Raw genomic sequence first — 144,179 nt, forward strand, 5'->3', positions numbered from 1 at the left:
AATCAAAAGTTTAATACTAAAACAATGAAAGCACTCTATTTAGGGCTGGGAGACAGATAAGAATGCTTAAAATCACCTTATTATTGACATTGTTCTGGAACTAAGGGACAATGATCTTAGAGCCAAGAAATAAGCAAGAGATACAAATATGAAAAAAAGGCAGAGCTGAATTTATTATTCTCAGTTGATGTGATTATGTACATAGAAAATCTAAAATAATCAAAATTTTTAGAGTCAATAATCAAATTAAATAAGGTAGCAGGTTATAAATTAATAATCAAGAACTTTTACTATATTTTAGAAACAATTATAAGACAAGTAATATTTTGGAAGAAAATATCCTATTTCAATAGCAAATAAAAATGCCATAAAGACAGCATTTTTTTCTTAATTTATCTGTTCAAAACAATAACAAATAAATCACGGAAAGTATGTTTTCTAGAAACTGGCAAAATATGCTAACTTTCCTGTGAAAACTGAATTAGTTTGCCATGAAAATCTGAAAAATAACAATGTTAAAACAACTAGAATCTCAGGTAGCAAAATATATTTTGAAGCAATAATATAAAAATTCTAAGTACTTTATGGACTTTTATTTTTGTATTTCTTTTTTAAAATAACAATCTGGTTGACTATAAAACATGTTTAGATTATATCTTTGTTTTGGGTGTTAACATCTGAATATTAAACAAAAATTATTATTTTTAAATCTTTATGTTACCAGTGTAGCGAAACATAGCATGTAAAGAATAAACTTCCTTGAGATCATGTTTAGAGACTGTTTTGCATGCCTTTTCTTTGGCCTGTAACCAGTCATGTCATGAAATTAAGAAACAGATTTAAATAATTACAAAAGACTATTCTAAAATTGTATCATTACACTATACCTTGGAAATTGAGACCATATTTTGTTGCACAGTTAGTGGAGATTTAATTTATTTGCCACATTTCTTAAAGCAGATGTTTGCTAACTGTTTTACATTGTGTTTTCTTTTTCTGTTAAATAGTAATTGTGCAGAGAATTGAGAGAACATACTTGAAAAGGTCTCTGTGCTGACATGAGTCATTCCTCTTCTGCCACCCATGCCTCCTGAGTCATCTTAAGGCAGGTGGCACCAACGTCAGAAGATAAATGAATATCAGGGACTAATCAGCTTCACTAATACCCAGCAGTTCACCTTGTCCTTGATATTTGGAGAAATAACTCAAACTTGATCTTAAACATCAGTATAAACAATCATATGTGTTTCCCCAAAAGTGTGCTAGAAGTAATGTACTTGAAAATTAATTCAGTTAACGAGCAATTTGATGGGTTTAAAACCAAAATTAGAGAAATGGAAGAAAGAGTAAAGCTATTGGAAAAACACAGTAGGGAATGTAAATAGAGTGTGAAAACTGCTGCAGAACAGATTGCTGTTATAATTAGACACAGCATTTCACTCTCCTTTAAATACGAATCCCTGGAAATTGCTTTGAGTGCAAGATGGGGAGGCACAGCTGTTTCAGGGTACAGGTGGTGGGAATCCCAAAGACCATAGCCAGACGTAAACTAGCTAGCTAAATAAACTAGCTAAGTAACAGCACACCTGGCTTGAACCTTAGATGCAAATATATAATGTTATCAAGAGAATAAAATATAGTTAGCCCACCTGAGAGTTTTGAGGGAGAATAAGAAAATGCCCAGCTGGTACAAAATATACTGTATGCATATTATGATTTCTCCAAGTCTTTAGTATATAAAGAAAAGACAGAACCTAAAAAGAATGATATTTGAAGATTATAAGATTACTACAGTTAATTGTAGCTTTCACATTAAATTGTGTCCTTTGTTTTATATAAATCTAGAGGAGAAGTAACTGGATACGTGGTAATTAATCAAGCTTCTCCTCCCTGAACAGTCAAAAGAACACTGAGTGAATGTCCAAGGAGGACTCTTCACACACCTGATTACCAGCTCACCAGACCTTTGCATGCTCTCTGGAGAATCACGTAGCCTCAACTCCTCTCTTACTTTGTCTTGCTAAAAAATAAGCTTAAAAAACGTTCCAGACAGATAAAACGTAAAGAATACATACTCTTTTGATGTAGAGTTGACCCAAAGCTCAGAAAGAGCAGGATTGAATATTTTGTCCTCTCATCTTTTAACGTTATCAAATACTGACATAGATATCAGATATTGACATATATTTCATTTTCTTTCCTTTTTTAAACAGCATACAGAGAACAGTTCTTACGAGTACATTAGCTCCACAACTGTACAGGAAGAGTTATCCTCTAGATTTTCTTAGAGAAGCTGTTATGGTATTTGTCAAAAATAAATTAACCTGTGAGTGAGAGGATTGTTGGAAGAACATAAGTGACTCTGTGACCTGGACTATAAGAATTCTCAGGCTGTATGTGTTTGACCTTCTCCCCATCATATTCAGTTCAACCCAGGAAGCCTGATGGTACTTACCTTTACAACAAAGACAATTTTCACTTTTCTAGCCTTTGCTTCATGCCTTCAGGGAAGAAAGGGATGTAAAGAGGGGCAAACTCTCTGATGGGCATCGAAATACTACACCATCATCTCTTTTGTGTGTACTCCTTCCTCTCTGGTTGCTGTTCCATAGAATATTTGTACTCTAGCATCATGAAGAAAGGAGCAAAACCTGTTCTTATACTTTAGGGAAATTTTTAGTCATAATTGACACTATGTTTTACTGGATTTGGTTTAATCAGCAGTTGTGGATAAATTTATTGTAGAGAAGTAATAGATGGAGTAAATCTAATTTCACTTTCATATAAAACAAATATTTGCCATATCTAAATTTCAAGTTTTAATAGTCAAGTTTTAATGTCTTGTCTACCTCCCCAGACCAGTAAAATGATTTCACTTTTACTTTGAAGAACATGGGGCACAAAAAATGAGGCCAAGTTTCTGATAAAAAGATGTGGATATGGTGGGAAAACCATATTAGGTCAACAAGTAAGGTAACTCAGACCATTTCTCAAAACAAAAAGCTTCGCTTAAATTTCCTAAGAACTTTTACTCATCCATTAGAATAGAATTTTAGTTCAATTCCTTGGTTGAACTTCTCTAAAACCTCAGATGATGTGATATTATACTCTTTAATAATCCCACAATAATGCTTCACATTAATTGATCACATCCATAATAATTAATCTAACAGCTATATTTCCCATTAGAAATATTCCTGCATGAAGGTGGAGAAAATATCTACCTCTAGTGCTCTGAATAGGACCTGGCACATACAAAATACTAATTATGTATTTACTGATTTACTAATTACTCATTAGCTCCACAGATATTTACTGAGCACCTGCCCTTGTAGAATTTACATTCTGCAAGAAGAGATCAGACAATAAAAACACGTAATAATAATCCATTGCCTTAGAAACAGAAACGTTACAGGAAAAAGGGAAAACTAGAACAGGTTAAGAAGGACCCAGGGTGCTGCATAGGGGTTAGGATAAAATAGGCCTCATAAGGAGAATATGATTAGAATAAATCCGAAGGAGGTGAGTTAGACTTCTACTGGAATTTTGAATGGAAAACCACTCCAGGCAGAGTAAAAGTAGGAAAACATCTAGCATGTTCAAGGAACAGGAATTGTCTTTGTTGAAATATTATCAAGAATCCATATGTGTTTTTATTGATACTTTATCTTCCCCTCCTAAGAGTCTTTGTAGTTTTTTAGGATGGCTTTATAGATTTATTTGACACCAGAGATATGTTTTCCATCAGAGACACTCATTCCTTCCATCTGAAACAACCATGGAGAAAATAGAGTTTAGGTGAAATAGAGTTTAAAATTAACTTTATTAAATTGAATTTCTCCAGAATTGAGAAGACATCTCACTTTTTCAATAGCCTTCAGGTAAACACTTCCAAAGAGGTATTTTAATAACCATTTAAGCACACAAGGACAGCTGTCCATGTGGTCTCAGAGAGGATGAAAAATTGCATATGTCATCTGCCAGAGCAGATACTAAATTACTTTGCCTACAGACACGTTTTATTTGCCTAGAAGGTATTTATTTCCCCACTTGAGGTGTTAGAAAAACAATGGCCTAAACTTCCTATGGCAGAAAATATATCAATGAAAACTCAGCATCACTTTTAATATATACACTGTTACTAGTGGCCTAAACTTCTTTGACAGAACCTTAATGAAAACTCAGCTTCACTTTCATCTTTCACTATATTCTGTTACCATATATCTGTGCTTATTAATAGGATTTGTCAAGGATTTGATTATTTTCTTAATATGCATTACTTAACATTTCATACAATATATTCAATCAAAAAAACACATAGTTCACATAGATTCAAATTACTTTCTGGGATTTGTTTAATTTGTACATTGCATGCTGCCTTTACAAGTACTTTCTTTTTCAGGACATTTCATTATAATCAATCTACGGGTCTTTGTTACTGTACTTAAAAATAATTAATCAAAATATTATTTCATGACTACATCTAACATTGAATATCTATATGTTTTCACCTTGAGTAATTTGTGGTAATTTATACAACATGGAAAAAAGAATGAATATACCAATGTAATTATTTTTAATTATTAAAATCCTTTTCAGTGCTAATTTTTATGTATTATTCCCTATATACATCAAATTTCCATTTTACATAATAATGTTAATTCATATAGTGACTTTTGAATTAAGAATGAGGACAAAAACACCTCATACTTATTAGGATGGCAACTGTCAAAATAACAAGTTTTGGTAAGGTTGTGGAGAAATTGGAACACTTGTGCACAGTTGGTGGGAATATAAAATGGTACAGCCACTATGGAAACCAGTATGACAGTTCCTCCAACAATTAAAAATAAAATTACTATAATATCCAACAATTTCACTTCCAGGTATACAGCTAAAATAATTGAAAGCAGGGTCTCGAAGAGGTACTTGTAAACCCATGTTCATAACAGCATTATTCATAATAGTTAGAATGTAAAAACAACCCTAGTGTCCATCAATGGATGAATGGATGAGCAAAATACATATATACTACACACAAACACACGGCAGAATATTATTCAACTTTAAAAAGGAAGGAGAAAAAAAAAGATGGTATTTAAGCCTGAATTTTAAGCCACCTCAGGGAGTAACTCATTTTTCCCTGGGTATTTTCCATGTATATATGAGGTATACATGTTAATAAACTCCTGTTTCTTTTAAAAAAAGGAAGGAGATTCTGACAAATACTAGGACATGGATGAAACTTAAAGACGTTATGTTAAGTGAATTAAGCCAGTCACAAAAAGAAAAATTTGGCATGGTTGCACTTACATGAGGTACATAGAGTAGTCAAAATCACAGAGACAGAAAGTAGAATGATGGTTAAGAGGAAAGGGAGAATGGAGAGTTATTGTCTAATGTGTATAGAGTTTCAGTTTTATAGGATGAAAAGACCTCTGGAGATAGATGGTGGTGATGGTAGCACAATGTTATGAATGCATTTAATACCACTGAACTGTACACTAAAAATGGCTAAGATGGTAAATTTTATGTTATGTGTATTTTACCACAATAAAAACAATTGGAAAGAATGAATCTGTTCAAAAGATTTAATACACTTCAAAGATACAAATTTGACTGAGCATTGAGCAAGGTTTACCATATCTTTGTTGGGAAATGACAAGAAAAAGATATCTCTGTCCTCAAATATCTTATTATCACGTTGACGAGTTAGGATACACATGAGAATATCTATAGTGTCAATGTGTGTGTGTGTGTGTGTGTGCGCGTGTGCGTGTGCGTGTATGTGTTTAACTTTGACCAAACTTCATTGTGGAATCGTAATTTATGATTAAATTTGATAATCTGATAAAAGAAAAAATATTGTAGTCATAAGCACCTGGTCACTCTGAAATATTAGACTGTTTTAATTATTAAAAAAGAGGTGTTATATAAAATGTATATTCCTAAATTATGTCTAATAAACCAAAATCCACTCCAGAGAAAAAGCAGGCATGGTCAAGGTATCATGCTATATATGTCCAAGGAATTTTTCTTGGGATGACGTCTACTTATTGAGCATGATTAAACTGTTTTAAAATAGGTTGTTATGTTTGTACACTTACGTTATGAAACCCAAGAATTGACAAATTGTGTAATTTAACCATACAAAAACTGTTGGACCTCTGTTTTCAGCAGAAAGTATGTGACTACTTTGTGTCTCTGTCTCTCTCTTCCTATACAGATTGCCTTTCAAGAATCAGAATGGTCTTGAGCAGATCTGATCCAAACAGCACATGTAGATTCACTTCTTCCACAACACTCACACATAAATTTCAAAATTTCCAGAGATAATCATGTGATATTTATAGAAATAACACTATCAAAAAGTCCATATAAATATTCATAATACGAAATATGTTTAATTCTTTTTTTCCCAAAAGGGATGAATAAACAAATTGAATCAAGGCCAGTAATCCAGGTGAGCTGCTTTACACTGAATATAGACTAAGTGAACATGAAAAAGTAATTTTCCATATTCTAGATGCATTAAGTGAAATAACTTAATTCCATCTTGGAAAAATATATTTGTGTGTTCATAGAATATAATTAAAAAGTCAATCATTTTTTGTTAGTGTGTTTAAAATATTTTATTAAATAAAAATACTACTGTTCTAATCTATCTAACATTGAATATCTATAAGGTTTTAATTTGGGAAATTTGTAGTAATTTGTGGCAACAAAGGAAGAAGTAGGATAAGTATAAACTTATACTGCATTTCACATATTTGTTTCTTCATCTCAATTTCTAACTTCTGTAAAAAGTCAATAAATATCTGTAGTTGCCATATCAGTTAGAATCACATTAGACTTTATGAAAAAGTAATTGGATTTCATCAAACAGGGGTTTATTTCTGTTACATAAATAGTAAAATGGAGGGCTGTCCAGACTAGGTATAGCAGCTCCATCATGTCCTCAGTGACCCTAACTCTGTTTAGCCTTCCATTTCATCTTCCTAGCATCTTTACAAAATGGCTTTTGCATCTCTAGCCATCATACCTGTATCCCAAAGGGGAAGATGGAAGAAAATTAAAGTCAATAGTCAAAAGGTGCAAATATATTCTTTAGGTCTGCCAACTCTAACAAGCTAAAAGAAAGAGATGAATCAGATTTTATTATGTGAAAATATATACATGTATAATAAATATTTTAAATTTATTGTCTTTAAGCATAAGAGATTGGAATTAGGAGTCAGATGGGTCATGGACAGCAATCTGAAAAGTTAAAAACCTTTTAATTATAAGTATGAACAGAGTAAAACACAAAAGATGAAAATGTGGGCAGGACACTTCTTATTATCCAGGATCAGAAATGAGTCAAGAATTAGAAGCACGGCTTCCCTGGTGGCGCAGTGGTTGAGAATCTGCCTGCTAATTCAGGGGACAGGGTTCGAGCCCTGGTCTGGGAATATCCTACATGCCGCAGAGCAACTAGGCCCATGAGCCACAACTACTGAGCCTGCGCGTCTGGAGCCTGTGCTCCGCAACAAGAGAGGCCGCGATAGTGAGAGGCGCACGCACCGCGATGAAGAGTGGCCCCTGCTCGCCACAACTAGAGAAAGCCCTCACACAGAAACGAAGACCCAACACAGCCAAATATAAATAAATAAATAAAAGCCAAGCATTTGAAGCCCTTAAAAAAAAAAAAAAAAGCCCTTGAGTATTTACATTGTGGCCACTTAAAAAAAGAAAAGAATTAGAAGCAAAGATTAAACCAAAAAGAACTGAAGTCAGAGGTTAAATGCATAGGAATGTAGACCTTAGGAAATCTAATGTATCAAGACTGTGGCTGGTTACAGAGACTGCAACTAAAGAATATAGGACATAGGAAGACATTCTTTATAATCCATATAACTTTTGATTTCCTTTCTGGTTAAAAAGTGGAGACTAAATCTGAGTGATTCACAACTGTTAAGAGGAAGCGACAGCAATTCGTTGCCAATAAGAGGATTACTGTAAAACTTTATTTTCATCTTGGCTGGAGTAAATGTGGGCATTTTAGAATTACAATATCTATAGCAGATACTGCATAGCATTCAAGAGTACTTTTTAAGAAAACGTAGACTTGCTGACAGGGTCCCATGATGAAGGGATTTCACTCGATTATATTGGTCCCGCTAGTCTATTGAGCTTCCTGCAGTTTCAACCCAACTGTAGCAAGGGTTTTAGGGATTCGTATAGACCAGAATGTTTGGCTGAATGAAAATTAATTGGCAAAAACAAAACATCCAAAAAATTTCTAAACACGAAACTGAATTTTGAAAGATATATATAGATATACACACATATACGTGTATATACACTTATACATATACACCTATACGTCTCTCTATCTATCTATCTAAAATCTTTAAAAGGAATTAAACTTGTTTACATTAAGGAGCTTACAGAAAGTGCTAGCAAAATATCTGTTCCATAGGAAGAATTTGATAAAAAGTACCTCACATTAAAAAAAGAGGATCATTTTCCTGAAACAACAAAATGCATTTATACAAAGAATTGTTTCTTAAGAGCTTAGTTACAAGCTTCCATTTCATACATCACTGATTTTCAAAATTTGAAGCCTCTAAACCCTTTTGTAAAACTAACTTTATGGAGACCTCCAATGTCAAAAATGTAAAAGAACTGCTCTAATTAACACAGAAGTCTCAGAAACCCTGCTCTCTCTGCCTCCCAGTCCAATGACTTTGAGATTCCTAAGGCAGCTGCAAGTTGCCCGAGGCTAGGAGTCTTAACACATATTAAATCCAGTAGAACAGGCCATGCAGATGATTATATTTCTAGTTAAAATAATGTTCTCATATATATCTATCGATTTTCCAATGATAATAAATTATGAACAACAGCTATAAAAGGAAGTTTTATTGAATCTCCTATTGTGATATATTTCAGAAGCTGGTGAGAACCAAGCTATTGAATTAGATGACTGGCCTATACTCCTTTATATTCTAATTTATTATGAGGTGTCATTCCCAGTACATCCTTTCTTTTAAACAGTTCTCTCTCTTCTCCTTATAAACTAATCTGGGGATTGAAATGTCATCCTTCAATTATTTTAATCTGAATTCTTGTTCAGCATTTTAAAGCCAGAGCAAGTGGAACACATATAAAATCGGATTATTTGGAATTTATGTCAGGGGCAATGTCAGGTACTATAGTGCCAAAGTAGCAGTAGTGACCTTTTGAGATCATAATTCCTCTGGGATCTGACCTTAGTTCTTATATATTTTCCAAGCTTGGCTTAATGTTCTTCCCATTGATTTTACAAACTAAATAACAACTTACAGTAGATTCCACTCCTGGAATAAGCGCAAGAGTCAGACCTGGTTTATAAGAACCTGCTTTGTTCCTTAACCTTTATGTGCATATATACATATACACATAAACACATACCCACACACTTAGATAATCACACGACCATTTAAGCATTCCCTTATTAGAGAAACTATTTACTATGATACAATTCTTTTCTTCAACTATTTTATTTCACTGACTTAATCAGGTGCTCATACATGATTTTGGTTATTAATAATAACTTTAATTGTAAAGTAGATTGCATAAATTTTTAATTTTGGTAATTAAATATTTCTGTTAAATACTGATGCTTCTAATATATACATTTAGTTCTACCTCATACTATTAACTGTATAAGTGCTCCAAATTTTCAGCCTAAACAGCATATATTTTGAAATCGTTTTGAAAAGTAATGCTTTTGAAGCGTATTCCTGTAAAACTTAAAATTTGAAACATGTATTTTGGGCACAGATATAAGTTCACTATAAAACTGAGTGGAAAGCACAAAGAGTTCCAATATATCTCCTGTCCCCACACACTCACCAGAGTAGTATGTTTGTTACAACTGATACACCAGCAATGACACATCTTTACCAAAGTCCATAGTTTACACTAGGATTTACTCTTGGTGTTGCATGTTCTATGGCTCTTGACAAATGTATTTGACATGTATTCACTGCATCATACAGAATAGTTTCACTGCCCTAAAATTACTCTATTTCTCTACGTAGTCATTCCTCCCTCCAAAGAAACCTGTGGTAACCAGTAATACATAGTTTTACCTTTTTCAGAATGTCATATAGGTGGAATCAAAGACTATAACGGTTTTTGTGATTGCCTTCTTTCATTTAGTCGTATGCATTTTAATTTCCTCCACATCTTTTCATGGCTTGATAGCTCATTTCTTTTTTTAAAAAAATATTTATTTATGTATTTATTATTATTATTATTATTTTTGGCTGTGTTGGGTCTTCTTTTCTGTGCATGGGCTTTCTCTAGTTGCGGTGAGTGGGGGCCACTCTTCATCGCGGTGTGCGGGCCTCTCACTGTCGCGGTCTCTCTTGTTGTGGAGCACAGGCTCCAGACGCGCAGGCTCAGTAGTTGTGGCTCACGGGCCTAGTTGCTCCGCGGTATGTGGGATCTTCCCAGATCAGGGCTCGAACCCGGGTCCCCTGCATTGGCAGACAGATTCTCAACCACTGCGCCACCAGGGAAGCCCAGCTCATTTCTTATAGTCCACTGTACAGATGTAGCATAGTTGATTTATCCATTCACTTACTGAAGGACCTATCAGTTTCTTTCAAGCTTTGGCACTTATGAATAAAACTGTTATATACATACTCATGTGGGTTTTTTTTTTTTTTTTTTTTTTTTTTTTTTTGCGGTACGCGGGCCTCTCACTGTTGTGGCCTCTCCCGTTGTGGAGCACAGGCTCCGGACGCGCAGGCTCAGCGGCCATGGCTCACGGGCCCAGCCGCTCCGCGGCATGTGGGATCTTCCTGGACCGGGCACGAACTCGCGTCCCCTGCATCGGCAGGCGTACTCCCAACCACAACGCCACCAGGGAAGCCCATCATATGGGTTTTTATATAGACTTAAGTTTCCGACTCATGTGGGTAAACACCAAGGAGTGTGACTGCTGGATTGTATAGTAAGACTGAGAAGTGCTGCTGCTCCACATCTTCACCAGCATTTGTTTTTGTCAGCATTTGGGATTTTAGCCATTCTAATACTGTTGTTTATTTTAAATTATGTTGTTTTTTAGATGTCTTGTTATTATGTTCCTGTTATTTTAGTTTGTTCTTCATAAAAAAGATGTCCTATAAATAATATCTAATTATAAAAATGTATGACAAAAAAACCTCATTTTTAATGGACACATCAAAATCTTAGAGTGATCTGCCCAAGAAATTTCCCACTGATCATCCCCTTTGGATGGTCTTAATATTCTTATTGCTTCTTTCTCTGAAGAGAACAATAATTGTGGTTTCCTTCCTTTACATTGTGTTCAATTACATGACCATCTTTACTGAAAATACTCTCCCAATTCTTGTTTGGGGAATCAGATTGAAGTTTTTTATACAAGTTAATAATTTATTTTTTAACGTACATCTATTTATTTACTGTGGCAGACACTTTTGGTTACTTTTCTGTCATTCACTCTTCACCGATTCTTGATTTTGCTAAGGACCAAAATGAACAGCCCCAGCAAAGGACCTCAGCAAGTCAAGCAATCTGTGACTTTCCACCTTGCCTCAGATTTGAGCACTGAAACTTATGCTACTCACTTCTACTCAAGCAGAGAGGTAAGATTCAATCCGTGATGCGTTAAGGAAAATATTTTGTTTCTCCATAAAAACAGAGATAGGTGGAGAGAAATCCCTTTGGCTGTCTTCTTTCTTAATGGGTCTGTGAAGGTATAATCACGGGAGTTATGGCAGCTACCTTGTGACTATGAAGAAAGATAACATGTTGAAAATGCAGAGGGAAAGATGAAAAGAGCTTGGTTTCTTTATGATATTTTTGACTATGGAACCACTCACAGTACCACCTATTTCCAGATTCTTTGTTCCGTTAGATAATTATCTTAGTAGCGAAGACAGTATGATCTGGTATTCAGTTACCTGCAGCCAAAAGGTTCCTAACTGAAACTGTTTTGTAAATGGAAGACTTAGTGTGAATGGCCATGCCCACATCCTTGAAACATTACCAACATTACTTATGTCACCAAAATGTCAGCTGGCTTAACTTCAGTCCAATTTAATACTAAAGACTCATGTACAAGGTATTGCTTAATTACACATTTTGCCTTTTAAAATCTATATTTATAATATAAGAAATTTAAAGCAATTTTTGTTTATATTTTGCAATTTTGTATCTTTACCATATTTCAAGTTACTTTGAACAGGAAAAGACAAGATATTCATTGTATTGCATATGTCATCTGTCAAATTATAGGACTCAAATCTAGAAAATATGAACACAAATATTCATAACAGTTTGGGGTAGAATTTCTAGTATCTGTTGGTTTTTCTTTTTTCTTCTCCATCTTACAATAGTTATTTTATTTTGGTCTTAGAGTAGAACCAATGGGTTACACAGTCCCTACTTCTGAATGATAAGCAAACTTTCACCCCCAAAATACCTCTCACATGAAACACACACTTTATTAATAAAATTTTTTGAGATTTGTGATCAGAGTAGATGGATTTATCTTGACAAACAGTCATTTTCTTCCATTTGCCCTTGGGATAAAATCCAAAGTCATTAATACTGGGGACAATGCTGCTGACTATCTCTCTAGCTATATCTTTATTAGTCTCCCCATGAAGAGACTCACAGTTGCTGAAATTTTCAAAATGTTTCCAAACACAGATCCCCAGGGCTTTTTAAACATAAGGCCTGGAATTGTCTTCTCCCAGAGTCACTTATCACCATTTACTTTCACCACAAACATTACCAACTCAGAGAGGCCAGTTCACCCTGCTGAAGGTTCTGCTTTCCATATCTTCAACACAAGGTAACTTTGATTATTTTATATTGCTTTTCTCAACTTGAATACATATTTTAATCTATATTTCTACTTCATTATTGCCAACTCTTTTCTCCCTGCACCCACACAAAGTATAACCCATGAGAGTATCTTTTAAATTTTGCCCTCATTCATCATAATGTCTGACAATTATTTTGAAAATATTTTTATACACAAGTAGATTAATAATGATTTATAATAATGGTAAATAAATGAAAATGATTTTTGATACCCTTTCCCTTCTTCATTCACTTTCAGTAACTTAAGCTTCCAAAAGCTGATTTGCCTTTTCACTTCTCTCTCAAAACTATACCTTCTCTAAATTCCTTTGTATTTCTTGTTGTTATTCTGCTAAGTCATTTAGTTATGACTTGAGTATTTTCTTCCATTTGTGGCCTTAACATTGAAACATCTATCCTCCAAAAAGGCTTATTTCATGATTTTCATAAACAAATACTATCTCTTCCTTAGAAGTGTTCTGATATGAGTTGTTAAATTAATATTTTTCTGCTACACCAGATCAGATAACCAATGTCCTTCTGGTAACATTTACCCAGAGATACAGAACTTTTATTTTCATTCATCCTATTGAATTATTTTTGTAACATTCTAATTTTTTTTAAAGTTTAGGTATCCTATACTTTAGCATTAATTATCATATTTCTTATATCTTAATAAATATTTTATAATACTGATTGACTTTTTTCCTGGAAAAATCTATTCATTCCTCTTTAATAGCCATTAAATTAAAAAACAAAATCAGTCTATCAGTTTCTACCTTTCTGAAAGTTTGTAAGTATTATTGAGAATAACTAAATTCAGGAAATAGGACAAATACAAAAATAATACCATAAAAACTTCAGGTCATCCTTTATCACCTAGTAAAACAGGATGGTGATCATTTTTTTCATATTCACGTATTTCATTTATATAAAACTACCATCTACATGGATACACACAATCACATGATATACATATGTAACATAATTCTATATGACTCTTTTTCCCTAATATTATGCTCCAAGTATTCAAACTGATTTAGGAATTTATTTAAAAGGCTTGTATGATTAATTGCCTGGTACTGGTATTAGACCAATAGACTACAGAGATATTATGTTCCTGGCATTTAAAAATTAATCATGCTTCTCTTTAAGATTTAACAGGGAATATAAGCTCATTCCTTCAAATTATGACCAAGTAGCATGCTATATATTACTATTTTTTATCTTTTATTTTTCATTTTTAAAGTCTTTAATTCAGTAGAATTTTCGCTGGCAGATTCTTCGGTCATCTAATCCTTTAATAAGTCACTGCTGTTCTTCATAGATCATTTCCCTCTTTTATTTTGTTACAGCTGCATTTGTCTTCTCTGTTGATTTGTTAGTCTATGTACTCAAATCCATATTGCCTTCTTTCTCAAACTATTTCAAGTTTATCATCCAATTCTATCCAGTGAATCTAATCAAGTTGACCATTTACCATCTGCTTTATCTGCCCATGCTCCATTGAATACAACTGAAAAAAGACAAGGACTTGTACTAGGGATCCCAAACCTCTGACCTCAGCTACCATGCAGGCTGTACCAGACAGTCCAAATGGCATATTCTACAAGTACTTTCTTTCACTGGACTCAGTTTGCTTTCAATTTCAAGGCAATGATTTTTCTTCATAAACCTCGATTCTTCATCCTTCTATTTATCATTGTTGTTTAAATGTGGATGGTTTAAATAACACATAGAGCTGTATCACCTAATCTCTCTAAACACCAGGTCAAATGAGGAAAAACTACAGATGTTTACTGATATAATTTGGGGGGAATATTAAATAATCAAATAATGTCCTTAACACTGTGCCTGGTAAATCAAAAGTGCTCAGTAAATGTTAGCAATTATAATTATTTAATTATCATAAGCACCAAACCTTCCTGAAGTGATTTTATTCTTATTAAGTGACTATTAGTGGTATTGGAAAATCCTTCATTATCAAAATATTATTAAAATATTAATGTTAGAAATTATAAGGAAACATAAAGTACATTCTAGTCACTTAAAATTAAACTTGTAAATGAAATATTTATTACACTGTAAAATTAGAATCAAAGAAGATAAGAGATGGAAAGATTTAAGATTTTCCTCATTTTAAGATCCTCATTTATTGGTGAAGCTAGAAAGAGTGTGATTTTCCAAGGACCTTCGATCAAAGCCTCATTGAAATAAATAATGCTAAAGGAAAATAGATTTGGTAAATGTTAAAATAAATGTCCATGTTTAACCATTTATCATAAGACTATCAGAAACTACAGAACATCTAAGAGTCCCTTATTTCTATTATCTTTTGTAATATTTAGTATACATTTTAAAACTGTGATTTCAACTCAGGATTCAACATCATTGGCTTATTAATTTTATTTATATTAAAAAAGAGTGTCTAACATGTGCTAGCATTATGCTAAGTATTTTATAAATAACACTAAACTTAAGCCTCATATATCCTTAGCAAATAGGGACTCCTATTAGTCCCATTTTATTGGGGGGAATTAAGAAGATGAATTTGCTCATTCACACATTATATTAGTCCCACCTTTTTATATGTTGAATTTGCTCATATTTTACAGTTTCCTAATCAGACTATGTTTATCTGGGTGATCAAGCTCTCTACTTTCAAATTACAATGAGATAAAATCAGGTACATGAGTTAAAACTAGTTTTCTATCATTTACCTTACAGGTCTTCCAAAATGACCAAATAAATAGATATATGCAAGGTGTCTGTTAAATCATTCTTTGCCAACTTCCACACCTCTTTTATTATCAGGCAAATATACTAAAAGAAACCCTATATACATTTAATATTTACTCAAATAAATTCAATAATTAGTGGGCTACAGTATGTTAAAGAGTGATGGGTGGGGCTTCCCTGGTGGTGCAGTGGTTGAGAGTCCGCCTGCCGATGCAGGGGATAAGGGTTCGTGCCCCGGTCCGGGAAGATCCCACATGCCGCAGAGCGGCTGGGCCCGTGAGCCATGGCCGTTGAGCCTGCGCGTCCGGAGCCTGTGCTCCGCAACAGGAGAGGCCCCAACAGTGAGAGGCCCGCGAACGGCAAAAAAAAAAAAAAAAAAAAGTGACTGGTGAGACTCTGATTTCTTGATATAATACCAGGCATGATAGTAAACATATTATAATCCCTTCACCCAATTTGCTGGTAAACTTTTAAGTATTTAAACCTGCTTAATAGCACAGTTGTGGGGTGACTCACATATGTTCCTCAAACTTTGATTTTTCTTTCTTAAAATTTTTAGTATCCTTTTCTACTGATTTCCTTTACCAGAAAGTGTTTGCTCAACTTTTGAAATATGCAAGAGATTAAGGTTGCTGATTCACTGATTACCATTTTATTACAGGATTTATGAAACATGTAGCTCATTTTTATATACACCCAAATCATAGCTTCTATGAAATACCTAAGCTTTATATTTGCTATTCAAAAAGGGAATTGCAAGCTTTCTGTAAGAGTAATTTCCTATTTGATGTTTTCATGGAAAATAATGTTTAAATTCTATTTAATTTGCAAGGTCAACTCTAGATCCAACTTTTTTATTATAGAAAGTTAGGATTCAGAGCGTTTATATTTGAAGGCTATTACTTAGCTATTGATTTTATGTTTAGCTCCTTTTATCTAGACTAATAATGCAGAAGTAATAGGAGTAGGTACAAAAAAAGTATTCAGTTAATAGGTGTAATGGAAAAGCACTGCTACCATCTAGATACATGAGTCACATTAGAGAAAATGCAGAACTAAGACATTCAGGCAGGGATGAAAGCAGCCGGGGACCATTTTATTCCTAGGAAGAGCTTGCCATTTTCTTTATTGAATTTAGGTTATTTAGATCTCTTTATGTCTTCAGCTCTATGATAAAATCTGACTTTCTAAATTATCCAGGTTCTTCTCATTTTAAAATGGAACAATGGTCTTTTCAAATTAATTCTTTACTAATACAAACACCTGCAAACATCATGGCCCTATGCTAGATGTTGAAATTACCAATAAAAAGACGTATTTCTTCTTTTCTTTGAGAGTTTGTAGGTTACACATATATTTGTATTCAATATAAGGACCATAGTAGAGATTTCTCACATAACAGATATACAGCAGGTGAGAGGGAATCCAGTTATACCTAGAAGAAGAAGAAATAGCTTTTCAGAAGAAGTAATGAGCAAGCTGAGGGATGAACAGGACTTTTTTTTTTTTAACATCTTTATTGGAGTATAATTGCTTTATAATGGTGTGTTAGTTTCTGCTTTATAACAAAGCAGCTATACATATACATATATCTTCATATCTCTTCCCTCTTGCGTCTCCCTCCCTCCCACCCTCCCTATCCCACCCCTCTAGGTGGTCACAGAGCACCGAGCTGATCTCCCTGTGCTATGTGGCTTCTTCTCACGAGCTATCGGTTTTACATTTGGTAGTGTACATATGTCCATGCCACTCTCTCACTTTGTCCCAGCTTACCCTTCCTCCTCCCCATGTCCTCCAGTCCATTCTCTAGTAGTTCTGCGTCTTTACTCCCGTCTTACCCCTAGGTTCTTCATGACCATTTTTATTTTATTCTTCTAGATTCCATATACATGTGTTAGCATACGGTATTTGTTTTTCTATTTCTGACTTATTTCACTCTGTATGACAGACTCTAGGTCCATCCACATCACTACAAAAAACTCAATTTCGTTTCTTTTTATGGCTGAGTAATATTCCATTGTATATATGTGCCACATCTTCTTTATCCATTCATCTGTTGATGGACACTTAGGTTGCTTCCATATACTGGCTATTGTAAATAGAGCTGCAATGAACATTGTGGTACATGACTCTTTTTGAATTACGGTTTTCTCAGGGTATATGCCCAGTACTGGGATTGCTGGGTCTTATGGTAGTTCTATTTTTAGTTTTTTGAGGAACCTCCATACTGTTCTCCATAGTGGCTGTATCAATATACATTCCCACCAACAGTGCAAGAGGGTTCTCTTTCTCCACACCCTCTCTAGCATTTATTGTTTGTAGATTTTTTTAATGATGGCCATTCTGACTGGTGTGAGGTAATATCTCATTGTAGTTTTGATTTGCATTTCTCTAATGATTAATGATGTTAAGCATTCTTTCATGTGTTTGTTGGCAATCTGTATATCTTCTTTTGAGAAATGTCTATTTAGGTCTTCTGCCTAGTTTTGGATTGGATTGTTTGTTTTTTGATATTGAGCTGCATGAGCTGCTTGTATATTTTGGAGATTAATCCTTTGTCTGCTGATTCATTTGCAAATATTTTCTCCCATTCTGAGGTTTGTCTTTTCATCTTGTTTATGGTTTCCTTCGTTGTGCAAAAGCTTTTGAGTTTCATTAGGTCCCATTTGTTTTTATTTCCATTCTTCTAGGAGGTGGGTCAAAAAGGATCTTGCTGTGATGTATGTCATAGAGTGTTCTGCCTATGTTTTTCTCTAAGAGTTTTATAGTGTCTGGCCTTACATTTAGGTCTTTAATCCATTTGGAGTTTATTTTTGTGTATGGTGTTAGGGAGTGTTCTAATTTCATACTTTTACATGTAGCTGTCCAGTTTTCCCAGCACCACTTATTGAAGAGGCTGTCTTTTCTTTATTGTATATTCTTGCCTCCTTTATCAAAAATAAGGTGGCCATATGTGCATGGGTTTATCTCTGGGCTTTCTATCCTGTTCCATTGATCTATATTTCTGTTTCTGTGCCAGTACCATATTGTCTTGATTACTGTAGCTTTGTAGTATAGTCTGAAGTCAGGGACCTGATTCCTCCAGCTCTGTTTTTCTTTCTCAAGATTGCTCTGGCCATTCGGAGTCTTCTGTGTTCCCATACAAATTGTGAAATGTTTTGTTCTAGTTCTGTGAAAAATGCCAGTGGTAGTTTGATAGGGATTGCATTGAATCTGTAGATTGCTTTGGGTAGTAGAGTCATTTCCACAATATTGATTCTTCCAACCCAAGAACATGGTATATCTCTCCAACTGTTTGTTCATGTTGAATTTCTTTCATCAATGTCTTATAGTTTTCTGCATACACCTCTTTTGTCTCCTTAGGTAGGTTTATTCCTAGGTATTTTATTCTTTTTGTTGCAATGGTAAATGGGAGTGTCTCCTTAATTTCACTTTCAGATTTTTCATCGTTAGTGTATAGGAATGCAAGAGACTTCTGTGCATTAATTTTATATCATGCTACTTTACCAAATTCATTGATTAGCTCTAGTTTTCTGGTAGTATCTTTAGGATTCTCTATGTTAGTATCATGTTATCTGCAAACAGTGACAGCTTTACTTCTTCTTTTCCAATTTGGATTCCTTTTATTTATTTTTCTTCTCTGATCGCTGTGGCTAAAACTTCCATATCAATGTTGAATAATAGTGGTGAGAGTGGGCAACCTTGTCTTTGAACAGGATTTTTAGAGTTCCTCACTGGGGCTAGTGCTTGTAAAGAAGGTTTTCCATTTTATGGATGTACCACAGTATATTTATTCACTCATTGATACTTGAGTTATTTCTAGTTTTTGGTAATAACAAATAAAGCTTTTATGATCATTCATTTACAAGTCATTTAATAAACATATGCTTTTATTTCTCTCAGGTAAATACTGAATCAAATAGAACCTGCATGTTTAAAACTTTATAAGAAACTGCTAAACTGTATCCAAACTGCTTACACCATTTTACATTCCCACTGTTAGTGTATGAGAGTTCCAGTTGCCCCATATGCTTGTCAATGCTTGATATGGTCAGGCTTCTTACTTTTAGTCATTCCTATGGTATAGAGTAGTATCATGTTGTGGCGGGTTTTTTTTGTTTTTGTTTTGCAGTACGCGGGCCTCTTACTGCCCCTTCTGCTGCGGAGCACAGGCTCGGGACGCGCAGGCCCAGCGGCCATGGCTCACGGGCCCAGCCGCTCCGCGGCATGTGGGATCTTCCCGGACCGGGTCACGAACCCGCGTCCCCTGCATTGGCAGGCGGACTCCCAACCACTGCGCCACCAGGGCAGCCCCATGTTGTGGTTTTAATTTGCATTTCTCTAATGATGAATCATATTGGGTATCTTTTCACATGTTTATTTCATATTCTTATTTGTTATCTGTATATATATTTTTTAAAATTTTTATTTTATATTGGAGTGTAGTTGATTAACAATGTTGTGTTAGTTTCAGGTGTACAGCAAAGTGATTCAGTTATATATATATACATGTACCTATTCTTTTCCAAATTCTGAAACATCTGTTCAAATAGTTTAGCCATATTTTAAATTGGATTATTGGTTTGCTCACTATTAAATATTTTTGTATATTCTGGATGCAAGTATTTTATCAGATATATTATTTGCAAATATTTTATACAGTCCATATCTTATATTTTTTCTCTTAGCAGTGTATTTCAAAGAGTAGACGTTTTTAACTTTGATGAAGCAAATTTAACATTTGTTTTCTTTGATAGACTGTGGGGTTTTTTTGCGGTACATGGGCCTCTCACTGTTGTGGCCTCTTCCGTTGCGGAGCACAGGCTCCGGACACGCAGGCTCAGTGGTCATGGCTGATAGGACTAGCCGCTCCATGGCATGTGGGATCTTCCCAGACTGGGACACGGGAACCCGTGTCCCCTGCATCGGTAGGCAGACTCTCAACCACTGCACCACCAGGGAAGCCCAGATCATGGCTTTATGTGGCATCTAAGAAATCATTGCCTAACCTGAGGTCACAAAGGTTTTCTACTAGCTTTTCTTCTAGAAGTTCTATAATTTCAGATTTAGAGACATTTGTCCCTATGATTCATTTTGGTTTAACACTTTAATATGATGTGAGGTATAGGAACAACGTTTATTTAACAATATGTATGAATATCTAATTTTTCCAACACAATTTATGAAAAGTCTATACTTTGAATTGTCTTTTCTTCTATGTCAAAAATCAGTTGTCCACGTAGGTCAGGGTATTTTTCCCAAGTCTCCATTCTGTTCATTTGATTCATTTGTCTATCTTTAACTGAGACTTAAAATATGGTTTGTTAGTCCCCCAAATTCCTTTTTAAGATTGTTTTGGCTCTTCTAGGTACTTTACATCTCCACATGAATTTTAAAATCAGCTTATCGATTTCTGAAAAATAAGAGCTGGAATATTGATAGGGATTGTGTTCCATCTGTAAATAAATTTGAGGAGTATCGACATTTTAACAATATTGATACATTTGAGCTATTGACTTTGGATGTTTTCCATTTATTTAGAGCTCCCTGAGTTTCTCTCACCAATATTTTGTGCTTTACACACCTTTTGTCAAATTTATCTTTAGCCATTAAGTATTTTTTGTATTTTGCTGCTATGGTAAATGTTATTTTTGACTCAATTTTCAAATGTTCATTGATAGTGTATAAAATGCAATTGATTTTTGCATGTTGCTCTCTTATTCTGTGATCTTGCTGAACTCATTTATTAGTTCTAGGAATTCTTTTTTATAGATCTCATTAGATTTTTCTATATAGATGACCATTATATCTGCAAACAAAGACAACTGTATTTCTTTCTTTCCTTTCTGGATGCCTTTTATATCTCTATCTTTTAGTTTGTTAATTTGGTGAATTGTATTGATTCCTTCTCAAATGCTAAACTAAATTTGCATCAGTGGGATAAACCACACCAGATCATGGAGTATTTAGATAGATAGGTAGCTAGATAGATAGATAGACAGATAGACATAGATAGATTTAGTTAGCTAAAATGTTTGTTTAGAATTTTTGCATCTGGATTCATGAGGGATATTTGTCTGTACTGTTACTTTTTGCATTGTGTTTGCCTTCTTTTGATATTGCAATCCTAAGAAAATGAGGTGAGAACTATTCACTGTGTTCCAGTTTTTTGAAAGATTTTTTTTTAGAATTAATATTATTTTTTCCTTAAATATTTTGTTCACTCTATTGGTAAAGCCATCTAGATCAGGAGTATTCCTTAGGGTAAGTGTTTTAACAAGACACTTAATTTCTTTAGTATCCTCTTTCATTCCTGATACATATATCTTTTGTCTCTCTTTTTTTCCCCTGATCTATCTGGCTAGAGGTTTGTCAACTTCATGATTTTGCTCAAGGAACCAGCTCTTGATTTCATTTATTTCTCTATTTTCTTGTTTACTGATTTCTACTCGGATCTTTATTCTTCCCCTTCTCCTAACCTGAATTTTACATTTCCTCCTTTTCTAGTTTCTTATGGTGATTGCTGAGGTAAATGACTTGACAAGATGTTTCTGCTTTTCTAATATAGGCATTTAGCACTAAAAATTATTTATTCCCTAAGTATTTCTTCAGCAGCATCCTACATATTTTGAAATATTGTTTTCATTTTCATTCAGTTAAAATACTTTATAATTTATTTTTATTTATTCTTTGAACTACGGGTTATTTATAAATGCATCATTTGACTGCCTAATATTTTGTGATTTTTATAGAGATTTAAAATTGATTTCTAACCTAATTCCATTATGATCAGAGAAGATACTGTTAGACTAATGGGTGTTTGTTTTACAACCCAAATTAAGATCTATCTCAATAAATATCGCATCTACATCTGAAACATATGTGAATTTTATTTTTGTTAGGCATAGGGCTCTATACTTATCACTGTAGTAAACTCAGTCGATATATTCTTACTGATTTATGTGTACTTGTTCCATAAATTATTATTAGAGTTGTATCAAAATCTCAAATTATAATTGTGGTGTTGTCTATTTCTTAGTGCAGTTCTATCAATTGCAGCTTCAGGTATTTTGGAGTTTGGTTAATAGATGTGTAAACATTTAGGATTGTTATGTCCTCTTGATAAACTGACCACTTCATCATTATGATAATATACTTTCTGGTTCTGAAACATACTTTGTCTGATACTAATATACCCAACCTAGTTTTCCTCTGATTAGTGCTAGAGTGATATAATGTTTTACTTATTTACTTTTAATGAATTTGTATCTTTATGTAAAGTACATTTCTTTCAGGTAGCAAAGAGTTGGGTCTTTCTTGCTTCTTGAAATTCAGTCTGATAATTTTTGCCTTTTAATTGGTTTTTTCCATATTGGAAAAAACTAACTTAAGTTTGAAATTCATGGCTCAGAAGTTCCAAATTTATTCCCACAAATTTCCCAGACAGGCTGGGAGTGAGATTTTTATTGCAACATTGTCTGGTAGTAAGGAGTAGGGACAATCTAGGGGCCCATTATTAAGGACCGGATGAGCACAGGAGAACACAAACTATGAATACTCTGAAGTGTTCAGAAGCCAGGAAAGCTACTTGTATGATAAGAAGTGTGGCTAGATCTTTACTCATTGTTGAGTAAAATGTATGACATAGAAAAATGTCTATGTCAAAATTCCATTTATGTGTGTATTCAAAATACACACCAAGCTACATATTTTTAAAGAATTCATAAAAACTCAAGGAAACATATTAAACACTTAGGATAGAGGGAAATATAAGTCAGGAATATGCACAAGAGAAAATGAATAGATGCATAAATAATGTGCTGCTAAAATGAAATTAAATAATCCTTTACTCCTAGGATCCAAAGTTTTTAAACACTGAATTAAAATTTAGAAACTAAAATTGCGTGGATTCAAGTAGGCCTAATATTTTAATACAAGTTACTGGATACCATTTAGGAAATAAACCTTTTTTGAAGCAGGTATTTGTAATACAGGAGGTGTGCTTGTGAAGTTATTGACTGTTTATTGCCCTCTGGAGCATGCTCGTATTAATCAGCATGGAAATCAGCTCAGTAACAATTAATAAACAAAATACTTAAGTGCCATATGTTTCTGTTAATTCATGCATGCCATAGCAATTATCAGGAAATGTTAAGCAGAGATCAGACAATTACTGATCCTAATCAAAATTACAAGATCAGACTTTACAAGAAACTAGAGTTAGATTATGAGCTTGGATTTTAGTCATGTCTAGACAGTTTCTAAAACAGCCTTTCTTAATCATCCATACCCTATACCTCTGAAAAGAAATAAAAGAAAGATAGTAAAACTAAGACTCAAATGCAACATGTTCCCAAAATTTGAATCAATCTTCCACTAGCTTCCACAATCTTCCACTGTGTTTCATGGATCTGAACTTTAAAAACCAACCACTCACATGTTTTATGTCAAATATATTTCAATTAAAACGACAACAACAATAACAGTAACAACAACCAAAACCAAGGCCTTATCTGAGGAGCAGAACAGCCAGGGCTGCTGCTAACATGGTACAGCTTGCACAACGCAGTTTGTAGGGGGTACCATTCACCTCTCTGCATCATAGACGTGCATACATATTATGACAAGTTTTAGCAAGTGGCAGTAAATCCTCCAGAGAATGGGGACTTATTCTAATTCTCACATAGGTGACATTCAGTCCAGCTGAGGTCCTGAGAGCAGCACCTCTAGTTTAAATGAGGTATTGAGATTATTTTCCCCCACACTTACTACCTCCCTCAATTCACCTTTCCTTTCTCTCTTACTTTATTCTTGAAAAGCAGAAAGACCCTTTCCCATCTTTCCTGGATAACCTGGTACATAGGAGAGCAGGTGTATCTGTTTCTACTCTTTAAAGCACAGGCTCTACTCCATCTTGCTTGGTCTTTACTTCATATAGCAGAATGTCAAGTGTGGGAGTCTCACATATAACCAAATATAAATAAATAAAACTACAAATCTCACCCATAACCAAAATCAAACAGACAAATAAATAAACTACCTATATGTTAGTACATTTAATCTGTAGTTTACACTGAATTTTATGTCTGCTTGCCCCAAGACTGTCAGCACAGTGTCCTGGTGTGAGTGCAATGTGTGCGTTATGACATCGTTATATCCAAATTGCTCTGAGTCCTCCCATTGGTTCTGCCAAAACAGTCATTATCCATTTTTCTTTTTCTTTTCTTTTTTTTTTTTTTTGCGGTACGTGGGCCTCTCACTGTTGTGGCCTCTCCCGTTGCGGAGCACAGGCTCCGGACACGCAGGCTCAGCGGCCATGGCTCACGGGCCCAGGCACTCCGCGGCATGTGGGATCCTCCCGGACCGGGACATGAACCTGTGTCCCCTGCATCGGCAGGCGGACTCAACCACTGCGCCACCAGGGAAGCCCTCATTATCCATTTTTCTTTCACTCTAGAGGAGAATTTAGGCTTTATTTTGAAAGTAATTGTGTTAGGGATCTCAAAGACCACCGTCAGATTGAATGATTCTCTGGAAGAGCTCACAGAACTCAGAAAGCTGTTACATTTGTGGTTGTGGTTTATTACTGTGAAGGGATGCAGATTAAAATCAGAAAAGGAAAAAGATGCTTAAGGCAAGTCCAGAAGACATGAGGCATAGGCTTCCAGTCATCCCTTCCCAATGGAGTCACAGGGATAGCTTTTAATTCTCCCAGCAACTATGTGTCACAACACATGTGATATGTTGCCACCCAGGCAAGATTACTTGAGCCTTGATTTTCAGGATTTTTATTAGGGGTCAGCTACTGAGGTATGTGGCTCTCAGAAGACTGACCTCAGCTACTCAGAAAGCAAAGTGATACAGCATGATCCAAAGCCCAAGGAACACACACACACACAGTCACCATAAATTAGTGTTATTATAAACTACCTGGCATGCTCCAAGATCTCAAATATACAAAGACTCTTTATTGGTCAGCATATGCCAGGAGCTCAGAGATTATCTCCCAGGAGCTGTTCAATGGCCAGTCCTGAAAACTTTTGTAAGGTAAAGAGTTTGAGCAACCTAGGCCTGCTGAGTTACCCTTGCCCAGCAATAGTGGAAAATGCAGAAATATGGAATAGGTATTCTTTCCCACTTTGCTCAGTGGCATCTCTATAAAAGGATGAAGTAGTGGCAGTTGGTAAAATGGGGCTGACAAGAAAACATTCCTTAAAACTAGTAATTTTTACTTAAATTGAACATATACTTAGGAAGATAAGAGCTACAATTAATTTCACCCCATCCAAACTGACTCTTGATACTTCTATTGCCCTAATAATTTCTGAAGAAAATTTCCAGCAGGAAACTTCCCAAATGAACACTCTAAAGTGTGATTTTTCTCATTGACACACAGTCTTAAATCTGACACTACCCAATGATCTACATGGCATCCTCTTCTCACTGAGTGCATACTCTAGGAACCGTAACTGTGTTTTCTGGATCCACTCTCACTCCCTGGCACTCCTCCATCAGGGATTTGGATGTAATGGTGGAGTGTGCTTGGCTCAATTTGATGGCAAGCTTTCAAGTGAGGCTACTGATTACTGCACCACAGTTCAACAACTTTGGGTGATAGTGCATGAGAACATAACCTTTCCATTATGCCCTAGCATTTGGCAGGCCATTAACAGAAAGAAGCCATTATCATTCGTAGTTGATCCTGAGCACTCAGAGGCTAGGATGTGGTGCCAGGCACTGCCTTCCTCTTTGCTCCTGCCTCCTTTCCGTCTACACATGCTCTCCTTTAAGGGGGTTCCTGGAAGCTCCTGATTTCTTGGACTCCTCCTCTTTTCTTTTACCTCTCTGGCTTCTACACAGAATCCAGGCTTCATCCGCTTGATGGCATTCAACTAGGTTTACTCCTTATTCTGAAACCAGGGATATCAGGTGATCGATCCCTCATGGCCTAGATTAGAGAGACATTAAAATATTTTTTCCTGTGATCACTATTCCCCATAGTTGAACATTATTGAAACATTTTTATAATTTTTAAAAATCCATTTTTCACTAACTACATGAAATTTTTATGATTTTAGTTTTTATCTTCACTTTTTTTCAGTGTTTGTGACTTTTCAGTGCATGAAATCATTTAGTATCCATATCAATAAGACCTACTTACATACTCGTTTATAAAATGACTTAAATAGAGTAACTGGACAAACATGCCAACATAGCTTTTTTTTTTTTTTTGCGGTACGCGGGCCTCTCACTGCTGTGGCCTCTTCCCGCTGAGGAGCACAGGCTCCGGACGCGCCGGCTCAGCGGCCATGGCTCACGGGCCCAGCCGCTCCGCGGCATGTGGGACCTTCCCGGACTGGGGCACGAACCCGTGTCCCCTGCATCGACAGGCGGACTCTCAACCACTGCGCCACGAGGGAAGTCCCTTGACATAGCTTTTAATTGATGTTTAAGAAACATGAGACATCTGAATTTAATAAAAAGTGTCAAAGATATGTACAATTACCTATCATAAGAGCAATTAGTGAATCCATATTATCCAATAGGTAATAACAGTGGCCGGATGTGTGTATCATTCTGCAACCATTAGAAAGTTTCAGAGAGATATTAGGCAAACAATTCACATATCTAATGTCAAATTTTCATTTCAAATGCAAGAAAAACTTCTAAAATGCTCTGTAGAATTATTTTACTATAGTAAATAAGATAATCTGAATTGATTGAAATGGGAAATTATCCACTGAAAGTATTTCAGGAAAAACCAGCTGTTGAAGTCAGCTGTTCTGATATAAATAAAACAAGTTAAACCGTAACAGCAAAATCTTAGAAATTTGGAAACTTAATCATGCCATCTGGAAATAAATAGGCTAAAAATAGAATGCAAATTTAGATTAAATAATATTATAAATGACTTGTAAAACAATGACAAAAATGTATTGTCTTTACCCTAAACCTGGTTTGTTTACTGCTTACAGGATTACTGTACCTCTATCTCTGTCGTACTGTAGCTACTGTAGCTCTATTAGTACTAATACTTTAAAAAAATTTACAAATAGACTGCTGGTAATTTTGTAAACTGTATCTTCCATGCATCAACTAAGTTACCTTTCATTACATGACCAAGGTTTACTGCCTACAAATCAGCTCACAGAAATTAAAGATGCTTAGAAATTTTAATATGGAGATCAGAGTGTCACTGTGCTGGTGTGTGTGTGTGTGTGTGCAGAGAGAGACAGAAAGAGAGATAGAGATAGAGACTCAGAGACTGAGACAGATTCTTGTTATTCTTCTGGGATGGTTTAGGTTCAACAGTTGGGCTGAATTACTGGAAGCGTGTTCTCTTAACGATTACAGTCCGATATCACATACACTATATAATCTAGTTTCTTTTTCATTATATAGTTCAGAAAAAGGCGTAAGATGATACTAAAAATACCAAAATAATGGTGTAACAATACAGGTACTTAAGTTACTCCATGATATGAAGGTAAAAGGTGAGAAAATAAAAGAAGCCAGGCATGTAAAGGGGCTTGCTTAATTACTAGTGAAAACTGATAGGATTTTGTTTATAAAAGTGAGCTACACAGAAAATTGAAATTCTAGTTAATTATTAATTATTTACTAGGTATCATGCAGTGTGCCAAGGGATTTATGTACACACTTGAGTTTCATCCTCACAATTATCCTCAGAGTGTGGGTGGGACATCACAGAAAGAGGAACCTGAGGTTTGACAGAAAGTAGCCTGATAAAGATCCCTGGCTAGACTTTGGCTCTGGTGTACCAGGAACCATACCCAAGATATTAAAAACAACCTAGAATTTATTCTAGGAAAGCAGCATTGCATCACTCCGAAGAGTTGATTGTTTCTGTCTTTTTTTTTTTTAACAAAATAGACTTCAGTTTTAGGAGAGTGGTTGGTCCTTTATATCAACAACAAACACTAATGGAATAACCGTCAATCACTTCCCAAGGAAAATTTACGTTTAGAACAGCGGTGTTCAGATGAAAGAAGTACCTCAGGCCACAACAATTATTTCCCCCTAGGAGGTCACAGTAAGCTTTTCTCTCCTGCAGGAGGGCTTTGAGGAGAAAGAATCCTCATGCTGGTACTTTTGGTACAGTGGCTACTTGAGATTTTACTTCTGATTCTGCAGAACTTCTTACGAAATACTTATCCACAGACAGATGCTTCAGTATAAATAAAGCTTATATCTATCATTTCAAAAATTGTAAGAAAAACTACTTTGAAGAAAGTGACCACGAATGATAATTCAGTTTTGTTTCTTAGACTAACACCAATAAAATACCTTAATTTAAAATTATTTAGAAGATGAGCACTCAGGTCAGAAGTATAAACTATTTGTCAATCAGAAGGTGAGATTTAAAATCAGGATTTAGGTTTTTGGCTATTTTATACTATACATTCAAGGACCTGAAGTGGGCAGGAGAAGTATTCCAGGAGGTAATTTTCTAATAAATTAGAACAGAATGATGATTTGAATGCTTGTGTAAAATTTGTTGCATGCAATCCCCACACAGCTGAAGCTACAGACTGACAGGAACATTTTTTGGAATGCACGCTTTCTTCAAAGAACTTCCAAAATAATGTAGCAAAAAAGCATGAAATTAAAGTTGCTTCCAAAAAGGAGCACACAGTTTGCATCTGTTTCAGATTCTTTTAGCATTTTAATTTTGAAGCTATACATATACAATAGTTAATTAGAGATGGAAAAATCCAGTCAATAGGCCAGCTGTTTTGATTGTACTGTGCCAGGTAGCTACTTTCACTGATTTGTGACTCACTTAATTTAAAAGACTTAGATCAACAGGTGGAAATGTGATTTTTGTGAGTGCTGGTGTGTGCGTGTGTGCGTGTGTATGTTTAGCTGGGCAGGTGACTAAGATTATTATCACAGTCTGAGACCAAACAATTTGTTTCAAAAATTTAAAACTGACATATTTCTTAGGTTGTATGTTTAAAAATAACCACTCTGATTTTCTTATGATTCTCATAGTAGTATTATTAGTCGACTTAATTATTATTTGGTAATACTGTTAAACACAGTTCAAGGGACTGCCCTGGGAGTTACATTGCTTGTATAATTTCAGAGAAGGGAGGGGACAATTTATTTATCTATATTCCCACCTCATTTCACAAAGTGAAAAATGTGAAAAATTACTATATATTAAACATACAGTAACGGAGGCAGCAACTATATATACAAACTGTACATATATAAATGTTACTGTCACAGGCGGAACGGCGATTTCCTTTGTTCTTAGCCTCTTGACGGAAAGAATTCAGAGGAGAGGCATAGACCAGTTTTAAGTAACAAAAGTTGTGTAAAGCAAAGCGAAAGTACGATCCTGAGAAAGGATCACAGTGGGCTGTCTGGAAACCAGAAACAGCCCACTATGGGGTAGGGTTGGGTTTTTTCAAGTGGTGGTCCCTCCCTGTGTTCTGCGTCATTTGACTGATAAGTTGATTGACAGCTTTAGGTTATATAACTTTTCTCCTAGTGAGCAGGCGCTTACCCATAAGCAACCAAGAGAAACCCATGGCGGGGAGGGGCAAAAACCGCAATGCTAATTTATTATAACAATGGCATAACGAACCCCCGGTTCACTCTGAGTCACCTTTTAGGTCTTGGTGCACCGAGGCCACCCTGTGCTGGCGGTTTTATCTTGCTTGGTCCTGATATGGGTGGAAACCTAGCAGTGGTCCTGGACTGCATGAGGGAGGATCTCTGGGTGTGCTTTGACCACCAGTGTCCTAGTGGGGAAGGGAAAGATGACCCATCCAGGATGGGACGGGACCCGCTCATGTTTACCTAGCTACCTAACAATATAAAACGTATTTTATAAAACATGTTACAGAAAATAATGAATCAAAACAAAAAAGAGATAAAGGTGATTATAGCGTTTGTAAGAGGAGGTGAATACGTAATCAAATCAATATTCTTGTAGCCAAAGCTTTTCACTGCTTTATTGTCTTATTTTAAATAGTGTGGCTATGTTCTTACGTGCACCTTACAAGAATTAAGGTGCACGTAAGGGGGGGTTCTTTAAATTCTGAAAGGGATTTCTCACATGGGGATTCATGCAGGGAAGCATGAGCAACTGATTTTCATGGGGTTGTTTCAAAATGCATTACCTGACAAAACCTGATTGGAGAATGTTGGCATTTATGAATTTAATTTTCCTGGTAGTCTTCAGAATGAAAACAAATACAGTAAACACTTCAGGGAAGTAGCTGGAGTCGATGCTTGTTCAGTGGTTTTCTTGAAAGCTTCACACTACGTAAGGGATGAGTAACAAATAGAACCCAGATATTGAAATTCCAAATTCTGCACTTTTTTGCTATGTCATGTGAGACATTTTAGAATCTCTGAACAAATACAGAGGTCTAGTCAGGTAGAGAGACTAGGAATGAAACCACAGTCTGACCACTTGTTTATGTGTAACACTGGTGTGTTTTTTGAGTCTCAGTTTCCTCTTAAAAAAGAGTAACTCACAGAGGTTTGCGTAAGGATTAAATGAGATAGTTTGCACTAAAGGCTTACCATGTGCCTGACAAGAGCAGCTGTTATTATAAAACAAAGAATTCAAATATTTAATAGCTGAGAGCAATGGATAAAGTTAAGTAGATTAAGATATAAAAGGATTATCTAATACTTAATATATGTTTGAAACTCAATGTTATATGTGGATATTGTAGGTGGATTTCATCCTAGCAATATGCTTCTTTAATTGGAAATTATTACTTCAATCACATGCTTGACTTCTGTTTCCATTCACTTTTAAGTGGCCTGTTTTGACACAGAGATAAAACGGAAGTCTGCTCTCCCAGATGATATAGGAGTCACTTTCATTATAGGACAGGCCTTCTTTTCAGAAGGCCCACTACCTTCTTGAAAGAAGGAAGGAAGGAAAGAAGGAAAGAAGGAAGGAAGGGAAAGAGGGAGGGAAGAAGGGAGGGAGGGAAGGAAGGAAGGAAGTTTGGTTGCTTAGACTGTGCTCTCAGTCTTTTGCCTTCCTCTCCAGATTGTTTAGTGGGCTAGACTAGGATCATGATTATTTATTAATGCAATTAAAATTCTTTTACCCTGGTGTGGATTATTAAGGATCCTGTACATCTATGCAAAAGATCATGTGAAGTAACTAGTAAAAAACAAACAAACAGAAAACAAAACAAAAAAAAACCCAAAAAACAACCAACCAAACAAACAAAAACTTGGAGTGATGTGTCTGCCTTGACAGCAATCATGTAAAATCATACCTTCAAATGCATTTGGAAGGAGTTATATTTTTCCTTTTGGTTTGCTTTTGATATCTAAACATTTCTTTTTAACTTGGATTGCCTAATTAAATATACACAAGGACAAAAAATATTTTTTTTAAAATCTAGAGCAAACTATTCACCTGACCTGGAACCACTCCTGTGATTATTCTCCTGCTTAAAATTGGATTAGCCATCAGTGTCCAGCTAATTCAAATAGCTCTTTAAAGTCCAAAGCTCTCTCAAGTCATCTAAAGTCAGGTAAATGCATCCCTGGCTTAATGGGTAAATGAAGAATACTTGATTGTTGTCTTTGAATATATATCCTCTTCATTCACATAGGCATGATCTGTGGGAGTTATAAAAATAGGAATGTGTATTCAGTATTGGTTTTAACCTAATTGCATTTTGGAATAAGTTACCTTGTAACTTGAAATAATTTGTTACCTGCATAACAAGTTACCTCAAATCAGCGGCTTATAAAAGCCAATGTTTATTATCTCATAGTTTCCCTGGATCAGAAGTCCAAGAGAAGCTTAGTTGGGAAGTTCTTGCTCATGGTCTTTCATGGGCTTTCTATCAAGCTGGTGATCATAGCTGCAATCTTTTCATGGCCTGACTGGGGAAGGACCTACTTCCAATGTTGTATGAATCCTGACAAGTCTCAGTTCCTTGCCATGAACACCTATCCATAAGCTCCCACAGTATCCTCCAAATATGGCAACAAGCGGCCCCCAGAGTAAGTAACTCAAAAGAGAGAGGGAAGGAGGGAAGGGAGGGAATGGGGGGTGGCGGGAAGAGAGGGAGACACAGAGAGGTGGGGGGAGGGAAAGGATTCAACATGGGAAGCTGCAGTCATTTTAGAATCTAATTCAGAAGTGATATCACATAGTTTCTGTCATATTTTATTCTCCAGAAATGAGTCATTAAAACCAGCCTATACTCAAGTAAAGGGGAATTAAGTTCCACCTCTTGAGGGGAGAAGTATTTAGAGTTTCTGGATATAGTTTTAAAAGTACAACAGTGTATTTATCTAAAAAAAAAAATCCATCTGTATATTCTAGTTATGAAAAGCAAATAAAAATTATGCAGCCACTGTGACTAAAACCTACAAAATTTTAAAAGTACTTTGCTTTTACTTATAGCACTGCAAGGAATTAAATTAACCTGAATTCAACAATGTCCTGATTATGAAACGGTCTTTGTGCTGGTCCATTTATTGCTACTATCCATCCAGATAGTTCAGTTGGACAATCAGAGTTATATCAATTATTCAAGTGTTATGTTTGCTATCTTCATATATGTAGTGTGTCCAAAGTGCCTGACCCACAAATTCTCCCTTCCCACCTCAATTTCTGAGACCATTGTTTTTTTAAAGCACTAGATCATTTCCCCTAGTTTTGTAGTACCAAAATTTCCATAAATTGTCTGTATAATTGGACAATCATTTAGTATCCAATCCTGCCTTAAGTACCTATGAAATGCAAATAGTGGAGGAGAGACCACTTCTCCTTTTCTTCCCATCTTGGAGAAAATATTCAGGACTCATAGGGATACAGACACTCCTAGTAGCCAAATGCACCCCAAGGCCCTTACGCCTTTTGTTATAACTTTTTTTTCAATCTTCATGGAGCATTTTTTGCTGTATTCAGATGTTTACATTTTTGTGCTATACTCCAATGTTTATGAAAAAGAAAAAGCTTTAATATCCTTGGATCTGTTCTATTTGCAACTTCAGAGACTTTCTTTCTGAGTTGCTGTACTCTGTTTGACACAAAAGCCAGGCTAATGCTCTTTTTAATGGTTGAGTAAGGCTGAAAGTATTCACATCAATTTCCTATTGCCACAAAATGATCTGGGTCATGACAATCTACAAGCCAAGTTACTAGACCATTACTAAACTACCATAGCATAAGGATAAGTTAGCAAGTTTGACCTTTTAAACCAAACTGCAAAATGTTCTTTTGATTAATGTCTGCAACAGTCCCCTGAGAACTCCAGTGCTGAATGTTAGGGATTTAACACAACACTGAGATCTTGGCAGATAAATGTACCTTTACACATAAGCTTTTCAACTCACACGCAGCTTTAAATTCCCTAGCTCTATAGAATTACCATTCTGTGCTTGGTTTTATTTTGAAGGCAGTTGCATTTGTTTCCAAGGTGAGGACTCATGACCAGGAAGCCAATTTAACCTAAGCAAGTAAAAGCTTTATTCTTTCTGAGAAAATTAGCTATTTAAGGATAAATACTCTAATTTGTCCTTTCAACCTATGTTTATGGGTAATTTCTGGCCACTGTTGAATACTTTTCTGATTTCTCCCTTGAATATTCTTCCTGCCTTTTCAGTATTTTTGTTTTCATTCTTAATTCCTAATTCACCCATACAGAATAATAGCTCAGTAAGCCTTTTGTCATTCTAATTTTTGCACACTGCTATAGCCAATATTTATTTCTAATCTAGCCCATATATTTTTGTATACATTATCTACAATGCTGGCTTTATCATAAATCTAAACTATACATTGTGAAGAGCAGCTCTGTTGTTCATGCATGTGAATACTTTTGTTTTCACAATTTTATGTTTCCTGGCCTAGAAAATATATTAGAGAACTTGAAAGTACACGTGGGTAGCCTTTTAATTAACTAGTCTTCCACAAAAACAACATCAAAGTGTGAATAAATGTCATTTCCTCTTTTTAATTTGGGGAAATCCAGTTGTGCAAAATCTTCTTCAGATTTGAATAACATTAGTTCTTCAGAGTCAATGAAAAAACTTTGAGCAATTTTGGTTGATATGTAGGTAAAATTACTTTACGGTTTATTCACCTATGTTATGTTCCTTTCCCATGCTACATTTGCTTAAATGTATGTATATAAAAGAGCACTGTTTCAATATAAGACAATTTTATTAAACATTAATTGGGAGATATTTGCATTTCATTTTTACTAATATAGATCTTCCTCGACCTATGATGGGGCTATATTCCCAATAAATCCATCATAAGTTGAAAATGCCTTAAGTCAAAAGGCTTTTTATATACTTAAACTACTGAATCACAGCCTAGTGTAACTTAAACATGCTCAGAACACTTACATTAGCCTACAGTTGGGTAAAATCATCTAACACAAAGGCTATTTTATAATAAAGTGCTGAATATCTCATGTAATGTATTGAATACTGTACTAAAAGTGAAAAGCAGAATGACTGTATGGGTCCAGAATGGTCGTAAGTGTATCTGTTGTTGATCCTCATGGTCGCACAGCAGATTGGGAGCTGTGGCTCCCTGGCTCTGCCTAGAAACACAAGAGAGGATCAGACTGAGGTCCCTACCCCGGGAAAAGACCAAAATTCAAAACCAGAAGTATAGTTTCTACAGAATGTCTATATATTGCTTTTGAACAACTGTAAAGTTGAAAAATAGTATGTCAAACTGTTGTAAGTTGGGGACTGTCTGTAATATTTTTTTCTTCCAAATTCTAGTAGTCTTTTGTGATTTATGCTTCTGCCAAAATTGCCTCTACCATTTTTTATTACTAAGTTCATTTTATCTTGGGAGTCTTCCCGCTTCACTGAACTTTACAAATTTTTCAAACTCTGCTATTTGATGAGTCAGGAGATCCTGAGAATTTTCTCAGGAGCTAATTTCATGAATAAGAGACAGAAGAGGGTAGATAAATGCACAAATTGTAGGATCATATCCTAACATCAATCTTAATATTTCTTCTGTAATCTGGTTTGGATATAGGGTATTGGAATAGGTTGTCATTGCTTTGGGGGTGATGCCTAAATTTATTTAGTAAACATTGCTCTAAGGAATTTTGAACATTAAAATTATTAGATAATAATAATATAGTATATAATAATAAATATATAACATACAAAATATTATTATGAGATAGAATAATATCTAATTTTTAAAAAAATATTATTTTTCTACTTCACATTATTCTTCCCCTGTACATTAACTATTTGGTCATTCTCCTCCCCACTGCCAACTTCAGATCTTCTCCAAAATCAACCTTGTGTATTTTGACCCTTTATCTCCTCATATTTCACAAAATATTTTAACTACAATTTAAAAAACACATGCATATCTCTATCCATCCATCTCTATTTAAATAGGATTATGTCAAACATACCATATGCTAACACATATATATGGAATATTAAAAAAAATGGTTATGAAGAACCTAGGGGCAGGACAGGAATAAAGGCACAGATGTAGAGAATGGACTTGAGGACATGGGGAGGGGGAAGGGTAAGCTGGGATGAAGTGAGAGAGTGGCATGGGCTAATATATACTACCAAATGTAAAACAGATAGCTAGTGGGAAGCAGCCGCATAGCACAGGGAGATCAGTTCGGTGCTTTGTGACCACCTAGAAGGGTGGGATAGGGAGGGTGGGAGGGAGACGCAAGAGGGAGGGGATATGGGGATATATGTATATGTATAGCTGATTCACTTTGTTATAAAGTAGAAACTAACACACCATTGTAAAGAAATTATACTCCAATAAAGATGTTTAAAAAATAAAATAAAATATATGCTATGGAGAATGGAAAGCATGAACCATGCTAGAGAAACAGTGAGGGTCCTACTGACCCATTCACAAGCAACAGATTTTAAGTGGGCTTAGGTAACGTATGTGGCATTCAAGAAGTGTAGATTAGTATCAGTTATAAAAATCATCCAACAGGTAAACAACTTGCTAAGATCAGCAAGAACCAGCAGAAATGATGGAGCTTACATATTTTGATTCACTACTATTTGACTACTTCCATCTGTACTTAATATTATCTTGACCTCCTAGGTAGAGGCAGAGATAGAAGGGGCATGTAACATTTCTCCATCTTCTTGCAAATTGGCAGATTTTGTCTGTTTCAAGAGGGTGAAGCACAGATCAGTCATCAAAGCTACTGCTTGAATGAGCTTCATATATCACATTGTGAGTGGAAATACTTCCATATTTGAGAAACCGCTTGACTATCAGACTTAGTTCTCAAAGGTGTTGTTTTTCTATTTCTGTTTTCCATAAAACAGGATGGATCTAGAACGTATTCAGTTGTTGCTTTACCTAGACGTTCTGGAACTTTTTTCCTTAAATAGAGGTAAGGCAAACCTAACTTTATGTTGCAGTATAAGAGCTGAGGGAGAAGGAGAACCTGGAAATGTTGGAAAGAGGATAACTGAAGAAGTGAGATCAAAAGAACAAAGATGAGGCTTTTTGTTACTGAAAAGTAACAAGGATACTTTACATGAGACTCAAATAATACAGGAGCTGAGTGTGAAGAGGTAGATTTAAAGGTAGGAAAGATGGCAAATTGGTTATTTTTTGCCAGATGCTCTTACTCTCAGTAAAGTGGAAATCAAGGTACTCGATCAAAAGGAAGGTGGAATGTTGAGCATGGGAAAAAAAAGCAAAACTTTGTTCTGTTCGAAGAAACTATGAAATCAACAGGACAAAAGCACAAACACACGAAAGATGAATGAAAAGACAAATCAAGTTAGTCAGGAACAACCTGTCTTGGGTCAAGTTAAAAAAAAATGGTCATTAATTTTCTCTAGTAAATTAAAATATAGATTGAAGATGCTGGATGATCTGATTCTGTGTATTGACAAAATGGAAGGAAGAGGGAAGGTGATTTTATTTGGAAAAAATAATACTTTGGCTATTGCCTGATGTGTCATTGATTCTATTTTATACTGCTTATTTTAATACTGGGGAGGAAAGGAATTTGTCCTTTTGCCTTTTTGAGAGGGTAAAAAAGACATAAACATTAAGAAATTTGAGTAGATTTCACAGTTAAGGGAATGATGGCCAAAGAAAATAAGCTTCTATACTTGTAACTTTTCATCATCTGATACTACTAATATCCTTTCATCTTATGATTATGATGCCCATTTTTAGGACATTTCTAGTTTCATTTATTTAGCTCCTAATGAATCACAATCGTTAACAGCATTGGTCATTTTTTATTACACCTCCAGAACATAAAATTTTCAGTACTTTAGTTTTCTGTGTTTTCTAAATGGAAATAGCAACAACATATATATATATATATATATATATATATATATATATATATATATATATATAAAAATATATATATATATAATTACCACACACACTTTATGTAATAAAGTAAATGTTACTTTTATGAATTTTAAGATTTTAAAAAGACTGGAATTTCCAGAGGGAACTTTATCTATAAAATGCTCTAGAGAGCTACCAAAAGTAAAACCCTATAGTTACAATTCCAATTAAAGGAAGTAAGTGATTTTTATAATTCTGAATCTGTTTGAGGGAAGCAAACATTATGTTGAATGTCTAATTTGATAACAACAATTCCTTACATTCATATATATTTAAAATGTTTTAACTTGAATGATCTTATATGAATTTCACTACAGTCTTTGAAGGTAGGAAAAGCAGGTAGTATAAATCCGACTAGGTCATCATTTTATCCTGGCACATTTTTTTTTTTTTCCTGGCACATTTTGACTGGAAAAAAAAAAAGACCAGATTGATGTATTTCCTTGCATTCATTTAGTAACAATTCTTCTACCTCAACTCAATTCCTTTTCTTCTGTGATGATTTCCACAGGATGAATCACAATGTGTTCAGGATATATTACTCTGTCATAACACACCGATATTCCTATTTTATTATTTTTAAGAGTTAAGTGTCTTGAATAGTGATTTGCAAGCTCTAAAAACTGATGAAAAACAAACTGCATTCAAGTTTTTACCTTACATAATTCTAATGTGACTCTCTTTCATCTCTTTAAGGAGAGAGCTATGCTGGAATAAAGCAAGAACCATTAATCACAGTATCACAGTTAAGGCATATTTTTCTCAGAGAACTTATATGTATCATCCCAACCTATCTCTTCTTATCATTAGAAATAGTGATTTTGCTTGTTATAAGTAATGGAATATTTCTCCTGCACTGTATTCTAAGCAGTGCCCCAGTTCTGCACTATTCTTAGCATTCACTCTTTCTGAAAGGCACAGTGCCAGCTTGAATGCAAACATCCATGCTGATAAACTAGACCTGCAACATTATTTGTCTTATTCTGTACCCAAAATGTTTAGATCAGTAACGTTTTGCCATGATGAGTTTATTTTCCTTCAATCTAAATACAGCTAGAACTTTTCTTCCAAAACACACAATGGTATTAGAATGCAAAAATAGAAGACAAAGCAAAACAAACACCTTCATGCCAGATTTTCCTTAATTGTGTAATTAATTCTATCTGCAGATGTACTAGCATTGTGCCAAGGATACAGGTCATTGAATGAACATCAATGAAGGGCACTATGCAAAAGACAGGCTTTATACAAGACGGACCTGGGTCTTCACCGTGTATCATCCACTATCTCTGGGGCTCTGTCCAAGGTCAGTGAATGTCAGTTTTCTCAAATGAGAAAGCAAACAGCAAAAATATTAATATACCTACAGGGTTATTGTAAGGATTAAATGTATTGAATGTATTCAGGATGGTCTTATAATATTTATGGAATGAAATATTAGCATGGCTTTCAAAACATTACTTCAAAGATACATATATGACTAATTCATCCTTGTAATAATTTTCTGTGCTGTGCAACAAGTCGACAAACTTAGTGGTTTGAAACAATGCTCACTTATTATCTCATAGTTTCTATAATTGAGAAGTCTGGGCTGGCTAAGCTGAGTTCGCTGCTCAAGATATCACAAGGCTGAAATCAAGGATTTGGCTGGGCTGCACTCTCACCTGGAGGCCTGTCTAGGGAAGGACTTGCTTCTAAGCCTCCTTAGGTTTTTGAAAGAATTCATTTCCTTGTGACTATAAAAATCACAGCAGCTGGCTTCTTTAAAGACAATAATGGGGCTTCCCTGGTGGCGCAGTGGTTGAGAGTCCGCCTGCTGATGCAGGGGACGCGGGTTCGTGCCCCGGTCCGGGAAGATACTACATGCCGTGGAGTGGCTAGGCCCGTGAGCCATGGCGGCTGAGCCTGCGCGCCCGGAGCCTGTGCTCCGCAACGGCAGAGGCCACGACAGTGAGAGGCCCGCGTAACTCAAAAAAAAAAAAAAAGAAACACAATAATGAAGCTAGAATGTTTCTGTTATTTTGATTCTCTAACTAGAGGCAAAGTCTGGGCCTTGTTTAAAAAACTGCCTTACAAGGCCAGCCCCACGCCCACCCTCAGGGCAACCTCTCTTTCGATTAACTCAAAAACAACTGATGAGAGACTTTAACTATATCTGCAAATCTGTTCATTTTGCCATATTACATACATTAGAAGCGATTCATAGGTTCTTCCAGTATTCAAGGAGAGGGAATTATATAGAGATGTAACTTCTTAGGAATAACCTTAGGGTTTGTTCACCACAATCCTTTTTAGTAAAAATGTGTACATAGTAAGTGGAAGAAGCAAAGACCAGGACAAAAAAAAAAGTAAGAATGGAAGGAAGGAGAAGAAAAAATTGGAATTTTTGGATTCCTTTCCCTCCCCTAAGCTTTAATATTTTCCTTTCCTACACATCACTGAAAGTGGGAGAGTACTCTACTTGTGCCTAGAAATACAGAGGCAATGTAGTCAAAGCTTAAAATACTATATCAAATTATTTTTTGATATACAGGTTTTAAGAGTTTTATAGAAGGTCTCATGCTCTTTTTCTTTTTATACATCTTTATTGGAGTATAACTGCTTCATAATGCTGTGGTAGTTTCTGTTGTACAACAAAGTGAATCAGCCATATGCATACATACATCCCCATATCCCCACCCTCTTAAGCCTCCCTCCCACCCTCCCTATCCCACCCCCTAGGTCATCGCAAAGCAGAGAGCTGACCTCCCTGTGCTACGCAGCTGCTTCCCTCTAGCTACCTATTTTACATATGGTAGTGTATACATGTCAGTGCTACTCTCACTTCACCCCAGCTTCCCCTTACCCCCAAACCCATGTCCTCAAGTCCATTCTCTATATCTTCCCTGCCACTATGTTCATCAGTACCATTTTTTTTTTTTTTTAGATTCCATATATATGTGTTAGCATACAGTATTTGTTTTCTCTTTCAGACTTACTTCACTCTGTATGACAGGCTCTAGGTCCATTCACCTCACTACAAATAACTCAATTTAGTTTTATGGCCGAGTAATATTCCATTGTATATGTGTGCCATATCTTCTTTATGCATTCATTTGTCGATGGACATTTAGGTTGCTTCCATGTCCTGGCTATTGTAAATAGAGCTGCAATGAACGTTGTGGTACCTGACTCTTTTTGAATTATGGTTTTCTCAGGGTATAAGCCCAGTAGTGGGATTGCTGGGTCATATGGTAGTTCTATGTTTAGTTTTTTAAGGAGCCTCCATACTGTTCTCCACAGTGACTGTATCAATTTACATTCCCACTAACGGTGCAAGACAGTTCCCTTTTCACCACACCATCTCCAGCATTTATTGTTTCTAGATTTTTTGATAATGGCCATTCTGATCAGTGTGAGGTGATACCTCATTGTACTTTTGATTTGCATTTCTCTAATAATTAGTGATGTTAAGCATCTTTTCATGTGCCTCCTGGCCATCTGTATGTCTTCTTTGGTGAAATGTCTATTTAGCTCTTCTGCCCATTTTTTAATTGGGTTGTTTGTTTTTTTGATATTGAGATCCATGAGCTGTTTGTATATTTTGGAGATTAATCCTTTGTTGTTTCATCTGCAAATATATTCTCCCATTCTGAGGGTTGTCTTTTCATCTTGTTTATGGTTTCCTTTGCTGGGCAAAAGCTTTTAAGTTTAATTAGGTACCATTTGTTTATTTTCATTACTCTAGGAGGTGGGTCAAAAAGGATCTTGCTGTGGTTTATGTCAAAGAATGTCTTTCCTATGTTTTCCTCTAAGAGTTTTATAGTGTCCGGTCTTACATTTAGGTCTTTAGTCCACTTGGAGTTTATTTTTGTGTATGGTGTTACGGAGTGTTCTAAGTTCATTCTTTTACATGTAGCTGTCCAGTTTTCCCAGCACCACTTCTTGAAGAGGATGTCTCTTCTCCATTGTATGTGCTTCCCTCTCTTGTCGTAAATTAGGTGACCATATGTAAGGGGGTTTATCTCTGGGCTTTCCATCCTGTACAATTGATCTATGTATCTATTTTTGTGCCAGTACCATACTGTCTTGATTACTGTAGCTTTGCAGTGTAGTTTGAAGTCAGGGAGCCTGATTCCTCCAGCTCCGTTTTTCTCAAGATGCTTTGGCTATTTGGGGTCTTTTGTGTTTCCATACAAATTGTATAATTTTTTCTTCTAATTCTGTGTAGAATGCCATGGGTAGTTAGATAGGGATTGTATTGAATCTGCAGATTGCTTTGGGTAGTATAGTCATTTTCACAATATTGATTCTTCCAATCCAAGAACATGGTATATTTCTCCATCTGTTTATGTCATCTTTGATTTCTTTCATCAGTGTGTTATAGTTTTCTGAGTACAAGTCTTTTGCCTCCTTAGGTAGGTTTATTCCTAGGGATTTTATGCTTTTTGTTGCGATGGTAAATGGAATTGTTTCCTTAATTTCTCTTTCTTTTGTTGTTAGTGTATAGGAATGCCTGAGATTTCTGTGCATTAATTTTGTATCCTGCAACCTTACCAAATTCATTGATTAGTTCTAGTAGTTTTCTGGTGACATCTTTAGGATTATCTATGTATAGTATCATGTCATCTGCAAACAGTGACAGTTTTACTTCTTTTCCAATTTGTATTCCTTTTATTTCTTTTTCTTCTCTCACTGCCGTGGCTAGGACTTCCAAAACTATGTTGAATAACAGTGGTGAGAGTGAACATCCTTGTCTTGTTCCTGATCTTAGTGGAAGTGCTTTCAGTTTTTCACTACTGAGTATGATGTTTACTGTGGGTTTGTCATATATGGCCTTTGTTATGTTGAGGTAGGTTTGCTCTATGCCCACTTTCTGGAGAGTTTTTATCATAAATCGGTGTTGAATTTTGTCAAAAGCTTTTTCTGCATCTATTGAGATGATCATGGGGTTTTTATTCCTTAATTTGTTAATAAGGTGTATCACACTGATTGATTTGCATATACTGAAGAATCCTTGCATTCCTGGGATAAATCCCAATTGATCATGATGTGTGATCCTTTTGATATGTTGTTGGATTCTGTTTGCTAGTATTTTGTTGAGGATTTTTGCATCTATGTTCATCAGTGATATTGGTCTATAATTTTCTTTTTTTGTGATGTCTTTTTCTGGTTTTGGTATCAGGGTGATGGTGGCTTCGTAGAACGAATCTGGGAGTGTTCCTCCCTCTGCAATTTTTTGGAAGAGTTTGAGAAGGATTGGTGTTAGGTCTTCTCTAAATGTTTGATAGAATTCACCTGTGAAGCCATCTGGTCCTGGACTTTTGTTTGTTGGAAAATTTTTAATTACAGTTTCAATTTCATTACTTGGGATAGGTTTATATTTTCAAATTCTTCCTGGCTCAGTCTTGGAATATTGTACCTTTCCAAGAATTTGTCCATTTCTTCGTGGTTGTCCATTTTATTGTCATACAGTTGTTTGTAGTAGTCTCTTATAATCCTTTGCATTTCTGCGGTGTCAGTTGCAATTTCTTCTTTTTCATTTGTAATACTATTGCTTGTATCCTCTCCCTTTTTTTCTTGGTGAATCTGACTCAGGGTTAATCAATTTTGTTTATCTTCTCAGAGAACCAACTTTTAGTTTTATTGATCTTTGCTACTGTTTTCTTCGTTTCTATATCATTTATTTCTGCTCTGATCTTCATGATTTCTTTCCTTCTACTGATTTTGCGTTTTCTTTGTTCTTCTTTCCCTAGTTGCTTTAAGTATAGGGTTAGATTGTTTATTTGAGTTATGTTGATTCCTGAGGTGAGATTCAATTGCTATAAATTTCCCTCTTAGAACTGCTTTTCCTATGTCCCATAGGTTTTGGGTCATCATGTTTTCATTGTCATTTGTTTCTATGTATTTTTTTATTTCTAGTTTGATTTTTCCAGTGATCTCTTGGTTATTTAGTAGTGAACTGTTTAGCTTCCATGTATTTGTATTTTTTACAGTTTTTTTTCCTGTAATTGATTTCCAATCTCATAGCCTTGGGGTCAGAAAACATGCTTGATATGATTTCAATTTTCTTAAATTTTCCAAGACTTGATTTGTGATCCAAGATGTGATCTATCCTGGAGAATGTTCCATGTGCACTTGAGAAGAAAGTGTATTCTGCCACTTTTGGGTGGAATGTCCTATAAATATCAATTAAATCTATCTGGTCTGTTGTGTCATTTAAAGCTTGTGTTTCCTTATGTATTTTCTGTCTGGATGGTCTGTCCATTGGTGTAAGTGGGGTGTTAAAGTCCCCTACTATTACTGTGTTACTGTCAATTTCCCCTTTCATGGTTGTTAGCATTTGCCTTATGCATTGAGGTGCTATGTTGGGTGCATAAACATTTATAATATCTTCTTCTTGGATTGATCCCTTGATCATTATGTAGTGTCTTTTTTTATCTCTTGTAACAATCTTTATTTTAAAGTCTATTTCATCTGATACAAGTATTGCTACTCCAGCTTTCTTTTGATTTTTATTTGCATAGAATGTCTTTTTCCATCCCTTCACTTTCAGTCTGTATGTGCCCCTAGGTCTGAAGTGGGTCTCTTGTAGACAGCATATATATGGGTCTTGTTTTTGTATCCATTCAGCCAGTCTGTTTCTTTTGGTTGGGTCATTTAATCCATTTACATTCAAGGTTATTATCAATATGTATGTTCCTATTACCATTTTCTTAATATTTTTGTGTTTGTTTTTGTGGGTCTTTTCCTTCTCTTGTGTTTCCCACCTAGAGAAGTTCCTTTAGCAATTGTTGTAAAGCTGGTTTGGTGGTGCTGAATTCTCTTAGGTTTTGCTTGTCTGAAAAGCTTTTGAGTTCTCTGTCGAATCTGAATGAGATCCTTGCTGGGATTCTTGGTTGTAGCTTTTTCTCTTTCATCACTTTAAGTATATCCTGCCACTCCCTTCTGGCCTGCAGAGTTTCTACTGAAAAATCAGCTGATAACCTTATGGGGATTCCTTTGTGTGTTATTTTTTGCTTTTCCCTTGCTGCTTTTAATATTTTTTCTTTGAATTTAATTTTTGTTAGTTTGATTAATATTTGTCTTGGTGTGTTTCTCCTAGGGTTTATTTATCCTATATGGGACTCTCTGCACTTCCTGGACTTGGGTGACTATTTTCCTTTCCCATATTAGGGAACTTTTCAACTATAATCTCTTCAAGTATTTTCTCAGACCGTTTCTTTTTCTCTTCTTCTTCTGGGAGCCATATAATTAGAATGTTGGTTCATTTAGTGTTGTCCCAGAGGTTTCTGAGATTGTCTTCAATTCTTTTCATTCTTTTTTCTTTCTCCTGCTCTTTGGCAGTTATTTCCACCATTCTGTTTTCCAGCTCACTTATTCTTTCTTCTGCCTCAGTTATTCTGTTATTGATTCCTTCTAGTGTATTTTTCATTTTAGTTATTGTGTTGTTTATCTGTGTTTGTTCTTTAGTTCTTCTAGATCTTTGTTAAACATTTCTTGTATTTTCTCAATCCATGCCTCCATTCTATTTCCAAGATTCTGGATCATCTTTACTATCATTACTCTGAATTCTTTTTCAGGTAGATTGCCTATTTCCTCTTCATTTATTTGGTCTTGTAGGTTTTTACCTTGCTCCTTCTTCTGTGACATAGTTTTTTGCCATCTCATTTTTTTTTTTTTTTAATTTTTTTGATGCGTGGGATTGTGTTTCTGTCTTACTGGTTGTTTGGCCTGAGGCTTCAAGCACTGGAGTTTGTAGACTGTTGGATAGAGCTGGGTCTTGGTGCTGAGACGAGGATCTCCGGTAGACCTCACTCCAATGAGTATTCCCTGGAGTCTGAGGTTCTCTGTTAGTCCAGTGGTTTGGACTCAGAGCTCCCACTGCAGGACTTGCAGCCTGACCCCCAGCTCATGAACCAAGATCTCGCAAGCCACGTGGGTTGGCAAAAAAAAAAGAAAAAAAGGAGAAGAATAACAAAGAGTAAAAAATAAAATTAGACTAGGAAACTAACAGATAAGTTATAAAGAATATAAAAATAAAAATATATATGAAACAACAACCAGAAGGTGAAACAGAATGACAACAGTAAAAAAGAGGAAAAAAAAAGGCGGAAAAGGCCTTGGTTCTGGGGGCGGGGCTTAGACAGGGCCGGGCGTGTAGGTGGTGGGTGGGGCCTATGCTTAGGACCCACAGGGCTGGAAAAGGCCCTGGGGGGTTAGGGGGTGGGGCTCATCGCAACAGAATGAGCCCAGGCAGTGCCTCTGGTCTTGGAGGGCAGGGGACCTGGCCTGGGAGCCCAGCAGGCCTCTGGGCCAAGTGGGCAGGTCAAATGCTGTCCGCACCTTGGAAGGTCCTCTCATCTGCCTTTCCTGTTCTCCCCTGGCCACCCTCCTATGCCCCCAGGACCAGTGCAGCCCAGAGGGGGCCTCTGAGGGTGTAGAACCTGGCCCGAGAGCCAGGCAGCCTTCCCGGGCGATTGGGCAGGGGAAATGCTAGGCACACTCCCCCTGATCCAAGCCCCAAGGGTCCCTCCAGGCGTGGGAACCCCTCCCCCATCTCAGCCACCCTTCAGGGGTGCTGGTCCTGTCCAGCCTCCACTTCTCCTCTCCCCTCAGTCCCTCCACATCCTACCTGGTCACTTGGGGGTTCCTCCCATCTCCTTGGGTGCTGAGGTCCCCCACCAGCGTCCAGCAGGCACCCTAGTTGCGGGGAGACACGAACTCTGCATATTCACACACTGCCATCTTGACTCTGCCTCCCTCTTATGCTCTTTCTGGCAAGTGATTTCAAATCATTTTGGAGTCTTATACTATATAGAGTAGCCTGAAGTCAAACACTTGGAAGAAGAAAAAAAAAGCTTCCAAGAAATTTATCTCTGAACTCAAAGTCTGAAGGCATCTTAAAAATGTATTTTCCCTCCTTTGCACTTGATGAAAATTTAAGCCTTGTACAAATTCTTTTGAAAATGAGATCATTGGCACGATTGTGGCACTGGTTAGATATCTCCTAGTATGTAATAATTTGACTGTACTTTATACTCTCATGATAAATTTACTTCTGTTCATCCTGGATACTTTAGAAATAATTTAAAAAATAGGAATAATCAAAATCCAAACACATTCCAATCACTCAATGACAAAAACCATGCATTGATGTGTTTATTTCAAGTTATTTATGTACATTTTTGTGGTGATCTTATTTACTTGTTTTATATATATATATATATATATATATAAATATATATATGATCCTATTAAATATATGATTTTGTAAAGGCATTTTATTTGCCTTGAAGATACAAACATCTTTATGACATCAAAAAGCACTTATTAAATCTTTATTGTACTTATGTGTACTACTAGGAATTAGAGAAAAATTAATCAATCATCAGAAATGAGTTTTCTAGAAGCACTAAAATATGCTTACAAATATATAGGATATTTACCATAAATTAATTAGTTACTAATTAGAGAAAAATTAATCAATCATCAGAAATGAGTTTTCTAGAAGCACTAAAATATGCTTACAAATATATAGGATATTTACCATAAATTAATTAGTTACTACTCTCTTGTTAGAAATATTGGATACTTATTTTCCTACTGTGAATAACTGAATTATAAATATTTTTATCTACATATTTTATCTAAACTATTTTTTCAGGATTTAGGATTATTACACAGGAGGCATAATTATTTAGATAATTAATTGAAGGCCTCTTATATGACTAGTACCATTCTAATATACAATTTTCCTATGGTTCTGTTCTCAAGGAAATTACAATATAGTGTAAAAAAAATCTGAGCTGTGATATGTAACAGATAAAAATATTATGTATGAATGAAAATCTAGAAAAAGTACAGAAACCAAAGGAAGAAAAGCACAGCCGTGAATGTCTGAAAAATTTTTTTTTTGCTGATTCTTCATTGTAGCATTTCAAGATCCCACCAAGAGACCTAAGATCTTAAGCAATGTAAAATTTTCCTGGTAGTACAGGAAAGAGACTAAACTAAGCATGTGGCAATGAGATGTAAGCGAATGAACAGATTTAAGAGGTATTTAAGATGTAGAATCAAAATAAAATAATAAACAAACAAGACTGCTGTATGCCAAATAAACAATGCAGGAAAAAAAGGGCAAATATCGAGAACAATGTAACCATTATCATTTACTGCAGTTTTAATGGGAGCTGTTTATGGGCAAACAAGAAAAGACATCAAAGAGGCCAGTTGGAAAATAGCAGTGGCTATTTTAAACCTTAAGAGTAGATAAGACCTTTCTGAGTGAGAGAAGAATAGTCTAGAACTGTGCTATCCCATGTAATACACTACCCATATAGTTATACGATAAAATTTAAAACAGATACTCAGTTGCACTAGTTGCAATTCAAGTGCTTAGTAGCCACACGTAGCTGGTGGCTACCATATTCATCACAGAAGGTACTATTGACAGCACTATTCTAGAAAACTATAGATTATCACTGTTGAAGATCAGCCTGGAGTGGTCAGAGAGATGGCAGGATAAAATCATCAGAGTTTGGCACTATAAAATAAAGAGAAGAAATATATCTTTTAAATGATAATCATCCATCTACCTCAAACACGTAGAACAATAATTGCTCAACATATTTTGAGAGACCCAACTACCTTTTGGGCATAGCTCAAAAGGTTTGAGACTTATGAATTGTTTGGATTTGCTAGCATATTTTGGAAGTATAACTATGTTTAGAAATGCTTTGAGGAAACAACTCTGTGGTGGCAGAAATAATCAATAAACTAAGGTTGAGACTGTAATTTGACAAAGTTTAGTTTTACCACATAGATGAGAATTATGCAGCACAGGTTTCTCAATGGAGGGGAATACAGATTCAAAACAAAGCGTGACCTCACCTGGTAGTTCCACCCAATCTACTCCAGAAACAAAAAGTGTGTGAAGGTTTCAGAAGATATTATAGACAGGTTATTGAATCTCATGCTTAGACTATCATGCCTCTCACAGGTTTGACTCAGAATTGTGGCATATTTAGAGATATTTCAGCCCAGTGTTATTTCATAATAAAGTTATAAATAAACTGGGATACTACCTAAGAAGTCTTTTACATCCTAACCAATGAAAAGGCATCCTCTGTTTCTCAAATTAGAATCTGCTAAGCATCTTCAATTGCTTTGTTTAATGGAAGATGCTTTGTTGAGTGCTTACTCTGCGAAAGGCACTGCTCTAAGTACTTGCATGAATTAGCTACTGAGCCTCAAAGAGACATTAGACCAAATGCTCAAGCCTCACAACTATTAAAGGGCAGGATCAGTATTGAACACAAGCATCTAGCTTCCTGAACACTTACTTTTATCTACTTTGCTATGTTTCTTTTCCAGTGCACCTGGGTGACAGAGCACCTTTTGTACATGTTGGCATATTCTTCTTGGGCTCATAGAGTTTCCACTATTTTGTGGGAAAATTTTGATTTACTGGCTCACTTTTCTGAGTCACTCTGAACAAGAAATAGTTTAAAAGAGTCTATTATTTGGGGATATGTTTCCATTGACAGGTACCAAAATAAAGCCTAAAACTCTGCTGGACCATCTTCTGAGAAAATCAATGATTCAAGATGTTCTAATGAAATTTATTAAAGATACTATTATTTCTACCTACCTAACAAGAGAAAATGAAGCCTACGTATTGATTTCTACTCCATGCAAACCATGGTGCTACACACATGAGCTGCAGAACAGCTTCATGAGAGGGATTTATGAGCAAATTCTGCCAAGCAGTGTATCAGATCTCCCCAGCCACAGTAATTGTTCCACGAATGGCACATGGTTCAAGTTTGTCCAATGAGAATGAATCCTAGGAGTTTTGCAGAAAATATGAAAAAGAAATGTTCTTTACTATACTCGAGCTTGGGAGAATGTAGAGCCAAAGCTGTTGAAATGTCAGGCACATGTGGCTCAAAATGAAGCAAATGTCAAAATTAAAGGACTTCCCATTTGTGTGAAATATCTGAGTCTTTAAATAAAGCTAGGCCTTAATCCAGCTTTATTCCTGGACTTTTGAGTTGTGGGTTAATATATTCTTCTCTAACTTAAACTTATTTTAATTGAGTTCCTTTTCACTAACAAAGTCTATAACCAATGCACATGGTCTCTAAATTCCTTAAGTCTTTGCTAGCATTACTGTTGTTGATCTTGCTTTTCTTGCTGTACTCTTGCACCTTTAAATGCTTCCAATTTGAGAAGATAGTGGCTTTTTTCATGAACCTAAGCCTCTAAAACAAAGGCTCTGAGACTGTTGTAGAACTGGAATATGGATCCTCATCCTCTGTGGATGACCTATTAGTTAGAATATGCACTTGAGTCTTGAGGTACAGACTGAACTATTTGTGAGCTTGAATGCTTAGATTTAAAGTCTAAGTTATTCGTGCAGCATTGCACATAGTCTTGGAGGGCCAGGGCTTTATAACTCCTCATTCCCTAGACTCTACCCTTATCACATATTGATGAAAGTATCTCAAATCCATGTGATTCTAAACATTACCAGTTATACATAAGGAGGTGGCGGCACATTGAAAACTTGGGATGTGAATTCAGTAGTAACGAGGGACAGAGACAGGAAAAATATATTAAAAGTTTTATAGTCTAGAAGTTGCAAATTTTTATCTAGTGCTTTGGGCCAGGGGTGAACTATGCACTGCTTTAAATTAGAAGCCCTCAATCACCCCTTTTTTTTTATACAGCTTTTTTTCTTTTTATACAGTTAGTAACTTTTTTTTTTTTTAAATTTTATTTATTTTTGGCTGCGTTGGGTCTTCGTTTCTGCATGAAGGCTTTCTCTAGTTGTGGCGAGCGGGGGCTACTCTTCGTTGCGGTGCACGGGCTTCTCATCACTGTGGCTTCTCTTGTTGCGGAGCATGGGCTCTAGGTGCGCAGGCTTCAATGGTGGTGGCTCGCTGGCTCCAGAGCACAGGCTTAGTAGCTGTGGCACATGGGCTTGGCTGCTCCATGGCATGTGGGATCTTCCCAGACCAGGGCTTGAACCCGTGTCCCCTGAATCGGCAGGCAGACTGTCAACCACTGTGCCACCAGGGAAGCCCTCAGGTACTTTTTAAGCACCTCTTTTGGTTATGGCTTTTTTAAGTTTTTCTGTTGCATATCAATCATCTTAAGTCTAATTTTTTGATCTTTTTTTCTTCTGCTTTCTAGAAGAGCTTTTTAATATTATCTTTCACATTACTGATTACATTTTCTTCATTGTCATTTCTGTTCTTATCTACATAAAATACATTTTTAAATTTCTATCAGATTTCTATTTTTTAATACAATCGTGTTTTGTCTCATCCAGTTCCATTTTCATCAGTAGCCTTTTCATGATGTATTTATTTCCTGTTTCATGTTTTCCTAATTTTTTTGTTGAGAACAAATAGCAGATGCCTTAAAATAATGTTTCTCTGTCCATTTTTCCAAAGCATTGATGTCCTCTCAGTTTGATATGAACTGGGGAGCAATCCTACTTCAAGATCCATTAATAATTCATTTCTCTTTTTTCTCTTTAATAATTTTGAGCAGGGGACAATATATCCAGAGCCAGTGTTGCGGCTCTGGATATATTGAGCAGGGGACAATATATCCAGAGCCAGTTGCGGAGCGACTAGGCCCGTGAGCCATGGTCGCTGAGCCTGCGCGTCCGGAGCCTGTGCTCCGCAATGGGAGAGGCCACAACAGTGAGAGGCCCGTGTACCGCAAAAAAAAAAAAAAAAAGTACCTGAAACATAAAATGGAATGTACTTTTCTCAGCAAAGTAGGTTGGGGTAGCAGACATAATTTTTTTTTTTAAGGTTAAAAAAATAAAGGAAAGAAAAAACCTTGAATGCCCAGATTTCTACTGGAGAAAAAGAGAATTGTTATATCACTTACTGAGTTTTGAAGAAAATATTTGTGATCTAATAGTTTCCTGCCAACTTGTTCATTTCCAAAGACAATTGGAAAAAATAATCAGATATTTAAGACTCTGAGATTATAACCAAATTCTTGTTTTTTCTGAAAAAAGACATTTTCAAATCACCTGATATAAGCAATCAAATAAAACCAAGAACTCACAGTAGTGACTTTATAGCCGGTCATTCTATGTAAAAAATAAGCATAAAGTTAATATTTAAAAAGTTTTAAATATGGTGCTATGCTCTAATGAAATCTTAAAATATCACTCCAATGAAATATATGCATAATTTGTATTTTAATTATTCCCTGGCCTTTCACAACACTGAGCTTTAATATCCCATTTTCACTCCCACATGATGCTTTCCTTTATGACTTATGATGCACCTTTTGATTTCCGTAGGAAATTTAAAATAAATTTTCTAAATTTGTGGATACATAATTGTAATAACAATATTGGAATCATGTAAGGCAAATACTTATTATTGAAATACAAATCAGTTGTTAATTTGACTTGGAATTGCTTAATGAAATTGAAATGTAACATAGAGGTCATTAGTAACTGGATAGACAGTTGCAAAAATTACATTGTTAAAATATGTCAAAGATTTAATGAAATAAGTAACTGATTTAAGGGTTCTGTTCTCATTGGTAGAACTGAGATCAGTACTTTTAGATTATTTAATTAATCCATTAATCTATCTTCTACAGTGCATGTTACATAGTTAACTCTCTGTTCATTTTACTAGGGTGTCTACCAGGTGACCTGATAGTTATGATTTATTTTCATTAACTGCAATAAAACACTGTTAATTGCATTATATTCATTATCTTTTAGCATCAGTATTATATGCATAATTAGTTTATGATTTTTCTTGCATAATTAAATGAACTAAGAGTTCAGATTAATTTGAAGAGGCATCATGAATCCATGTAAAAAGAATGTTGCAGGAAAAAGCCTCATAATTATAAGACTTATAAGCCTGGGCCAATCACTTAACCTCTTTTAAACTAATGTCCTTTCCACCTGTAAAATAGGTTTATGGAGATAGCTTTCTTTAATTAATGGATTTTGTCAGTATTATATATTATAATATGTATGAAATTGCTTTATGAACATAATATACTGTTATAATCATTGCACTGATATAAAATTTCAAAATGAGATTGCAGATCAAAGGCTAGTTCTGTAATTGTTGAAAAAAATTAGATGGTGAAACTCTCCTGCTGTCATTTGAGAAAGAAGAGATTGAATTTAGATATGTTGATATCCTTATATATAGGTTAATAATGTATGGAGAATACATAGAAGAAATATGGACTGAATTTGTCTATAAAGAGCCAGATAACAATATTAAAGACTTGCCAGGACAAGAGACAAATTTGAGGTATTATGTAGGTACTTATTAACCATTTAAAATATTTTAAAAATATATTTTTAACTTGTGGACCACCCAAACCAAATGGGATTGGAAGTGGGGTGGGAGCAGATTTGGTCCACAGACCATAGTTTGCCAACCCCTGGCATAGAGCAAAATTTTCTAGAATTTCAAGTTATCTCTCCAAACCTTCTTTTGAAAAGCATGCCATTGAATCTTATATTTCCCTAAAAATGATTCTTCTGCATTTACTTGATTGGCATGTGAGAAAAAGTAGTTTTGCATAATGAATACATGTGGAAATAAGGGAGATTGTAATCTTTGTTCATTTTATAATCCAAGATTTAATGAAGAAAAAAGTGTATCACAGAACATGAATTTCCCTTTGTGAAGACTTTCCAATTTAGAAGAGTCTAATTGAATAGTTGTATATGAGAAAGATTTTCACCTCTATAACTCTTTCCAAAAGTTATTATCTAAAAGAGGTAATGAGCATTTAATTCAACTGGAAAATAAATCTGGAACTGATAAGAAGATATTTGCCTATAAATAGTAATATTTTATCTTTCTGCAATGTGAAAAACAATTCTGCCACCATATTGTTAATAGTCAAGCATTTTTGTCACCCCTACATTCAGTGTGTTATGACCCATGCATCCAGAGTAATTAAGTCCATCAGAAACAATAACTGCTGCTGACATTCTCAAAAGGAAACTTAGATTGTAATTCTCTGATGAACTGAACTGCTGAGTAGATTTTTAAGAGAGATTTTGTTCTTGTCTTAAAATTGGAGTTTTATCTTGACAGGTACTTTTAAGATTGACCGAAATAGTCTTGTTTGGTATAAAATATCTCCCATGCAAACATATGGGGGTTTAAATATTTCTTGCGTTACTATCATTATGTGGGCAATATTGCTATTGGCTCTTGCCATGCTAAGTTTCCCTCTTAGCACAAATCTCCTAACTCAGAGCACCATACATAGGAAAGTGGTATGGGATAATTCCTCCCTATAAGGATGGTAGTACTAGGGATGAGGAAACTGGCTCAAGGAATTACTCCTGTTACTTAGAGAGTGATGTGGCCTGAATTGAAAACCTCTGAAACATTAGGGCAGTAAGAGCTATCTAAATCAATATGACCTGTTTTTAAGTCCTTTAGACTATGAAATACATTGATTTTCTGTGGTCTAGGCACCATGTGAGACACTGTAAATTGCAAAGGTTGGGTATAACTCCTAACAAATTAATTTTAAAAATGGTTATCACATCCCTGCTATGTTTCAGGCACTGTGCTGGATGTATAGCGTATTTCTGTGAATCAAACAGACACACATCTCTGAGGATAAGCTGACATTCCAAATGTGGCTCAGCAGGGGTAGCCTCATCACGTGGCGATTAAGAGAACTTGGCATGCTTTTCCCTGTCTTTGACTATTCCAAGCTCTGTTTTCTGACTTCTGACTATGATTCTCCCTCCCATCTTTATTTAATCTTTTCTTGGGCTTCCCTTGACTGCTAATGCCCTCCACGATATAATGACCCTAAAGTATTACCCCTTTCCATTCTAATTTTACTAGTCACCATAATTTCCTGGTACTGGTTAAAGAGATATTAATTCCATAGTATAAATGGAATTTTCTAAACTGTGTTGCTGTTATCATCTTCCTTTTAGAACTGAGCAAAGGAAAACAGATGGAAAATGTGTCTTTGAATGTCAAGTATTATACAAAACAAACACAACGATCAGAGTAACTGATCAGAGATGTGAACACACAGAAAATTTATATTTTTTATTAGTAAATATATCATCTCAAGAAAAGAAGTTGAGCAAAAATAATCAGCTTCCCCATTACTCATGGATTGAGGAGCAAATGAGTCAGAGAGAATATCGCTTTCTGTTAACTACATTGATCCTGATGAAACAATGAGAAGGAGACATTTCTGATGAGAACAGTCCAGAGGATTAATTCCCATATGATGAGATTGTGTTGATGTATATCTTGACTATCTGGATAAAGTGTGAAGAAGAAATTTTCTCCATGAAATATTAAATATGTGGTTCAGAAGCATTCATATTATTGTCCAAGATGATTCATCTTTTAATATTTTTGCCAGCCACAAAATATAGCAATGGAGAAAACTTAGATTGTGATTATCTTCCCATATGGGAGCAGGTACAGAATGGTTATAATAGTAAAAAATTAAAATTAAAAAGACCACTTTTTTCCCTGTAGATTATGGGGGAAAAGGTCTAGGTTGATGTATGACTAGAAGCAGGATATACTGCTCAGAAAAATCTGAGCTTTGATGCTGCTTTTTCAGTGTTGGTGAAAACAGGAAAACTGAATTTGATTTAAAAATAAGTATAAGCAATATTGATAGAAAAGTCTTATGCAAGAAGTTCATATTTTTTAATGTAAACTAATCCAGAATTAAGATGAAATCCATTAAGTAAATGGTTTGTGCCATAATAGTCATGAAGGTTTTTAGAATTTTTTTTCTTCTTTCTTTTGTCTGTTCAGATTTAGAAAGTCCCCAACTTTGCAGTCTCACCTTTGGTGAATTAAAGTTGATCCAAATACTTTGCCACTCCTCCCATTGAAAGATGACATCTATTTCCTCTCCACTTGAAACTGAAATTGCCCTGAGATTTGCTGAACAAGTAAATGGGGCAGGATTCCCACTCTTTAACTTTAGAGAGTGAGTTTTAAGAGGTTTACAGCTTAAATTTTCACTGCATGAATAACTTATTCTTGAAACCTAGCCACCATGGTGTGATGAAGCTCAAGCAGCCACATGGAGAGGACCACATTGAGGAGAACTGAGACACCCTCCCAACAGTCCCAACTGCACTCCAAACTTTCATCCTTCTTAGAGAGGCCAGTTTGGATCTCCCATCAAACCTTGCACCCCAGCCAAAACCAAGCGAAGCAGAAAAAAACACATGTGCTTCCCACAGAATTATAAAGAAATAATAAATTTTTGTTTCTTTAAGGAGATAAGTTGGGGAGAGGGAGTTATTATTTTATAGCTAGACCAGAAATTGGCACCTGGGCATAAGAAGACAGCATAACAAAAGCACTGACTTTGCATGTGGGTCATAGTTGGAGGTCTGAGGAGCAGGAAACAATTTGAAAAGGTAGTAAGGAGATTGCTATTAGAGGTTTGATAAAGTAGGAACTGAGTTATATACTGGCAGAAGAGAAAATAAGATTTAAAAATTACCTAGGGCTTCCCTGGTGGCACAGTGGTTGAGAGTCCGCCTGCCCATGCAGGGGACACGGCTTCGTGCCCCGGTCCAGGAAGATCCCACATGCCGCAGAGCGGCTGGGCCCGTGAGCCATGGCCACTCAGCCTGGGCGTCCGGAGCCTGTGCTCCACAGCGGGAGAGGCCACAACAGTGAGAGGCCCGTGTATCGCAAAAAAAAAAAAATTACCTAGTGAACTTTTGGATCTAAGAGAATTTCCAGACCAAATGTTGGAAGCTGTCATTTGGCTTATGTTAGCTGCCTATTGTAAAGCATATTTAAAGAAGAATGATCTAAAGAAGGAATGCTAAGTTTCAGAAGACTCTACAGAAAATTTTTCCATCCCAAGACTTATATAGTTGGAAAATAAGACTATTTTTTATCCTCAGGTTTTCCATCTAGCAAAATATACTCGAAGTATGAAACTGCCTCAAGGAAAATATAAACACAGAGTGCTGCCAGTTAAAGAAATACTCAAGGTCAAAATGAAGTCAAGTGTGGGATATACAACCCTTCATAACAAATGCAGAAATATTTATTGTGGTGGTACATTCCAGAACCTCTTTATTATATTGATTAGCTTCTAAAGTTCTTAAGGGTATGTTTGTTTCACACACTCATTCATATAGACAAAAAAAAAAAAAATTCTGTGAATCTAAATGGCATTGTCTCACAGCTCCTAATTCTTAGGCTAAAGCAGAGAAATGCTTAATCCACAGAGATTTGTGCATGTGATATTTCTGTAAGTAAGTGGATTTAAAAGTTGATACATAGGAAGCCTATACAGTTTTTAGAGGAACTGTAACATCTTCAGTAGAGAAAGACAGTAGTGAAAAGTGAAAACAGGTCTTCTGGCTTCAAATTTTAATGGGCAAGACACAGACTGACAAACACAGAACATTTTCTGTCTAAAAGAAGAGTGAGTCAGAAGGAAGAACCAAGAACCCAGAGGGTAGAGCCAAGAGTCACAGATAGTCATTGCCGCGGAGATGAATCAATACCTAATCAGGAAACATTTTCTGCCTCTGGTTAATTGTCGTACGGTTGGGGAGAAAAATTATTATGTACCAGTGTCATCTTTGTAGCTCCTAGTCTTTTCCATTTTTGAATAGGCATTTATATTGTGGTTATCCTGTGCCTGTTTCACTACTGTGTTTGACGTGTGGGGAAAAGATACAAGGCCTTTAAATTCACAGGTTGCTAGATCCACGGAAACACACACAAACAGCCTCATTTGCACCTGTACATGATTTAGGTGATAAGATCCATGAACTCAGGCCTCATCCTAGAGCCTTAATGAATCAGTATTCGGAAGGATCTTGGAAAGGAATAAAAGTATTTTGCATGTGAGTGAAATATAAATAATTAGTCCCTGAGAGTAGACTCTGGTAAAATAAAGATGGTTACATATTCTTTGCCACTCTTCCCACAGAGCTGTGGTATCTACTTTTCCTCCTGTTTAAACTGAGCTGCCCCTGTGACTCATTTTGACTCACAGAATGAAGAAGCAATGTTGTTTAACTTTCAAGTCTAGGCATTATGATGTCCACAAATCTACATTCAGCACTCAGAATACTTCTCTTAAATCATCCAGGATGCCCTGAGGAACTACACACAGCTACATGGAGAGACCTAGTTCCTGGGCAGCACACTGCACCACACTGCCAGGCATGCAAGTCATGACATCCCTCTCTGTGTGTAAGACAAAGTAAAGCAGAAGAGCCAAGAGGTCAACTCACTGGATCATAAAATTTATTCTTATTTTGAATGCCTACGTTTTGAAGTGGTTTGTTACAAAGTGATAGATAACTGAAATAAGGACCAAGATAATTTGCATTAAAATACAATAGAATTTAAGTAATTTACATTTAAATAATGACATCCAAAATATGCTTCATTTCCTCTTGCTCTCAGGAACCATGATTATTTCTGATAATTCTGACTAAATGAAATCAGTAAATTAATATAAACTTACAGGGCTGTGTGTGCATGTGTGTGTGTGCGTATGTGTGTGTGTGTGTATGTGCATGCCTCATGCACAGGTGTGTGTGTCTTCTCTTTCTGCTGATTCACAAGCTGTATTTATTTAATATGTGTTCATATCAGTATGTCCACATATGAGTGTTGGAGATTATTAGAATAAACTACAAGTGATTCCCCAGGGATAATATTCCTCCTCTAATCTCTTGTATCTTTTTCCTAACTATCTCTTCTAGGGAAACATGTTTTCGTCCTGTTTTCCCAATCATGGCTCTCTTAATTTGTCCCAACATACTTCAGATAATGTCTCCTCTTCTATCCTTTTTCTCTATGAAAGTGATACACGATATTACTTTCCATGTACTTAAACTTTATAAAGTGTATTATATTAAATAAATTCTTTGGTAATTGCTTTCTTGCTCAATATTGTATTTGTGAGATTCATCTACAAATAACGATAACTGTTTCTTTCACTTTCAAAGCTGAGAAAATGATATGCGTTATTTATCAGTTCTCTACTTGAAAGAATAAAGATTATTTTCAAATTGTTCTATTATAAACAATGTGAAGATTCCTACTGTTTATTCCTCCTAGTGCTCATATGGGAAAGCTTTTCTAGTGTCTATTCACAGAACTAGAATCCCAGGCTTTAATTTATGCACATTTTCAATTAATAGATAATGCCAGATTGTTCTCCGAAGTTTCTGTACCTATTCACACTTGCAACAGAAAGATATGAGTGTTCTTTGTTCTGCGTATCTTCATCAAACAGTGGTATTGTCAGATTTTATAGTTTTTGTCCATCTGGTGTCTAGGAAATGTGTCTTACTGTTTTATTATATTTCCTTGATACACGCACATGCATTTGTTTGTATTTTAATATATATAGGGTACATTTACATGTGTGTATGTGTGTGTGTTTGTATGTGTATACGGTAAAATAAAAGCAAAAGAATTGGACTAAAAAGTATGAAGTTCAAGTGAGTGTTTACCTGTGATGGAGATGGAGGAGTATAACACTGGAAATAGGGTGTTTGGAGGATTTATACATATATGGGTAATATTTTGTTTCTATTTAAGTAGATATCTAAGGGCATACAGTAGCATTACATTATGAATACAAAGTGTTACATCAATTTTATACTTTTTAATAGTCTGAAATATTTAAAATTTTACTTTTATAAAAACAATATATGCATGATCACTATGGCAGACACACTTGGCCACGCTTGCCTAGGTCTCACCACAGAAATTGCCACGAGTCAGATCATTTCTTTTCCAGGCTCTCTTGCTGCCATAGAGGGTCACATAGCCATGATGTGGCACTATAGGCATAAGAAGTCTTCTGGGAGAGTCTAGAAGATAGTTTCTTTGCTAATGAAATAAATGAGCCATGGAGATAGGTTTATTGTCATCTGGCTGGCTTTCCTACTTCCTGGCTGTGAATATAGTTGTGATACTTAGAGACGTAAGAGCCATCTTCCTATCAAAGGAAAAAACTCAACATTGTGAGAATTCTAGAGATGAAGAAAAGTTTGCAGTAATATATTGAACAACCCCTGGATCATCAATCTTTGATCTTTTGTTTTCTTATTGATTACAAAATCATAATTATTTTGAGTTTTTGTTCTTATAGTTGAATGCTTTTTAATTTATGAACCATTAAAAAACTTGGAATAGTTAGAATATTACAAAGAAAATAAATATTAAATATAATCTTACAACATAGCTCTATATACAGCTTGCCAATATAGGTTATTTCTCTTAGGTTTACCTTAGTTGCTCTGACCTCTCTCCCACTTTTTCTTTTCTTAGAAGATCTTATGTGGAGTCCTCTCTCCACAGGGAATTTAAATCACCCATACCAAAAGCAGCGTCATACGTTATTGCAGTCAAATGCTCTACCACTGAGCTATACCCCCCAGAAGCAGCATTATACATTATGATGCTTATGTGAAAACTGGCTCAGACTTGTTTAGGAAGCCTAAGAGATTTATTAACAACCTTCTACATGTGGGCACACACAGTTACACATAAATGTCACAACCCATTAACTGAGCATTTCTAAGTTAACCTGTATTGGATTTAATTTCTGATAAGTTTCTTTCCACAGGCATATGTTGCTATTCTGGTGTCAGTAGATTCCTTCACTAGCGGACATACAACAAACCTCTCCTCCTATAGCAACCCCCTTTACTCTTCCAGCCAAATACACCTACACCTATTAATCCCTCAACATTTCTTATCTGAGGTCTACCCAGCCACCAGATTTTTGGTATCAGCCCCAAGTTTTAATCAATTTGAAGAATACTCTTAAAAATTTTTTTACGTGTTCTTTTTTGGTCATTAACCGCAACACACAATTTAACAGCTAAAGAGAAGTGTCAACATACTATCATGATTGTATTGCAACACAGCCATTGATATATTGTTCAGTCAGCTCTACTGACCTCCTCGTGACCAGTCATGATCTGAATGAGCTATAATTCATGCAGGAGCAATTCCATGACACCTTCCAGCATACCAAGACCTCCTTTTATTCTACTTCTGCCCACCGGGATTTCTTTTTTAAGTACTACTTCCAACTCTGGGTTATGCGCTTCAATATTACTCGTCAATTTACTGCTCATTTTTCAATGCCCCTGAACATGTAAATGTTTCCTGTCTGTCAAACTCAGGGAAACATTGTCCCTCTTTCATCAGAAGAGAGTTTTGAATATGGCCTGAGAGGCGATCTATAGACTTGGCTGTGGGTGTTCCATAAAATACATCTTCTCCTTAAATCTTATTACCTCAGGAGAATTTATTCTAGATTCAACTTCCTAAATCCATTTATTTTATTACTTTTTTCCCTCTACACACTTTAAATTCCAGATTTTAACCATTATCATTATTATTATTTTGATAAGGCTGATGGTTGTTCACTTAGATAGGTATCATATAGTTCCTAATTTCAGGAGTGTCCTTTTCTAGACTTTTTTATACCCAGTTGTCATGAATTATCACTGACATTTCCCCATGCATATTCCAGCTTCTGAACTCTCAGGCTGGACTGAACTGATTTTCTTGATCACTCAGATATGACATAATATTTTTAGCCATTTATAGTTTGGTCATTCTCACATTTTCATTATTTGATTGGTAGAATTCATAAGAGAAACAGAAAACACTCTAACTATTTTAATAGGGGGACTTAAGAACTGAAAGAATTATTTGAAAGACTGGAAGATTCAGTTCTAATACAGACCTCTTTGAGTGGTCACTTCACAACTGATCCGCTAGGGGAACAACTTGCTTCCAAGCTCTACTGGAACTAAGTCAACATCAAGAAGCCATAGTGGAACTACCTCTCATACTCATAAGGCTAGAGAATGGACATCCAAAGCCACTGGCCACATTAAAATGCTGGAACAGTTGCAACTGCCTCTTGACACAAGGGACTGGAGAATGGACATGACATTGGAATGCTTCCACAGGAAACTTTCATCTAAGAAAAGCTAAAATAGAGGATGAAACCCCACTTCCACCTTCCAAATATCTCAAGACTGCATCTAATTCATATTTGAATTAGATGGACTTAATTCTTATTTGAAACTCTGGTTAGCGAGGAAATTATAATGTTCAGTAATAATTCAAAATTGCAGGATGGATGAATCACATATGAGACACCCAAACAAAAGTATTTCCACAGGTATTTATGCTTAGTGTGTTTTTTAAAAATAATAAATAGTATATAGCAGCTCTAAAAGTATCATTTTTTTAATAGGACTATTGCCAGACACTTCTGATTGTCATTTACATCAGACTTCCCTAAAAGTACGCTTTTGATTTCAAAAAAGAGTAAGCTGGTTGCCAGAGTCACCAATGAGCTCAAATTTGGATGGAATAAGTATAAGTAACAACTGTGTATGTAGGATGTTGAAAGAATGTACTGAATAAAATAAAATTAAAATGAATGGTGAAATTTGAAGCTATTAGCTGATTTTTAATATTGCCATCATTACCTTATTTTTCTCAAATTGTCAGTGGAATTCATCATTTCAGGAGATATTTATTTACACAATCGTAGGGAGACAAAATTTTTTTGTATATGACATAAAGCATACAACTGAGTTTCTAAATAGATTTTGAATCCCACAGAAGAGATAATCTTGAAACTCGAGGTATTATTGATTTGCCAGATAGTAGTCATTTCATTATACCCGTATTACATATTATTTCCAGAAATATTTAAGTGGTTCTCTGAAAATAGTGGTAAAATAACATGTACACAATGGCCTTAGACAATTTCAAACTTAACTTACCGTCAGTGAGTTTTTAAGTCATTAAGCAAAATGACTGTCATTTTAATTATTGCAAAGTTATAGCTAAAGACAAGTGATCAATAAAAGCATTTTCAAGCATGTTTTATTCATCCTTAATCAAAATGTTTTATTGTTTGAAATATTAGGTCTGTTATTTGTAAAATAAACAAATTATCTAATTTGGATTTAATTACATATTGCTTTCTTATATACTGCTTCATTTCTTATCTTGCTATGGGTAATAAATTTATACACACATTCTTACAATTATAACCAATGCAAAAAAATAGATAATGAGAAGAAAAAATGCTAGTGACTATAGATTTGTACAAGTGATTGAAAAGTTATGATTCATAATGACTTGGAAAATTCATGAGTAGTAATTTAATCAAACGTTATTGATGACATAACTGTGTGCTCAGTTAACTTCCAAAATACGCATAAAAATCTGTTTGCTTTGGACACTTGTGATTTGTTATCTTAACCAACACATGATTCTGACTCAACTTTTCTGTCATAAGAGAAAAGAAAAATGGAGGTCTCACCAATGATCAATTCAAAATAATCGCAATTACTTTTATAAAATGTTCAACAATATTGATGTAATTTCCAAAACCTAAGTGTAATTACCTTTGTCTTTCAGGTTTATGGTATATTCATTTTGGATATTGCTCTCAGTTCTCAAAAATTAGAGCCTTTAAATGCTAATTTAATAAATTTCTTAGCTCATTATATACATTGTTCCATATTGTTAAATATGGATAAATAAATTTGGTTTTCTTTTGTACACTCAGTAGTGGACTTATGTTATTAGCTGCTTGTTCACCCATGGTTTTGAGGGTATAGGTAGAAGAGTGAACTTATCTCCCTATTCTGAGACTCAGTTGTAAGAGTTTATGACAAATAACACGAGATTCCTATTATTACATTTCTTAAGGACAAATTCAATCAACTTTCTCAACTAGAAACTGTGTAACAAATCTCACTAGGGTTATCAGTAACAAATCTCACTAGGGTTATTCAGAGAACAGGCATCAGCCACAAACCGTGCCCAGAAATGCTCTCCCCAGCCCACTCACACGTCAGTGTGAATTCAGAGAACAGATTACACCTCTGGGCTCTTATAAGGTAATTCATTTATGATGGGATTTACCTCAGAATCACGTGTCCTTTGCCACGTTTTTACCTTTTTTTTTTTTCACCTTGAAAATGTTCAAACATTTTGAATCTAAAAAGAAAAGTCTTTTGTTTGCCTTTTAAAAATTATTACTAGGGAGTTTAGCGACCACTGGTAACTGCAAATAGAAGTGAAGGGGCTAGCAATACATCTCATCACCGACCAAACAGGATGCAATCTCCAGAAGCTTCTTTGAAAAGCTCCCCATTCCAAAAAATGAATTTAAGTGCACTCTTCCCTACATAACATGGGTGAATAACTAAAAGATTCTATGTTGATGGGTTTGCCCAGAGTAATATGCTATCTATACTTCCTGATTCCAAACTAATTGGGGAAGTTTAAAATAGAAATTCCCATACATATAACAGATTCTCTATATATCATATCATATCATATTGTATATATGGCATATATATGGTATATGTTTTATATTTTTAATATTATAAATGTATTTCTGTGTATATCTACATCTAGCTATACTACATATCTATACCTATATATACAGATTTCTCTCATTTAGAATGTTGAATTTAACTTGCATATAAACACCTATAGCATTGTCTTAATTCAGGAGTCAGGACATTTCTTATTCGCAAAATAAATTTAAGCTCACTATTATTCAACATAGTTTTGGAAGTCCTAGCCATGGCAATCAGAGAAGGAAAAGAAATAAAAGGAATACAAATTGGAAAATAAGAAGTAAAACTGTCACTGTTTGCAGATGACATGATACTACACATAGAGAATCCTAAAGATGCTACCTGAAAACTACTGGAGCTAATCAATGAATTTGGTAAAGTAGCAGGATACAAAATTAATGCACAGAAATCTCAGGCATTCCTATACACTAACAATGAAAGATCAGAAAGAGAAATTAAGGAAACAATTCCATTCACCATTGCAACAAAAAGAATAAAATACTTCGGAATAAACCTACTTAAGGAGGTTATACTGAGAAAACTATAAGACACTGATGAAAGAAATTAAAGATGACACAAACAGATGAAGAGATATACCATGTTCTTGGATTGGGAGAATCAATATTGTGAAAATGACTATACTACCCAAAACAATCTATAGATTCAATGCAATCCCTATCAAATTACCAATGGCATTTTTTATAAAACTAGAACAAAAAATCTCAAAATTTGTATGGAGACACAAAAGACCTCGAATAGCCAAAGTGATCTTGAGGGAAAAAAAAGGAGCTGGAGAAATCAGACACCATGACTTCAGACTATACTACAAAGCTACAGTAATCAAGAGAGTATGGTACTGGCACAAAGACAGAAATATAGATCAATGGAACAGGATAGAAAGCCCAGAGATAAGCCCACGCACCTATGGTCAACTAATCTATGACAAAGGAGGCAAGGATATACAATGGAGAAAAGACAGTCTCTTTAATAAGTGGTGCTGGGAAAACTGGACAGCTACATGTAAAAGAATGAGAACATTCCCTAACACCATACACAAAAATAAACTCAAAATGGATTAGAGTTTCAAAAAATGGGCAGAAGATCTAAACAGACATCTCTTCAAAGAAGACATACAGATGGCCAAGGGGCACATAAAAAGATACTCAACATCACTAATTATTAGAGAAATAAAATAAAAACTACAATGAGGTATAACCTCACACCAGTTAGAATAGCATCATCAGAAAATTCTATAAACAACAAATGCCGGAGAGGGTGTGGAGAAAAGGGAACCCTCTTGCACTGTTGGTGGGAATGTAAATTGATACAGCCACTGTGAAGAACAGTATGGAGGTTCCTTAAAAAACTAAAAATAGAATTACCATATGATCCAGCAATTCCACTACTAGGCATATACCCAGAGAAAACCATAATTCAAAAATACACATGCACCCTAATGTTCACTGCAGCACTATTTACAATAGCCAGGTCATGGAAGCAACCTAAATGCCCATCGACAGACAAATGGATAAAGAAAATTTGGTACATATATACAATGGAATATTACTCAGCCATAAAAAGGAACGAAATTGGGTCATTTGTAGAGATGTGGATGGACCTAGAGACTGTCATACAGAGTGAAGTAAGTCAGAAAGAGGAAAACAAATACCGTATGTTAATGCATATATGTGGAATCTAGAAAAATGGTACAGGTGAACTGGTTGCAAGGCAGAAATAGAGACAGAGATGTGGAGAACAAATGTATGGACACCAAGGGGAAAGTGGGGGGTGGTAGTGGTGGTGGTGGTGGTGGCATGAATTGGGAGATTGGAATTGACATATATACACTAATATGTATAAAATGATAACAAATAAGAACTTTCTGTATAATAAATAAATTAAATTAAAAACATAAAAATAAATGTAAGCTTTATTTCCTTGAGGAAACTGTGAGAAGATAATAGCAGAAAGCTAGATGCAAACTGTTACTGATTACTGAGAGACATCCAAATTAGCTATAACATAATTTCCTACTGACAACCACATCAGTATGGAAGACGTTAGACATCTGTGGACAGGGGATATTTCTGTATGAATATTGCTGAAAGATTCAAAAAAAGTTTATTCTTTATTCCTTTTTAGCACTTCCCTCCCACATGAATAAAATGATCTATGTTAATTATAATAATATTGAATAAAAGTTTTTAAAAAGTCAACAACTGAGAAATATACTACTAAAATTATTTTAGGTTATGCTAAAGAAAAAAGTCCTGTTAGCTGCCAGGTAGAGTATGTCACTACATTTTGGAACAAGAAAAACAGACAAGTTTGAGACAACTCCCCAAAGGGCCACTAAACTTGGTGAAAATACATACAGAACTTGTCATCAAGCAACAAATTCCACACTCCATATTCCTCAACCACTGGACCAGACTGACAAGCCGTGACCCAACCTGGGATGAGGAAGTCCAGCCAGGTATCTCTTCTCCCATAAGCTTTCTGCCCCAACTCTTGCTGGATAAGTGACTCCTGCCCAAATTGCAACCTCTGCACTGGGACAGGCTTGGTACCTGGATTAGAGATGGGAGGCAGGTTTGATCCTGCAAAGTCACCCACTGAATAAAGACATGGACAGCTGCTGCCATGTCTCTCCCTGAGATAACATGGGGCATACTTGCTTGACCCCAACCCTCTCCACACCAGGCCTCTGTTAGGGATGGGTGAGCTGTAGTAACTAGACAGAAGTGGGGAGGGGGAAACTGGGGAAGGACTCAGGTGGCAGAGGCAGAGGCACCAATGGTACAGAATACATCTCATGGAGGCAAGGAGGTGGTGAGAGGGAGACCATTTGTTAGCCATGTTCCAAGATAAGCTTATTAAGAATTTCAAGACAGCAGAGCATTAATCTCTAAAAGCAAGTTCCCTCTGTGCAAGTGGTCTTATGTAATAGCACTGGTCCTAAACCCATGAAGCTGGCTCTGTTTTTAGTGAAAATTTAGAAACTAACACCTTAATATAGTGGACTGGGACCCACTTGTTATTCCTGTGATGTGACCATTCTGTGTTATCGATGGGTTTTTAATTTTAGTTCCATTAATTTAGCTCCTCTAAATCAAACTCCAAACTCTGTCTCCCCTTCTGTGGGTAGCAGCTGAAATAAATGGTCAGCTCCCTGAGACTTCCAGATGTTGCTTTACATTGGGCTCCTTAAGTCCCGCCTGCAACTTGTATAATCTCATGGTCATACAGGAAATTAAAGAGCACTTATAGAAGAATTTGGAAGTTCTTTCCAGTGTAACCTTTCCAGTTTGAATTTCCAGAGTATGCCAGTCATCTTGGACTCTAAATTTTGCCTCCTTAGCACTATAAATTAGTGACTTTCTGCTTCACTTCCAACTGCCTCATGATTTGAGCACTCCAGTAAGTGTGGTGTGTTACTTTATTTTTGAGAGGTAAATTGACTTGCATTTTAAAAAATTAATTTGATCAGGATATAGTGCCTTTAAAGAGTTGGGATGTTCTTTCTTGGTTTAACTTATAATATTTTGTATCTTTGGGAAGGTTAGTTCAATATAAATTAATCCGCCTTTAACAGAACTGAGACTTCATTTGATACTTTAGCCAATGAAACTCAACAAGTAATCTTCTTGGGGGGCTTCTTAAATGTCCATGGTTTTCCATAAAAAAGGACAGATAATACTGGTGATGACCTTTCCATTTTTTCTTTATCCCTAAATCTCAGACAATATTCCTAGAGCTGGGGTGGTTATTTCATGCCCAAAGAGCTATAAGCATGAGTTCAAAAAAGCCAACATACTAAGGATGGCAGGAAAGAATGATAAAAATACCTTAGGTTTTTCAGAGCTTTTTTGACACTCTAGCCCTTAAGAGCTTAATGCCAGACTTATGAGGTGATAAAAATATATTGATATGTTTTGAGTCACAATTTTTTGCTTTTGTGTCACTTGCAGATACACTATCCTTGATGGATCCAACTATTCTCTGAAAGACTGTCACAGGATGCCAAACACTCAGAAGGATTAGAATAATTTGTTGATAATTACGTTTTAAATGGCTACTGTCTCATATTTCTTGATAATGCTCCTTTTTTCCTCTGCTTCAATTCCACTACTGCTGTAATCACATATTCTAGATGTCTATGTTGTTATCAAGTTATGGTACTGAAGTCAGAATCTAATTGCTCTTCTGGAGTATCTTTTGTGTATATGTATATATATATATATATATATATATATATATATATATATATATATATATATACACACACACACACACACACAAGAAAATGATAGGATATATATATATATATAAATCTTATCATTTTTGTTTCTTTGGAGAACATAGATAGATAGATAGATAGACAGATAGATAGATTTATTTTAAGAAATTGGTTCACATGATTGTGGGAGCTGGCAAGTTTGAAATCTGTAGGAGAGGATGGTAGGCTGGAAATTCTTACCAGAGTTAATGCTGTAGTCACGAGTCTGAGGTCCATCTGAAGGCAGAATTCCTTCCTCTTCAAGAGACATTGTGCTTGTCTTTTAAAGACTTCAACTTATTGGGTGAGGCCCACCCACATTATAGAAGGTAATCTGATTTATTCAAAATCTACTAATTTAAATGTTAATCACATCTAAAAATTATCTTCACAGCAACATCTAGACTGTCGTTTGACTAAACAGCTGGGCACCATGGGTTTTTAATTTTAGTTCCATTAATACAGCTCCTCTAAATCAAACTCCAAACTCTGTCTTGCCTTCTGTGGGTAGCAGCTGAAATAAATGGTCAGCTCCCTGAGTCTTCACCATGGACTAGCCAACTTGCTGAGTTCTAAATAAAGTTAAACGTGTGTGTGTGTGTATTTTGGTAAATCTATAGAGTTTACTGATTTCACAAGTATAATACAATATCACAAATGATTACACACCAGGCTAATTTTGATCTTAATATCTTGTTATTTTCATATATGAACAATAACTGGATATGGCACATAATGCATTTAAGAGTATTACTTTTATGTGGTAACTTGGCTGAGCCATGGTACCCAGATGTGGTCAGATACTATTATGGATGCTTCTGTAGAGTATTTTTAGATGATATTAACAGTTAAATCAGTGGGCTTTGAGTAAAGCAGATTGCCCTTCATAGTGTGAGAGGGCTTTATACAACCAATTGAAGGCCAGAATAGAATAAATAATGACATTCCTGGAGCAAGAAGGAATTCTGTCAGCAAAGGAACTTTGGACTTGAACTGTAGCATGACTCTTCCCTGGTCTCCAACTGGCTCACAGATTTTGGACATGCTGGGTTCCATAACTGAATGAGCCAATCTCTTAAAATAAATCTCCATATGTATCTCCTATTGGTTCTTTTTCTCTGGAGAACCTGGACTAATACAGTATTTCTTCAATCACAGAGTTATTGATGCATTAATATCTGTCATGTGAGTAGTTAGAAAACAGAAAACATACACATGTAGATTAAAAGTTGTTCATGTTTTCATTATTATGGTTATTAGTTTATATCATTACACATAATTCATTGAATTTCAAAAGAAAACTTGCTCTTTATGGTTAAAACTTCTTTTTCTTTTTAAAATGTGCTTAGTTCCTTTGATATAAAAATTTTTTTAAGTTTTGTCATTTCATTCAATTGTTATCTTCTTTCATTGTATTTTTGTTTGTTGCTTCAATTTGACTTCTTATTTTTGCATTGGAAGCATTACTCTCCCTTTTACAATCAGAAATTTTTTTTTTCTCAAGTTCATCATTATTTTTTCTCAAACTCAGTACTGCCTTTAAATTCTGGGAAGAAGAGACTCTTCCCTAGGTTCCAACATTTAAAAGGTCATGCATCAGACAAATATTGTTCAGGCCCAGAAGAATGCTTCTCCAACATCCCTTAGAGAAGGCAAATGAGGAGTAATACCTTGAAGGCTTCTGTGATGTGCTGCTGTCAATATCAGAACAGACACTGCTTAGAAGAGTGTTATGTATTTGAGCAGTGGAAGGATTTAGATAAACACATGACAATCTATTAAAATGACAAATTTTTACTTCCAGATGACAGGAATGCAATAAACCCTCACATAACATAGAATTATTTCTCTGTATTTCTCATCATTTATTTTATTACTCCATTCCATGTTTTAATACTTGGTTTTGGAGGTGTTATTAATACTAATATTTCACAACAGTTCCAAATCTTGCATAAAAAAAATTGATGACTCTAAGTGAAGGGCATGTGCGTAATAACTGCACTATCTTTCACATTTTTGTAATTTTTAAATTTTTCACAAGAAAAAAAAGAAAGTGCTGAATATTATATCTGGCATGCTCCTTTTTTTGTGTGTAAGAAAGGTATCTAAGAACCTATGTTTGTATTTTCTTGTATTTGCAAAAAAAGTGGAAGTGTACACAATAATTAAAGACAATATTGATAGAGTTGTGAGAAATAGGTGAGAAGAGGTGAAGCAAGAAGGAGACTTCTTTTTGGAAACTGTTTAATATATTTTTAAATTTTGAAAACAAATGAATATATGAATATATTTCTTATTAAATTATTGAATTAAAAATAATAAGATTATCAAGTGACCAACTGCCTCGAAGTAGCCTGGCACACCTCTATGGCTTTAGGGGAGTGAGAAAAAAGGAAACAGTTTGCATGATTTTGGGATTAGCTAGTCATTGGTGTATTCCATATTACTGTGTATTACAGTATTACATATTACTAGGCTAAATTTAATTGGCTTACATTTACATGTTTCTCATTTAAAACAATAGCTATGCAGTTATCTATCTGGTTGACCTTTGGTTAGTTGCTTCACTTTTCTGATCCTCAATGTCTTCACTCATAATATATAGAAGTAACTAGCTAGTAAGGTATCTCAACAAAAATGAGGTGATGAAAGTAAAATATTTAGAATGGTGCCTATTATTTATTCAATGTTGCATCCAATGAAGAATGACTGTTACCATCATCACTATCATTTTATTTGATTTAAAGGGAATATACTGCAATTCACCAAACATTTGTGAGAAGAGTTATTTAAATATCAAATCTTCCCTAGAGGACCCTATATCTCTTTTGGACATATGAAGTACATTTTGGTGCAAAGAAAGAAAGAAGCCATGGGAATTTTTCAGGAGGCCCTTGCATCTGTCTAGTGAATTAATTAAGATCCAGACTGTCAAGGATGCACATGGGAATCAAAAAGTAGACAAACAAAAAGGATTTTTAAAAGATATATAATGAATATGTGTGTATGGAGTGGAGAAAGACGAACTAAAAACTTGCAGTCAGGTGTAGGAAGACACAGAATAATGAGAAGAGTAGTAGGAGAAGAAGGAAGACCTTATCATTGTTTTATTGTCAGCATGTCTATGAATTATTAATTATATTTAGGATAGTCTCCTGTTGCTGCTGTAACAAACTGCTTGATGGCTAAAAACAATACAGATTTACCATTTTACAGTTCTGGGTGTTAGAAGTCCTAAATGGGTCTCACTGAGCTCAAATCAAAATGATGGCAGAGCTGAGTTCCTTCTGGAGGCCCTAAGGGAGAATCTATTTTCTTGTTTTTTCCAGTCTTTAGAGGCTATACACATCCTTGGCTTATGACCCCTTCTGTAGTCAAAGAAAGTAACAGAAAGTCGGGGGTCTTTTTCATTTAGTATCTCTGGGACACTGATCCTACTTCCTCCCTATCTGACATATAAGAACTCTTGTGATTATGTTGGGTCCACCCAGATAATTGAGGATAATCTCCTTATTTTAAGTTCTGCTGATCAGCAACCTCACTTTCATTTCCAAACTTAATTCCCTTTGCCATGTAGCATAACACATTCACAGATTCCGAGATTAAGATGTGGATATCTTTGGAGGCCATTATGCTTCCTAAAAGAGACATGTTATATATGAAGCTATTATATCAAGCATATCATTAGTTAAGAGTCTCATGGTGAAAATGACAGCTAGAATGGAGAAAGGAAAAAATAATATGGGCAGGGAATGAAGGATGAAAGTGGTAAGTATTAGAGCACCCAAACATCTCTAATAAGCCTTGATGATTTATATGAAAAAAAGAGATGAAAGCATCAATCGACTATTTCAAGGACCGATATATTCAGTAATTTTCATAGAAGTAGAATGTGAAACTTTGTAGAGACTTCAAAAAGATAAAAATAAAACATTCCAGTCTCATTTCTAAAAATATACCTAAGACATAGCAATTACACCAATAAATAGAATAACCTATAATTGAAGAATAAGGCATTTCAAATTTATCAGTTCTGTAAAACTTTGAAAACATTTTTCAAAATGATTCTGTAGAATAAGTTCAAATAATTTCAAACTATATAATGACAGGCACTTAATTTTAGGGTGCTTCATGGAACTATGTCAGAACGTTAACAATTCTCTTTCTGTATTTACTAATCATTATTTATCTATTTTAAATTCTAGCTCTATAAAGAGCATAATTTCAAGTACCAAGGTTTAGAACTCTGGGATGGGAAATGTATATATTTACTTTTTGTACTATGTGTTTTAATGGCATTAATTTTTTTTTTTTTTTTTTGCTGTACGCGGGCCTCTCACTGCTGTGGCCTCTCCTGCTGCGGAGCACAGGCTCCGAACGCGCAGGCTCAGCGGCCCTGGCTCACGGGCCCAGCCGCTCCGCGGCATGTGGGATCTTCCCAGACCGGGGCACAAACCCGCATCCCCTGCATCGGCAGGCGGACTCTCAACCACTGCGCCACCAGGGAAGCCCTTAATGGCATCAATTTAAGCTTTAATTATGCATGAAATTATATTGGATTTCTCACTAAATTCAAAGGAAGAAATGTCTTCATGATTCATTCTTTCTTTGGTAAACATTTCTAAAATTGTATTGCTGATACAGCTCATCAACTAAACATTACAAGAAATGAAATATATGGGAGGAAAACACTAATTAGGGAGATTTTCTCTCCCAAATACACATGAGAAACTCCCATTAATGTCAATCATGAGGAGATGTCTTTCTGCCAAATACCCCAGGTAACAATGCACATCTTCCCTTGCCTTTCCAATTAGAAACACAGCAGGTTTTTTAAACTGTTAACAAGCTGCATTACATTCCAGGTCTAAAACTTTGGTTTACATAAAAGGAGTATATTATTTAAGCTGTTCAGATGATATTTATATCATAAAATGTAGTTTTAAAAAGTGATTTTGAATTGATTTGTTTTATATTGGTTCTATATTCACTAAAGTGTATTGTCTCTGTACCTGAATTTTCCTTAGAATATTAGCCAAGATTTACCATTAGTTTCATGTAAAAGTAGCTTACTTGATTCTTTATATGTTATTTTAAAATGATTATGTTAGAACTGAGTACTAAAATGTAGGCTACACAGGTGTCTCTATAATCTAGAAACACTGCAGTGCACTAATTTAACATATAATTTACCAAATATTTAGGGACTTTACCATGCTGTGTTAATGTGTAAAATCGTTCTCAGTACTATGAAATATATAAATACATACTGTTATTCTTGCTCAAGACAAAAAAGAAAAGAAAAAAAACAGTGTTTTACCAAAAATACACATAATTCTGCCTATCAGCTAACCTTTAAAACGCATGTAAAAAATACAAAAATTATCAACAAAGATTAATTTCTCTACAGACAGTAAAAATTCCCTTCTGTAATTGACATAGACTGCTTCGTGTATTGCATGGTGTATTAGTGAGGGTGGATTTTCTTTACTCAGACTACTGATTCAAATGCCCATCTATTCTGAAACACCCTTATAGACACATCCCAAAATATGTTTTATCAGCTACCTGAGCTGATAGTTCAGTCAAGCTGACTCTTAAAATTGCTCATTACATATTGTGACTCCAAAATATTTCAGGCTCATAAATTCAAGGGCATTTGTAGTAACCATATTATTCACGGTTTTACTGATTTGGGGGATAATGGCTTAAATTTTATTTGGAAGACAGAATGAATTCACCATTGAAGGAGATGGGATCTAGAGTCAAAATTTTTGGAGCTAATATTTATTTCCAAATATGTTCTGAGCATAAGCAATGTTATGGCATTTTACCTGGTTTAAGCTAACTTAGCACTGAGAGAGTCACAACCAAGATCTGCTTCCCTGCAACAAGAGCTGGTGGAAGTATAAATTTGCAAAAACAATGTAAATGAAAATTTTAAGTTGCTGGAGGCTGAATGTAGACTAGCCTGAGAATGAGGAACTCCACGGGTCTACAATCTTAGGGGTCGACCCACATGTTCATGTGTTTTATCCCTAGAAAACTCATCAGGATCTCATGGTTAAGAGAGCAAAGAAATCTCTCCTCATGACTCTGGCAGGGGGAGGGAAGGAGTAATCTTTGTAAAATAGGACCACAACCTATTCCACAACAAAGGTGTGCTCTCCAGGAGAAAAGATATCACCAGAACCTTGTCCCAGAAATGTGGGGGAAGGGCATTACTCTTATTCGGTTGAAATAAAGGGATGGAGAAAGAGTTAACATGTTAACAACAGTTAAAATAAAGGTGAAGTAGCTACAGTAATTTCAGAAAAAGCAGACTTTAAAACAAGGAAAATTATCAGAGATAAGAGGAGTAGTACATAATGATAAGGTTGTCAATTCACCAAGAAGTTATATCAATATTAAATATGTATGCACCTAACAACAGAGGATCATAATACATGAGGCAAAAACTGGTAAAACTACGAGAAGATAAGTCAGAAAGTGAAAAACAAATACCGTATGCTAACACATATATATGGAATCTAAAAAAAAAAAAAAAAAAAAAAAAATGGTTCTGAACAACCTAGGGGCAGGAAAGGAATAAAGACGCAGACATAGAGAATGGACTTGAGGACACAGGGAAGGGGAAGAGGAAGCTGGGATGAACTGAGAGAGTGGCATGGACATATATACACTACCAAATGTAAAATAAATGCTAGTGGGAAGCAGCCACATAGCACAGGGAGATCAGCTCGGTGCTTTGTGTCCACCTAGAGGGGTGGGATAGGGAGGGTGGGAGGGAGACACAAGAGGGATGGGATATGGGGATATATGTATACGTATAGCTGATTCACTCTGTTATACAGCAGAAACTAACACACCATTGTAAAGCAAATATACTCCAATAAAGCTGTTAAAAAAAACAAACTACAAGAAGAATAGACACACTATTACCCGTTAATATGCTATTATTCAACATCTCCTATAATTAGCAGATCAAGGAGGCACAAAATCAATAAGGATATAGTTGACCTGAGCAACACTATTAATAAATTTGATCTAATTGAAATTTATCAAATATACTATCTAATAACAATAGAATACCAATTACTTTCAAATATACAGGGAACATTCACCAAGATAAAACTCGTTTTGGCCATAAAATCTTAACAAATTTGAAACTGTATAAAATATGTTCTCAGACAGCAACAGAATTATCTATAACTCAACAGAAAGACAGCTGGAAAATCCCAAAATACAGCAATTAAACAACACATTTCAAAAACACATTGGGCCAAAGAAAATGTCTGAAGAGAAATTTATAATATTTTGAACTCAATTAAAATGCAATGACAATGTTCAAACACTGTATGATGTAGTGAAGGCAGAAAGGCAGTGCTTAATGGGAAATTTATAATGTTAAATGCATTAGAAATAAGAAAGATCTAAAATTAATAGCTTAAGCTTTCATGCCAGGAAATTAGAGAAGGAAGATAAATTTAAGCCAAACACTAGTAGAAGAAAAGAACTAATAAAACTTAGAGCAGAAATCAATAAAACTGAAAACAGTAAAACAATAGGGAATGTCAACAAACCCAAAAGCTCTTTGCTTGAAAAGATGAATAACATTGACAATCCTTTAGCCAAGCTATCTAACAAAAATGACAGAAGACACAATTATCAATATCAGGAAAGAATGAAGAGTCATCACCACTGATCCCATGAACAGTAAAAACAATAATAAAAAAATGCTATGAACAGTTCTATGCCCAAAATTAAGTAATTTAGATAAACTGGAATAACTCCTTGAAGGACACAAACTACCAATACTGAACAGCATAAATAAGTCATCTATACTTATTAAAGAAGTTTGATCAATAATTGACTTTGCAAAAAAATCAGTAACCTTCCAAAATAAATAATCAACTGGCCCATATAATTTCACTGGTGAGATTAACAAAGACATTCTACCAATTCTCCACAAAAACAAACCAGAGGGAACTCTACCTAATTCGTTTCATTAAGCCAGCATTACCCTAGCACTAAAACCAGATAAAGACATTACATATGTATAACTGAATCACTTTGCTGTACACATGAAACTAATACAACAAGGTTAATCAACTATACTCCAATATAAAATAAAAAGTTAAAAAGAAAGACATTACAAAAAAGGAAATACCATACAGCAATACCTCTCAGGAGCACAGACTCAAAGATCCTCAACTAAATATTAGCACATTGAATTTAAAATGTGTAAAGACCATTATACACAACAAACATGAGGAATTTTATTCCAGATATGCTAGGCTGGTTCAACATTTAAAAATCAATCAATGTCTTAGAGGAAAACATAGGCAGAACACTCTATGACATAAATCACAGCAAGATCCTTTTTGACCCACCTCCTAGAGAAATGGAAATAAAAACAAAAATAAATAAATGGGACCTAACGAAACTTAAAAGCTTTTGCACAGCAAAGGAAACCATAAACAAGACCAAAAGACAACCCTCAGAATGGGAGAAAATATTTGCAAATGAAGCAACTGACAAAGGATTAATCTCCAAAATTTACAAGGAGCTCATGCAGCTCAATAACAAAAAAACAAACAACCCAATCCAAAAACGGGCAGAAGACCTAAATAGACATTTCTCTAAAGAAGATATACAGATTGCCAACAAACACAGGAAAGAATGCTCAACATCATTAATCATTAGGGAAATGTAAATCAAAACTACAATGAGATATCATCTCACACCAGTCATAATGGCCATCATCAAAAAATCTAAAAACAATAAATGCTGGAGAGGGTGTGGAGAAAAGGGAACACTCCTGCAGTGCTGGTGGGAATGTGAATTGGTACAGCCACTATGGAGAACAGTATGGAGGTTCCTTAAAAAACTACAAATAGAACTACTATATGACCCAGCAATCCCACTACTGGGCACATACCCTGAGAAAACCATAATTCAAAAAGTCATGTACCAAAATGTTCATTGCAGCTCTATAAATAGAGCTGGAAACAACCTAAGTGCCCATCATCGGATGAATGGATAAAGAAGATGTGGCACATATATACAATGGAATATAACTCAGCCATAAAAAGAAACGACACTAAGCTATTTGTAATGAGGTGGATAGACCTAGAGTCTGTCATACAGAGTGAAGTAAGTCAGAAAGAGAAAGACAAATACCATATGCTAACACATATATATGGAATTTAAGAAAAAAAAAATGTCATGAAGAACCTAGGGGTAAGACAGGAATAAAGACACAGACCTACTAGAGAATGGACTTGAGGATATGGGGAGGGGGAAGGGTAACCTGTGACAAAGCGAGAGAGAGGCATGGACATATATACACTATCAAACGTAAGGTAGATAGCTAGCGGGAAGCAGCCGCATAGCACAGGGATATCAGCTCGGTGCTTTGTGACTGCCTGGAGGGGTGGGATAGGGAGGGGTGGAGGGAGGGAGACACAAGAGGGAAGACATATGGGAACATATGTATATGTATAACTGATTCACTTTGTTATAAAGCAGAAACTAACACACCATTGTAAAGCAATTATACCCCAATAAAGATGTTAAAAAAAAAATCAATGTAATCAACCACATGCACATACTAAAGAAGAATCTACTGATCATAACAATAGATACAGAAAAAGCATCTTACTAAACCAACATCCATTCATAATGAAAAATTTCCACAAACTAGGAAAAGAAGCAAACTTCTCCAATTTGCTAAAGAACAGCTAAAGACAAGACAAAACAACAGTACAGCTAACTTCATAGGTAACTGCAAGAAGATCAATGCTTTCCCCTTAGATCAGGAACAATTCAAGGATATCCAATCTCATTATTCCTACTAAATTTCCTACTGGTATTTTTTCCTAGTACAATAGGACAAAAAAAAAAAAAAGAAAAGAAAAGAAAAGAAAAGAAAAAGAAAGAAAAGATCTAATATTGGAAAAGAAGAATTAAAACTATCCCTATTTGCAGACAACATGATTGTCTATGTAGAAAATCCAAGAGAATAAACAACAAAAGTTCTTGGAAAAGATGAAAAAGTTGCAGAATACAAAGTTAATATACCATATCAATTTCTTTCCTATATACAAGCAATAAACAATTAGAATTTGAAAAAAATGCATCATTTAGAGTAACAGCCTGAAACATGAAATACTTAGGTATTAATATAAAATATGCCTGGTATCTGTATATGAAAAGCTGTAAAACACTGATGAAAAATATCAAAGAAGATTTAAAGAAATCAAGAGATTCTGTGTTTATCAATTGGAAGATCAATATTGTTAACATTTCAATTCTTCCCAAGTGGTGTTAGAACAAGTGAACTTTTTTATGGAAAAAACAAAGGAAACTTGACATAGACCTCATATCTTTCATAAACATTAACTCAAAATGGATCATAAACTTAAATGTAAAATGCACAAGTATTAAAATTCTTGGAAAACTTAACATTATCTTGAGTTTGGTTATAAGGTCATAGATACAATACCAATAGCACAATCCATGAAAGAAAAATTGATAGGCTGAATTTTGTTAAAATTTAAACTTCTGGTCTGTAAAAGACACCATTAATAGAATGGAAGAATAAGTCACAAACTGGGAGAAAATACTGTAAAATACATGTCTAATAAAGGACATATATCCATAATATTCAAAGATATTAAATAAAACCCAAGCAATACTAAAATAATCATAATTAAATGTACCATCCTAAAACCATTTTAATATAATGATGTTAATAATAGAGGATGCTGGATATATGGTATATGAAGACTCTCTGTATTATCTTCACAATAATCCTGTAAATCTATAAATAAAATTTTAAAAAAGAAAGTAGTTCAAGATGCTGAAGGACAGATGAAGACCAACCACCCACTCCTCTTAACTTCTCACCCATTTTCATGGAAGAATTGGCTCTTGCTTCATGGCATAGATGGAGATACTTGAGGACAGCATTGCCAAAGCAGTCAAAGGAAGGTGAAGCAATCAGCTTTATCATAACTGAACCATAGTTGCACTTCAAATATTTATAAGAATCTATGCAGTGACAAGGAGCGATATAAATATCTGTAGCTACAGATGTACACATTGGTGAAGATTCTGGGTCTCTTAAGTGAAAATTCTGAAGCTCACAATGGGTCAATCAAGACAAGATCAAATTCAAATCTTACCTCTCAATAAAACATGTTTTATTTTAGGAAGGCCACCTATTAACCATAATGTGTAAACACAATAAGTCATGGATTAAATTTATACAGAAAATTAGCCAGGAAGGATATTTAATAAATACTGATTGGATGAATAAATAAACATCCTACCTTGTGATTCTAGTTTGACAATATCATCCACTAATTATTGGGAAAACACTAATGAAAAGATACTTAAGCACATTTGTAACGGGATAAGGGAAGACTAAGAATAAACAGAAAAACTAAGAGGCCTCTGCACTCAAGAGAAGGGAAGGGTATGAGCAATGATATTAAAAGTAGGTCCAGGGAAGATGGAAAAGGGGAAAATAAAGGGCAGCATTTGGTAACTTAGTAAATATGGAGAGTGAGAGTGCGAGAAATAGTGATGTGAAGGAATTGATTTTCTGTCCTTGACTGTTTCCTGACAGGCCTTCTATGTATAAAGTAATGCTGGTGGATCATAACTCTGATATTTAAATTATGTTATGCTTTGGACTTAATGGGATTGGTCCGGAGGGAAATTCAGGGAATCTTTATGTTGTGACAACATGTTCATTAGCCATGGTAATAGCTGATTTTAGAGTTCATTTGTTTTCTGTGAAAAGGAAAAAATATATATACAATGTGTTTAAGTGGTTGTGCTGATGTTCCGTTTTGACAATAATTACTACACGATTTTGAAGGGAAATTGGTCATTTGCTAACAGTAATAACAAATCTTAATCCAGTAATAACTGCAAATGTACTCCATTACATGTGTAATTGGCAGTAATCTGTATCCAAGCACTGGTCCAGAAAGAAAACACTTGAGGACAAAATTCTCATTTCCTATATGTATATTGTTCTTTGAAATAAATAGCCTAATAACTCTAGTTATTGAACTATTATTTTATAACAATATTAATATGCATTTCTTTACTAGGTTCACATTTGTTCTCAACTATCTAAAAAGACTAGGCAGTTGGTTTAAAGAAATTCTTGTCATTTATATTGAGGTTAAAGATATGCACTGCTTTATATCTGAGTTCGGTTCAACACTTTTATTGGCAATGGTGTGCCTTTAAATCAGTGCAATGTAATGAAGGCTTCATGAATATTAAACTCATTAACCACCAAAAAAAGGGTTTAATAACAAACTGTTACTGGTCAGTGTTATGACCAGCTTCCTGAACCCTTAAGAAAACTGCGATAAAAAATACCATCAGACACAGGAAAGTTAGTGGAGACTGTTTCTGGTGGCCACCATTTAGTTATGATTGGTCAATTCTCTTTTTCTCAAAGTTGGCAAATCTAATATGCCCCATATTAGATTACTTACTCCATTAGGTAATCATAGTAGCAAAAATTTTGTAATAAATGGCTTTTGTTTTCCTTTAAGATTATAGATGCTTAAAGTCACATTTTTATATCTTATTACCTGTTTTAAAACTATTTCCACAAAGAACAGATTCTTACATAGACCTGTGTACAAATGTAAACTTGTACGAAATTTAGAAATGTAAATATAAATATACATTAGACAAGGCTAAAATTCCTTTGATCACCATTCCTGATAAGACCCCCTGACCACCTACCCGGAGATAATCATATTTCTTATTTTGGTAGATATCTTTTCATATTTATTTCTAATTTTACATACACACACATACAAACATCTGTGCACCCCCCTCCAACACACACACACACTTTGTAAACACTTCCTAAAGTTTAAACATTTGTGTGTGTGACATAATCTGGTAAGTCTCTTATAATATACAACCTGGAAATAGAAGTGTCCTTGTGCAAAACAGACCTGAATTAAGAATGTCATTGCTGGGCTTCCCTGGTGGCGCAGTGGTTGGGAGTCCGCCTGCCGATGCAGGGGACGCAGGTTCGTGCCCCGGTCCGGGAAGATCCTGCATGCCACGGAGCGGCTAGGCCCGTGAGCCATGGCCACTGGGCCTGCGCGTCCGGAGCCTGTGCTCTGCAGCAGGAGAGGCCACAACAGTGAGAGGCCCACGTACTGCAAAAAAAAAAAAGAAAAGAATGTCATTGCTATATAATTTGCAGTGGTCATGATAGCAAAAATTTGGAAATTATCTAAATGTCTATGATCAAGGGAATGGTCAAAATATTCAATTTCTTATAGAACTTTTAATCAAGGGAGCGGTATGGTCATATATATATTTTTTTTAAAAGATGAATTTGGAGGGCTTCCCTGGTGGCACAGTGGTTGAGAGTCTGCCTGCCAATGCAGGGAACACGGGTTCGTGCCCTGGTCCAGGAAGATCCCATGTGCTGTGGAGCGGCTGGGCCCGTGAGCCATGGCCGCTGAGCCTGGGTGTCCGGAGCCTGTGCTCCGCAACGGGAGAGGCCACAACAGTGAGACGCCCGCGTACCGCAAAAAAAAAAAAAAAAAAAGATGAATTTGGAATGCATGTTAAAGATGGATCATATAAGAGAAAGACTGTAATTAGGGAAACAAGTTAGAAAATCGTTGCAGTGATATATGTGAGAGATGATAAGGGCCCAGTCCAGGTCCTGTCATAGCAATGCTAAAAACGTGTATGTTGGCCTAGTGAATTTCAAAATTTTTCTGCCTATGATATGCTTATCAATAAAAATAGAAATTACTATATAATTGCAAGGTACCTGACAGATTACAAATCAATTTCAAATATGTTATATATATTTAATATCTTGGATATGCTATGGGTTTGGATTGAAATGGCATGTAATTGATAAATTGTTAATTTTTATATATCTATATATATTCATACAGATATAATATCTATATAGATGTAGATATTATCTTGAAATTTAACATGTGATTTCTGGACCAAGACAGGTTATTATCATTTCAGCAATAACCTTGTCAGCTCCTCATATGACAAACATTCACAGTTTGGCAAATGTGATAGGGGATTTAGTATTTGAGGGCAGGATATTTTCTTATGATAGTTCAAATGATAAAGTGAAATATGATCAATTAGAAATTTTACTGGAGGGTTTAGACCAAATAAAGACATCCAGTTATCTAGTTTGGAAAGAAAGGATAATTCTTTATTTACAGATGACATGATCTTGTTGTTAGAAAATCCCAAAGTAATGCATACACACTCATACACACACTCCTACTAAAACTAATGAATGAGTAAAATGAGGTTACAGAAGAAATTACCTTCATGGATTGGAAAACTCATTATAATCAAGATGGCAATTCTCAAATTTATTGACAGATTCAACACATTCTCTATGAAAATTCCAGCAGAATTTTTGTAGAAATTATCAGAATCACCTTAAAATGTATGTGGTAATCCAAGCAATTTACAGTAACCAAAATTATTTTGAAAAATAAGAACAAAGTTGGAGGATGTACAGCACCTAATTTCAAAACTTACTATAAAGCTGCAGTAAAAAGATATAGTATTGCTACAATGATGGGCACGTAGATAAGTGGAACAGAATTGACAATTCTAAAACAATTCCATACGTTTATTTTTGACAATAGCGCCAAGATAATCTGATGGAGAAAGGATTAGGATTTTTTTTTTTCTAAAATTAATGTTGAGACAATTGGATATCCACATACAGAGAAGAATACTTAGACCTGCACCTCACACCATACATAAAAAGTAACTCAAAATAGACCATAGGACTAAATATAAGATCCAAAAGTATAAAAATTCCAGAAGAAAACATTGGATAAAATATTTGTGACCTTGGGTAGCAAAAAACCCTTGATACAACACAAAAGTCCAATCCAGAAAAAAAAATGATAAATTTTACTACCTCAAAATTACAACTTCTGTACTTCAAAAGAATACTAAGAAAATGAAATGACAAGAAACAGCTTGGGAACAAACATTTGCAGCTTATATATTTGATAAAGACATATTAACAAGGTATATAGAACTCTTACAACTTGATAAGAAAGATAAACATCTCAATTAAAGATCTGGGACCAGAGGGCAGACAGCAAAGGCAAGAAGAACTACAATCCTGCAGCCTCTGGAACAAAAACCACATCCACAGAAAGACAGACAAAATGAAAACGCAGAGGGCGCTGTACCAGATGAAGGAACAAGATAAAACCCGAGAAAAATAACTAAATGAAGTGGAGATAGGCAACCTTCCAGAAAAAGAATTCAGAATAATGATAGTGAAGATGATACAGGACCTCATAAAAGAATGGAGGCAAAGATCGAGAAGATGCAAGAAATGCTTAACAAAGACCTCGAAGAATTAAAGAACAAACAACTAGAAGAATTAAAGAACAAAAAAACATAGATGAACAATACAATAACTGAAATGAAAAACACACTAGAAGGAAAAAATAGCAGAATAACTGAGGCAGAAGAACGGATAAGTGACCTGGAAGACAAGAATCCTGGAATTCACTACCACGGAACAGAATAAAGAAAAAAGAATGAAAAGAAATGAAGACAGCCTAAGACCGCTCTGGGACAACATTAAATGCAACAACATTCGCATTATAGGGGTCCCAGAAGGAGAAGAGAAAGAGAAATGACTGAAGAAAATATGTGAAGAGATTATAATCGAAAGTTTCTCTAACATGGGAAAGGAAACAGCCACCCAAGTCCAGGAAGTGCAGAGAGTCCCAGGCAGAGTAAACACAAGGAGAAACACGCAGAGACACACAGTAATCAAATTGACAAAAATTAAAGACAAAGAAAAATTATTGAAAGCAACAAGGGAAAAATGACAAATAACATACAATGGAACTCCCATAAGGTTAACAGCTGATTTCTCAGCAGAAACTCTACAAGCCAGAAGGGAGGGGCATGATATACTTAAAGTGATGAAAGGGAAGAACCTAAAACCAAGATTACTCTACCCGGCAAGGATCTCATTCAGATTCAATGGAGAAATCAAAAGCTTTACAGACAAGCAAAAGCTAAGAGAATTCAGCACGACCAAACCAGCTCTACAACAAATGCTAAAGGAACTTCTCTAAGTGGGAAACACAAGACAAGAACTTACAAAAACAAAACAATTAAGAAAATGGTAATAGATACATATCGATAATTACCTTAAACGTGAATGGATTATTTGCTCCAACCAAAAGACACAGGTTTGCTGAATGGATACAAAAACAAGACCCATATATATGCTGTCTACAAGAGACCCACTTCAGACCTAGGGACACATACAGACTGAAAGTGAGGGGATGGAAAAAGATAGTCCATGCAAATGGAAATCAAAAGAAAGCTGGAGTAGCAATACTCATATCAGATAAAATAGACTTTAAAATAAAGAATGTTACAAGAGACAAGGAAGGTCACTACATAATGATCAAGGGCTCAATTCAAAAAGAAGATATAACAATTATAAATATATATGCACCCAACATAGTAGCACTTCAATACATAAGGCAACTGCTAACAGCTATAAAAGAGGGAATCGACAGTAATACAATAATAGTGGGGGAGTTTAACACCTCACTTACACCAATGGACAGATCATCCAAACAGAAAATTAATAAGGATACACAAGCTTTAAATGACACAATAGATCAGATGCATTTAATTGATATTTATAGGACATTCCATCCAAAAACAGCAGATTACACTTTCCTCTCAAGTGCTACACTTTCTTCTCAAGTGCACATGGAATGTTCTCCAGGATAGATCACAACTTGGGTCAAAAATCAAGCCTCAGTAAATTTAAGGAAATTGAAATCATATTAAGCATCTTTTCTGACCACAATGCTATGAGATTAGAAATCAATTACAGGGGAAAAAAAGTAAAAAACACAAACACATGTAGGCTAAACAAAACATTACTAAATAACCAAGAGATCACTGAAGAAATCAAAGAGGAAATCAGAAAATACCTAGAGACAAAGTACAACAAAAACACGACGATCCAAAACATATGGGATGCAGCAAAAGCAGTTCTAAGAGGGAAGTTTATAGCAATACGAGCCTACCTCAAGAAACAAGAAAAAATCTCAAATAAACAATCTAACCTTAAACCTAAAGGAACTAGAGAAAGATGAACAAACAAAAACCCAAAGTTAGTAGCAGGAAATAAATCATAAAGATCAGAGAAGAAATAAATGAAATAGAAACAAAGAAAACAATAGCAAACATCAATAAAACTAAAAGCTGGTTCTTTGAGAAGATAAACAAAATTGATAAACCATTAGCCAGATTCATCAAGAAAAAGAGGGAGAGGACTCAAATCAAGAAAATTATAAATTAAAAACGAGAAGTTACAACAGACACCGTAGAAATACAAAGCACCACGGCAGACTACTACAAGCAATTCTATGCCAATAAAATGGACAACCTGCAAGAAATGGACAAATTCTTCGAAAGGTATAACCTTCCAAGACTGAACCAGGAAGAAATGGAAAATAAAACAGACCAATCACAAGTAATGAAATTGAAACTGTGATTAAAAATCTTCCAAGAAACAAAAGTCCAGGATCAGATGGCTTCACAGGTGAATTCTATCAAACATTTAGAGAAGAGCTAATACCCACCCTTTTCAAACTCTTCCAAAAAACTGCAGAGGAAGGAACACCCCCAAACTCATTCTATGAGGCCACCATCACCCTGATACCAAAACCAGACAAAGATACTACAAAAAAAGAAAATTATAGACAAATATCACTGATGAACATATATGCAAAAATCCTCAACAAAATACTAGGAAACAGAATCCAGCAACACTTTAAAAGGATCATACACCATGATCAAGTGGATTTATCCCAGGGATGCAAGGATTCTTCAATATACGAAAATCAAGCAATGTGATACATCATAATGACAAAGTGAAGAATAAAAACCATATGATCATCTCAATAGATGCAGAAAAACTTTTGACAAAATTCAACACCCTTTTATGATAAAAACTCTCCAGAAAGTGGACATAGAGGGAACCTACCTCAACATAATAAAGGCCATATGCGACAAACCCACAGCAAGCAACATTCTTGATGGTGAAAAACTGAAATCATTTCCGCTAAGATCAGGAACAGGAAAAGGATGTCCACTCTCACCACTATTATTCAGCATAGTTTTGGAAGTCTGAGCCATGGCAATCAGAGAAGAAAAAGAAATAAAAGGAATACAAATTGGAAAAGAAGCAGCAAAAGTGTCACTGTGTGCAGATGACATGATACTATATGTACAGAATCCTAAATATGCCACCAGAGAACTACTAGAGCTAATCAATGAATTTGGTAAAGTTGTAGGATACAAAATTAATGCACAGAAATCTCAGGCATCTATATACACTAACAACAAAAGATCAGAAAGAGAAATTAAGGAAACAATCCCATTTACCACTGCAACAAAAAGAATAAAATACCTAGGAATAAACCTACCTAGGGAGACAAAAGACCTGTATGCAGAAAACTGTAAGACACTGATGAAAGAAATTAAAGATTATACAAACAGATGGAGAGATATACCATGTTCCTGGATTGGAAGAATCAATATTGTGAAAATGACTACACTACCCAAAGCAATCTACAGATTCAATGTAATTCCTATCAAATTACCAATAGCATTTTTTTACAGAGCTGGAACAAGAAATATTAAAATTTTTATGGAGACACAAAAGACCACAAACAGCCAAAGCAGTCTTAAGTGAGAAAAATGGAGCTGGAGGAATCAGACTCCCTGACTTCAGACTATATTACAAAGCTACAGTAATCACAACAGTATGGTACTGGCACAAAAACAGAAATATAGATCAATGGAACAGGATAGAAAGCCCAGAGATAAACCCATGCACGTATGGTCAACTAATCTATGACAAAGAAGGCAAGGATATACAATGGAGAAAAGACAGTCTCTTCAATAAGCGGTGCTGGGAAAACTGGACAGCTACATGTAAAAGAATGAAATTAGAATACTCACCATGCACAAAAATAAACTCAAAATGGATTAGAGACCTAAATGTAAGACTGGACACTATAAAACTCTTAGAGGAAAAGATAGAAAGAACACTCTATGACATAAACGCAGCAAGATCTTTTTTGATCCACCTCCTAGAGTAATGGAAATACAAACAAAAATAAACAAATAGGACCTAATGAAGCTTAAAAGCTTTTGCAAAGCAAAGGCAACAAACAAGACAAAAAGACAACCCTCGGAATTGGAGAAAATATTCACAAACCAATCAATGGACAAAGGATTAATCTTCAAAATATATAAACAGCTCATGCAGCTCAATATTAAAAACACAAACAACAGAATCAAAAAATGGGCAGCAGACTGAAATTGACATTTCTGCAAGGAAAACATACAGATGGCCAAGAAGCACATGAAAAGCTGCTCAACATCACTAAGTAACAGAGAAATGCAAATCACAACTACAATGAGGTATCACCTCACACCAGTTAGAATGGGCATCATCAGAAAATCTACAAACAACAAATGCTGGAGAGGGTGTGGAGAAAAGGGCACCCTCTTGCACTGTTGGTGGGAATGTAAATTGATACAGCCACTACGGAGAACAGTATGGAGGTTCCTTAAAAAACTAAAAACAGAATTACCATATGACCCAGCAATCCCACTACTGGGCATATATCCAGAAAATCATAGTTCAAAAAGACACATGAACCCCAATGTTCATTGCCGCACTATTTACAACAGCCAGGTCACGGAAGCAACCTAAATGCCCATCGACAGACAAATGGATAAAGAAGATGTGGTACACATATACAGTGGAATATTACTCAGCCATAAAAAGGAACGAAACTGGGTCATTTGTAGAGACGTGGATGGATCTAGAGACTGTCATACAGTGTGAAGTAAGTCAGAAAGAGAAAAAAATATATCGTATATTAATGCACATATGTGGAACCTAGAAAAATGGTACAGGTGAACCAGTTTGCACGGCAGAAATAGAGACGCAGATGTAGAGTAAACGTAGGCCACCAAGGGGGAAAAGTGGCAGGGGGTGGTGGTGGTGTGGTGAGTGGGGAGATTCGGATTAGCATATATATACTAATATGTATAAAATGGATAACTAATAAGAACCTGCTGTATAAGAAATAAATAAAATTCAAAAAAGAAACAAAGATTTGGCAAAATATCTCTGCAGAGATATCAGTAAGTAAGATATTTAAATGGCCAATATTCAATGCTCAATATCAGTCATTAGGAAAATAAAAATGAAAACCATAATGAGATTCCACTTCATACCCAGTAGAATGGCTATAATTAAAAAGATAGACAATAACAAGTGTTGAAGAGATTAGGAGAAATGGAAGCACTCATATATTGCTGGTGGGAATGTACAATGATACCGAACTTTAGAAAAGAGTTTGTCAGTTTCTCAAACAGTTAAACGTGAATTTAGCATATGGTTTAGTAACTCCACTCTCTGTGATCTTTCCAAGATGATGAAAGCATGTTGTCACAAAGATGTGTACATGAATGTTCACAGCAGCTTTAATCATAATAGCTAAAAACTGGAAACAATCCAAAAGTCCATCAACTGGTTAAGAGATAAACAATACATGTAGTATATCCATACAATGGATTACTACTCAGCAGTAGAAAGGACTGTATACTGAAATATGCTACAACATGGATGAATCTCAAAGAATATGCCAAATGAGAGTGGTGCGACTCCTGAATAAATGACAAAAAAAAATTCTACAAGATTGTCACCTATAGGTACCTACTAAGCCCAAGAATATCTGATATTAACTCAGAAAGTATCAGTAAGAACTTTTCTGCTCCATTTTCATATTTCATTTTTTGTATTAGTAATCATCATTAAAAAAGTATGTTTTGCCAGAATTTTATTTATGCAGAGTTACACTGTATGTTGTATTTAAAAAACTAGTAGTTTTTTTAAAGAATTGGTTTATATTTTACAGTTTTCTCTAACTTTTCTTGAATATCAAATAGTTCCTTCCAATCAGAATATATAATTACTTGATCTTTTCTATTATGCATTTGCTTACTTTGCTGTTTTCAATTAATAAACTATTTTATAAAAATAATATAGGCAAATGTTATAAATGTTTTTAATACAGAAGAGCTGCCCTCCTCACCTTCCTTCCTCCAATTATTATTCAGAATGGATTTTTACTTTGTAGAGCTGATATAATTCTGAATATTCCATTTGTACCTTTATTCATTGATTTTTCCAATTGTAGATAAGACTTACCTTCCTTACTCATCATCTTTCTTCTGTCTCCAGATTCAATTTCCCATTTTTTGTTAGATTGTTTTTAACTTTTCATTTCCTGCATCTGTCTTCTGACTCATGACTATATACGTAGTCATATTCCAATCCCTTCTTCCACCTCTCCTACTGTTTTGTGCCTCCTGACTTTGGCAGCTATACCACTACTTTTATGTCATTAAGATGCATTATGTTGATATTCTTATTGGTAATTCTGCTTATGCTTTCATTCTTTGGCCATTGCTTGATTCTAAAAATTGGAAATCTTTAAGCAGAATTTGAGACTATGCAATTTATTTTTATTTTTTGCTGTGGAATCAAATAATGTTTTACAATTGCATTTCCTTCTCTGCTTTACCTGGGTATTAAAATCAAGATATCTGTGCTTCCCAGTGGAGGTTGTCCACATCATCAAAGTAATATGGATTCATTTGATCATCAGCTGCTCAAATTGTGTCCCAAAATTATTTGCTTCATATTTGATACCTGTAATTCTTGTAAAGGATTTTTTATTTGGACTTTGCCATATTTTTTTCTTTTTCCTCATCTGTAAAAGAATAGTGAATTTTCACATTATTTTAAACTACTTAGGCTTTCAATAATAGCAATCAATCAATGCTTCTCCCCAGGGATTTTCTTCTAGAATTCCTTGGACTACTATTCCAAAATGAACCACTTGTTTTCTAGGCTTCTTTTCCCACTGTCATCTGAGATGTTCTCTGGACTTAGAATCTCTGTTTCCTGAGTGCCGTGGCTTCCTCATTCTTAGACTTCTCCATTTATTGCAGGTTTTTCTCAAGTAACTTTCATAGAAAATTGTATGTGAGTAAAAATAGCTCAGTAATTAGTTTAAAGTGTATTTATTTACTTCACTGATTAAAAATACTTTTGAATATGTAATTCTAGATTTGAAAAATGTCCCCTCAGATATTTGAGACACTTGTCCAACATCTTCTAGAGTTTCGTAATGCTAATTAGAAAGGTCCATGCCCTCTGTTCACAGTATCTTTGTAGGTGAGCTCTTTTATTACTCCTTCCATGTTTTTATGATTTTACCCCATTCTTAAAGCATAGAAGCTTTAATACAAGCATGTTACAGAGGGAGGATTTTTTTTTTAAGTTTACTATGTTTACAATTCAGCAGAATTTTCCAGTATGAAAACCCATATACTTCTTAAGCTCAGTTAAACTTCTTTCTTAGAATTTTTTGACTGTTTTCTTTATTCCCTCATCCCATAAAATATCCACCTAATATTCCTCAGCCTCAATTTTTAGAAATTCTATTAGAAAAATATTGGATTCTCAAGACTGATCTAGTATTCCTCAAATAATTTTTGCTACTATTCTCTCTTAACTCCAAATCCAACTCACTACTCTACTCTCAGCTGATGACTTTGCTTACTATTGAATACTTTACTAAATACAGTTAAGAAACCAGAAAAATAAAAATCCTTCCATAAATTGCCACCTCTAGTTCTACCCATTTACTATCACATATCATTGGCATCTCTCCTATTACAATGATTAACTTTCTGTACTCCTAGTCAAGGTCATGACCTTGTGCATTATACCCTCCCCAACATTCTCTTCCTCAAGCACTGTTATAGATTTCATTGATTCCTGCCATGAACACCCCCTCCAAGGTTGAAGCTCTATTTCCTCATTTGCTGGTACTTTTTTTTTTTTTTTTTTGCGGTACGCAGGCCTCTCAGTATTGTGGCCTCTCCCGTTGCTGAGCACAGGCTCCGGACCCACAGGCTCAGCGGCCATGGCTCACGGGCCCAGCCGCTCTGCGGCATGTGGGATCTTAATGGACCGGGGCATGAACCTGTGTCCCCTGCATCGGCAGGCGGACTCTCAACCACTGCACCACCAGGGAAGCCCCTGCTGGTAGTCTTGATGGCTGACTTCCTTCATCTGTGTCTCTCTCCAGAGTTTGCCTACTTCTGAAGAGAGGTGTTTTACCCAAGGCCGTGCCCCTTTTCCAGGGCAGTCAGCTTTCAGTGAGTTCAATAGAGGGTATAAAGTCTGGCTCCCTCACTCCAATTTACCACAAATTTAGAGGTCCCTATTGGATTGGCCTTGCCCAACCCTGCATATTTTGCTCTCTCATAGACAGGACTGGCTATATAATTTGCAGGGCCCAGTGCAAACTGAAATTGTGGAGCCCTCTGTTCAAAAATTATTAACAATTTCAAATGATGATGGTAGAGTGTCAAACCAAGAGTGGGGCCCTTATAAGCATGGGGCTCTGTACAATTACACACAGATCACACGCACAGGAAGTCCACCTTACACACAGGCCTTAATCCTGAGAACACTCTCCAGTAAACTCCCTAGTTAAAGAAAAAAAATATGGATAAAAGTACATATTTCAGTATCCGTTTCTCTAAGAAACCAGTCGGCAACAAGGACATATCTCCAGTATTTCTCTTTACTATCTTCTGAATATCAAAATTTTCCTTCCCTGCATTATTCTCATGAGCAAATAAACTTGCTTTTATTTCATCCTAAAAACAAAACTCATCAAAGCAGTTACTACACGTATGTCTATAATTCTATTTCTCATAATTACTTCATTTAGGTTTGTTCTCCCACCATTAACCAAATGGCTCCTCGCAAGGTCAGCAGTGATGTAATAGGTCGTCCAATGTCAATCCTCAGTCTCCATTTTCTTTGACTCTAGCAGTAGCATATAACACAACTCATCAATTATCAATTGATATTGACTTTATTTTCCTTGTTCTGGGGACTGCATTCAAGTACTTTTCTCCCAACTTTCTGGGCATTTGTTTTTAGACTCCTTTCACAGTTCTTTATAATGTTCTCTACTTTTAAAGGTTTGAGTGCTCAGGGCTCAGTTTTGCACTTCTTTTATACTTGTATCATTCCCTTGGTGAACATCCAATTCCATGATGAAGTAACTTTCACAATAAGAAAACTCTCTAATTTAAACCTCCAGCAGGACCTTTCTTTGAATTTTTGTTACTGCTATTTATTAATCTATAGATTCTGCTGTTTTTCCTAATTAGGTGATCATAACATCTACAAATAATGACAATTTTTTTCTTTTCTTTCAATATTTGCAGCCATTATTTTTTTTTCTCAGAATATTGATCAAAAACCACAAATATGTTGAATGGTTGTGGTGATAGCTGATATTCTTTTCTTGTTCCTGATTTTAAAGGGAATGTATCAAAACTTTCTCCATTAAGTATAAGGAATTATCTTCTACTTAGTATAGGATAGCAATAACTTAAAGAACAAAAATGAAACAAAATAAAGTAAGTTATTAGGACAATATGTATCAGATATCATAAATAAAGTTAAAATGTAAGAGACCAGCTAGACATGGTCACAGTGGGTTGTGAAGAACTGGCTGTATACCTGAGAGAACATATAACTAATGGAACTTGCTGATAAAACAACTGCATGCTGTGAGAGAAAGAGGGAAGACAAAGATAACTTGAAAGTGTTTTTCCTTGGCAACTGAAGGATAGAACTGTCATTTACTAATATGAGGACTGCAGGGTGACCATATTTATGATGGGAAGTATTAGGAGGATGGTATTAGACTTGGTATGTTTGAGATGCTAGGTATTTAGCCTTGTGGAAATGATGAGTAAGAAGCTGGATACATGAGTCTGGCATCTGTCCCATCTGTTCCTTGGACTGGTCTGAAGCAGCTGTGGAGTGAGGGGTTAGAGGTAGAATCTGATAGAAGTGTGTTTCACGAGAGAATTCAACCTTATAAAAGAGGAGAAAAGAAGGAAAACTAACATTATTGCAAGGAAAAACAAAGCCATTGGAAAGAATATGTGGTAATGGCACAAGAAAAGATAAATAACTGAATTGAACAAAATAGTGTGTTTAGGGACAGACAGGGTAACAAGCATATGAAGAGATACACACACTCATTAGTAATGAATGACGTGCAAATTATCATTTTATACCTGTTAAACCGGCGATAATTAGAAATCTAGCAATGCTGGGTGTTGACAGGAGTATAGCAGAGATACAGAACTTTTACACATTGATGCTGAGCACGCAAACTGCTACAACCATTTTGCAGAGCAATTTGATTCAAGTCAGTCAAATTAAGTATATACATCTTTGTTTTTTTCCAGGGAGAGTCTCAAACATTCCTGAGCAAGGATGTGGGGAATTGTAGGCAAGCTGAGCATCGATCAGGAGGATGGCATAGGGGAGGAACACTGCCATGTCATCCTCTTGAACTTGCATGTCTCCACATAGGCAGTGTTCACAAGCTAAACCACAGGCTGATCCAGGCCTTAGCAGAATGTCTTTTGGTCTTTCCCAGAAGAGAGAGAGATAAGCAGTGTTGTAAGCAGTTACTACAAGGCCCTATGTGTGCCAGAGAGGTACCCTACTTTGCAGAAGGTTCAGTTTCTTACGCATTCCTCTGGTTCTAGTGAGGCATACGTACGCACCTTGCCACTGCCCTTAAGTATATCTGCAGGCTATAAAATCACCTATCATCTAGGATTTGATCCTCCATGATCAAGTGACCCACTGCTTGTGTCATCTATCATCTTGCCTCTCTACTTCAGTGACATCTGTGGGCCACAAGTAACTGATTCTGTTCATGCTGCTGTATTTGGGCTTACCATACCCCCTCCTTACTGGACAAATCTATGGCTGACTTGCAGGCCTTCCAAATGGCTGCAGTTTTCACTTAGAGAATGTTTGGTTCTTTGACAGGTGGTGGACAGGTTAAAAATGGTGGACGCACAAAAAATGTAACACAAAGCGATTAGAAGTAATATGTTAGGATATACACAGGATAACATGGATGGATCTTAAAATGTACAGTCTCAGGTAAAAATAAGGAAAAAACAGAATGAAATCAAAGTATAATAGCATTTTCTTGAATTACTAAACATACAGAAAAATGGGAGTAAAAAAATAAGGATATGCAGTAGTATTTAAATAAAATAAGAGAGGAGCTAAACATGGTTTCTGTTGATAGTGTGCTACCTTTGGAATTTAACTCTACACTCTGCATCTGAAATTTACAAAGACTTTACGTCCCATTTATCCACAACCCAAAGCATTCAAACTGCCCAGAAATTAGATATTTTGGTTTACAGGTCAAGCTACCCTCTAGGTAAATAAACATTTTATTTCAATAAAAGTGTCTCACTGGCCAATTATTCTTTAGAGGGAAAGTTTCTTCTCTGTTTAAAACCTTGAAATACAATACATAAGCTATTCCCATCTTCCTTCACTGCTGGGTTATTTACCTAAAAGCCTTAATAATAGAGCCTACATAGAGAGATTCTAATGTGATTAACCCTTCTAAAGAAAGCTATTCTTGGTTAAGTCCAGGCTGCATTTCTGTCTTGGGGTATGCTGTAGATTAGTTTGCACCTAACTACGACAGGAAATTCTAAAAAATACTATTTAATCCATGTAAGCAGAACCCACTGGTAGCACAACCAGCTACATATTCAAGGATCAGGAAAGATTTACTTTATTCCTCTATGGGAAGACTGACCTAAAAAGACTTTAAGCAACTTAAGCAATGAAAGTGCTCTGTTTCAGTGCAAAAGACTAGGTTGAAGTTCTGAGGTTGGCATCTGCAAGTTGTTTGGATTGGTTTTAATTTGAGCAAATAGTTTTAAACTCTCAGAATTTTAGTCTCCTAAGCTTTGAGAAAAAGATAATAATATATAAATCACAGGACTTTTAAATCACAATTAAGAAAATATATGTTAAAGATTTTTTCATAAGTTGGAATAATTTTTACATAGATTGATTACATGTATATATAATATATAAAGATACCTATTATGTGTGTGTGTATACGTAGTACAGCAATGAATTGAAAATAAGTACTTTAAAAGATAGCAGCACATTTTTTAATAAAACCAAATTCTGATGTAGGTTAAATAAGGACAAATGTGTAAAACACTGGGCCAATAGCATTTTGCCTCAAGAGAGTTTGAAAATATGTATGGACAAATAGGCAGGAACTTATTTTTCTATTGTGTTAAATTTTTGGTAAGTCTCTTGAATTTAATTTTGTATATCATCTTTCATAAGATCTCAAAGGACAAAGGATGTGTGGGATAAAATGGCATGGTTCTTTTCAGCATAAATAAGCAAGCCTATTTTTAAAAAGAGTGTCCCATCATTGAATTGTCCTATAAAATGTAAATGATATTTAAGCTGGTCACTTTGTCAATACAATTCTCCTGGATGAAAAGCATGCACTTATTGAATGTATCTCTAATGGAAGCAAAGAAATCTTCATCCCATGCCCAGCTGCTAAGAGTATAATTCTGTCTTATTTTCTTTTTTTCCATTTAACCTATTTTTCCTCTATATAGACTCATAGAAAACAAAAGTAAAATCCTGCCAACCTGTCATTTAAACAGATCAGTGAAAGAGTCCAATATATATACCACATAAAACCCAACCTTTCGTAGGGCAGGGGTGTGTGTGTGTGTGCGCGCGCGCGCGCGTGTGTGTGTGTGTGTGTCTACTTTGGCTAATTTTGAATCACACCTTTTCCTTTCCAGATCTCACATGAACCCCTTGAGAAACTCCTGTCCCATTCCCAAGGTCAGAAATGACAAAAATGTGTGAGGGCAGAAGCTTCTGCAAAGAAAAACAGTTTGACAGGTGAGGGAATAAGATTCCCAATGAGGAAGAGCAAGTTCCTTAGCAAAAGCAATAGGGGGTCATAGGGAGAGATAGTTTAAAAGCAGATTAAATAAGAGAGGAAGACCCCCACCACTTATGCAATATTGACAAGGAATCACAATTTAGACAACTCAAAATTAAAGTATATTCATTTAACAAGTATTTGAATTATGACTTTTTTATATTTAGATTTTGCCTTTCTCTTTATTCCCATGCTGTGCTAGCACAGCTATTAGTATATTAAAATTTTTAATAGATTCATGAATTACTTAAAGTGTCACTAAGAAATATTCCAGTTTAGATGTGTTATTCTTCAGAGGGATAAGAGAAGTGGAATGATATCTGCTTATATATCTGCTTGTCTCCTAGACTGTTTTTTGTTGCCTATGGAGGGAGAGAGATTCTGATGGAACTGTGTTCATGAGGCAGTTCCAGTGACTCTGGACCAAAACGCATCTCCTGGTGACAACACATGCCATGGCTGTGAGGAGGAACTCTCTTCACCGCTCCATAGAGCCCTGTTCTCATGCTCTGAACATTGAAGTCTGTGAATCTCCAGATATGGTATGGTTATCCAAGATACCAGCATTCTTATAAGGGATTGTGGTAGAAGTAAAGCTTCTCTAAGGAGCTTTGCTACCTGCAAATGTTCAGAAGAGGAAACTGGTATAGGCAGCAGTCTTGCTTGGGAGAAAATGTGAGCATCTCTTTGAGAACTCCAGGATTAATTTGAGGTGAATGGACTAAACTTCAAATGAGTGATGAGCTTGGCAGACACTGGGTTGGAGACACATTAGCTGTGTTTCCAACTACTTAGCTGAAAAAGAGCACCTTATTAGTAATTTTTGTGCTTATAAGTGTTGTGTTGGTACACATATATTACAATAAACTCAATTTTGTTCTTTCTTCAAAAGATTATTTTTCTAGTATTAGTATAACACAGTATGATAAAACAGCAAGACAATTTATAACACAATGAAAGTTATAAAGTTGCAAATTCTAGTCCCATTTACTATTATACCAAGATTTTAGGTTTTTTTTCCTGTGTCTTATAATATATAAAGGATGCTTGAGTATATGGAAAATTCCTTTATCTGTGAGTACTTGCTTCTATAGCAAACCTCTCCAATGCCATGCTGCTCCACGCCTGTCCAGCTAACCATCCTAAAACCTGCAGACCACACCACACCCCATAGCCATGGTATTGCTCACAAACTCTTCTCCAGTTTTGACTGGAAGGCTTCTAATTGGAGTCCCCTCATATATTTCATCTCCCCACTACATGCCATTAGTCACTTCATTTGATTGCCAGAATGTTGCCTTCAGTTCCACACACCGTATTATTTATTCAGATCTCAGTCGTTTGTCTGACAGTCCTTTGCATTTTTATATTCTCTTTTAAAGTCACGTTAAATGTAATTTACTAATAGTTCATCTTAGCCTTTTACATGATAGTACACTGCAAGAATTTAGGGTTAAAATTATCATGCCATTCTGGAGGTAACTATATGCTTCTCTCACCAAAGATAATCCTTAAATGAAGAGTGGACAGGATACCGTAGTTTCAGTCTAGGTTGGACTGTATTTTACCTTCCTATTTCTGGTTCTAGATGCTAGGACAGCACTGTCTATATCTGTATCTTATGATTGTGCAAATGAGAGGGGTTACTTCCTGGTATCAATATTTCACTTATCACTCTGCACTATCAATGTAGACTTAGAGAAATCTGTGCTCCAATAAGGAAGAAAGGATATGTTACTGAAAAATGTGAAGGCTCTTCCTTCATTTCTATGTACTCAAGTTTCACTGAATTGATTCTTACCTCTTAAGTTATCCCTGAGCTGACATCATACTTTCTTCCAATCTCTTAAGTCCCTTTTTTCAAATTTTTGCTTTGTCCAGCTTCATCCCTAATTATGAATATTGCCTGTCCTTTGTGCTATCCAAGAGCTTATTCCCTATCAACCTTCTAATGATCGCACTGGACTTAAAGAGGTGTCTCTTCCGGGTAATATACTTCATCTGAATTAGAGGAGTAGAATGATACCAAAACTGCAGACGAAATATTTTTAGGCAGGCAATCTCACAATGTACTGTCCATATGAAAGTGCCTATATACAGAAACATTGTGTGTGGAGAACGATGGGGAGTGAGGACAGAGTAAAGTGGAAGTTGTGGAAAGTAAGGAAGTATGAATGCAGGGAAAGAGCCCTATTTCTGTGATTTGATCAGTAAAGATGACTTAACAAGAGTAGCTGGAACTTATATGTATATAGATGGAGAGGGAGAAGGAAGGGCTAGACAGACATTAACTTTGTCTTTCTTTGGTGTTCTCCTTCTTCAATTATACTTTAGTCAGATTTTTTGAAAAATTTGAATAAATGCATATTACATACTAAAAAAATGAATGCTATAGAAAAATAATGTAGTTAGTACAGTTCCTGGGTGTTTAGATATTCAACAGATGTAATTCTGTTTGTTCCCAAACTCACTCTAATATTTTTCTATTCAGAAAATTCTTGAATATTTAATATTACATGATAAATTATTCCTCAATAGTGAGACTGCCCACATTATGTGTATATTGCCTTTTATTCTTATTATTGTGTTGGACTGGATTCAAGTGTTCAGTTATAAAGATTAAGCTGAAATGTTTTTAATTTAAAAGCCTACAAGCCAAATATTTGCATTGGTATGGCTTCTTGGTTTTCTTTTTACAAGATCTGATACATTTAGATTAATGATAAGCTCTATTATGAAGTTTTACCTATTTTCCAGACAGGATAGTCTTAGACATTATGTTATAATATTATCTATTCACTTATAGATTTTTATTTGGATGCAAATATTAATTTTAAAACATAAACACAAAAATACATAGTTTTATTCACAAGATCTTAGGATATCAACATTATAATACAAAAAATGTTAAGTAAATCAAAAGGCACAAATCTGAAAATGTGGAAATTAATATTTTACTATTGAATTTACCAGAGTATAATATATAAATAACCATTAAATTGTAAATAATAAATCATTATGTTATAAATACTACAGATAAGTATCTTATTGTTTTCCACTTTTTCATGGGCTTAATTTATTTAATTTACTTTTAATTTCTGTAAATTTATGTTTTAACATCTATAAAATGGCCACAAGGTCTTCCCCAGTAAACCCGGGATCACCCCAAAACGTGGCGACTTTAGACAGTCCAAAACTATATGGTCTAACGGTCTCAGTAAACATGAATTTTGCAGGGGTGCCACTTTCAAACACAGCTAGTCAATCCTAAACGTACTCACTCTGCCTCACCCTTCCTTCCTGTGGAAACCACAATAAAAGTACTTTGCTTACAGTTCCATTCTTTCTACCTTGAGATCAACCACTATGCTTCCCTGAGTGGTTCTGTGTGGCATGCTGTGCTCTCCCCAGGGAACTGTGAGTAAAATAAAACTATAAAACTCTTTCCAATTTCTCTCTCTTGATCTGCATCTAGCCTCACCATATGTCACTCAAGGGAATATGGTTCAAACACTTAACTACAGGATCTTACTATTATTTGGAAAGGTGTGTGTTTAAATAGTCACATACAGAATAAAATTAAATAATGATATATAGAATTACAATATTTTCTGAAAGGACAGTGAAAATTGTTTGCCCTTTCTTTGGAGTAAATTAGGAGAATCTGGTAAATACAAGTGGAGTTCAAAGTGATTTTTTCTGCTGGCAATGACCTTGTGTGTACTTCCTGTGTGTACTTCCTGTGGAACGTACAAGGCGTAATAAATGGAAGGAAAGTAATTTGCTTATAATAATTTATGAGATTCATTTCTCCACACTTTGAACAATGAGAATGAATTGTACTTGCGAAATTCCAGAAAGGAGCAGGTTAAAAGGGAGGGGTGCACTGCAATAAGTCACAGGGCATTTCAGGTACCAGTGTCATTAATTTAATCAAATTGAATATATATGCTTCCTCTGTCTCCATTTGTAATGTATAACTGAGCTGATCCTCATATTAAAATACATTTGTTGATATTAAGAAATTATTGAAAACAAAAAATAATTAAAATGATAAAGCTATAACTCAGCTTAGAAAAACTATAAAAGCCAACTGTATTAAATTGGATAACAGCAGTACACAATGGAATGAATATCCTGCAATTTCTAATTAATTGACAACTTTGAATAAGAGTTTAAAAATAATTCAATGCAAACACTACACAAGCTTCTTCTTGCATCTTAAATTGTTGAGACGTTAGGCAACAGCTAAGGATTAAGGGCTATACTATTCTAAAGAACTACCTGTCATTTTTTTTTTGTTTTATGTATAGTAGTGTCCTCTTATCTGCGATTTCAACTTCTGTGGTTTCAGTTACCTGAGATCAGAAAATAATAAATGGAAAATTACAGAAATAAACAATTCATAAGTTTTAAAGGGCACACCTTTCTGAGTAGTGTGATGCAATCTCACATTATCCTACTCCGTCATGAATTGATGATCCAGGATCACCTGAAGCAGATGATTCTCTTTCTGACATATTGTTAGAAGGTCAAAATTAGCCTAATGCTACATCACAATACCTGTTTTATTCACTTCATTTTATCTCCTTACACAGGCATTCTATCAGATCACATTATCATAAGAAAAAGAGTAAGTACAGTACAATAAGATATTTTGAGGGAGAAAACACATTCACATAACTTTTATTACAGTATATTGTTATTAATGTTCAACTTTATTATTATTGTTAATATCTTTACTGTTCCTAATTTATAAATTAAACTTAACCATAAATATGTATATACAGGAAAAAACATAGCATATATACAGTCCGGTACTATCCATGGTTTCAGGCATCCACTGGGGCAGGCTTGGAACGTATCCCCTGTTGATAAAGAGGGGCTACGGTACTGTGTTTTTGGTATCATATCTAAGAAATTTTTGCCTAACCCAAAGTCACAAAAATTTTGTTCTGTATTTTTCAAGAAGCTTTATGGTATTACATTTAGGCTTATGATCCTCTTCGAGTTAATTTTTAATATTATGCAAGATATAAAGTTTATTTATTTATTAAAAATAAATAAATTTATGGAATTCTAATTATATGAAAACAATCTGTTGAAAAACAACCTTCTCTGCATTGAATTGTCAGAAATTTATTGCCCTTATATGTGTGGGTGTATTCTGGAATCTTTATTCTGTTCCATTGATTTATATGTCTATCTTTGTTACCAATACTATGCTGTCTTGACTACTATGGATTTATACTGTGAGTCTTTCAACTTCATTCTTCATTTTCAAATTTTTTGACTTGTCTAGTTCTTTTGCCTTTTCCCATAAATTGTAGAATCAATCTGTTCATTTCTGCCAAAATCTTGCTGTGATTTTGATTTGAGTTGCATTCACTTTACATACCACGTTTGGGAGAATTTACATCTTAAGTATTGAGTCTTCCAGTCCATAAACATGACATACTTTTCCATTTCTTCACGTCTTCTTTGGTTTCTTTCATCAGTGTTTTTCAGTTTTCAGCATACAGTTCTTGCACATATTTTATTGATGTATACCTAATATTTCATGTTTCCCAATGCTATTGCAAAACGTTTTGACTTTTCAAGTTTAACTTCCAATTATCCATTACTGATATATAGGAATATAATAGATTTTTGTATATTGATGTTGTATCCTACATCTTTACTAAACTTACTTATTAGTTCTATTAACTTTTTTTTGGAGGTTCTTAGAGATTCTATATGTAGCCATATGTTGTTAATTTCTCTTTCTTGCAATATTGCCCCAGCTTAATCTCTTCACATGCATTAGCTGATTACCACTCTGATGAAATGGATACTCTGAAAATCTCCAGAGTCTTCTCTCTGTGCAAGTTCCTCCTCTCTGATTCTCTGCCTTTGTGGATTGTAGTTATCATAGCCTTTTAAAACCCTCAACTCAGGGATACCCCTGGCTCTGCCTATGCCACCCTTCTTTCTAGCCATCAAATTACGGGCAATCATAGAGTTTTCATGTTTCCCATTTCTCAGAGATCACTGCTCTGTACTGCCTGTTATCAAATGTCTAAGAACCATTATTTATTTTTTCAACTTTTTTATTTTTTTAAGGGTTGATGATAAATATGATACTCGTTCCTATATCTTGGGTGGAAGCAGAATTTCCCACCTCGATACTGAATATGACCAAATAAACTGAAAATGATGATAATAAAAATAATGCACCTTCGTATTTGCTACCTGCCAGAAACATCAATGAATCTCTGCTACGTAGAGTACATTTAATACTATATTGAAGGAAAAAGATAGAGCCTAACTCAAACCTCTCCTAACTCAAAGTAGAATGGTGTTGCAGAAATTGAAAGAGAAAACTGCAAGGGCCTGGTTTTAAATTGGGTTCTCTCAAAAGCAGTTCCTGACACGTACACCTCAGAGCTAGTAATTTATTTGAGAGTAAATCCCATAGAGTTGAGGGAAGGAGTGGCATGCATGAGAAACAGAAGGAAGAAAACCCAAAATGAAACCTTACAGAATAACTATCAAAATTATGCAAGGGATTTGGAACTTGAGGCATTTATGAATCAACTCCTTCTCCCCATCTGTTGAGAACTGCTTCCCAGGAGTGTTAACTTTGGGTTTTGAAGGGCTTAGTGCCCTCTCTTTAACTTTAGAGAGAAATCTGAGGTGTGAAAGTGGAGAGACAATCTGGAGGGCACTTGAGCTGGAGTGTGGGTCAAAGTGTTTAAAGCTCTTTACCACAGTTGTACTGAAATTCTAGTGAATTGAGGGGTCATGACATAGGACATAAAAGATGTTTGCTACAAATCTAAATATCACCCACTATTGCAGAAAATCCAGGTAGACAAAAGGTCAAACAGGAAATAGGCCACTTGAAACTGCTTTTGTCACTGTAGATTAATTACAGTCACCTGACATAGTACTGGGACACCAAAGGGCAGAGGTGGGCAAAACAACAGAAAAGCAGGTTCATTGGACTTTACTAGATGTTCTTCAATGACATGGAGAGTCAGAGCAACAAGGAGACCAGACACAACCACACTTTCTTCCTGGAACAGAACTGAGGTCAAACACAAAGCAAGAAATGGAATGCTTCCCTGGTGCACAGCAGTTCATCAAACAAAGAGAGTCAGAGCAATATTGAATAATCTGTAACTGGACAAAAACCAAGTTCCCTTTCAACTTATCTTTTGCATCAATAAATGACAAAAGGCAGTGGTGCTAGGAACAGAAGATTTCAAGGACTAAAGTTTTCATTCAATAATTTGTATTAAAAACACGCCGACTAATGAGCAATGCAAGATATATGGCTATTTCAATTTAATTATAAAACATAAATTTCAACATGGAAATTTAAAAGGTATAATATAAAGCAATAATATTATGGGTCTCAACTTATAGATTATATTAAGAAAATGAAAATTAAGGAAAAATAATCAGGAATAAAACTGTGAATTCAAGGTAGTTGACAGAGATGAACGACAAAAGTAAATATGCAAGTACAAAAACTTAGGGATTGGAAATTAAAGATAATAAAATGTATATCACACAACTCCTACATTAAAGACAATGTAGGAATGTGAAAAGGAGCATACACAAGTAGAAGCAAATAAGTGAAATATTACATGAACATAGAGGGACCTTTTATTATTATGTTAATTAAGTCTCAGCATGAAAAATTGGCAGTCATAACTCTGAACCAAAGAATTTAGAAATAAAGTATGTAAATAATTGTCAGAAAAAAGGAGAAAATGAAAGAAACAAAACATATAACCATAGTCTTTAGCATGCCAGTTTAAGACTGCCACGTGTCAAGTAGTTAAAATTAATTGTATAATCATAAATAAAATTAATACCTATGATCAAATAATATTGATAGTAATAGGCAACTATTTTTAAGTACTTTCCATGTGCCCAATGAAGTTCTGAGGCTGAAAGATCTATCATTAGTTACAGATTATATTCTTCTTTTTTATTATTACTTATTTTTTTAATCAAATAGGGGGTTTATTTCTTCCTTTTGACAAGATCAACTTTCTTGGGAAGCATCCATGAGCTTAAACATATTATTAAATAGCAAAAAGACTATACAAACCTAAAGACATTTATTTGAATCACGGGAAACAGTGAAGATAAACATTATAATAAGAAGAGTCAATATTTTCATCTTAAGAGTCTTTTTCATGTTAAACAGAGGGAAAACATCCTTTTAAAAAGACATAATATTTTGATGTTTATGGGTGGGAGACATTTTGCTTGAATTTAGTACACATTTAGTCCTCTCAGCAATAAAATAAGTATAACATCACTCCCATGTTACTGATAAAGAAACTGAGGCACAAAGAGATTAATTAAGCTGCCAATTTCATATAGCTAGCAAGCAGCAGCAGTAGACATAAAATCTTCATCCCTGACCCGTGGTGTACACTCATAACAAATCCACTGGAATTAATACTTCTCATGTAGAATAATATAATGCAATTTAAGAAAGATGTCAAAATAAACATATGCTAGTGTCAAGGCCATAAATTAGCCAATCCAAGTACAGGTAATTAATTTGTCTACCATATTTTTAGAGGAAGTTATTGATTTTGGCTTCTAATTTTGATAGGTATGGTTGATTTTTAAGGTGATTTTTCATCATTATCCATAACAAAACACATTGAGATATTTCTACTTTCCAAATAATGTCTGTGCTTAGCAGCAATTAATTTTTTAATGCAATTAAAAACAAGGAGATGTCTTAAGTCTCACCTTTTCTGAGTGTGGCTGATTCTCTGGTTTCCCAAGTGTTTACTCTTCTTTAGGAATGAAGGTGTATTCAAATCATTAACCACCTGTAACCACACTAACTTATTACTAATATATTACTTATTGCATACAAATAAGTAGTGGGTCTGAATTAATACTTCTCCACTTCTCTTTCTTAAATAATTCACTTACTATAAATTAATTCTATGTAAGAGTTCTTGAAGATGCTAAAGTCAAGAAGCAAATTTTTAAAAATTCAATAGGAGATGACAGTTTAAATCCAAAAATACTTTCCAAAATGGTATCAATTCTGTCTTTGCCGAAGTTTTTAATCCAGATAAGGCAGGCAATTTTGATGTGTTTAAAGCAACACGTGCTGTTGAAAACTATCAAAACTGGGGTGTTCCTTTCCTCTAATGATTTAAAGATCCTTGTGTTAAAGATCTGGTGATCATACAGGCAACAGTTTTCGTTTATGGTTATTCTAAGATTGTCCAACTCAATAAGGAGGAATGGTGTCAAGGGTATAATCTTTGCTTAGTTGAGAGTTTTTGAAAGATGACTTTATCAAACTTTAGATGTTAGATCAAGAAAATTATGCCACTTTTATGATGTCTTCTCCAAAAAGATTTTCGCTTTTCCCTTTGGAATAATCTAAACAAAGCTTCCTTGATTTTCTAGAGCTAAGTCAACTCTACTTCTCATTCACTTGTACGCCATTCACAGTAAGTCTCTTTGTTTGTGAATTTAGACTCTCAGCTACTTTCCTTTATGGTCCAACTCTACCCTTTCTAGTCCTGATCCTGGTGTTGACTTAGTCCTGAATATCAGAAAACTATAATCCAATGCCAATGACTTGCTATGGACTGGTTGTTGTCTTACCTCAAACTGCAAAAGTTAAATCTTGGGAAGAGCTCAGGCTGCTAGTCTCAGCAGACAGCTGCTGTTTCAACTAAAACTATTCTGTCAAAAAAGTTAATAGTTGAATACATTTAGATTGAGGTGATTACGTGAAATGTGATTCCTTTCCCCCCACCAGAAAATGGCTGAAGAACTAAAGGCTAAAATTTCTGTTATTTTAAAGTTTATTTCAGTCTTATGCATCAGCATGGAATGAGAAAAAGCATTTTGTCACATTTAGAACTTTAGAGAGATTTCTCTCTGCATAAAAATTTGACTTCATTTTTAATGTTGAGTACTGGCAGTTTTCAAGACCAGCACTCTCCTAGCCCCTTCTGCACCACAGTGGGCAAGCTGATAAGAAAGCCCGCACACTTCTTCCTTTGGCACGAGCAGGAAGCCATGGTCCTATGAGAAGAAATTCTCACTCTGACCCCACCCAAGAATAAAACCCAATTCCATCACCTCTTCTCGCCTTCTCAAGTCATTTTTAGACCTATTTGCCTTCTCCAGAAAGCCTTATTAGACCTACTGTAGACCTATTTGCCTTCTCCAGAAAGCCTTATTAGATGAGTAATAAGACTTTTCCTACCTTCATCACACAAGTTTGATGTTCTCTGTCTCAACATTTGAGCCAAATTTTCAGTGGGGTTCCCTTCCATCCCTCCATCCCACAACCCTTTCCATTTAGGAAAAAAGGCATGTTGGCAAACAGTCTGCCATCTCACTCTGATATTTGTCTCAAGGCTATCCCCCACTATATGTTTGCTTATAGAAGATAAATTGGCTTTTACTAAATCTAATTCATTTTAATATATAATATAATCTCCCTAAGCTGTTTCTCTTTATCTTATCAAGGCATATCCTATGAAATTACTGGTCATATTTTAATAGGTCTAAAATTTTTTATTTGCTTGTAGATCCATAACCAGAATTGAGGGACTTACAGAGGACTTAAGAGAATTCATTTTCTATAATCCAATGCCAATTGGTCCCTATGCTCCTCATCACAACAAACTCATTGAGTTATCTTCAAATCCTACTTCTTAAAAACTCAGTCTGGCTTTTGCCCACACTGCTCCCTGAGCTTACTCTTACCTACTCTACTGGGCTGTGGAAAGTTCCTCACATGTGCATGCAGTTCCTTTTCTGTTCATTATTACTCTTCCTCTCCCAGCCTACCCCCTTTGCCCTGCTGACTCCTGATTACCCTATGTCTTGGCTTTCTATGACCTTGTCCCCAGAGCTGGCACCAGAAATGTTTACTATTGCTTCCATAACATCCTTTACTTCACCTGCTGAAGAACTTACCCCATTCTATTGCTAAAACCTGTTTACTCTTCTGAACCCCACCAGAGAGGAACCCTACTACGAGGTTTGGACTTACATACAATTTCTTCAGTGATAAGGTTTTCAGAACTAGAACAGTTCTGGTCAATAAATATATGTTGAATTACTGAAGCATCAAACTTAATAAAACATTAGTCATCAAATTAATTGTTTTAACAAATGAATCTGGAAGGAGAGAACATGATGAATTAAAGTGATGTTTGAAACTTTAACCATTTACCTCTCCTTCCTCAACAGAAGTAGAAGTAGAGTTTTCTCCCTAAGTGGGAGGGGAAAAAAATCCTTGAAATTGGTGGCCTGTCAGAGCGAAGCTAGGGATTGGCTTTAAGGATTGAGCTGTCTCTAGCATAAGCCCTTCTTCTTTCAGCATAAGGTAAGTAACAGCCTGTTTGCCAGTTTCTTATCCATACCCTAAAAGTAAGTATATCAATTGTGTCCCTATTTTAATATAATATAAATACATTGCTAATTCTTTCATTCATGGGAAAGCTGACAAAAACAGGAAATCCATTACAGCAATGTTAATAAATTGACTTAGTTCCTCATTCCTAAAAATGAACTGTCATCAAGAGATCACCAGATATTCAAAGAACAACAGCAGCAAAAATAAACAGACAGAAAAGAAAGGATGTTTCAGAAAGAAAAAAATATTTTAATGGTTTCAAGAAAATAAAATATCAGTGATGGAAGGGAAAAAGTATAAATTTCAGGAGTATATATTTCTGTTGGTACCAATTTAATACATAGGAAAGACTCAATAAATATTAATCATTAAGAATAAACAAGTCATTAGTATAAACAGGAGGAAGAGAAAGAACTATATATGAGTAGGGGAGACTACCTATAGCCAGAGACCCTTTGAAAATCCTGCATCTTATGAAAAAGATATTGGCTATCTTCCATATGAGAGTCTTTCTGTCATCTGCAAGATATAGAGCCTATAAACTTGGCATTAGTTTTCCCAAAATATGTTACTACAGAATGTGAGCTACTCCATTCGCCTAAAATCATTTATATTGCTTGTAAAAAAGGAATTGACAAAAGCCGAGATATTCTCCCACAAACTGTGTATATGTCTCTAAGAAATGAATTGTGCTTGTTGTTTCTTAATATTTCTACTGGAAAGAGAAAAAGCCTGTGTCATTAACCCAAATGAGGGAGGTTGGGGAATTATACTTACTTCCATTGGAAAAAAAATCACCTTAAGTTAATGATTCAGAGAGTGAATAATTTTAGGCTTTACATACATTATGAGGAGGAGAAAACTTTGCACTCCAGAATGATCTTACAGATATTTCCCTTGACAATGTTAAACTTTATTTGAGTTTTGGTCCTAGAAAAGGGAAGGAGTTAAGAAATCCCCCCACTCATTTGTGTTCTAGGAAATAGCTAAACACAGAGGACCACACTGTTCCCCCAACGCTGCACAATCTAATACCCACTTCCATCGTTCCACATGACTATCCTAAGACTTCTTGATGACTCCCCTGTTGCTTGCCTCTATAAAGCCTTAGGACTCCTTTTTCTTAGAGATGTTCCTCATTAACGAACATTCTCTTTATTGCGGCGGACTGTGTAAAAGCATCTCTTTAATTGCCCTGTGCATTCTATGTCTGACATCAGACCAAACTAATTTCCTGTAATATTAAGGTCAATGATTAGATGACTTCCTCCATTCCTATGATCAGGTCTTGTGTGAAATAAGCCAACAAAAGACAGGTTCTGTAACAGGTTGATGTAATGAACTGATAACATGGGTGAGTACTAAAGAAAGTAATACAAAAGGATTAAGTCCCAGTTGAAAGACAGAATCCTTGTTTTCTCAGGTAATGCTCTGAAACAGAACTCAGCAATACACACCCTCTCCCATGAGTACAAGTCAACAACCTACTAATCCATTTGTGTGGGACCCAAAGCACTCAATTTAGGTTCCTGAAGGGGCTATTAACACCACATTATTTGCTGGTAACATACATCATAAGGAAAAAAAAACCAAATCACCATATCCTTTTACTTTAGGATTAAGGGTGGGAGGATAGAGGGTTAATAATTTCCTTTCTTGTTTAAACATGTATTTTTTTTCACAATGCTTAAACATATAGGTATCCTTTCTTTATTTGAGTATCCAGGATGGAGACTTGCTAATTCAGTTGGACCTTGTAAGAGGCTAGATAAGATTTTGACAAGTATGTTTTAAATTTATCCAGTTTACTAAAAATTATAATAAAATGTATTGTAAATAAATAGTTGAAAAACAATTATATCAAAATATTATTTTTTAACAGTATTTTAATTGTACCTGGCAGCCTTATATATGCATATAATAACCTGATGGTCATTTAGCAGGTAGATTGTAGGCCTAAAGTAAACAGAAAAAGAGTTCTTCAAGTAAAAAAATATATAATAAATAGCAAAAAGAAAACATAAAAGTTAGAAAAAGAGAATCTGAAAATTGTAAACCATTCTAATAATAGAGATTATCTGATATAACTGAATAAACTATACTTCTGAAAAGGCTGAAAAGCATGAAAATCAAAGCAAATAAAATTACTTCAAGCTAAAAATTATTAGATGTCAAGAGCAATTCAAAATGATAAACCCAGCCTGTACATTTCTAAGTAACTTGAATGTTGATTATCTGAAGCACTGTCTCTTTCTATTTCTTCAAAGCAGATAGAATAATTAAACCATTTAGAACTTTTGCTCTCTGGTGTGCTTGATTTGCAAATTTGGAAATCTTGAAAAAGGAAAGATAGATAAAGACACATACATTTGCAAATATACACACTTGCAAAGTATATCTATTGACATAACTGGTAATATTCTACTTTGGAACGTTTAAACAGCATACTTCAGCTACAATTAGAGAACAATCTGCACTGATAGAAACAGCATCAGTAGGAATCTTGGACATGCACTGACTTGCTAATGAAGCAGTCAATCTCCCACTGCCTGGATAGATAAAGCAGATATGAGTCTCTAGGATTTCTATGACTATGAAGCTATACTCAAAGAAATAAGTACTGTATATATGTGACTTGTAGAAGCAGCCTCATTAAATGTCAGTCACATGTGTTTATACGATTACTCAAATAAGACCTGTCAGCATCTGGGAAGAAAAGATTTCTTACAGTATTGATGAAACAGAGACCGTTACTTAAGAATCATTTATCTTAAGACAGATTTTGACTCCCGATGGATAGCGTGCCTCTTCTCTAGGTAACTGCCCCAAACCAAGTTATCACTCTTCTCTATAAGCACATCAATGTTGTGCTTCAAGGAGCACTGTTTAGGGAGTCTCCCTATGGTTAATGAAAGCAAGCTAGACCTCCCTGGGCATAAAGTTGCGTTAGGTGATGTACAACTCTCCAGAAGAATGCAAGGAAGATAAGCAGTTACCTAAGTAAAAACTGGACTGGACAAAGTTAAACAGGCAAGAAAGACCATTCAAGACTATTGCAACCGGGGAAGGAGTCTGAAATGAACTCCTTGAAACAATGGGCTGGAGAGTTTTTAATAGCTGAAGTGGTGGTGATGGGATCATAGGCCACCTTCATTTGTTAGTTGGCTTTAATCAAAGAAAAAGTAAACTTTCTCCTATCTTCATGACAGGAGGTAGTTTGACATTATGGAGCAATGCACCTACTGAAGATAGGCTCCTACTCTCCCAAAGAGACTGGAGATAGGAATTTATCTCCTTCAAGGTTTACGTTTAAAAGAGACAGTTCTCAGGTCTTTGAGAAAGACATTTCTGGGTCTTAAAGTTGGCAAGAAACTGTAAGATTTATAAACATTTTTCAAAGGGGCTAGAGAAAAAATTTGCAATTACAAGTTTTCTAAAGTAAATGCTCTAAGAAAAGGGATTTAAAGGGTAGGAAGAAACTGTCTAAAGTTAAGTCAAGCTGAGAGGAACATGAAGGCCATCTTGGTCATAACATTTCTGAATTCATTTTCATAGTCGCTTTAACCCATGTCATTTCTCCACAAGATTATGTTTTTCAGCCCTTACATTATTACCATATGATCAGAAGTTACTCCTTTTGCCCATGTTCAAAATCTTCCCATTCCTCTTAGAACTTCTTCCTATACTTTTATGACAATCTCCTATCATGTCAGTGCTATGGTCTGAATGTCTGTGTCTCCCCAGAATTCATATGTTGAAATCCTAATCCCCAGAAGTGATGGTATTCTCCCCAGAAACTAGCCTAAATTCCAGTCAAATCAGCAGTCCACTCTCTGTTCTCTATTACTTCCATCCAGCTAGAACACTGCTTTCTGTTTGAGGTCATATCTCTTTAAGCTGTAGTTTGGAAAGTACCCCCACTTAGAGTACTGGAATGGATATGGAGTTTGCCTTATTTGTTTTTATATAAAACATCACATCTCTGAAGCGTTCAATACCATAAACATTACTTCATATATATTTTCCTGTTCTATAATCATTTATGTTAGGAGACTAAGTCAGATACATATAAGTCATAACTGAAACTAAGTACGTTATCTTTTATTTAATCTTTATACTGCATCCCCTTTTTAGAGCAGGTTAAGAAAAATTAAGAAAGAAGTTATGTAAGAGGGTTAGTGACTGAGCCAACTTTTGTCCAATTCTAAAACTTGCGAAGCCTAGCTTTTAGTGAAGTTAGTATTAGTTTACTTTTTTTTAAAACTGTAGTTATGATTTAGGAACAGTTTCTCATTTAAAAAAAAGATTCCTCTTAGAATGAATGAGGTAATATATTAGGATTCAGCATAAAAGGGACTTCTTAAAGTACAGTGTGTTATTATGGTAATTATTTTCATAACCCTGTAAAAATATTTCTCTGAATCAAGAACTAAATAAAGATGCCCCATAAACATAGGCTTGTGTTGTGTTTACTTGCTTATGTGTCTGGTCTGGCTGTGGTATTATCCCTTAATTACAAGTTTAGCCTTGGAAGCCAAGATGAATATGAAGTCATGTTAAAACTCCAATCTGCCATTTTCCTTGTTCTTCTGCCAGAGTAGTTCTAATTAAGAAATAAATTAAAAATGGCTTCTTGCAGATACCTTGTTGGAATAATTGCTGTAAACGCAAAATTTACAAAATAAGTGATGCCAAGCAGCTGAAAGAAAATTAAGTAATTCATGTTATGAGACTTCAGAATTAGAAATGAGATGGCTTTTTCTAATCATTCACTATGCTCTGGTCAAAACAGCAGAGATGGCAATAGGAATATGACTAATACCAGTATTTTGAATGATGATCAAAGGGTACATATACTATGAACCCGTTTTTTCAACATACACAGAAGTTCATGGTAATTTTTATGACTTACAGTACAAATATATCTGATATCTGCACTTCACAGTTTTCCAGTGAATGTCTATACTTTCCATTAGCAAATCTCCCAGAAGAATTAGATATTTCTTAGCATGACATAGAAGATGCTGATGCTATCTCTAATAGTCATTAAATGGTTCACTTGATTAGTTGAAATTTAATTTGTGCATAATAAGGCTGAAAGCATGAAAATAGTACTAATTTAATGTTATACATAATTTATTATTAAATAATAAAATGATTTTACACAGAACCTTATAATCAAAATATTACCTCTACACTGACTTTGTATGGATGTTACTTCAAAGTGATCATATTTTAAAGTGTGATACATATGTTTCTGAACTGAGAATTTTCTTCTATTTAGTAAAGCCCTTGTGAATTCTAGCTGGAAGATGGCTCAAAAACTGATCAAATGCTGATGAATCATGAAGATACTCTGCCTCACTGCAGAGAGAGCAGACAGTCCACTTTCAGGAACACTTAAAAAGACTGAAATGAAAAAAAAAAAAAAAAAAAAAAAAAAAAAAAAAAAAGACTGAAATGTGTATGTGTGTGTGTGGGTGTCTTTAAATTTACCTATATAATTGTATAAGCATGCATTAAAATTTTTCATTGAAGTATAGTTGATTTACTATATTGTGTTAGTTTCAGGTGTACAGCAAAGTGATTCAGTTTTACATATATATATATATATGTATGTATGTTTTTTTCTGATTATTTTCCATTATAGGTTATTACAAGATATTGAATAAAGTTCCCTCGGCATGCATTTTTGACATAGTTTCTGGTCTGATAACACTATAAACAATTTGTATAAATTCTTCACAAATAATAATATTTAGAACCAGTGATTTTCACAGTACTCTCAAGACTCCATTGAACATTCTAATGGTAGTCTTTAATAGTAGAACAGGATATGTTACACTAGGAGCAAAAAGCAGAAGTGAACATAAGAGAACTGAGATACTTCCAACCACCAACTAAGTAGATAAGGAGGGACTATGTACAGGTTGTTGTACCATTAATAAAATTTTTTCTTTCTAAATAGTCAATGTCTTTCAAGAATAAAATTTATGTTAAGTAAAATATTATGTAAATATAAATTTGCTTTTCTAAGGATATATAACATTTTGAATTTAAGAATAATACTCAAATGATCTTGAGCCAAATTCCCAAAGATACTGCATATTTCCTGTGTGTTTATGACATTTAAAGTGAAACAGTATAAATTCAGTCATTTCTCATGATAAAAATGATGATAAAAATGGTACAATTGGCTCTAACTGCATGAAACTGTACCACATATTTTTTCAGACCAAGCTAAATATTATTTACTCAAATTTAAATTTTCCACTAAAATTTTATATGTCTGCTAAATAAGTAGAAGGTAGTGAAGGTATCATATGAAATATTTAAATCAATTTTTACTTTAGAGAATTTTGTTGATATTAAATTTTAGAAGACAATATTTTACTAGTATTCTTATTAAAAGTAGACACGATATGCAATAGACTAAAATTAAATGATGCACTGGCTGCTTGTTACAATTGGTCATGAAACCCTTTTTGCCATTCATAATCTTCTTTAGTTGCCTCCAACATTGTATAACAGTTTGTCTGGATAACCAATTGAATACGGCAAGAGTGAAGATATACCACATTCATGATTAAATTACAAGAGACCCAAATTTTATCTGACACTCTGGGAGAGGCCAGCTGCAACACCATCAGGACAGTCTATGGAAAGGCCTATATGGCAAGAAATAAAGGTCTTCAGCCAACAGCCAGAGAAAAACTGAGGTCTTTACAACAACTATGGAAGTCAGCTTGGAAGTGAATTCTCCAATTCCAGTAAAGGCTATGATGACTGCTGCCTGGACAGCAGCTTGATCACAGTCTGATGCTCGACTATGAGCAAGACTACCCAGAAAAGTTTCTCCTGGATTTCTGACCCATAGAAAGTGTGCAGTATAAGGAAAATTTTTAAACGCCTAAATTTTAGGATGATTAATTAATCAGAAATTGTGTACCAATATAAATTATTTAGGAGCTATAGTATTGCTAATTTTTTATTTAGTGAATGGAGTGTTATAAAATAAAGTTTATGATAATATAAATATTTAAACATAAATATTAAATACACGCATTCCTTTTGGTAAACTCTGGGAAAATCTGGGACATGAGGTTGTAAAATTCTAACCAATCGACGTAATAATAACAGTGAGATCTCAGGGGAAAAATGCAGAAAAAAGATTTTTTCTCATGAAATCAGTTTATCTTGGATTAAGAAAAATAGTTGACATTGAAAAGTTACCAGTTTTATTATTATGAATCAATAAATAGGTAAATAATTTTTGACTACATATCAGGGTTTTTTTAAGTATTTACAATTATACCTATTATATTTACAATTATAGAAGAAGTTTGTTAAAATTCTACTGTGATAATCAAAAAACTCTACAGAAATGACTTCATGGATGAAACAAAACTCAAACCCTTTCCATATCTGAAATAAACTCACAGATATCTGCATCCATATTTCTAAAGAAATTCAAACAGAATTATATATATATAAAAAAAAGAAGTTTCAATCCTCTTATGGCAGAATACCAGGTAACTATTTTCTTATGGCTTAATAGGAACAAATCTGAAAGTCCCGATGTGAAGGTAAAGGTAAAAGCAAGGTATGGCAATAGCAGAAGATTAAAATACATGTTATACTGATAAGGAAAGAAAGCAGAAATAAACATAGATTTTTTTTTTTTTTTTTGCGGTACACGGGCCTCTCACTGTTGTGGCCTCTCCCGTTGTGGAGCACAGACTCCAGACGCGCAGGCTCCGGACGCGCAGGCTCCAGAGCCATGGCTCACGGGCCCAGCTGCTCCGCGGCATGTGGGATGTGGGATTTTCCCGGACCGGGGCACGAACTCGTGTCCCCTGCATCGGCAGGCGGACTCTCAACCACTGCGCCACCAGGGAAGCCCTGCTCTAATCTTGATTTTCAATCATATCAGCATCAATGCAGCACAAATTATGTTTACCAAAGCAAGTTTAGGGAATGTTCTATGTAATTTCTCTCCATTCAAGTGTCACAGTATATATATTACATTAATAGTTTTGAAAAGTGCAACAGTAAAGGATTCCACTTCACAAGCATTTATCCCATTGTCTATGGACTTAATGTGAATAAATGGTTGCTTTAACTAGCCTTGCTGATGAAGATATAGTCCAAAGCAGCCTCTCTAGATACTGGTGGTCTTACGAAAAATTTGGAAATTCCCTCTGAACGTTCCGCAGCTGTTGATCTCATACTGATGTACTTCTGATTGATGAACTTCTTTGCCTCACACTGCGTTGCTGGCAAGCTCAGAATTTCCAGTGTTTCCACTTTGGGTTCTGGAGGTATGAGAATGTCCTATTTTCCACACAACACAAACACTAGTTAAACAAAAGGATGGTCCTTATCCCTCTCTGCCTGTTCATCTCTTCAAGTTGTCTTCCTCCAATATTTTCTATATTAATGGCCAGGTAAGAAAGCCTCCCTCTTTACATCTGCCCTACAGTTTTGAATGATTCTCTTAGGGCTTCTGCCCTGGATTAAGGAAGAAAGCTTACCACATCCTTTCTCCATTACTAGGAAAGATGAGGAAAAAAGTTGGGTTCTATTAAAAAACCACTCTCTTCTTCAAAACAGGCTTAGCTCCTCTCACAGTGGTGAGGTGGAGATGTTTTGTTATTCAGGTTCTGTTAAAATGGCACCTCTCGGCAAGTAGAAGGAGTTGGTTGCCCTCAGTATATAGTGAGTTTTAGAAAAATAAGGGGATTTTATAATTCTAATGGCCTTTCCACACTCTCAGATCACCTCACCTCATATATCTCAGTTACTTTTTCCCTTTCCTGAATGTACAACAGTAGCTATTTCCAATGCCATTTGCTCCCTTGGATTTTGCAGATTAGTAAAATGATTAATCTACATTTGCAAGCAGATTAATTACCAAGACAGTATGAAATTGTGAGACACAGGTTAAATCTAACAAATTTTAAGTAGATTAGAAGCAACGTATGATTGCTAACTCTCAAACCTACCTAACATTTACATGAGTCCCAAGCCAACTACATGTATTGTTTTTCCATAATAAAAGAACTGATCTAAAGTTACTTCTATCTAAAATATAGGCAACTTATAAAGGAAGAGTCAAATATAATATAAAGCCAGTTTTTCAAGACTCATTCCCATCAATAACTCAAAATAATTCAAAACGAATGAACAAACATAACAAAACAGAAGCGCAGTTATAGATACAGAGAACAAATAGGTTGTTGCCAGAGGGGAGGGGGTGGGGGAAGAAAGAAAGAGATGAGGGAGATAAAGAGGTACAAACTTCCAGTGGTAAAATAAGAGAGTCATGGGTGTGAAATATACAGCGTGGGGAATATAGTCAATAATTATGTGATATCTTTGTATTGTGACCTATCTAGACTAATCATGGTGATCATTTTGAAATGCATGAAAATATTGAATCACAAGGTTGCATAACAGGAGCTAACATAGTGTTATAGGTCAATTATACTTCAAAAACAAACAAACTCATAGGAAAAGAAATCAGATTTGTGATTCCAGAGGTCGGGGGTTGAGGGATGAGGAATGAAGGCAGTTTACGAGGTACAAATTTCCACTTATAAGATAAGTAAGCACTAAGAATGGAATGTACAACATGATAAATATAATTAACTTGTTGAGTGTTATAATAAATGGAAGATGTTAAGACAGTAGATCCTAAAGTTCTTATCATGAGGAAAAATATCTTTTTCTATTTCTTTAATTTTGTATCTATATGAGATGATGAAAGTTCACTAAACTTATGATAATCACTTCATGATGCATGTAATCCAATCATTATGCTGTACACCTGAAACTTATACAGTTTAAGTTGCTGTATCTCAATTATACCTCAATAAAACTGGAATAAAAAATAATTTAAAATATCAATGTAAAATGTAAATGTGACCCAGGTTGAATATATTCTGTCATGCAAGATGTCATTTTTTAATTCATTCAGAATATTTGATACTTGTTTCAAGTATTCTTAGATATACATATGGCAGAAGATTTCCTTCAAAGAAAAAAGCAGACATGTTTCATTTTTGTTCATCCCACAAATTGTTGTGTTATGTTCCAAATTTATTCCACATTTTGAAATACAAAGAAAAAATGTTTTAACCGTAATATTTGGAAATACTTTAGGTTTTGGAAAATTGATATTAGTATATTTTTCTGAACTCATTTTGCTGCCTGACTTTCACATACAAAGTTTGGCTTATGGATTTGCATTTAACAACTTTGACTAGTTATATCATGAAAAGGACACTAAGTGTTATGACTTTATGAGAGAAGTAGGCAAACTAAGTCTTTCAGGTCAAATCTGGCCCTCAGCTGTTTTTTGTAAATCTTAGTGAAACACAGCCAGGCCTATTAGTTTTCTTATTATTTATGACTGCTTTCATCCTATAATAGCCGAGTTGAGTGGTTGTGACAGACACTGTACAGTTTGCAAAACCTAAAATATTTACCACGTGTTCCTCTATAGGAAAATTTTGCTGACCTTTGCTCTGTGAGAATATTGTAATTATCCCCATTTTACACAAGACATAACTGAATCTCAGAGAATTAAATGTGTTCTAGAACACAAAACTGGTAAATTGAAAACTGTTTACTGTCCAAGTGAGTTTAACTTCAAAAGACACATAGAGACTAGTTACAAAGGAAAGGAAGGTAGGCATTCTGAGCAAAGAAAACATGATATTTGATGGAACTGAAGAGCACTGAGATTGGTGAAGCACCATTTTGTTTTGGTTGGGGGATGAGATGTCCTGTAAATGGCAGAGAGAGGCTCACTATATGAGACTGGAACAGAAGTAAGGAACATGCTACGAATAAAGGGCTCTGTGACTAAGCTTGATCCAGATGCTTTAAAAAAATGAGCAACATGATCGGGTTTGTTTTTTAGGGCTATCATGCTAATAACATAATGGGAGATGAAATGGAGTCAGGCAACTCTAGAAGCACTGTGGTTATTGAAGGGGTATCAGCAAAAAGTGATTAGGGCATTATGTAATAGTTGTGGTAAGAAAGATCAAGGGACTCTGTGCATGAATGAACTGTAGTGAAAATGTGGAGCACAGAATGACTATAGGCATCAGGCTTAAATGACAAGTGGATGGCTGTGCCTCATGCTATGATAGATACTGCAATTTAAAGAGAACAAAGAGGAGTTCCAGTTTGGGGTTTGGGAGAGAGGATTAATTATTTTTTGGAAAGCTGGCTTTAATTGTCCGTTAGTGTTTAGATGAAGTTACTTTGCACTTATTTGGTAGGAGGTTGGCTATGTAGATCTGTAGTTTTGATGAAAGCTTTAACTGCACATATAGATTGCGGCTATCCACTGATGTGATATTTAAAGCAGGACTGGTGCAGAGTCAGGTCACTTTGGTAAGGAATACTAGGTGGCTTCCATTCTGATAAATCAGGTGCAGGTTCTGAGTGTCAAGCTTTTATTTGCTGTGTGTGTGATTCAATTGTCTTAATGTCTTATTTGTTGTTGATTTTGTTTTGTTGTTTGTTTTGTTTTGTTTTGCGGTACGCGGGCCTCTCGCTGTCGTGGCCTCTCCCATTGAGGAGCACAGGCTCCGGACGCGCAGGCTCAGTGGCCATGGCTCACGGGCCCAGCCGCTCCGCGGCATGTGGGATCTTCCCAGACCGGGGCACGAACCCGTGTCCCCTGCATCGGCAGGTGAACTCTCAACCACTGCGCCACCAGGGAAGCCCTGTTGATGTTTTTTAAAACAAGAGTTAAAGGAGTCTTAACTACTTTGCTCCATGTTTTTGTAAATATATGAGTATTTTAAGCAGTTTCAGCTACTCCATTAAGGGGTTGTGGAGAGATCACACAGAACGATAAGGGCAGGGTGGTGAGGGGGCATTACTACCATTAAAGGGCAAGTAGAAATAAAAAAGTCTGTGACAATCATCAAGGAAAAGAAGCTAGAAACTATAAGGAAAGTCACTATATATACATAAAGCATATTGCTGGAGAGCTCTGAAATTTTATAAAGATAAAGCCAAAATTGCACAGGCATTATATTGCAAAAATGTTATAATTTATCTCATTCCTCAGATATTTGTATCTGGTATGATGTTGGTTCAAGTTCAAGTTCAAGCCACAGAAGGTGTAAAGAGAAAATCTGATTCATTTCCCATAAACACAGCCCCTTCCTTCTAACACAATGTCTATCACCCATGCTTGTACAACGTACACACACATACACACACATATACACACATGCACAGAGCAACAGCAAGGAGATAAAACTATGTAATAAGGTGGATTGGTACAGCATGAACTGACCATTCACAGCTGCTCTTAAGAGGTTGATTGCTATTTTATAACTTTCTTCTTCCCCTTCCCCTCTTTCTTCTCCTCTTTTCCTTTTCTTCTTCCTCTTCCTCCTCCATCTTCTCTTTCTCTTCCCTTTCCTCTGTTTTATCTTTTCTTTATCATTGGAAGAGATGAAGGAATGAAGTCTAAGTAATTACAAGCCAAAGCTTGGATATCTGAATATTAAAACCCAAAGCTCAAATGACAAGAACTGACGATAAAGAGACTCAATATTCTCTAAATTGAGTACTAAGAGGCTCTGCTGTGTTTTTGAAATAATAAATTTCCTCCAACTCCCTCCCGCCCCCTCAGAGACTCTGAAGCTCTTAGTGCCCCAATTCAGGCCAGGTTTTCATGTATAACACTAAACTAAAGCAACTTCTGGAACCAGAAGGGTCGCTTCTCTCTTATCAAACCAAACTTATGCATATGCTAAAGCCTGATTATTGCACACATAGAATCATAGACCTTGAAGACATATAACTATTATATTGGATCATTCATAACTATATGATAAATTCTTCTGCTTATTTATTATCATATTGATTTTACTACATAATATACAATTTTTATTTTAATAAATATTGAGTATAAATAAAAATAATTCTCAAGTTTCCCTTGTGATCTCTTAGTCCCTCCATTTTAAAAGAAACTATTTTGCCCTAAGCACCTTGTTTCAAAATTTCCATAGGTCAACATTTTAAAATAACAGAAAAAATGAATACTGTAGCTCATCAGTTCCTTTATGGTAAAATTCTGCTTACTATGTTGCCATACCAGCAACTACAAAATTTTGATTAATGATAAAAAACTTATTTCCTTTTTTTGATTTTGTATTAATATATTTGCTAGCTTTCAATTTTCCATTTTTCAGGACAATGCCTCAAGCATTAATACATTATTCAGCTTTATATCTTCAAGTATAAAGTTTTGCTACCACCATTTTCCTAAATATATAATTAACTCTCAAATATTCACTCAAATATAAAGAGCAGTGAGGTGTGCAATGCAATGTTTTAAATAATATTAAACACCTGACTAGGAAAGTTTTTCCATTTATATTTAATTTATGTATATTTTCCTGTTTCTGCATTTTCACTCCAAACAAATAACAAGTAATCCACACTGAAGAACTAATAGAAAATTTATTATACTCTATCCAGTTTTCTGTTGCTCTTCTTTACTCAGCTCCTATCTAAATGCAGTTTTACATAGAAAATCAGCTATTTTCTCTCAGTCTAGTGCAGAGTTCTCTCTTTTTTTTTTTTGTGGTATGCAGGCCTCTCACTGTTATGGCCTCTCCCGCTGCGGAGCACAGGCTCCGGACGCGCAGGCTCAGCGGCCATAGCTCACGGGCTCAGCCGCTCCGCGGCATGTGGGATTTTCCCGGACTGGGGCACGAACCCGTGTCCCCTGCATCGGCAGGCGGACGCTCAACCACTGCGCCACCAGGGAAGCCCCAAAGTTCTCTTTTAAGAATGTTCTCTAGGGCTAGTTATAAAGAGCTGTTAAGTTCAGGAAATAAACTGAGCAAATCAAAAAGTCAAGATGTTTTAAAAGCATTTAGTGAGTAACATAGATATTAAGAAATTCAGTGTTTCAGTAGAATTGCTTTGTCATACTTAAAAATAGACCATGTATCCCTAAATGTACAAAATCCACATGGAAAGTTAACTCCACATTTCCAGACTATTCCAATAGGCAAACTGCAGGAAATATGCTACATAGCTTCAAAAGCAAGGTGCACGCTGAGTTAAAAGTTAGTGAGATTCAATTCTAGAATATAAAAGATACAGAGCCAAAAAAACAATAAAATGTATGATACATTTTACTGTTATGTTTCCCAAGATAGTTTGCACCAAATATGAGTCCACTTGCTGTATCTATAAAAGTCTGCCAGCAGGGCTCTCCCTTGCATTATAATTTGGAAACAAAGAATTTAATTAATTTAAATAAATTTTCTTGGAAGAAATGTCAACCTTGAAATCCCTAACAAACCTAAATACATTGAATTCCCAACGCAAATGACTAATGCTTACAACCTTACACTTGCTTGTGCCATTTCTTTATGATCAAATCCTTATTAATCCACTAGTGTTATGTTATTTAACATTGAAAGCTATCACTGTTGTTAGTTTAAAAAGAATAAAACATGCAAAAATGTACATTACAAAAGTTTATAGCATTGATTAAGTGAGCACTGAAGAGAATGCTCATATTTACTTTGAGCTATTGATCGTTTGGGCAAATTCTTATTTTTCGTTATAAAATTGAAAACTTTGCCATAAACTGTTTGTGTTTTGCCTTTTTTAAATAAATAAAGTAATGGGATCAATGGTTCTTTTATGACAAAATGATTACTCATGGGTATAGATCCCTGTGTAATACATGATAATAAGAATATAAACAGGCATACCTCATTTCTTACGCTTTGCTTTATTGCCCTTTGCAGATATGTCATTTTTTACAAAGTGAAGTTTTGTGGCAACCCTGCACTGAGAAAGTCTATTGGCACCATTTTTCCAACAGTGTTTGCTCACTTCGTGTCTGTGTGTTGCATTTTGTTCATTCTCACAATATTTCAGATTTTTTCATTACTATTATGTTTGTTATGGTGATTTGTGATCAGTGATCTTTGATGTTACTATTGTAATTGTTTTGCGGTGCCACGAGACTCTCCCATATAAGATGGTGAACTTAATCTATAAATGTGTGTGCTCTGACTGCTCTAACAACCAGCTATTACCCCATCTCTCTCTCTTTCCTCTGGCCTCCCTATTTCCTGAAACATGAAGATACTGAAATTAGGCCAATTAATAACCCTACGATGGCCTCTAAGTGTTCAAGTGAAAGGAACAGTTGCACATTTCTCAGCTTAAATCAGAAGCTAGAAAAGATAAAGCTTTGTGAGAAAGGCAGGTTGTGAATGCAAAGGAAAAGTTCTTGAAGGCAATTCAAAGTGCTACTTCAGTGAACACACAAATGATAAGAAAGCAAAGCAGCCTAATTGCTGATATGGAGAAAGTTTTAGTGGTCTGAGTAGAAGATCAAACCAGCCACAACATTCCCTTAAGACAAAGCCTCATCCAGAGCAAATTTCTAACTCTCTTCAATTCTGTGAAGGCTGAGAAAGGTGAGGAAGCTGCAGAAGAAAAGTCTGAAGCTAGCAGAGGTTGGTTAATGAGGTTTAAGGAGGAAAGTCATCTCCATAACATAAAAATGCAAGGTGAAGCAGCAAGTGTTGATGTAGAAGCTGCATCAAGTTATCCTGAAGATCAAGCTAAGATAATTAATGAAGGGGACTACACTAAACAAAAGATTTTCAATGTAGACAAAACAGCCTTCTCTTGGAAGAAGATGCCATCTAGGGCTTACAGAGTTACAAAGGAGAATTCAATGCCTGGCTTTGAAGTTTCAAAGGACAGGCTGACTTTCTTGTTAGGGGCTAATGCAACTGGTGACTTTAAGTTGAAACCAATGTTTACTTACCATTCTAAAAATCTGAGAGCCTTTAAGAATTATGCTCAATCTACTCTGCCTATGTTCTATAAAAGGAACAACAAAGCCTGGATGACAGCATGTCTTCTTACAACATGGTTTACTGAATATTGAGCCCACTGTTGAGACCTACTGCTCAAAAAAAGAAAAATAAAAAGGGCTTCCCTGGTGGTGCAGTGGTTAAGAATCGACTTACCAATGCAGGGGACACGGTTTCGATCCCTGGTCTGGGAAGATCCCACATGCTACGGAGCAACTAAGCCCGTGCGCCAAAACTACTGAGCCTGTGCTCTATAGCACGCAAGCCACAACTACTGAGGCTGAGTGCTACAACCACTGAAGCCCTTGCGTCTAGAGCCCGTGCTCTGCAACACGAGAAGCCACCACAATAAGAAGCCCGTGCACCGCAAAACAGAGTAGCCCCCTCTCGCGGCAACTAGAGAAAGCCCGCATGCAGCAACGAAGACCCAATGCAGCCAAAAATAAATAAATAAATAAATTTTAAAAAAGAAAAAAAAAAGGGTCCCTTTCAAAATATTACTCACTGCTAATGTACCTGATCACCCAAGAGCTCTGATGGAGATACACAGTGAGATTAATATTGTTTTCATGCCTGCTTACACAACTTCCTTTCTGTAGCCAATGGATCAAGGAGTGATTTTGATTTCCAAGTTTCATTGTTTAAGAAATATATTTTGTAAGGCTAGATCTGCAATAGAGAGTGATTATTCTGATGGATCAGGATAAAATAAATTAAAAACCTTCTAAAACAGATTCACCTTTTTAGATGCCATTAAGGACATTCATGATTCGTGGGAAGAGGTCAAAATGTCAACAGTAACAGGAGTTTGGAAGAAGTGATTCCAACCCTCAGGGATGACTCTGAGGTGTTCAGGACTTCCGTGGAGTGGAGGAAGTAACTGCAGATGTTGTAGAAATAGCAAGAGAATTAAAATTAAAAGTGGAGCCTGAAGATGTGACTGAATTGCTGCCATCTCATGATAAAACTTCCACAGATGAGGAGTTGCTTCTTATGGATGAGCAAAGAAAATGGTTTCTTGAGATGAAATCTACTCTTGGTTAAGATGCTGTCAAGATTGTTGAAATGAGAACAATGGATATAGAATAGTACATAAATTTAGTTGATCAAACAGTGGCAGGGTCTGAAAGTACTGACTCCAATTTTTTGTGGGTTTTTTGGGGCTGCACTGTGTCTTCGTTGCTGCACAGGGGCTTTCTCTAGTCGTGGTGAGCCGGAGTTACTCTTCATTGCGATGCGCAGGCTTCTCATTGCGGTGGCTTCTCTTGTTGCAGAGCATGGGCTCTACGTGTGCAGGCTTTAGTAGTTGTGGCACGTGGGCTCAGTAGTTGTGGCTCACGGGCTCTAGAGCGCAGGCTCAGTAGTTGTGGCACATGGGCTTAGTTGCTCCACGGCATGTGGGATCTTCCCGGAGCAGGGATCGAACCCATGTCCCCTGCATTGGCAGGCGGATTCTTTACCACTGCGCCACCAGGGAAGTCTCTTGACTCCAATTTTAAAAGAAGTTCTACAGTGGGTAAAATACCATCAAACAGCATTGCGTGGTACAGAGAAGTCGTTTGTGAAAGAAAGAGTCAATGGATGAGGCACACTTCATTGCCTTACTTTAAGAAATTGCCACAGTCACCACAATCTTCAACAAACACCACCCTCACCAGTCAACAGTCATCAAATCAAGCTAAGACCCACCACCAGCCAAAAGGTCGTGACTCACTGAAGGCTCAGATGGTGGTTAGCATTTTTTAGCAATAAAGTATTTTTAATTAAGGTACGTATATTGTTTTTTAGAAATAATGCTATTGCACACTTAATAGAATACAGCATAGTATAAACATTACTTTTACATTCACGGGAAACCAAACTTTTTTGTGACTTGCTTTAATGCAAAATTTGCTTTTATTGAGGTGGTCTGGAACCAACTTGCAATATCTGCAAGGTATGCCTGAATTATAAAATAAAGTCTGCCATTAAACTCTAAATAATCTTGTTATTTGACTATTATCTCCTTAGAGTCATTCTAACTGCATAAAGCTTTGTGGCCTTACATGGGTTTTTATTACTTCCTATAGTTGCAGAGAGTTTCTCCTTGTTAAAATTTATTATTATTATTTTCTATATTTCACCTTTTGAGCCCAATCACTTGGTTAACTTTTTAGATATTATAACTCCATTATTTCCTAGAATGAAAAATATTTATTTGGTGTCAGAATAATACAGAGTCATTTCTATATTTTTACCTATGTAGTTAATTATAAATTTGTCTCAACAGTCCTGGTTGAATACACTATTAAGGCTAGATGTTGTCATGAACAAACTGATAGATTATTTACCTAAAATTCAAATGGGTGCTTGAGGTCCTAAAAGACAGGAACATATCATGATAAAGGAGCCTAAGAGGTTATCGACCTATGACCAGACATTTATATGGTATCAATATATTCTGGTTAATGAAAGATGCTATCAACACCAGTGGATGTATGAAGGAAAGTCGTAGATTTTTCAGGGCAGATTAATAATGTTATTCAGGATATATATGATTAGAAACGACCCTATTGCCGGGATTTTTATGTAGTAGACATTTTAACTGTAGTCCACATGGGCAATATATGGTGGCAAATCAATGTGTCTTTGTTTCCATCTGTGTTGTCTCCGGACTGTTTATCAACTCTGCCACCAAGAGCCTGATCACATTTAGGAAAATGAGGCTGTAGTAAAAAAATGTCCTCTTTTATGTGGGTAATATGTTTCTGCACTACAGATTCACTGTGGCGCTAAGAATCAGCTTGATTATAGAAAAATAAATCACTCTCAAATATGCTGAAATTAAGACAATTACAGTTATATACATCCTTTTAATCAAAATAGGCAAATACAATAAATTTAAGCAAATGTGTACTCAAATGATATAATATAAATGGGCAATAAATAATTATATTAAATAAACATTTATAATAATAACGTATGGGCCTTCCTTGAAGATTAAGTTTTTAAACTTTGAGCAAAATGAATAATTTGAAGTTGTAACTTGCTTAGAATGTTTAGGATAGGTAATCACAGATCAGTCATGTATTTGGATGGAATTTGCAGTGCTCCTCTCTATTGCATAAAGTGGACTCAGGTACCAGAGAATAGGATGAAAGGCAATGATCCAGTGTCCTTTATACTAGATCTCACAGTCACCTCCCTTCCCCCCATTGTAATCATTTTAATCTCCGCATCTTAACAATAATGTATGACTCAGTAAGGATTACCCAACCATTGAATTTTTCTGCTTAAGAATTTCATCATGATTGGGCTAATGACTATGCTAAGATAAATGAACAGATTATAAAAGTGGCAGCAGGGCTTCCCTGGTGGCGCAGTGGTAGAGAGTCCGCCTGCCGATGCAGGGGACACGGGTTCGTGCCCCGGTCCGAGAGGATCCCACATGCCGCGGAGTGGCTGGGCCCGTGAGCCATGGCCGCTGAGGCTGTGCGTCCGGAGCCTGTGCTCCGCAACGGGAGAGGCCACAGCAGTGAGAGGCCCGCGTACCACAAAAAAAAAAAAAAAAAAAAAAAAAAAAAAGTGGCAGCAGTTCACACAAGAGGCCCATATCAGCTTCAAGAGTTAGAGACTGTCCCATAGCACGCAAATTTCAGTATGTAAGGAAATCTTAAGTAGGAAGATTATTCATTATCTTTTCAGACACCCCTGCCTGTTCCCTAGAAATGTCTACCTTAGGCTGAGAAAACATCTAAATTTTTACTTTTTAAAATTATATATGTCTTTACTGTTCATACAGTTGCCTCTGGCCACATGTTGCTATCTAAATTATTCAATGAATCAAAATGAAATGAAATTAAAAATTCAGTTCCTTTGTCATACTAGGCTACTTTCAAGGGTACAATAGCTACATGCAGCTAGTGCTACCATATTGAACAATGCTGATATGGAAGAATTATTTTATATGAAGTCTTTTCATACTTTTTTCTTCCACTTTAGTTGAGATAACTGACATAAAGCACTGTATAAGTTTAAGGTATACAGCATAATAATTTGAGTTATATACATTATGAATGATTACCACAAAAAGTTTACTGAGCATCCATCATCTCGTATACATACAAAATAAAAGAAAAAGAAAAAAATATTTTCCTTGTGATGAGAACTCTTAGGATTTCCTCTTTTAACAACTTTCATATATATATGAAAGTATATATATATATATATACACTATATATATATTTCATATATATATGAAAGTATATATATATATACACTATATATATATGAAAGTATATATATATACTATATATATATATATATATATATATACCATACACCAGTGTTAGTTATATTAATCATGTTGTACATTACATCCCTAGTACTTACTTATCTTATAGCTGGAAGTCTGTACCTTTTTGACCACCTTCATCCAGTTCCCCCTCTCCTTGCTCCTGCCTTCTTATACTGTTTTTATAGTTCCCCTTCATCTTTACTTTTTCAGCTTAAGCCTCGTGCTTTTTTTTTTTTTGGCTATTTCTTTTCCCCTCAACTATCAGCAGCTCATTTATAAATATATTTCTCATAAACCACTGACAACTTGAATACCTCATAGGGAGTTCAAATGAACACCTCTACAACCCTGGAATGCTTCTAGTCTTTGTTATCTCAGTCAGTGGAAACATCATTCATACAGTTGCTCCAGCTATAATCTTCAGTAACATTCTTTATTGCTCACTTTCCCTCTATTGAGAAGTCCTATCATTTCTATTCTCAAATATGAGGTCTATCCTTCCTAATGTCTACATAAGCCACCATCAGGTCTGAATGAATATGACAGCTTCTTTTTTGATCTCCCTGCTTGTACTCTCATCCTCTAAACCATTTTTCTTTGCATATTAGCTCTGGTAAATATTAAAGATAAAAGAGTCATAACCTGCATGATCCTTGTGCCATGTATAATCCATTGTTTATGACCTTTGAAGCATATTACATAATGCCTTTAATAAAACCTATGAAATCTTCTACTTGCAGTAAGCATACCATAGTGGTTAAGAAAGAAGGCTGTAAGTAAGTGTAAGTAAGTAAGTCTGAAAGTTTAGGATCCTGACTCACAGGCTTACTCATGATGCGGTTTTAAACAATTTACTTAAACTGTGTTTCATTTCCTCATTGTTAAATACAGATAGGAATAGTTCCTTTCTCAAAAGACTGTGTGAGGGATACACAAATTAATTCACATGCAGCACTTAGAATGGTTCCTGGCACACAGTAATTGCTCAGTAAATGTTTAATATTATTCTTTCTGGACTGAAAAAAACAGCATAAACTGGACTCTACCTTCTCTGCTTCCTCTTACTTTCTTGCTCATTCACTGCATTCCAGACTCAATGCATACTCTCTGTTTAATTTTTCTAAGCTGCTGCATTTTTTCCTAGTTCTGGATTTTCACTCAGAGCCTGAAATGCTCTTCCCTGTGTTTTCCATGCTGGCAAGGCTGTTTCTCAGCCTTGTTTGGCTGACTGTCACCTTCTAAATAACTGTCCCCCAAACCTCTGGGTTTCCATCTGTCAGGCCCTATAATTTTATTTCAATTGATTGCTTCCTAATCATTATTAGTATGTTTAATTATTTGTCTATCTTCTTGTTAATTGTCTGCTGTTTTCTCTTGTTCACATCTAGTCCTGGATGCCTCTTATATAAGAGATAACAATAAAAATGCATTGAACTGCTCAATGCAAGCATAAATTAATGACTACTTATTAACCTAACACTTTAAGTATACCACGACCAGAACACAAGAGAGTGGTACTAAAAACATTTCAGTCATTCTTCATATTATTTTTGTATAGTAACACTTAAAATAACAGTTCTTGAGTATTTACTCATAGTGAGTTTATTCTGAGTCAAAATCTCTTTTTCACACACATGTAGCCAACTCTTGGATTTGAGGTTCGATATCTTTTTTATAAGGAAATATTGCTACTGATCATCTCATGAGAGTCAAACTATTGATGTAATGCATAAACTTGGTAATTGTATTCAGAATACAATATTTGATATCCCTCCTAGGTCTTTGTGTAGTACATTAATTGCCAAGTGAATGCCTATGCTTTGTTTCAATAGATAGGCAAGAAGTAACCTGTTAGCATCACAAATCTGAGAATCTGGTAATAAACAGATAGTATTACTGTATAAGTCCTCATTCTCCCACCCTGAATTGATGATACCTGGGTTCATAAGGCAGTGTCAACCTCATGTATCTACCCACTTGCAGGCAAAACCTAGAATGAGTAGATTCTAGAAAATCAATCACTGGTTTGCAGAACAGGTCTAAATTAGGCTGCTCATTACATAGAAACAAGAAAATGAGTTCTACCTCTCTAGGCTCAACCAGGTCCAAGAGGTGATATGATGAAAATTAATGAATTATCGATCCTTTGCCATCTCAACCCCAACTATCAGTATAAATACCCATGTGAATTGTCAGATGTGTGATTTCTCCTGTGTGGAGTTGAGAGTAAGTGTTCACATTCACCTTGGTCTTTTCAGGGAACAGAGCAGAATGGCATTGGATATGTGAGGAGGGGTAGTTAAGGCTTCTCTTCTTGCGTTATTTAAAGTCATTCTTAAATATCTTCCCTAATTCAGAAAAATGCTCCTTCTCTCACGACAGTTTACCCTACCATTTTTTCTCTGAAACAATTCTTTCAGATACTCATATGAGAATAAATTAGGTCTTATCTGAGATGATTTTTTAAAAGCAAGGATTTATGTAAAGATTGCAAACAGCTAAAGATAACTAACTCTTAGCAAAATTAAAAACTCTTTAGTAGAACAGTGAAAATGTTACTAAATAGAGAAAGAGAGAGGTGTGGAAGGAGATCGATGGCTATGAATTCACATTATTCAGATAAAATAAACTATTAAATTTATTTTTAAGGAAATATTTACTGAGAAGTGTTTGAAAATAGTGTGCTATAAACACTGTGATAGATATGAATATGAATAAAACATGTCCCCAACTTCAATGAAATGAGTCTAGTACAAAAGTACAGAAACAGAACGAACACCATCTTATTATATTCCATGTTCTCATTTAATGCTAAATGTATATTTATTGTAATTCTAATAATAGCTGAGAAAAATTATCCTCAGATCAAGTAACTGATTTATTCAAAATCCCATTTGAAGTGAAAATATGGAAACAGAAGTTGAACCCATATGTGCCTGGCTCTAAGGCATATGTTCTCAGTAATGCATCACATAACTATCCAGGAAAGCAAAGTCCATATATCTACCAGGTAAAAGCATTAAGACATATAAACAGATATTTAGAGTACAAGATAAGCACAAGGAAAAACCTATTTGTCTTCAGAGAGAACAGAGAAAACTTGGCACCATGATGATTGAAAAAGGTTTATGAGTTGCTGATTGGCAGAACGGACAATGAAGGATACTTGGAATTTTAATAGGTAGAACTGAAAAGAAAGCCATTTTGGGGGAGTGGGGGGAAGTTCACTGGGAAAGAAACATTCCTTCCTTAAAAATACTCTAGACATTCTTTGTGAGGAATGTTTTAATAACAAGTTTTTTGTGAGATGGTGATTTTATGCTTAGGTGAAAGTCATTTGTCTCTACGGTGGTACTGCTTGAGTAATAAATAAATGATGCAAAAATCAATGGCTGAATCTCATACATTTATTTCATATAATTGCTGATCAGACAGAAAACTAACACCTGCCTCGTAGATTTACCTTTTGATATGTGTCATATTCCTCTATTTTTTAAGTTTTGGAAGGCAAATGGTTTAACTAATTCTGTACAGAAATACCTATTGTAGTGTAGGTTTCTGCACTATTAATAGAAGTGGATAATCTAGTTTTCAGGTTTAGAATTTAATATCTTGAATAGTGGAGAAATATGATTATGATTAAGTGTATAAAAGGGTGTTTGTTCATTAGAGGTAAAGGAGTAGGCTTATATTAAAAAAATTTTCCAGATCTCAAATTCAATACCAACTTTAGAACTTGCTTTTCTCATTTGATAAACTGCCATGGTCATTCTTTCAAGTTAATTGTAGACGTGTAGATTTCTGTATTGAATGAATGACAATTAACTTATTCATTCTTGAACTGATGTGGACATTAATATTTATGTCTGTTTAACAATTCCAAAACAGTGATGTAATATATAGCCTTATGACCATGTCCTTAAATATTGGTGTGGGGTTGTGTAGTGATAGGATAAATCTCCAAAAGAAAAACTGTCACTCAAAACCTGCTTTATGTCTTAGGTTATAAAAGATCTTGCTAGATTTCTCTTGAAATTAACAATCACTCTTAGCTCTTGGTATCAGTATGTTTGTTGCTCTCTGAATCTTTACAAATATTGGATATTATCACTCTGCAAATAACGTTTGTATTCTTATGAACGAAAGGTAAGCTATATAATTTTTGCTTGTTATAATATGCCGATCATAACTTCTAGAGAAATAAGACATCTTTCCTCTTTCATGAGCTTGGGTGCACACTTGTTTTCCTCTGTACATTGTTTATACATTTGTATTAAACATTGTTTATTGTGTTGTTTATATTTTTTGTATTAATGTGTAAAAATACTGATTTTTTATTAACCCTTTATGATGTATATAATGGGTTGTGATTATTGTTTAATTTTCTCTTTTGAATTTAATTATGATTTAGTTTGGCTCACAGAAATGTTTGATTTTCATATGGTCTATACATGCATCTTTTCCTTCTGGGCTTCTATAGTTTTACTCTTGCTTGTGGAGGTGAGTTCATCCCAACACTACTGAATATCCTTCTAATTTTTCAGTGATTAATATTTCACGTTTAAAGCTTTATCCATCAGGTATGAATTTATGTATACAGCAAAGTAGGGATTTACTTGGGTTTTCCTCCAGATGAGGGACAGTTTTGCCTGGACCAATTATTAAATTGACCATCTTTTTTTCATTGAATTAATTATTCCTTTTTTGTTTTATTCATGCTATGTGTTTAGTTTCTATAATCACATGGACTTAGCCTGTATGTTTTGTTCTGCTGTCTCTTCAAGTTCACTACCAACTGCTTTAACTATAAAGGCATTTAAAAATTTTTAAATGCTTGTGAGTCAAGTACACCTTTACTATTATTCTTCCAATATTTTCCAAGATATTCAGACATTTTCCATTCCATAGTAACCTGAAAGCAATTTTATCCAGTTTTCAAAATATTCCATTCTGTTATTGATTGGAATTACATTTCAAGTTTATATTAATTATTGAAAGGTTGACATGTAAATGTTCTCATCTGGCAGCCTGACATCTCTCCACACTTTCAGGTCCCATTTTTTGTCTTTAATTAAGACCACAGATTTTTGTTCACATTGGACTCATACTTAATTCTTTAACATGCTTTTAGTTACTACTGAGAAGAAGATAAATTTCTATTCATAATTGGCATATAGAAAAGCTAGTATTTGTTGGTAGCATAGGGAAAGCTACTATGTGTGATACAACCATCTCAGATTCTCTTTATATTTGTGGTTTTTTAAATTGTTTATTGTAGGTTTTAGATATTCAGAATTATTTTCTTCACATAATGGCATTTCTTCTATTCAATATATATATTGGCTATGTTTTAAAAAATCTTATTATATTAACCATGAGAAAATCAAAAAGAAATAGTTTTGAATAATAATGACTAAGGTGCACCTCTGACTCTCCTCTTATTTTAATGGAGAAATGGCTCAGTTTTGTCCAAATGTTTGTTATTTACTGCTGTGTAAGCCTAATGATAATTAAGTGGTTTCTTGCTTTTTCCATTTGCCTTAGACATTATATTACATTTCACTCCTAAATTTTATCAAGTATTTTGTATTGATAACATTGTTTGTTCATGTAATGAATTATGTTACTAGGATCTTAATTTTGGTCTGAATGTTGGGGAAAGGGGGGAATAAGTTTTCACAGTGCCTTATTTTGAATCTCTACTGGATTCAATTCTTAATGTTTTATAGATAACATTTGTATGTGAATTTACATTAATTTTATTTGAAAATCTTCATTTTATTTTACTAAATTTTTATATTAATGTTAGGTTCAGAAAATAATTGCAATGCTTATATTTTTCCATTATCCAGACTATTGTAAATGAACAGAAATTATCTGCTATCCAAAGGAAGCATTTACTTTATCAATAGAATTTGGAAACTTTTTAAATGGCTAATCTATTATTATCCTTTTTCTTTCATGATTATTTCTCAGTTCGTGTTTTGTAACATTTTATAGGTACATTTGGGTATACTACATTTTAGTAGAAAATTACTGATTGCGACTAGATTTCAAATAGACTGACAGAATTACAACAAATTTTCTTTGAAATTCATTTTACTATCATTTCGATTTCTTATTTGTGGTTATATCTTCCTTACTAATTTTTATTTATATTTTAGTATTTCTCAATACTAAATACATTTTTATCTCTATTATTGATATTTTCCAAGAATTGGGTTTAGCTTTATTCTTCTTTATTACTATGTGTGGTTTTTTTTCAGTTTCATTAATTTTATAATTAACAATTCCCACATTCTATTGTTTTTGGGTTAATTTTATTTTTCTTTCTAACAGATCTTGCTGTCATATGAAGTACTCTACTTTTAACTAACTTTTGGATAAGTTGCAGTATTGATTTTTATTTTGTCTCTTTAGTAATCATTTGGAATCATTTTATGAAACTTTCAAAGTAATGAATTTCTCCTTTTAATAATCTATGCTTTTAAAATGTATTATATTCCTTTCGATCATACACATACTTTAGTTTTGTAATTTATTTTTGTTTCTTCTTGCTTTTTCAAAAATATACACATACATATATACTCTAAAAAGTGTGCTCAAAATATTTTTTTAATTTAATGCACATTTAGGCAATATTTTATATAAAAACAGCAGGTGAGAAGAGTTGAGAGATTTGTTTTTGGTGGTTTCCTCCTGGATTTGACTTTCAATTCAACCTTTTAATACTCCATGTGCTAACTTCCTCATGAGTAAATTGTATTTATTAACATTACCTAACTCTTAAAACTTATGTGAATATCACATCATCTAAGTGTTTAATACTTACCTCATAAAAATAAACCTGATGTGAGTGTTCAATAATATAAGATAATATGACATAAACTGAAAATCATGAGAGAATATTTTTAACCAACAAATTTAAACTCCTAGGTAAAACAGACAATTTTCTAGGAAGATATAAATTTTTAAAATTAATTCAAGATAAACTGGCTACTTGTTATAAAACAATAAAAATAAACTTTAAAAAACAAAGATATAAGTTAGGAATGATATCTATAAAACCACCAAATTTCATAGTAGGTTGTTCCAAAATTCAAGAAATAGAAAATTTTTATTTTATATAAAGACTTTCTGAGTCTAATATTACCTTGATATTGGAATCTTCTTTATATATACCTATCTTTGAAAAGTCATAGAATTCTACAGTATATTATTTTAAAATGTCTCTGTTTTTGAAATAATCATGCTCCCATCTTGGACTTCAAAGTATTTAATTGGACTTCATAACAATGATAATAGGATTAATTTGATGCTCAGAATAAAAGTGTATTCATAATAAAGTATACTCATAATAGTAAAATTCTGTTTATTCCAAATTCTATTTTATATTTCTTAATCTCCAATCAATTTTTTAGTAAGAACAAATATCTAAAAACAGAAGAAGTACTTTTCTTTGACAAACAGGGTTCTGGGTCCTCAAATACAAGGAATTTGAAGGACTAAACCCACTTTTATTAACCTTCTGGAGTGTATTTCATTGTGTAACTTTTAATGTCTATATTTCATATTTGTGACTTTTCTCTCCCTTATTAGACCATCAGTTTCTTGGAAAGATAAATCATGTAAGACGCTACCTTGATTTTATGAGAAATGCAAATATAAAATGTTCTGCTAAATAAACAATGTAGTTTTAAAAGTATGAGATCAGATTATTAGAACAAGTTTCTCAGTGTAATGACTTCCATATTTGTAATCACCTTCAAGTAATTCAAGCTCGTTAAACTTCAAAAGTCCCAACTTCAAAATTTTCTTCTGATTCAAATAGGCTTCCATTTTCATTCAATTATAATACCTCTGGAATGACTTTTTCATTGCTGCCTTTGAATGTTATCTTTGTTTTTGTGAGCAATTTTGTTTGCCTATTTCACAGCTTATAATCAATTTTCAACATTTTTTAGTGAGATATTTATCTTTTAACTTCCATTAGTACATTTCATCCAATTTAAAATAGATGATTGGCTATTCACCATTCTTTCCAAACCCTCTCTCAATCATCAGTAGAGAAGTAAACCCCAAATCTGAAATGGAGTAATAAACAGAGAGAGATAAATGATGATAGATAGATAGATAACAGACAGATAATGAATTCTGAATTTTGAAATCACATAATTACCATGTTGTTTAGGAGAAGTACAAATTTCTTTGTCAAAAAAAGTTGATTTTTCTTGAAAATATTCCTCTTTAATGTGCAAACAAATTTTCAGGAGATCTTGTTTAAATGCTTTGACTTTTTTTCAAAGTAAGTGAAACACATGATTATATGCTCATATGGTTAAAATTCAAAGCCATGTTAACCAATGTGTGGTTCTTGAAACAGCATCATCATTACCTTCTGGGAACTTATGAAAATACAGACTTTCCTTCACTTACATAGAAAGAGTAAACATATAAAGCCTTAAGTGAATGTCATTGAAATCATTATTAATCTGTGCAAAAGTGCTGTTTTTTCTTTTTCATCTTATACATTCTTAATTGTATCAACGTAATTTATACATGTTTCATTTTGTTCCATAATTACTACAAATAGTTCTAACTTGCTTCTTCTTGACTCTCAATCATTTCTGTCACATTCAACTTCCATAATCACATCAACTCTTGCCCAACAAACTTTCAGTGATTCTCTATTGTTTACTGAATTAAGCTGTGAAGATAAAAGAAACCTCACTTAAAATGGAGTGGGGAAGCCCTGAAGGGAAGACTTTTTCACCTAGGAATTCTATCTCCTGCTTTTAAGAAAAGAAAGAAAGATCCCTCCCTACCCCAGTGACAACGCCCTAACCACTACTTGAAGACAATGAGAAATGGCAACAAATTCTAACTCTTGTTCTGCTCCAATAAAATTTAAAACAACCCTCTCCAATTTCCTCCTAATACCTTATAAAAGCTGATCTTCTCTTTGTTTCTTCGGACTTGCCTGTGGTTTGCCATAGCTTGCTTGTGCTGGGTTACAATTCCTCTGCCATTCCTGAATAAACTCAATTTTGCATTTTTATAATTTGTCAATTATTTTACTTAAGGGTGACAAAACCAAGCTCCTTTGTTTTCTATTTAAGGTTTGCCATTATACACTCCTCAGCTTTTCCTTTTAACATTATCGGTTATTACTTCTTCATATAAATTCTATATTCCTTGTAATCTGACTGGTCTTTGTTCCTCAAACATGTATTATAATTTCCTAGCTTATTGCCTAATTGTTCAAAATATTTTAAGAACACAAAAATGGCTTTAAATTTGTATTTGGATTTGTCTCCTATTCTACAAAAACATTATACCTCAAAGCACTGAGGTATCTTTCAAATAAAAGTGATTTCCATATATTATAAGGAACTGTGAAAAATCAGAAAAATATAGAAAGATAATAATAGATAGGGAATAATTTCATTTTTAACTAGAGTCAAACACCTACATGCAAACTATAGTCAACTTACATTGTATATAAAGAAAGAATGTAGCAAGGGAATTGACATATGTAGTATACATCAGAGTTAAATATTAATTCATATGAGTTTCTAAATGGTAAACATCCATAGCAAATGCAAAAGACAAGAAAACAGGGAGGAAAATGGGTTTTAAACCATTTGGAATTATTTCTTTCATGACATATTCTGTTCTCACATGTACTAATTCAGATTAACATTTTTTTTTCTTTATAAGTGTGAGTACGTTTTTTCCACTCCTTTAAGAGATGGGATGAGCTTGTCTAGTAAAATATACTTCATTCCCATCCTTCCAACATTCATGCATTGCACATTGGCCCCTTATCTCCTTTTGTATGCCAGATTCAGATTTTCATACCTCAGCTAGTGAAAGAACATTTTGAGCTATTATATGTTGCTGCCTGCTGGCTGTAACAATTCAGTTTTGTCAAGATCACCAACTTAGTATATGAGTATATGTGTATTTTGAATGACATATCATTCTTCTCATATAACTTTATATAATGAGTGGAAAATGAAGACAAATATAAAATTATAATATCAGCCTGAAAAGCATGTTTTTTTTATCTTTGATAAAAGTAGAATTTGTGGAAGAAAAATAATAACATGGAAATATGATAGATTATTTGGAAAATATATTATTCCAGACCTTAAAGGAAATTTCAGGGAGGATGCTAATTACTGATTATTGACATTACTTATACACTTACACAAGTGTTCATCTCCTCAGTATATACTTCCACAGTGCACGAGGTTACTTCAATAAAAATTTGCTTTTAAATATTTTAAGACTTGAAGAAATTGATTTCTTTTAATAATCTAAGCATGGTTTTGATATCTGGGGTAGCCTAAAAGCTATTTCATTAATAAATATTTCTGCATAAAATACAGCATTTTTCTTACATTTATTTTTGATCTTTGAATTTAGGGAAATCTAATTTACTTGTCTTTTTACTGTGTGCTTTCTAATTGACTAAACATAAATACAACCAAACTTTCATTCATGTTATGCTTTATACTTTCAAAAATCTTTATATAACCTAGTCAGTCAACTGCACATTCTGTTAATATGTAGTCAAAGGCATTTTAATATTGCTGAGCCCCCATAACTGTATATTTGCAAATGCTGGAAGTTCCTTATGACCTTTGTGAAAATTATAAAAATGATTATAAATGCCTGAACAGCTAGACAAAACAAACAGCACCGGGTAGTCCAGGAGTGTGATGTATAAGCCACAGAACATCTGTGCTATCAATGTTTAAATCCATATGAAATCTGCCTTCGTGCAGCAAGGACCCAGTAAGACTAAACACATAATGGTGGTTTTGTGGAACGTGTTGGTCCTAATGCAAGGAAATTCTATCTTAATATAGTAGGAATCACGACAGATCCACAAAGTCCTGATTGGTGTATAATGCCATTCAGGTATATTATGACTTGTTTAGGTTTCTGTGTGGAGATAATTGCGTTTAAAACAAACAAAAACGATCAGTATATTTTTAAGTTGATCTCAAGTAGCTTATTTTTACATCATATTAAAGAATCTTAAATACATGTATATAACTTTAATGATATCTGAAGTACTCACCATATTAGCTTTTTTTCCCCGTTTCTTATAAATCACCTCTTTGTATGCTTTAGCACGTTCGTAAATTAAGAAGTTAACTCATAGTAAGTAGGGAGTTTTTCAATGCTTCACCCCACTTTTTTTTAACTCAGTATTTCTTAAATATTAAATTGTTACATGTTAAAAACATGATACTGGATCTGCAAGTTAGGAGATAGTTTCACATATAAAAAACATTGTTAATGAGAAGGAAGGATTTTGCTGCTCACATTTAACTGTTCTGTGTAAAACTGCATTAGATTTTCCAAAGGTGCCTGACTCTTTCTTAAAGCAGGAGTATGTGAATTAACAGCTAAGAATCATCTTTTGTAAGAACTTTTAGATATAGATATTCTTAAACATTATTCATATAAGCATTAAAGAAAAGCTCATATAAATAATAGCCACAGCGAGCAATGAACATTGCTAGAGAAAAACACAGAAAGTTCTGTCTTTTAATTTCATGAAAGCAAGTTAAAAATAACATTAATTCAATAAAATATGCAAGTCCATGCTAAGCTTATTACATAATTTACGTTTATAATAAATTTTTAAGAAGCACTTATTATCTAATTTTTATCATCATAAAACTGAGTCTTAAAAAGGTAAGTAATTCGCAGGAGGTGGCACAGCTAGAAGTGGTGAGGCTGTGGTGGGAACCCAAGCCGTCTCACTGTAATGCTCTAAACCATGTGTTCTGCTGAATGTTAGGCAGCTAATAATGCCTATTCTCAGGACTGCACTTACCTTTTTCTTTCAACACATTTTCATGCATAGAAAATGCTGTTCCATTGTTTTCTGATTTTGAATTGAAACATAAATAACACAGGAGAAATTTTTCACACTATTTTCAATTGTACTTCTCACATAGAGACTGACAGAAGGAAGTCATTTTATCACATTATGATCAGTCACACTTGCAAATGCCATTTGAAGTGTCAAAGGGAAAAACTCTGCTCTTTCTGCTGTTTTCCTGGATGACTTATCTGTCATTTAATTTTAAAAAGCAAATATATTGACCTATAATGGCATTACTGTTTACATATAAGCATAACAGAAAATATGAATCGACACCTTTCTTCCTCACATGATTTAAGTCATACTATCCTCAATTAAAATTTCAAAATCTACCATATATACTGCAATGAACTTGTATAATTTAGACACTTTAATTGATTTTAACTGTAGTTTTCTCTTTTATTTGCATGAGTGAAACAAAAGAAAAATCTGGGGCTTGGAGAGTAGGAAATGGATTAAAAAAATAAATACCTGTATCTCCATTTAATTTCCTGGTAAATATATTTTGGCAATTTTCCCCTACAGAACAGAATTTAAAATGTATACACTCAAAATATGATTATTTCAATAGCACTGAGATTCGTGATAGAAGGGAAAGGTTCTTAAATGACTACAAGTTCATGATCCTCAGCAACCCCATTAAATTCCTGTGAAAGTTTTAGGAGCCAAAGAATAGACAACTGGACCATATGCCAAATTCACTATTCTCACTGTACCTGTGTATGCATATGCATGTGCACGTGTTTTTGCTTTCTGAGAACATAGCAGCTCTGCTGAACTATATTCCTCTTTTTCATTCTAAGGGAGGCTTAAATTCATGTGGACTCCATAATGGTTGCCATGATATTCTTATAATTGCCTTGTTCTTCATTTCTTACAGTAAAAGGGGCAAACAGTGATCACTACAGGACTAAATCATTGTGTTGGTTAGTGAAACTACTTCCAAAGTATTTTAGTTATTCCTACCAAGGTACTCTTACTTTAACTCACAATATTAATTGGTTCAATGTAATTCAATTTAACAAATCTACAGAGTGCTTTCTGTGTGCAAAAGAGGCTTGACTGTAGCCTGATTTTCTTCCACACAAATAATCAGCTCTAAGAAATATATCTAATTTTCACGTTGATATTTTGTAAATTATTATTTAAATGTAAAGGATTATTCCATGTTTTTTGGAATATAAGACATGTCTTGTACTGGATTACAATTCTATGTTATTTTCTAGAATTAATGTTCATTTTCTTCAGCTTCTAAACTGTACTAAACTGGTTCTCTTGACACATTTTAAAAATGTTTGCCTAGAGAAGAAAACACAAATTGGACATTGTACTAAATTGATTTTTCCAACTTTAAGGAACCTCATTCCTGTTTCAGAACATTTTTACTTCCTAATTGTGGATGACTTTAGGCTTGGGTCAAACCAACACTTCTGTCTGATTGGAGAAGTATCCTAGAAAAGCCTCACCATCTAATTCATTCTACACCCACCATATACATACATTCCTAAACATTTCTCTCTCAGACCCAAACATACATCTTCATTTCCTATCATGTTTTTTGGATTCAGACACTCAAGACAACCATTTCCATGGAAATTACGAGTGCCAAGTCACTGAGATTATTCCATGCAGATGTGAGCAGGGATCTAAGGTAATTTGTCAGAAACTCGCTCATGCTTAGTGGAGAAAGTTTTCCCTGATAACTGTCTACGTAGCCAGGCCTACTTGGGGAAGTCAGTCATACCTCTGCATAAGTGTGAGTATTCAGAGGAAGAGGGAGTTACTGAAAAGATTAATGGGGACATAACAGAAAGAGTGAAGACATCTATATTGGGTAGAGGAATGGAGCCACTGGGCAGAAAATATGAAGATACTATATCCAACCCTGGCTCCCAATAGCTGTCACTTTGGGTAATTGACAAAGGCCTCTGAGAATATTGCACAGGGTGTTTATATATATAAACCTTAACTCTCTCCCAATTCTTAACATTTTGTTTTCTAAATATATCTCTGCTTCTGTTCCACCTTAAGAAATAATAGCAAGGAAGGCAGAGAAGGGAGAAAATTGTCCATCATTGATCCTGATTATACTATAACTACCAGCATGGAATTTTAATAGTAAGGATGAAAGAAATCACAGCAGATGTTGTGGCATAAATAAAGGAGAGAGAAAAAAGGAAAAGTTCCTTAAACACTCAAACATAAACTCATTGCTATATCTCAAGGCACCACCCATAGCATCTTCTTTTTAAATGTCATCATGGGGAGACTCATAGGTTTCTACTTTTCTACACAGTTGGGGATTGTAGAGAAAATATTTATTTGGGCAAAGTTAATTTGACACATGTGATACCATCTGCTGTCTGTACTGTATATTTTTTGCTCATTCTGAAATGGCTGTGATGTTGTCATGGTGTCTGCAGGTACAGAAAGAAATAAACCACCCATACCCCCAACCACTATTCTCCTTCATTTGTCCTTCCCTTTGAAAACCACAGGGCCATAAAAATATGATTTTCAGAACTGGAATGAAAGATCAGAATGTGATTTTTTTATTATAATGGTAACAACATCCCTGCAAAGTGAGCACTGCCTGGTTGTCATTCTTTGTTGTGTAGAGCCCAGGGTCCAACAATCTGTACTCTGTCCTTCAGAAGATGATTCATCTAATCATTCATTACTGCCTCTTACACTCCTGAAACTCACAAGTATAGCATAATCAGTGCTGATTAATTTTATATGTCAATTTAGTGGTCTAAGGGATGCCCGGGTAGCTGGTAAAACATTATTTCTGGGTATGTCTGTGAGGGTGTTTCTGGAAGAGATTAGCGTTTGAATCAGTAGACTGAATAAAGAGAGTCCCCTCACCAATGTGGATTCCCCTTGTCATCCAATCCACTGGGCACAAAATGGAACAAAAAGGCAAAGGAAGGGTGAAATTTCTCTCTTTTTTGAGTTGGCATACCCTCCCATATTGGAGTTCCTGATTCTTTCTTTGGCCCTCAGGCTCCAGGACTTACACCAGTGACCCTCTCTGCTTTTCAGGCTTTTAGACTAGGACTGAGTTATATTGTACCTTCCGGTTTCCTAGTTCTCAGCTTTCAGACAGCATATCCTAGGATTTCTTAGGGTTCATAACCACAGAAGCCAATTCCTAAATTAAATTTCCTGTTACATATTTCTATATATAGCCTATTGGTTCTATTTTTCTGGAGAACCTTGCCAATCAGGTTATTAAGAAAGTCACCTTGAAAAATCACATAACCAGCATTCTGATAACAGGATGTTGAAAATGGGTGATGTGTTCTCTCAAAGAGCACAGACATGAACTTTACTGTACTTATATTAAAACATCTATGTTCTGTTCTCAAAGGACACTCAGAAACTCTCCAAACCCTGCTTTCTAGGAAGGTCTGGATTGACATTTGTTATTGTGAGAGTAATATACTTTCTTTTATTTGTCTTAATCCCATGGTTTACACATTTGAAGAGTTCACACCTGGGAAGAGAAAAGAGGGTGCTTGGTGAACAACCCAGGCAGTCTTTCTGCTTGTCTGTCTAGCTGCTAGGAAGAAGAGAAAAGTTCTCTTCCAAACAGTGCAGGGAGGAAAGTCCTGAGGCCTTCAGATGCCTGGAACCCCGTTAAACAGCCAGCGCGCGAACCTGCATCATCTGTCACCTGTTGGCAAGGCTGGAGCCCAGCCCCACTGAGACCCCAGCTCTACCTCTGTGAACACAGCTTCCACTACCTGTGCTTATCTCTCTGGGAGACTCCCAGCCTGTCCCCCAAGCCCATGCATTGGTATTTATTTTTGTCCTTTGCTTGATGACTTTTAATTACAGTACTATTGAATTTGGGGGAGTCTATACTTTACTTGTTTATAATTTTTTTCCCCTCCTGGTGGAAGCCATAAAAATGTACCACTCAAACCCCATTAGGAATAGGATGTGG

This window comes from Pseudorca crassidens, chromosome 18 (genome assembly GCF_039906515.1).
Source record: "Pseudorca crassidens isolate mPseCra1 chromosome 18, mPseCra1.hap1, whole genome shotgun sequence".
Taxonomy (NCBI): domain Eukaryota; kingdom Metazoa; phylum Chordata; class Mammalia; order Artiodactyla; family Delphinidae; genus Pseudorca; species Pseudorca crassidens.